General features: G+C 43.3%; 4 protein-coding genes across 9 annotated transcripts in view; 1 reads left to right on the plus strand and 3 right to left on the minus strand.

The window, feature by feature from the left end:
• The first annotated feature begins 23,218 nt into the window (after positions 1 to 23,218).
• Positions 23,219 to 24,811, plus strand: LOC139389995 (prolactin-releasing peptide receptor-like). Its single transcript, XM_071137061.1, has 2 exons — positions 23,219 to 23,685; positions 24,124 to 24,811. The coding sequence occupies exons 1-2, from the start codon at positions 23,219 to 23,221 to the stop codon at positions 24,809 to 24,811; spliced, it is 1,155 nt and encodes a 384-aa protein (XP_070993162.1).
• Positions 24,812 to 29,488: 4,677 nt separating this feature from the next.
• On the minus strand, positions 29,489 to 42,698 carry LOC139389756 (RAB11 family interacting protein 1 (class I) a). Of its 3 annotated transcripts, XM_071136691.1 has the most exons (5): positions 41,734 to 42,698; positions 37,013 to 37,452; positions 35,955 to 36,891; positions 31,070 to 31,175; positions 29,489 to 30,952 (listed from the first exon to the last, which is right to left on the minus strand). In XM_071136691.1, the coding sequence occupies exons 1-5, from the start codon at positions 42,087 to 42,089 to the stop codon at positions 30,746 to 30,748; spliced, it is 2,046 nt and encodes a 681-aa protein (XP_070992792.1). In that variant the 5' UTR covers positions 42,090 to 42,698; the 3' UTR covers positions 29,489 to 30,745. The 3 variants fall into 3 exon arrangements, with proteins under 3 accessions (XP_070992792.1, XP_070992791.1, XP_070992790.1); XM_071136690.1 differs by lacking the exons at positions 35,955 to 36,891; positions 37,013 to 37,452; positions 41,734 to 42,698 and adding exons at positions 31,788 to 33,773; positions 34,704 to 35,940; XM_071136689.1 differs by lacking the exons at positions 35,955 to 36,891; positions 37,013 to 37,452; positions 41,734 to 42,698 and adding an exon at positions 31,788 to 34,536.
• Positions 42,699 to 43,211: 513 nt separating this feature from the next.
• LOC139390008 (adhesion G protein-coupled receptor A2) lies at positions 43,212 to 92,788 on the minus strand. 3 transcript variants are annotated; one of them, XM_071137106.1, is made up of 20 exons: positions 92,167 to 92,788; positions 91,764 to 92,070; positions 72,786 to 72,857; positions 61,222 to 61,293; positions 58,695 to 58,766; positions 58,517 to 58,588; positions 58,049 to 58,212; positions 57,330 to 57,543; positions 56,887 to 57,051; positions 56,581 to 56,779; positions 56,245 to 56,394; positions 55,851 to 56,012; positions 55,558 to 55,758; positions 54,497 to 54,686; positions 54,149 to 54,360; positions 48,373 to 48,500; positions 48,126 to 48,249; positions 47,891 to 48,039; positions 46,893 to 46,982; positions 43,212 to 46,728 (listed from the first exon to the last, which is right to left on the minus strand). In XM_071137106.1, the coding sequence occupies exons 2-20, from the start codon at positions 92,024 to 92,026 to the stop codon at positions 45,309 to 45,311; spliced, it is 4,119 nt and encodes a 1,372-aa protein (XP_070993207.1). In that variant the 5' UTR covers positions 92,027 to 92,070; positions 92,167 to 92,788; the 3' UTR covers positions 43,212 to 45,308. The 3 variants fall into 3 exon arrangements, with proteins under 3 accessions (XP_070993207.1, XP_070993208.1, XP_070993209.1); XM_071137107.1 differs by having other exon boundaries at positions 92,411 to 92,721; XM_071137108.1 differs by lacking the exon at positions 92,167 to 92,788 and having other exon boundaries at positions 91,764 to 92,124.
• Positions 92,789 to 98,705: 5,917 nt separating this feature from the next.
• LOC139390022 (PDZ and LIM domain protein 2-like) overlaps positions 98,706 to 144,179 on the minus strand; it is a 59,201-nt gene continuing 13,727 nt past the window's right edge. The window contains exons 2-10 of one of the 2 annotated variants that reach the window (XM_071137127.1): positions 140,901 to 141,021; positions 134,783 to 134,934; positions 126,224 to 126,293; positions 123,764 to 123,900; positions 122,653 to 122,722; positions 107,702 to 107,820; positions 100,888 to 101,036; positions 100,153 to 100,267; positions 98,706 to 99,883 (exon numbers count right to left, since the gene is read on the minus strand). In XM_071137127.1, coding sequence (XP_070993228.1) covers positions 99,685 to 99,883; positions 100,153 to 100,267; positions 100,888 to 101,036; positions 107,702 to 107,820; positions 122,653 to 122,722; positions 123,764 to 123,900; positions 126,224 to 126,293; positions 134,783 to 134,934; positions 140,901 to 140,993 — 1,104 coding nt within the window. In that variant the 5' untranslated portion in view covers positions 140,994 to 141,021 and the 3' untranslated portion in view covers positions 98,706 to 99,684. The remainder of the gene's footprint in view (positions 99,884 to 100,152; positions 100,268 to 100,887; positions 101,037 to 107,701; positions 107,821 to 122,652; positions 122,723 to 123,763; positions 123,901 to 126,223; positions 126,294 to 134,782; positions 134,935 to 140,900; positions 141,022 to 144,179) is intronic. The other variant, XM_071137128.1, reaches the window with a different exon arrangement.

Below are 144,179 nucleotides of genomic sequence, written 5' to 3' on the forward strand. Positions count from 1 at the left end.
GTGAGCTTGAGCACTGATGTTGGGCGAATAGGCCTGGCTCGCAGTTGGCGTTCCAATTCATCCCAAAGGTGTTTGATGGGATTGAGGTCAGGGCTCTGTGCAGGCCAGTCAAGTTCTTCCACACCGATCTCTGTATGGACCTCGCTTTGTGCACGGGGGCATTGTTATGTTGAAACAGGAAAGGGCCAAACTGTTGCCACAAAGTTGGAAGCACATAATTGTCTAGAATGTAATTGTATGCTGTAGCATTAAGATTTCCCTTCACTGGAACTACGGGGCCTAGCCCAAACCATGACAAACAGCCACCAAACTTTACAGTTGGCACTATTCATTGGGGCAGGTAGCGTTCTCCTGTCATCTGCCAAATTCAGATTTGCCAAATCCAGATGGTGAAGCGTGATTCATCACACCAGGATAATGCCCCATGCCACAAGGCTAGGATTGTCAAGGAATGGTTCCACAAACGTGATAGTAAATTCAGCTTACTGCAGTGGCCTACCCAGTCACCAAATCTGAATTCAATTTAGTATCTGTGGGTTGAGATGGAACAAACTTTTCGGAATAGAGATCCACTACCAGCCAACTTGACACAAGGGTGGGAAATATTAGAGTCAACATGGGCCAGCATCTCTGTGGAACACTTTCGACACCTTGTAGAGTCCATGCCCTGACGAATTGAGGCTGTTCTGAGGGCAAAATGGGGTGCAACTAATGTTTGGTACTCTCAGTGTATGTATCTTCTTGTCTTATAGAGTATAAGAAGACATTGAAATAATCATGAATCCATGCTGTTATTCTCCTCTACTGTGTTGTCTTCTCCACTCGTGGCTATGTGTTTGCAAATGATTCTTCTCCCACCTGAGCCTACTTGCTTTGCCTGCTGTGTTCATTAGGTTTCAGGTATATGGCTGAGGCATCACAGCCAGGACATCGGGAATGTATGTGGATGGCGATGGTTAGCGATGGTTAGCGATGGTTAGCGATGGTTAGCTCCCCTCTGTAAAATGTTTTCTAAATTCAAGAGAGCCAGATAAAACAGGACCAACAAAAACATTTTTCTTGTTGATGTTGGGCACCCACAATTCACAGTAAGTCATAAATATGCAATTGTAGCTGTCAAAGCTGCCCCCGGATATATTGTGCGTACTGTAGCACTGCCTAGACCTCTGACTACTGCCTAAGGACTGCTTTCACACCACAACACTAACACCACACTGTCACTATGGCTCACTTCCCAGGTGGCTGACACAGCCAGGAGCAGTGTTTAGTACCCGAAGGTGAGGGAAGAATAAACCTATATTGATCTCACAACAGGATGGTACAGAACGAACAGTCCCATGCTTCTTACATATAATGAATGCTACACCAGAATGCCACTCTTGGTCACACAAGGCCTGGCTTGTAACTATGGTCTTCTTAAATCTCAGTCGACCAATGATTTAGAATCAATAGTCATTCCTTAAAACATGGACAGCCATTAATTAGTTTCTGCTGAGTTTTTCAACAAAAACCTAGAGAGATACCTTAATTAAGAGGAAGGCTTTTCTCTACCTAAATGGGCCATGAATACAACCATGCTTGATAGAACTACAGGCGATATATTGAAGTATCTAACAAAGATCATGTAATCAACCCTGACTGATTGTTTAACTAATCAATAATAAATGAAGCATCAATCACAGCCTTGAGGAGATATAATTGAATAGTTACAGTAGCATATCCACAATGTTGTACATGATACTGCTAAAAATGTATGTACAATTTCACTAACCCTATGCCTTCTGATTTAATCTCTTCAATTTTTTGTTAGAAAGGAAAAGATTAACACTGAACAGAAAAAAAAGATCCAATCAGGATTTTTCTTAGATTTTTCTTTGGGGATATATATCTAGCTACTGTAGCTACGTCAGCCAAAGCATCTGCCATTCAACTGTATTAGGGCAAGACACTTGAGTGACAGTGGAATTATCTCTTCGAAAATAACTTGTGTGAAAAGTTGTTGCATTTAAACTTTATATCACCAGTTACTTTGTGTGCTAAATGTGAAATGTTTTTTGCAATGGGAAGTAACAGTTGTACAATTAAAATGGGAAATGTTTAGCCTAATGGTTGTGTTTTACCTACTGGCTTATTATATCCCAGTGAATGGACTATTTATCCTTAACATCAAGGAGCTGTAGTGGAGCAGGTTGAGAGCTTCAAATTCCTTGGTGTCCACATCAACAACAAACTAGATTGGTCCAAACACACCAAGACAGTCGTGAAGAGGGCACGACAAAGCCTATTCCCCCTCAGGAAACTAAAAAGATTTGGCATGGGTCCTGAGCTCCTCAAAAGGTTCTACAGCTGCAACATCGAGAGCATCCTGACTGGTTGCATCCCTGCCTGGTACGGCAATTGCTCGGCCTCTGACCGCAAGGCACTTCAGAGGGTAGTGCGTACGGCCCAGTAGATCACTGGGGCAAAGCTGCCTGCCATCCAGGACCTCTACACCAGGCAATGTCAGAGGAAGGCCCTAAAAATAGTCAAAGACCCCAGCCATCCCAGTCATAGACTGTTCTCTCATAGACTGTTCTCTCAAGCGGTACAGGAGTGCCAAGTCTAGGACAAAAAGGCTTCTCAACAGTTTTTACCCCCAAGTCACAAGACTCCTGAACAGGTAACCAAATGGTTACCCGGACTTTTTGCATTGTGTGCCCCCCCAACCACTCTTTAACGCTGCTGCTACACTCTGTTTATCTTACAGTATATGCATAGTCACTTTATATATACATTCATGTACATACTACCTAAATTGGCCCGAGCAACCAGTGCTCCCGCACATTGGCTAACCGGCCTATCTGCATTGTGTCCCACCACCCGCCAACCCCTCTTTTTACGCTTCTGCTACTCTGATCAACATACAGTATATGCATAGTCACTTTAACGATACCTACATGTACATACTACCTCAATAAGCCTGACTAACAGGTGTCTGTATATAGCCTTGCTACTCTTTTTTCAAATTTATTTTTACTGTTGTTTGATTTCTCTACTTACCAACACACACATACCTTTTTTTCACACCATTGGTTAGAGCCTGTAAGTAAGCATTTCACTGTAAGGTTTACACCTGTTGTATTCGGGGCACGTGACAAATAAACTTTGATTTGATTTGATTTGTGTGACTGCTGACTTTCCATCAACCCTAAGCAGTGTTGTAGTGGTGAAGTGATGCCTGGATAAATGGGTATACAGTGCATTCGGGAAGTATTCAGACCCCTTAAGTTTTTCCACATTTTGTTACGTTGCAGCCTTATTCTAAAATAGATTACATAAATGTTTTTCCTCATCAATCTACACACAATACTCCATAATGACATAATGAAAATTAAAACAGGTTTTTAGAATTTTTTGAAAAAGTATTACAAATAAAAAACAGAAATACCTTATTTACATAAGTATTCAGACCTTTTGCTATGAGACATGAAATTTAGCTCAGATGCATCCTGTTTCCATTGATCATCCTTGAGATGTTTCTACAACTTGATTGGAGTCCCCCTGTGGTAAATTTAATTGATTGGACATGATCTGGAAAGGCACACACTTGTCTATATAAGGTCCTACAGTTGACAGTTCATGTCAGCAAGAACCAAGCCATGAGGTCGAAGGAATTGTCCGTAGAGCGCCGAGACAGGATTGTGTCGAAGCACAGATCTGGGGAAGGGTACCAAAACATTTCTGCAGCATTGAAGGTCGCCAAGAACACAGTGGCCTCCATCATTCTTAAATGGAAGAAGTTTGGAACCACCAAGACTCTTCCTAGAGCTGGCCGTCATAGAGCCTGGACACGAATCCGATCAAACATCTCTGGAGAGACCTGAAAATACTTGGGCAGCAACGCTCTCCATCCAACCTGACAGAGCTTGAGAGGATCTGCAGAGAAGAATGGGAGAAACTCCCCACATACAAGTGTGCCAAGCTTGTAGCATTATACCCGAAGAAGACACAAGGCTGTAATCGGTGCTTCAACAAAGTACTGAGTAAAGGGTCTGAGTACTGAGTAAAGGGTCTTTAATACATTTGCAAAATGTTCTACAAACCTGTTTTGATTTGTCATTATGGGGTATTATGGGTAGATTGATGAGGAATACAAACAATTTGATCCATTTTAGCATAAGGCTGTAACATAACAACAAAATATGGAAAAAGTCAAGGGGTCTGAATACTTTCCGAATGCAGTGTACATCCCGGCCTGCGAAGGAAAGGCGCCATTTGTTTTTTTCAGATTTTCACTCTCAAAATCACACTTTTTTAATAAAAAAAATGACAAAAATGTGATGTCTAAGTCCACAATAATGCTTAAACCACAGGAGCCAATTTTTGATGTCCGGGACAATTTAAAAAAAAAAAATATATATATATATATATATATATATATATATATATATACAGTGCCTTGCGAAAGTATTCGGCCCCCTTGAACTTTGCGACCTTTTGCCACATTTCAGGCTTCAAACATAAAGATATGAAACTGTATTTTTTTGTGAAGAATCAACAACAAGTGGGACACAATCATGAAGTGGAACGACATTTATTGGATATTTCTAACTTTTTTAACAAATCAAAAACTGAAAAATTGGGCGTGCAAAATTATTCAGCCCCCTTAAGTTAATACTTTGTAGCGCCACCTTTTGCTGCGATTACAGCTGTAAGTCGCTTGGGGTATGTCTCTATTAGTTTTGCACATCGAGAGACTGAATTTTTTTCCCATTCCTCCTTGCAAAACAGCTCGAGCTCAGTGAGGTTGGATGGAGAGCATTTGTGAACAGCAGTTTTCAGTTCTTTCCACAGATTCTCGATTGGATTCAGGTCTGGACTTTGACTTGGCCATTCTAACACCTGGATGTTTATTTTTGAACCATTCCATTGTAGATTTTGCTTTATGTTTTGGATCATTGTCTTGTTGGAAGACAAATCTCCGTCCCAGTCTCAGGTCTTTTGCAGACTCCATCAGGTTTTCTTCCAGAATGGTCCTGTATTTGGCTCCATCCATCTTAACATCAATTTTAACCATCTTCCCTGTCCCTGCTGAAGAAAAGCAGGCCCAAACCATGATGCTGCCACCATGTTTGACAGTGGGGATGGTGTGTTCAGCTGTGTTGCTTTTACGCCAAACATAACGTTTTGCATTGTTGCCAAAAAGTTCAATTTTGGTTTCATCTGACCAGAGCACCTTCTTCCACATGTTTGGTGTATCTCCCAGGTGGCTTGTGGCAAACTTTAAACTACACTTTTTATGGATATCTTTAAGAAATGGCTTTCTTCTTGCCACTCTTCCATAAAGGCCAGATTTGTGCAATATACGACTGATTGTTGTCCTATGGACAGAGTCTCCCACCTCAGCTGTAGATCTCTGCAGTTCATCCAGAGTGATCATGGGCCTCTTGGCTGCATCTCTGATCAGTCTTCTCCTTGTATGAGCTGAAAGTTTAGAGGGACGGCCAGGTCTTGGTAGATTTGCAGTGGTCTGATATTATCTGATATTATCGCTTGCACAGTGCTCCTTGGGATGTTTAAAGCTTGGGAAATATTTTTGTATCCAAATCCGGCTTTAAACTTCTTCACAACAGTATCTCGGACCTGCCTGGTGTGTTCCTTGTTCTTCATGATGCTCTCTACGCTTTTAACGGACCTCTGAGACTATCACAGTGCAGGTGCATTTATACGGAGACTTGATTACACACAGGTGGATTATATTTATCATCATTAGTCATTTAGGTCAACATTGGATCATTCAGAGATCCTCACTGAACTTCTGGAGAGAGTTTGCTGCACTGAAAGTAAAGGGGCTGAATAATTTTGCACGCCCAATTGTTCAGTTTTTGATTTGTTAAAAAAGTTTGAAATATCCAATAAATGTCGTTCCACTTCATGATTGTGTCCCACTTGTTGTTGATTCTTCACAAAAAAAATACAGTTTTATATCTTTATGTTTGAAGCCTGAAATGTGGCAAAAGGTCGCAAAGTTCAAGGGGGCCGAATACTTTCGCAAGGCACTGTATATATATATATATTTTTTTTTTAGGTTAAAGGTGCCCTTTAATTCAGCTGAGCGAAACAAATGCCATCCCCATTTATAAAAATCAGCATGATATCATTCTGTCAGGTAGGCCTACTTTGCAGTCAACATTTCATTTGGAAGGTTTTTGGGAAAGCCTTTAGAAATGTTCAGGCAAACAGTGCATAATGACTGAATTGCAGATCTCAAATGGCCTATTAGAGGGCAGTGCGTATGGCCCAGTACATCATTGGGGCCAAGCTTCCTGCCATCCAGGACCTATATAATAGGCGGTGACAGAGGAAAGCCCATAAAATTGTCAGAGACTCCAGTCACCTAAGTCATAGACTGTTTCTCTGCTACCGCACGGCAAGCGGTACCTGTGCGCCAAGTCTAAGACCAAAAGGCCCCTTAACAGCTTCTACCCCCAAGCCATAAGACTGCTGAACAATTCATCAAATGGCCACCGGAATATTACATTGCCCCCCCCCCCCCCCCCTCCCCTCTATTTGTTTTGTACACTGCTGCTACTTGCTGCTTATTATCTATGCATAGTCACTTCACCCCTTCCTACATGTACAAATGACCTCAACTAACCTGTAGCCCCGCACACTCACTCAGTACCGGTACCCCCTGAATATAGCCTCGCTATTGTTAAGGGCTTGTAAGTAAGCATTTCACGGTAAGCATCTACACTTGTTTTATTTGGCGCATGTGACAAATACAATTTGATTTGATTTGAACTAACTACTTAGGGGGAAACTTTTTCAATACCGGGTTGGATACCCATTGTTGCTTTGGTTAGCATTTACTGGTAGATATCATACATTGAAATGTCTTTCCTCCTTACCCTAACGGCTACTGATGTTCTTCTGTGAGCTGCTCCATGCAACAACCAGTTGAGAGCGGTGTGCTCTTGCTGCTTGCAGATGATTTTCCGCTGAAGCTGCAGCCTGGTCTTAAAGCATTTCATATGATTCTGTATGTAAATTCAAGCCACTCCATTTATACTGAACAAAAATATAAACACAACATGTAAAGTGTTGGTCCCATGAGCTGAAATAAAAGATCTCCGAAATGTTCCATACGCAGAAAAAGCTTTTGTTTACATCCCTGTTAGTGAGCATTTCTCCTTTGCCAAAAGAATCCATCCACCTGACAGGTGTGGCATATCAAGAAGCTGATTAAACAGCATGATCATAACACAGCTGCACCTTGTGTTTGGGACAATAAAAGGCCACTCTAAATTGTGCAGTTATGTCACACAACACAATGCCACAGATGTCTCAAGTTTTGAAGGAGCATGCAATTGGCATGGTGACTGCAGGAATGTCCACCAGAGCTGTTGCCTGTGACCTGAATGTTCATTTCTCTACCATAAGCCACCTCCAAAGTCATTTTAGAGAATTTGGTAGTACGTCCAATCGGCCTCACAACCACAGACTACGTGTAACCACACCAGCCCAGGACCTCCACATCCGGCTTCTTCACCTGTGGGATGGTCTGAGACGTGCCATCCGGACAGATGATGAAACAGTGGGTTTGCATAACCTAATCATTTCTGCACAAACTGTCAGAAACCATCTCAGGGAAGCCCATCTGCTTGCTCGTCATCCTTACCAGGGTCTTGACCTGACTGCAGTTCGGTGTTGTAACCGTCTTCAGTGGGCAAATGCTCACTTTCGATAGCCACTGGCACACTGGAGAAGTGTGCTGGAGAAGTTTGCACTTTGCGTCTAAATCCCAGTTTCAACTGTACAGGGCAGGTGGCAGACAGCATGTATAGCGTCATGTGGGCGAGTGGTTTGCTGATGTCAACATTGTGAACAGAGTGCCCCATAGTGGCGATTGGGTTAGTTGGCTGAGTTGGTAGAGCATGGCACTTACAATGCCAGTGTTGTGGTTTAGATTCCCATGGGGTACCAGTACAGGGAGAAGAAAAATGTATACACTCACTACTGTAAGTCGCTCTGGATAACAGCATCTTCTAAATGACAAATGTAATGTTATGGGCAGGCATAAGCTACGGACAATGAACACAATTGCATTTTATCGATGGCAATTTGAATGCACAGAAATACCTTGATGAGATCCTGAGGCCAATTGTCGTGCTATTGATCCGCCACCATCACTTCATGTTTCAGCATGATAATGCAGGGCCCATTGTCACAAGGATCTGTACACAATTCCTGGAAGCTGAAAATGTCCCAGGTCTTCTTTGGCCTGCATACTCATCAGACATGTCACCCATTGAGCGTGTACGACAGCATGTTCCAGTTCCCGACAATATCCAGCAGCTTTGCACAGCCATTGAAGAGGAGTGGGACAACATTCCACAGCACACAATCAACAGCCTGATCAACTCTATGCGAAGGAGATGTTTCGTGCTGCATGAGGCAAATGGTGGTCACCCCAGATACTGACTGGTTTTCTGGTTTAAGGAATCTGTAACCAACAGATGCATATTTGTATTCCCAGTCATGTGAAATCCATAACTTAGGACCTAGTGAATTTATTTAAATTGACTGACTTCTTATATATGAACTGCAACTCAGTAAAATATTTTAAATTGCTGCATGTTGCATGTTAGCTATCTGGCAAACGCTAGCTAAACTAGGGGTTAGGTTCAGTTTAATTGAAGGGTTAGCTAAAAGGGTTAAGGTTAGGGGAAGGTTTAGCTAAAGGGTTAAGGTTATGGTTAGGAGAAGGGTTAGCTAACATGCTAACAGGGTTGGGTAGGTTACTTTGTAAATGTAATCCGTTACAGTTACCTGTCCAAAATTGTAATGAGTAACGTAACTTTTGGATTACCCAAACTCAGTAAGGTCATCTGATTACATTCAGTTACTTTTAGATTACTTTCCCCTTAAGAGGCATTAGAAGATGACAAAAATGTGTGTTACCAATTGAAGGACATCTATTGCAGGATAAATGAATGTTAAAGTTTACATAGCTAGCCATATATGGATTTTAAATATGACTTTATGGGTTGGTTATGTAGGCTGCTTAAAACCCATCGCTTTCTACTACATATAATATTATGATTAAATGCTATATTTATATTAAAAAACAAAGTCTATCAGAGTTCCAGTCATTCCAATAAATGTTATACCCCTTGATCTTCAAGAATAGGACTTGGAAATATGGAAGAATAGATTAGCTAAATAGTTTTACCTGAGTATAACCCCAAAGGACTTATTAGCCAACCCTACTCTGTTGTTTATGATTTTGTTGTCATGGCGAACTGATTGGGCTCATTGATTCAAGTTGAAAAATAAATGCCGCACTCATGGAATGGCATGCCTTGAGCACTACTGAAAAGTGCTATTTACATGTGAAAAACGAATGCCATATGCTGCATTTTCTATAGGCCTACTGTTTACGTTTTTGTTGAGGAATTTTTGATATCTTGATAATATGCAGCTGTTTAAAGGGCAAATCCACAAATGAAACAATAACAAAACAGTTGCCCACTTCTGTTTTGGTAAAAAGCTGAGGGATGATCCTGGAGAAATGTAACCACTCTCAGATTAAAAGACAGAGCTATGGATGCAAGGACTGGCCATCCATGATATCAAAATTATTGTTTTATTTAATCATGTAATGGGGCTATAGTGTTTGTTTACATTTACATTGTTTACAAACATTGGGGGGGGAACAATCTTATATTTTGGGTTCTCATGGAGCATGACAGTTGAACTAAACTCATGAGGCATTTATAACTTATCTTCTTCAAGAATCAATGGATATACAGTGGGGCAAAAAAGTATTTAGTCAGCCACCAATTGTGCAAGTTCTCCCACTTAAAAAAGATGAGAGAGGCCTGTAATTTTCATCATAGGTACACTTCAACTATGACAGACAAAATGAGAAAAAGAAATCCAGAAAATCAGATTGTAGGATTTTTAATGAATTTATTTGCAAATTATGGTGGAAAATAAGTATTTGGTCACCTACAAACAAGCAAGATTTCTGGCTCTCACAGACCTGTAACTTCTTCTTTAAGAGGCTTCTCTGTCCTCCACTCGTTACCTGTATTAATGGCACCTGTTTGAACTTGTTATCAGTATAAAAGACACCTGTCCACAACCTCAAACAGTCACACTCCAAACTCCACTATGGCCAAGACCAAAGAGCTGTCAAAGGACACCAGAAACAAAATTGTAGACCTGCACCAGGCTGGGAAGACTGAATCTGCAATAGGTAAGCAGCTTGGTTTGAAGAAATCAACTGTGGGAACAATTATTAGGAAATGGAAGACATACAAGACCACTGATAATCTCCCTCGATCTGGGGCTCCACGCAAGATCTCACCCCGTGGGGTCAAAATGATCACAAGAACGGTGAGCAAAAATCCCAGAACCACACGGGGGGACCTAGTGAATGACCTGAAGAGAGCTGGGACCAAAGTAACAAAGCCTACCATCAGTAACACACTACGCCGCCAGGGACTCAAATCCTGCAGTGCCAGACGTGTCCCCCTGCTTAAGCCAGTACATGTCCAAGCCCATCTGAAGTTTGCTAGAGAGCATTTGGATGATCCAGAAGAAGATTGGGAGAATGTCATATGGTCAGATGAAACCAAAATATAAGTTTTTGGTAAAAACTCAACTCGTCGTGTTTGGAGGACAAAGAATGCTGAGTTGCATCCAAAGAACACCATACCTACTGTGAAGCATAGGGGTGGAAACATCATGCTTTGGGGCTGTTTTTCTGCAAAGGGACCAGGACGACTGATCCGTGTAAAGGAAAGAATGAATGGGGCCATGTATCATGAGATTTTGAGTAAAAACCTCCTTCCATCAGCAAGGGCATTGAAGATGAAACGTGGCTGGATCTTTCAGCATGACAATGATCCCAAACACACCGCCCGGGCAACGAAGGAGTGGCTTCGTAAGAAGCATTTCAAGGTCCTGGAGTGGCCTAGCCAGTCTCCAGATCTCAACCCCATAGAAAATCTTTGAAAGGAGTTGAAAGTCCGTGTTGCCCAGCAACAGCCCCAAAATAAACTTTTCACCTCTGTCATTGCCAACAAAGGGTATATAACAAAGTATTGAGATAAACTTTTGTTATTGACCAAATACTTATTTTCCACCATAATTTGCAAATAATTCATTAAAAATCCTACAATGTGATTTCTGGATTTTTTTTCTTCTCATTTTGTCTGTCATAGTTGAAGTGTACCTATGATGAAAATTACAGGCCTCTCTCATCTTTTTAAGTGGGAGAACTTGCACAATTGGTGGCTGACTAAATACTTTTTTGCCCCACTGTATATAGTCCAAAATTGGATGTAGCAACTACAGATTGCCCCTTTAAGTCTCTCAAACGTGTGCGAGTTTGAGAATTTGTCCTTTAGGCATGTTAATTTATTTATTTTATCAGCATGAATTAGATTGAGCAATAAAAGCCTCACTTTTATTCCATAGGCTGGGATCCGCACTAAGCACCTGTTACAGGAGCGCATTTTTCACTGGCTACCCACTGGTTTATAAAACAATGATTGATAGGGAACTTAAACTTCTTCAATTCAACCATTATTGGGTTCAAATACACATTTAGATTTGTGAACAGCCATCCATAAAAACCACAATCCGTAAGGCGCAAATAGCTAAACGAGAAAGCAGGAGTGTGATTCACATCAATGCGCTATGTAGATACGTGATATCTGTATCGCCGTAGACTACACCACTGCTGTCATCCTTCCCTCCAAACGTTTATTCAAATTGGATCATCTTTGGAGTTGCACCATTGGAAGACATAGCTATGACTGTAGCCTACAAAAGCCTATTCCTGCTCTTTTTCCGCGATCCATCAAACACATTTTGTGTGTCATCATAGTGGTCTCTGATTTATGGTCAGACTCGCTTACGTTGAACAAATTTAACCTTGAGCCTTTTTCAATTATGATTTCAATGTCATTGAGAAAACAGAGAAGTGTCAATTATTTTTTTTCGCAAACATCCTTTCTGAATTTGAAAGTAATGCTCCAATGTCATTTAGTTTTTCAAAAGTATATGTAATCTGATTTTAAAAAAAATGTCTGGTAATGTAATGGATTACAGTTACAGTTTTTTTGTAAACCCTTACATGTTACGAATGACATGTAATCTGTTACTCCCCAACCCTGCATGCTAAGGATTTGCCAAGTAGCTAAAAAGTGCTAATTAGCTAAAATGCTAAAGTTGTCATTGCTTATAAGAACATTCACGTTATACGTATGGCCTCCACTACACCTCTGTCCCTTTGTGTTTTACAAAAAGTGCACTCCTACATCATTGCGTTTGGATTACGGTTGCTGTCCTTCATCATCATGAGCCTGTCACACACGTAAGGCCTAGTCTTGGTACAATAGGTTCACCACTGCACAAACATGTCTATAATAGATATAAAACGGTTATAATTTCCCCGGTCTCCCCTTACTATTAGTAAGTGTGAAACTTTCCAACAATTTCCTCTGACTGAATAGAAGCTGATAATTATGAGTTTTTCACTCGCTGGTCTCGGTAAAAATTAGGAGTCTTCACTGTCCGAGACCAGGTCAAGACCGAGTAAAAATCTGTCTGACACCGAGACAACACCAGGACACTAAATATGTGGTCTCAGGTCCGGACACGAGACCGTACTACAACACTACTGTAACCTTTACTAAATTTGAACTCTATGTTTTACCTTAACCTTTCTGCCCAGCCTGATCTCATAGACTAGACATAACATAGTAAATATAAATCCAGGACACTAAAATTAGTATGATATTTTACGTTTACTTAAGGAAAAAAGAAAGTAGTGTGGTTGGTTGGAATGTATGGGTAGGCGTATAATGCGAACATCTAGCAACACAAAGATTGCATGTTTGAATTTCAGCACGGACAACTTTAGCATTTTATATAATTAGCTACTTTGCAACTACTTAACATATTAGCTAACCCTTCCTCTAACCCTAACCTTAACCTAGCTAACATTAGCCACAAAGCTAATGTTAGCGTTAAACACGTAGCCACCTAGATAATGTGAGCCTAAACAAATTGGAATACGAAACATTTTATACATTTAGCAAATTCTTAGCGTATTGTATGAATTGCAATTCATAACAATTTGTAACATATCAGACATTGTAATTCGTAACATATACAAAATGGATGATGGACATCCACAAATTAATACATAGCCTACCATACAAAATGTATAATACTACATATAATACTAATTGGAGTGTCTCATATAACAGTAATTGGAGTGTTTAAGATTACATTTACTATGTTACGTCTACCCCTGAGTCCAGGTTGTTTTGTCAGTCCAATATCCACTTCTAAAAATATAACTATTTTAGCTCTGATGACTGTATAGAAAATGTAGCCTATGATACTGCTGTCTACCTATTTGATAACATCATCACAAACAGCCAACTGTATTGGTCAAATAGGCTACAAGCCTGCAACAGACGCTGTCGAATACCTGTTGCTTACAAGCTACTAGCAATCAGATTGGTCTTCGGAAGAAGTTGTGCGCTCTGCAGCCCACAGAAGCTTTGGTGATCATTTTCACAAAGTACCGTTATGAACGTTGTGATGGGAAACGTATCAAATCTATGATGTAAAACAGAAGAAGAAGAATATATTTGAGGGAGTTCGAAAGGTATTTATTTCACTTTGCTCCTCTAAAGTGGAGCGGGAAACTACGGTGGAGACCGTTGATTCGCACACTTCCCTTTCTCCAAGTGTGGTAAAGTTGATAGTCACAGACAGATTCACTGTGACAGTCTCCGCTGATATTGTAGGAATTTAAATTTGGACGCCTGCTCCTCTCGACGAATAGGTAAGCTTTAAACTATGAATGTTCCTGTTTTCTAGCCTTAATAGGAAATCACGTTACAATACTTTTTCTCAAAGGACGGAATTAGCAACATCACAATTTCTAGGGTAGAAAATCTTACCTTCCAATGTTTTCCAAATAATGCAACAAGGGACATTATGTCAGCACATATAGGTTTAGGGTGCGTATAGCAGTATGTTTACAAATTAAAACAAATTAGCTCTCAGTCAAATAATGTTTGCTTTTAGACATCTCTTTTAATGAGCACATCATTTTCTATACATGCTGTATCAGATGTGGATGGGTTATGCGGGAAATGGAAATAGGCTTCATAGTATAATGTATTTATATTGTCTTTAATAACCGGGTTCTACCTAGACAGGTTGACATCCATCAGCACTACCAAGAGATCTGCATTAGCTGCCATTCAGAACCATTCTAACGTGTTGCCACTCGCATTAGAAATAGAAGGTTTGAGTGCCTGGGGGCATCAAATCAAATTTATTTATATAGCCCTCCTACATCAGTGCTGTACAGAAACCCAGCCAAACAGCAAGCAATGCAGGTTTTGAAGCACCAACATTATTAAACCAAAATGTTCCAAGCTAATACCTGTTCCAGCACATTGCAGAGAGAGTGAAACCCATGTGCACAATGTGCATTTATTGTGCTGAATCCTGTGTTTTTCAGCGGTTGAGATACAGTATCATATTGAATCAGATATCCCCTTTGTTAATATTATCTGCCCTGAGTTGAGTTATGAGACTAGCGACTAGCAGAACAGATATTGCCTGACTGAGGGATATAGATTGTCTAGTGTTCCAGCTCTGTCTATCTCCCAGTAGAGTGGGTGAGTTTTTAGACAACCTGTGGGTTCTCTGATGTGACGAAGAGACATAAAGATAAAATATTCACAGTCACATTCACAGATCTATTCCACCTGATCAGCAGGAGTCATGAGTATATTTTCTTCTGTTGGTGCACAGCCAGCACATGCAATCTGAGGAGGACCTCAACAAGTCCATTACCCTATTTTACTCCACAATGTGGCTGAATACAAAATAGAGAAAGACACCAACTACGTGCTAAAATATGATGTCTGTCCATCACCTGCAATGGGTGCATCCTGATGAATCCATGTTTCAAACATGTGAGAGACATTCAGCTATGTAAATGAGCCGTTTTGGCTCTGGTGGTTTGCCCTCCCTCACAGGCACAGTGTCTCCCATGAACACGGCAGATTGAAAAGATGAGACAATATCCTCCCTCATTCAACCCAACATTAATTGGAAAGAGAGTGATTACAGTTTATGCCTCAGTGCATGATTGTCTTTCAGTATTATAATGCACAAGGCGATCTGACCAGTTGATCAAACTCATACTGATGACTTCCCACCACACCATCTGTGTACCTGTTCTATTTTCTGGTCATATTTTATTTTACTTTATTTGTATTCTTTTTTTGAATAAACAAAAAACATATATAGACAAAAACAATAGACAACTTGACATTTACATACATTTCAACAAACATTAATTGACATCTCACTTGCTCAGACTCACGTGTTCCCATCGTAACAACAGACAATATTGTTTTTAATGCTTGTAAGACTGTGCCCCCATAAGACTTCATATTGTGTTATGTTGTTTCTGTCTGTAGCCAGATTTTTCTGAAATATTTTAATAATAAAGCATTTGATTCTTCCATTCTCTTAATGTTGGAGTGTCATTTGACTTCCAGTATTTAAGCAATCGTTTTTGAAATATAAGTGACCAAAATAATATTGTCCAGACTATTGGGGTATCTCACCACATCCTCATATGCATGTCTTGTAGTATGCCGATAGACGGATTGCCCCTAAATGTTGTACTCTATAACACTCATAGAAGGCATGAATTATTCAGTCATTGTTAGTTTTACACACAAAACTGTCATTTTGTTCGTTAAATTCCAATCCTCCGTCTATCTTGTGCCAATATCAATTGTGCTTGTGCCAATATCAGTTGTGCTTGTGCCAATATCAGTGTATCTTGTGCCAATATCAATATTTTAAAGTCTTTGTTCCAATACTTTATATTTTTTTCGAAGAGATTGTCAGTTGGTAAGGATTTGTATAGCTTACCCATTATATGAGTATACTTTTCTCACTCAAATAGGATTCCCTCACATTGCTCTGATGTTCAAAAGCGTTCAGGTCAAACTTTCAAGGTATACAGCTTTTAAGTTGCATATGTTTGAAAATGACTACGTACATTGGTCAGTCCAAAATTGCTTTTTAATTCTGTCATGGGAATAATTGTATTTCCTATTACCACATCATTTACGATTTATTGGCCTTTAGTTTTCCACGTGGGCCAATTTATCGATTAATTCTGAAAATGTATCCAAGGATTTTTTTATTTATTTTTTATTTATTTTTTATTTCACCTTTATTTAACCAGGTAGGCTAGTTGAGAACAAGTTCTCATTTACAACTGCGACCTGGCCAAGATAAAGCACAGCAGTGTGAACAGACAACCACACAGAGTTACACATGGAGTAGACAATAAACAAGTCAATAACACAATAGAAAAAAAAAAAAAAGTATATATACATTGTGTGCAAAAGGCATGAGGAGGTAGCCAAATAATTACAATTTAGCAGATTAACACTGGAGTGAAATTATCAAATGGTCATGTGCAGGTAGAGATACTGGTGTGCAAAAGAGCAGAAAGGTAAATAAATAAAAACAGTATGGGGATAAGGTAGGTAAATTGGGTGGGCTATTTACCGATGGACTATGTACAGCTGCATCGATCGGTTAGCTGCTCAGATAGCAGATGTTTCAAGTTGGTGTGGGAGATAAAAATCTCCAACTTCAGCGATTTTTGCAATTCGTTCCAGTCACAGGCAGCAGAGAACTGGAAGGAAAGGCGGCCAAATGAGGTGTTGGCTTTAGGGATGGTCAGTGAGATACACCTGCTGGAGCGCGTGCTACGGGTGGGTGTTGCCATCGTGACCAGTGAACTGAGATAAGGCGGAGCTTTACCTAGCATGGACTTGTAGATGACCTGGAGCCAGTGGGTCTGGCGACGAATATGTATCGAGGACCAGCAGACTAGAGCATACAGGTCACAGTGGTGGGTGGTATAAGGTGCTTTAGCAACAAAACGGATGGCACTGTGATAAACTGCATCCAGTTTGTTGAGTAGAGTATTGGAAGCTATTTTATAGATGACATCGCCGAAGTCGAGGATTGGTAGGATAGTTAGTTTTACTAGGGTAAGTTTGGCGGCGTGAGTGAATTAGGCTTTGTTGCGGAATAGAAAGCCGACTCTAGATTTGATTTTAGATTGGAGATGTTTGATATGAGTCTTGAATGAGAGTTTACAGTCTAGCCAGATACCTAGGTACTTATAGATGTCCACATATTCTAGGTCGGCACCATCCAGGGTGGTGATGCTAGTCGGGCGGGCGGGTGCAGGCAGCGAACGGTTGAAAAGCATGCATTTGGTTTTACTAGCGTTCAAGAGCAGTTGGAGGCCACAGAGGGAATGTTGTATGGCATTGAAGCTCGTTTGGAGGTTAGATAGCACAGTGTCCAAGGAAGGGCCAGAAGTATACAGAATGGTGTCGTCTGCGTAGAGGTGGATGAGGGAATCGCCCGCAGCAAGAGCAACATCATTGATGGGATAGATTAAGGGAGCAAAGAACAGAGACCTCATTGATGAAAACGTGCTCCAGAGTACTCAGGACCTCAGACTGAGGCAAAGGTTTACCTTCCAACAGGACAACGACCCTAAGCACACAGTCAATACAATGCAGGAGTGACTTTGGGACAAGTCTATGAATGTCCTTGAGTGGCCCAGCCAGAGCCCGGACTTGAACCTGATCAAACATCTCTGGAGAGACCTGAAAAAACAGTTGAAGTCGGAAGTTTACATACACTTAGGTTGGAGTCATTAAAACTTGTTTTTCAACCACTCCATAAATGTCTTGTTAACAAACTATCGTTTTGGCAAGTCGGCTAGGACATCTACTTTGTGTATGACACCGGTCATTTTTCCAACAATTGTTTACAGGCAGATTATTCACTGTATCACAATTCCAGTGAGTCAGAAGTTTACATACACTTAGTTGACTGTGCCTATAATTCCAGAAAATTATATCATGGCTTTAGAAGCTTCTGATAGACTAATTTACATAATTTGAGTCAATTGGAGGTGTACCTGTGGATGTCTTTCAAGGTCTACCTTCAGACTCAGTGAATCTTTGCTTGACATCATGGGAAAATCAAACTAAATCACCCAAGACCTCAGAAAGTTTTTGTAGACACCCACGAGTGTTGTTCACCCATGGGAGCAATTTCCAAATGCCTAAAGGTACCACGTTCATCTGTACAAACAATAGTATGCAAGTATAAACACCATGAGACCACGCAGTCTTCATACCGTTCAGGAAGGACATACGTTCTGTGTCCTAGAGATTAACATACTTTGGTGTGAAAAGTGAAAATCAATCCCAGAACAACAGCAAAGGACCTTATGAAAATGCTGGAGGAAACAGGACAGTAAAACGAGTCCTATATCGACATAACCTGAAAGGCCGCTCAGCAAGGAAGATGCCACTGCTCCAAAACCGCCATAAAAAAGCCAGACTACGGTTTGCAACTGCACATGGGGACAAAGATTGTACTTCTTGGCGAAATGTCCTCTGGTCTGATAAAACAAAAACAGAACTGTTTGGCCATAATGACCATCATTATGTTTGGAGGAAAAAGGGGGAGGCTTGCAAGTCAAAGAACACCATCCCAACCGTGAAGCACAGGGGTGGCAGCATCATGTTGTGGGGGTGCTTTGCTGCAGGAGGGACTGGTGCACCTCACAAAATAGATGGCATCATGAGGAGGAAAATGACGTGGATATATTGAAGCAACATCTCAAGACATCGGTCAGGAAGTTAAAGCTTGGTCGCAAGTGGGTCTTCCAAATGGTCAATGACCCCAAGCATACTTCCAAAATTGTGGCAAAATGGCTTAAGGACAACGATGTCAAGGTATTGGAGTAGCGCTCACAAAACCCTGGCCTCAATCCCATAGAAAATGTGTGGCAGCACTGAAAAAGTGTGTTCGAGCAAGGAGGCCTACAAACCTGATTGAGTTACACCAGCTCTGTCAGGAGGAATGGGCCCCAATTTTTTTTACATTTTATTTATTATATATTTTTTTACCCCTTTTTCTCCCCAATTTTGTGGTATCCAATTGTTGTAGTAGCTACTATCTTGTCTCATTGCTACAACTCCTGTACGGGCTCGGGAGAGACGAAGGCTGAATGTCATGCGTCCTCTGATACACAACCCAACCAGCCGTACTGCTTCTTAACACAGCACGCATCCAACCCGGAAGCCAGCCGCACCAATGTGTCGGAGGCTACACCGTGCACCTGGCAACCTTGGCTAGCGCGCACTGCGCCCGGCCCGCCACAGGAGTCGCTAGTGCGCGATGAGACAAGGAGATCCCTACCGACCAATCCCTCCCTAACCCGGACGACACTAGGCCAATTGTGCGTCGCCCCACGGACCTTGTGGAAGGCTACCCGAAACGTTTGACCCAAGTTAAACAATTTAAATGCAATGCTACCAAATACTAATTGAGTGCATGTAAACTTCTGACCCATTGTGAATGTGACGAAATAAAGAAAATATTAAGTAAATCATTTCACATTCTTAAAATAAAGTGGAGATCCTAACTGACCTAAAACAGGGAATTTTTACTAGGATTAAAATGTCAGGAATTGTGAAAAACAGTTTAAATGTTTTTGGCTAAGGTGTATGTAAACTTCCGACTTCAACTGTAGCTGTGAAGTGACGCTCCCCATCTAACCTGACAGAGCTTGAGAGGATCTGTAGGAACTCTGCAAATAGAGATGTGCCAAGCTTGTAGCATCATACCCTGGAGCGGCGGGGTAGCCTAGTAGTTAGAGCGTTGGGCAAGTTCAAATCCCCGAGCTGACCTTCCATAGAAGTGCACCTATTGGTAGATGTGTAAAAAAACAACACACATTGAATATCCCTTTGAGCATGGTGAAGTTAATAATTACACTTTGGACGGTGTATCAACAAAGATACACGCGTTCTCCCTAACTCAGTTGCAGGAGAGGAAGGTAACCACTCAGTGATTTCACAATGGTGACTTTAATGGCTGTGATAGGAGAAAACGGAGGATGAATCAACAACATTGTAGTTACTCCAAAATGAGTGAAAAGGAAGCCTGTACAGAATACAAATATTCCAAAATATGCATTGTGTTTGCAATAAGGCACTAAAATAATGTAACTTTTTGTCCTGAATAATAGAAGTGTTATGTTTGAGGCAAATCCAACAAAACACATCACTGAGTACCATTCTTCTTAATTTCAAGCATGTTGGTGGCTGCATCATGTTATCGGCAAGGACTAGGGAGTTTTTTTTATGTACACTGCTCAAAAAATTAAAGGGAACACTAAAATAACAGATCCTAGATCTGAATGAATGAAATATTCTTATTAAATACTTTTTTCTTTACATAGTTGAATGTGCTGACAACAAAACCACACAAAAATTATCAATGGATATCAAATTTATCAAACCATGGAGGTCTGGATTTGGAGTCACACTCAAAATTAAAGTGGAAAACCACACTACAGGCTGATCCAAATTTGATGTAATGTCCTTAAAACAAGTCAAAATGAGGCTCATGAGTGTGTGTGGCCTCCACGTGCCTGTATGACCTCCCTACAACGCCTGGGCATGCTCCTGATGAGGTGGCGGATGGTCTCCCGAGGGATCTCCTCCCAGACCTGGACTAAAGCATCCGCCAACTCCTGGACAGTCTGTGGTGCAACGTGGCGTTGGTGGATGGAGCGAGACATAATGTCCCAGATGTGCTCAATTGGATTCAGGTCTGGGGAACGGGCTTGCCAGTCCATAGCATCAATGCCTTCCTCTTGCAGGAACTTCTCACACACTCCAGCCACATGAGTTCTAGCATTGTCTTGCATTAGGAGGAACCCAGGGCCAACCGCACCAGCATATGGTCTCACAAGGGGTCTGAGGATCTCATCTCGGTACTTAATGGCAGTTAGGCTACCTCTGGCGAGCACATGGAGGGCTGTGCGGCCCCCCAAAGAAATGCCACCCCACACCATGACTGACCCACCACCAAACCGGTCATGCTGGAGGATGTTGCAGGCAGCAGAACGTTCTCCACGGCGTCTCCAGACTCTGTCACGTCTGTCACATGTGCTCAGTGTGAACCTGCTTTCATCTGGGAAGAGCACAGGGCGCCAGTGGTGAATTTGCCAATCTTGGTGTTCTCTGGCAAATGCAAAACGTCCTGCACGGTGTTGGGCTGTAAGTACAACCCCCACCTGTGGACGTCGGGCCCTCATACCACCCTCATGGAGTCTGTTTCTGACCGTTTGAGCAGACACATGCACATTTGTGGCCTGCTGGAGGTCATTTTGCAGGGCTCTGGCAGTGCTCCTCCTGCTCCTCCTTGCACAAAGGCGGAGGTAGCGTTCCTGCTGCTGGGTTGTTGCTGTCCTACGGCCTCCTCCACATCTCCTGATGTACTGGCCTGTCTCCTGGTAGCGCCTCCATGCTCTGGACACTACGCTGACAGACACAGCAAACCTTTTTGCCACAGCTCGCATTGATGTGCCATCCTGGATGAGCTGCACTACCTGAGCCACTGGTGTGGGTTGTAGACTCCGTCTTATGCTACCACTAGAGTGAAAGCACCGCCAGCATTCAAAAGCGACCAAAACATCAGCCAGGAAGCATAGGAACTGAGAAGTGGTCTGTGGTTATCACCTGCAGAACCACTCCTTTATTGGGGGTGTCTTGCTAATTGCCTATATTTTCCACCTGTCCACCTTCAATTTGCACAACATTATGTGAAATGTATTGTCAATCAGTGTTGCTTCCTAAGTGGACAGTTTGATTTCACAGAAGTGTGATTGACTTGGAGTTACATTGTGTTGTTTAAGTGTTCCCTTTATTTTTTTGAGCAGTGTATATTGCCTCACCGATCTATACACAATACCCCAAAAGAAAAAGCATGTTTTTTAAATTATTATTTTTAACTGACATTTTCACAAGTATTTAAACCCTTTACACAGTACTTTGTTGAAGCACCTTTGGCAGTGATTACAGCCTCAAGTCTTGTAGGGTATTTATTTTACCTTTATTTAACTAGGCAAGTCAGTTAAGAAGAATTTCTTATTTTCAATGATGGCCTAGGAACAGTGGGTTAACTGCCTTGTTCAGGGGCAGAACAACAGATTGGTACCTGCATTGGAAAACCTCCCTGGTCTTCATGGTTGAATCTGTTTGAAATTCACTGCTTGATTGAGGGACCTAACAGATAATTGCATTTGTGGGGTACAGAGATGAGGTAGTCATTCAAAAATGATGTTAAACACTATTAGTCCATGCAACTTGTTATGTGACATGTTAAGCACGTTTTTACTCCTGAACTTATTTAGGCTTGCCATAATAAAGGGGTTGAATACTCCTTGACTCAAAACATTTCAGCTTTTCACTATTAATTAATTTGTTTAAAAAAAATCTATAAACATTATTCCACTTTGACATTATGGGGTATTGTTTGTAGGCCACTGACAAGTCTAAATTCAGGCTCTAACACAATACATTTGGAAAAAGTCAAGGGGTGAGAATACTTTCTGAAGGCACTGTATGCAGTCATCTATAGATTCTATTGTCATACCCTAATTATCTGGTGACTATTTCAGCTAAATGATTTTGTTCTAGACTGATTAGGTCACGATTTGTTGTCAAGGAAAGCATGATTACACATTTAGAGGCTTGTTGAAATAAAGAGCTTCTCTCTGGCCCACTCATGTGTCAGTGTCTGAGTGCTGCTAATTTGCATCACATGTATTAATATAATTTCAGTGACCAGAGACATTCATGCGATGTGTAAACATACTTAATGCATTTTATTCCCTCTAGACTCTGAAGGGCAAAGTTTTTGTGGTTCAACCCAACCGTTTTGTAAATCTAAATTAAGAGTTTCCTGAAGGGTTTATATAATGGGTGGCTGGTAAAATAAATACATTACATTTTAATGAAGTTATTCAGTGGATGTTAATCTCATCCAGAACAACTTAATATGGGTCTGCATTGCAGGCAACACAGACCTCTCAGAGATCTGATCACCACCACCACAATGCTATAATAAAAACAGGCATTTGGGTTAAAATATTTAGTTTGGTTATGAGGAATGCAAGTAGACCTGGCCACATCAGAAACAAGAGGACTGATAAGCTATGCTTCCGCTTTCTTTTTTCTCTCTAGGCACCTCTTGCCCTTTCTCCAGTTCTGTGATGGAAGGCAGTGGCAGTGGATTGACTGTAGAGCTGGCCTCCCCTGGGCCTTGTGTGGCTGGCATGGAGGGGAACACCAGTGGGCAGGTGTTTGAGGTGGCGCTGCAGAACAGTTCCTCGTCCAAACGTAGCCCTCAGTTTGTGGGGGTGGAGCTGCTGAAATCCTTCAAGCTGCTCATCATCCCCTGCTACATCCTGGTGGTGCTGATCGGGGTGTTCGGCAACTACCTGCTGCTCTACGTCATCTGCCACACCCGTAAGATGCACAACATCACTAACTTCTTCATTGGAAACCTGGCCTTCTCCGACATGCTGATGTGTGCCACCTGTGTCCCCTTCACCTTGGCCTATGCCTTCAACCCCCGCGGCTGGGTTTTTGGGAGGTTCATGTGCTACCTGGTTTACCTCATCCAACCAGTAACCGTCTACGTGTCTGTCTTCACTCTCACTGCTATTGGTGTTGACAGGTAAGCCTTGGTCGAGGTTGCATTAAATACTTGGAGTGAATGAGCACATTATCACATTTCTATGTAAGCTTCTCTATCACATTACATAATTACATTTCATTCACAGTTTTTATTATTTATCCTTTATTGAGATTTCCTCCATGGTGTTTCAGTATTTGAGGCTGGACCGGAACGATGATTAGGTATAGATTCAACTCTGTCACATAAATAATTCTTAACAGCTCTATTCAGCACCCTTAAGACTTTTCTAAAAGTTAAACTCAGAGAGATGATTCATACTTTACGTCAATAACAGGAAATAAAATAATCTGCAGGGACATTCACATCAAATTATGGAGAGGGATGAGTAGAAGCATGATGTGATGTCTTTACACAATTGTCAGATCAAAAAGAAAAAAGATTCCCACACTTGACATGGTAAATTGATCCTATCCCCAGGTACTATGCCACAGTGCACCCTCTGAAGAAGCGGATCTCAGTGCTGGCGTGTACCTACCTCCTATCTGGGATCTGGCTGCTCTCCTGTGGGCTTGTGGCCCCGGCCGTGGCCCACACCTACCATGTGGAGTTCAAGAATGATGGCTTTACCATCTGTGAGGAGTTCTGGATGGGCAAGAAGAGAGAGAGGTTGGCCTACGCATACAGCACACTTTTCATGACCTACGTCCTGCCTCTGTCTGCCCTCTGCATCTCTTACCTCTGCATCTCTGTCAAGCTCCGTAACTGTGTGGTGCCTGGACACCGCACCCAGAGCCAGGCCGAGGCCCAGCGAACCCGCAAGCGCAAGACCTTCCGTCTGATCACCCTGGTGGTGGCGGCTTTCGGCGTGTGCTGGATGCCCATCAGTGTGTTCAACGTGCTGCGGGACATTGACATTGACCTGATCGACAAGCGCTACTTCCTGCTCATCCAGCTGCTGTGCCACTTGTGTGCCATGAGCTCGTCCTGCTGTAACCCTTTCCTGTATGCCTGGCTGCATAACCGCTTTCGTGCCGAGCTGCGCAAGATGTTCACCTGCCACCGCCGCATCGGCATCCCTGCCAACCACTGTGCCACAAACAGCGTGAACCCCTTCATCCCACCCTCCCACCCACCCGCACAGGATTTGTTCAGAGAATGGTCTTGAAACCAGCTGAAATATTTTTGGTCAGGGTTTTTGTACTGTAAGATAAGATGGTACAATTATTACTTTTGTTTTTCAAATAGTTGATTCTTCTGGCCCCACTCCCACTGTTTCTCATGCCCAAATAATACATATTTTGTGAAACGTAATGTACATTTCTGCACAAGATTATTAAGTGGTTGCACAAGTGCAATAAACTGTGCCACAAACAAGAGTGCTGCAAAAAAAGTACACTGCATTTGAAGTGTTCTTAGACATGTTGAAACATCAGAAGTTGATTGATAATGATGGACATCTTCGGTGTACATTATGCTGTTTATGTAAGCATTATCTTTATTGTACAGTGTATTGCCAAATGTGCATACAAAGTGATGGTTTAATAATAGATGCTTTGGGTTTGGTTTTTGCTTGATTTCAAAAGTCTCTACAACCTCAAGGTTGTGACTGACAGGTGATGCACATTACCAGATGGGAACGCAGCTACCAACCTCACAGAAGAGGGTCCTGGCTTGGTAACAAAGATGATAGCTTCAGTCTCTCAACAACTAACAAAAATTAAACACATTTGGTCATGTCAAAAAAGATTGAAATTGGTTCCATTTAACCTGTTTTCCATTTTTGACAAGTTGCAAGTTAAAACACAGTTTTACTTTCTGTGACAGAAATTGTTGCATCATGCATGTTACATCTTTGTAAACGTAATGAAGTACACTGAACAAAAACAAATGCAACATGCAACAATTTCCAAGATTTTACTGTGTGAACTTTTTTCAAATCAAATGTATTTATATAGCCCTTCTTACATCAGCTGATATCTCAAAGTGCTGTACAGAAACCCAGGCTAAAACCCAAAACAGCAAGCAACGCAGGTGTAGAAGCACGGTGGCTAGGAAAAACTCCCTAGAAAGGTCAATGAAGAAACCTAGAGAGGAACCAGGCTATGAGGGGTGGCCAGTCCTCTTCTGGCTGTGCAGGGTGGAGATTATAACAGAACATGGCCAAGATGTTCAAATGTTCATAAATGACCAGCATGGTCAAATAATAATAATCACAGTAGTTGTCGAGGGTGCAACAAGTCAGCACCTCAGGAGTAAATGTCAGTTGGCTTTTCATAGCCGATCATTAAGAATATCTCTACCGCTCCTGCTGTCTCTAGAGAGTTGAAAACAGCAGGTCTGGGACAGGTAGCACGCCCGGTGCTCAGGTCCTCCGAGAGAGAGAGAAAGAAAGAGAGAATTAGAGAGAGCCTACTTAAATTCACACAGGACACCGGATAAGACAGGAGAAGTACTCCAGATATAACAGACTGACCCTAGCCTCCCGACACATAAACTACTGCAGCATAAAGACTGGAGGATGAGACAGGAGGGGTCAGGAGACACTGTGGCCCCATCTGATGATACCCCCAGACAGGGCCAAACAGGCAGGATATAACCCCACCCACTTTGCCAAAGCACAGCCCCCACACCACTAGAGGGATATCTTCAACCACCAACTTATCATCCTGAGACAAGGCCGAGTATAGCCCACAAAGATCTCCGCCATGACACAACCCAAGGGGGAGAGCCAACCCAGACAGGAAGATCACGTCAGTGAATCAACTCACTCAAGTGACGCACACTAGGGACGGCATGGAAGAGCATCAGCAAGCCAGTGACTCAGCCCTGTAATAGGGTTAGAGGCAGAGAATCCCAGTGGAGAGAGGGGAACCGGCCAGGCAGAGACAGCAAGGGTGGTTCGTTGCTCCAGAGCCTTTCCGTTCACCTTCACACTCCTGGGCCAGACTGGGCCAGACTACACTAGGACCTACTGAAGAGATGAGTCTTCAGGAAAGACTTAAAGGTTGAGACCGAGTCTGCGTCTCTCACATGGGTAGGCAGACCATTCCATAAAAATGGAGCTCTATAGGAGAAAGCCCTGCCTCCGGCTGTTTGCTTAGAAATTCTAGGGACAATTAGGAAGCCTGCGTCTTGTGACCGTAGCGTAGGTGTAGGTATGTACGGCAGGACCAAATCAGAGAGATAGGTAGGAGCAAGCCCATGTAATGCTTTGTATGTTAGCAGTAAAACCTTGAAATCAGCTCTTGCCTTAACAGGAAGCCAGTGTAGGGAGACTAGCACTGGAGTAAAATGATTTAAAAAAAATTGTTCTAGTAAGGATTCTAGCAGCCGTATTTAGCACTAACTGAAGTTTATGTAGTGCTTTATCCGGGTAGACAGAAAGTAGAGCATTGCAGTAGTCTAACCTAGAAGTAACAAAAGCACAGATTAATTTTTCTGCATAATTTTTGGACAGAAAGGTTGTGTTATGTAGATGGGAAAAAAGCTGTTTTCTTTCCAAAGCTGTCAATTATATGCATAGTCGAGCATCGTCTCGTGACAAAATATTGCGCTTAAAACGGGCACGTTTTTTTTATCCAATAATGAAATAGCGCCCCCATAGACTCAACTGGTTAAACTGAATAATCATATAACTGTATTTAACTAGGAAGTTGGGGCACCAAGGAAAGTATTCAGATTACAAAATTATAACCTTTCAGATATTTTCATATCTGATCAATAGTCTTGATTAATGATTTATTTATTTTACCTCACGTTAGTCTCATTCCAAACATCGTAAATTGTTGGTTATCTGCACGAACCCAGTCTTCACTATGAGTCATCCATACATCAATTGTCTTAAATCATTTATTTAGTTAGTTCTAAGTAATTCACAGAAATGCATAAACAAACAAATATGGTTACATGAAATGATAGAATGTGCCCTAGTGGGCTGAACCAGCATGGCGGCTTGTTAGACAAAGGGGCAATGGGGGGGGGGGGGGGTCGACTAAGAAGTCACTACAGAGTTAATTATAACATTTAAAATGCTAATCCTTTAAACATGAACGCTCATTCATTCGGGAACAATTGCAACCACTATATATATTTAGGCTCAATGTGTCGTCTTGATCGCTGGTGAAAAGTCTTTCTTTTGTAGAATTGTCTGTCTCTCTCCCTCTCGCTGTCTTGGTTAGAGGGGATAGTTCAAAGTGACATTTGTTATAGAATGGATGTTTCGGCGGTTGTCGTTCTTCACGTTCAATGATACCGAATTCCTAGCTGCAGACTAGTAATCAATAAATACTTGTTCTTATTCTGTCGGTATCGATAGTCAAAGTTTAATCACGTGGGATGGTTAAAAGATTCAGCAATGGTCTGCAACCTTTGTACTCCCGTGATTGAGAGCAACATGGTCTGGTGATCAAGTTGGGTTTTATTCAGAATGGCAGAAAAGGCTGTCCCAGGATGTCTGACCCTAACTGGGCTCAGGGGCTTTTGATTTAGTTCAAATCAAAAGGGAATTGTATTTTTTCTTCATTAAACAGTCCACAACCATATTACACAATTATACAAACAGTATCATACTCACTCATTCATCTTATACAACAATTAGATGTAAACCTCATATCTGAGGCTATTATATAAACAGCTTTATGGTAATGTAGCCACACCGTCTCTCATGAGCTTCCCAAGTTGTGACAAACGCACCAGTTCGTAGCTGGATTCTTCACCGATCTTTTACACTTTCTCTGGAACATGAAATTTGTTCGTACCTCAAGTTCTGTGAGGTGGAAGGATTTCCTTTGTCTCCATGAAAAACTACTCTATAACTGTGTGTCCATGAGGTCTTCTCAGTAATTTACGACCTCTGACCACAGCAGTCTGGTTGTAGAAGCAGAGAGCGGGGGATGGTGCTCGCTGTACTCAGAGGGCAACGTCATGACAGCCCTGACCTCAATCCTATAGAAATTTGGGGGCAGAACTGAAAAAGCGTGTGCGAGCAAGGAGGCCTACAAACCTGAAATCAGTTACATCAGCTCTGTCAGGAGGAATGGGCCAAAATTCAAGCAACTTATAGTGGAAAGCTTGTGGAAGGCTACCGGAAACATTTGACCCAAGTTAAACAATTTAAAGGCAATGCTACCAAATACTAATTGAGTGTATGTAAACTTATAACCCACTGGGAATGTGATGAAAGAAATAAAAGCTGAAATAATTCTACTATTATTCTGACATTTCACATTCTTAAAATAAAGTGGTGATCCTAACTGACCTAAGACAGGGAATTTTTACTAGGATTAAATGTCAGGAATTGTTAAAAACTGAGTTTAAAAAAGTCTTTGGCTAAGGTGCATGTAAACTTCCGACTTCAACTGTAGTTAATCTATTGAACTAACGTAGGATAGTGGTTTCAATTAATGTCACAGTTTCTAGCCTACAGCTAGTATTAAGTCTTCAAGCTGCCTCTAATAGCATACACAAAACATTTCATGATTTACTATACTTTATTTCAATTGAAAATATCACATACACTGAATTTAACACCAGTAAACAAAAAAGGTGCAACCATCTTAAGGAATCCAGATTTTACAGTAATCAAAGTCTTATGAGTAAAATCCCTGAAGGCACAATCAGAAATGTTTAGAATTTGTTTCTTATTGCTATGACATTTCACAAAGGCATAGTCACCGAAGAAACATTGAGTAGATTACATTCAGAGACGTAGAGATTTACACAAGTTGTAAGCCTACTGCTTAATAAAAAGGCATTAAATCTAACAAGGACAAGGTTAATTTTGAATCTACATTCATAATGCCTAAATATATTGGAAGATCTTTCTCAAAGTGTAACGATTTGAACTTAGTCATTACTCTTGCATAAAATATTTGACATGTTGTGCACTTACATTATTTTGCATAAATAGAAAAGATTGTGCTCTGCACAGTCAAGTGAGTAGATACTACAGACATAAAAGAAAGAAAAAAAACAGTGAACAGCAGGTCTCTCTCCATCTATAGTTAGCATGGCCAAATCCACACTGCCTCAACCATGGAATACATTGCTGGTTCTCTATCCATCGCTGGTTTTGTAAATTATGTTTTCCTCCTTTAGACACATTAAAAAGATGGCAGTATAAACAACTAAAATAAGGAAAAAGGTAACTAAAAAACTAAAATAAGCAATGTTGACAGATTTGCATTTCCAATCAAACCCTGTGTGAACTAGCCTAAATCACAGGTCCAATAATGCTCCAACAAACTAGGCTAATAAGGTAAGACCACTGTGTATCTGAAATGTCACTATGAGGCTACATTTACTTTGAGAGGGTTAACGTACTTGTACCATACCCCGCAATAATCCGATTTGGTATTCGATTAACACTTGTGTTTGATTGAATACACCAAGAAGGGGTAGCACCAAGGCACGTCATGATCATTTAAAGAAAAGGATCAAACATAACCCTAGAAAAACAAGGAAAGTTCAAGGTTTAAGAATGCAACAAAACAAACACTAACCAGCATATTATTATATGTGTTAAGGCTTTGGGATGAGCAGACACCAAAGTAGCTAGATGGACTAATTCAAATCCACTAAATTGTAGGCAACATGGAACCACTTTGCAAAGGCCTGGCCAGAGATATTTCATCAGTGACATGGACATCAACATACCTAGAGCTTCCAGTTCCATTTTGCCTAATGAGGGCCAATTATGGTTTATACAGCATATAAAGTACCAACGCAATGACAAGAGATGTTTGCATATGGTAAATGAGTATAAAAAAAGAAATTCCAGTACCATAGTGTTACAACAAGCCATTCATTTTCAAAACCTTGTAAAATAATTTGATGCGATGTAGCATCGAGTGATAGTTCTAGAAAAAACATTTAAAAACTATTCAGCATACATTCCAGCATTCTGAAAAGAAACCTCGAGATTATCCTAGTCCAACTCCTCATGGAGACAAAAAAAAGTGCATATGCTCAAAGGAAATAAGAGACTGCTCGATCCAATACAGTGACAGCAATAAAAAAAAACACAAACTACAGGGGATGTTGGAGTGGAAGCCTAAATATCTCCCTCGATCTTGCAGTTCCCTGGTCCACTCCTCATACCTTACAGGGCCTGCTTGACAGAGTTGAGGCCCAGCAGGATGCTGGGCTTCTCCTCGATTACACGCACCAGCAGGTTGTCTATGTACTCCTCCAGCTCAACGATCTTTGAGTCTTTCTTGGAGAGCTCCGTCTGCTGCTTCACCACTAGGGTAATCAACTCCTCCTGGGTCAGCTGGGTGTAGGGCCCACTCTCCACCATGCCTGGCGCCTGAGGATGGTACAAAACAGTGTCACAGCAGACATCAGCAGTCATCACTTTTTGGTTTTAATAGCTAAATAAAAAGGTATTGGTTTTATTAGTATTAAACATATCAACATGCAGTACCTTCATCTTCCCCAGGGTGCGGTCATAAGTCAACATCTCTCCAACTACCGGGGTGCTAATGGGAGCTTGGCTCTCTATGGAGCTCATGGGCTTCACTGGGTGAGGCCTGGAAAGAGAAAATTACTACAACAAAAAAACACTAAAACAGAGGAGCATAACAATGTCACAGAAGTCAAACGATTAATTGAATTAACAGAGGTCCATTTCAGTTAGGCTGCAGGTATAGAAAACAACCACAAATCCTCCCCCTGTGAGAGAAGCACAGCAATTATGAAATAAGGCTACACAGAGAGAACAATACTTTTCCCAAGTTGAACAAAACAGAAATGCCGCAGCATATCCCCGTTTCATACCAAAACCACTAACAAACAACCCCTTTGATCAGAGTTACCCAGCCATTTCAAAATATTCCCTGAGGAATTTGATTAAGACTGAAACGCCAATTACCAAAAAGAAGTGAGACTAAGCATAAAGCTAGAGTTCGTCATTTAAAACAAAAGCTGAGGGATGAGCCTGGAGAAATGGAACGACTCAAATTCATAGACATAGCAATGGATGCAAGGACTGACCATCCATATAATCAAAATTATAGTTTAGGCCATAGTGTTTGTTTGCCTGTTAGACATGGGCCAATTGACACGTGAAAAAAAAAAATTCCTTGTGTTTATACATTTAATTATTGAAGGCTGGCTATATCTATAGAGGGGTTTAGGCTCACCTGCGTGGAGTTGAGACTGGCCCACCACCATTGCTACTCAGCACAGTGAGTGGCTGCACCTCAGAGGGTGAGACCAAGGCCCGTAGCAGGGTCTTTTCCCCGGTCTGTGAGGTAAGCTCTCCCACTACGGACTGGGGGGGCTCAGGAGAAGTCAGGACAGAAGGTACATGGGAGGAGGAAGTAAAAGGGTCTACTGCCCACTTGTCTTGAGATTCCACCCCATCTCTGCCATAGAGTTTACTTTGTCTAGTATTTTGAGGCGCCAGTTTTACACATCCTGTTGTAGCGGCTGAGATGATCAGCTTGTCTTCTATGGGTGAAGGGTTTTGTTTAACTAGCTCAATTTTTCCTATCACTGCTTTATTACTTGAATTAGCTGAAGGCTGGGGTGCTCCTTGTTTCTTTTTAATTTGGGAAAATCCCCTTTGAAAAGCAGGACTGTGTTCTTCTGTTTTTTCCTGCTCTCGAGGTTCATCCGAGTCACCATAATTAAAACTGGCAAAGGGATCCGTTGGATTGTTTGGCCCCAAAAGTTTATCCAAGTCATCCGTTGTCATTGCCTGTTCTTTAAGCTTGCGGTTTTTCTGTGGTTCTCCAGTGAACAAGTAATCTCCACTGTGGCTTGGCTCTGGTTGGGCCCATGGGTCTTTAGGTAGGATATCGGCAATGGGGAAGGGGTCAAGTTCAGCAAACTTCGCTTTCATAATGTGTTCCAACTGTGTTTTTTTATCAATGTCGCTTTCTGCAGAGTCAAACAATAGTTGCTTTTCATTGTAAGCAGTCACCTCAGTGTTCTTTGCAGTCACTGGACTACTCCTTCTCATGATATCGAGGGTTGAGGCTCTCCTCTCCAATCTGTTCTCCTGCTCTAAAGTGGTAGACCCTGCTAATGTCTGCTCATGATCTGCAGGTCTCAATGGCTCTTTGCGGACTAACCTTTGTCTGGGTTTGGCTGCGGGGATCTCTTTGGGAGTGTTTGGCAGTCCTTTAGGTTCATCTGTAGAACTTGACACCAAAACCACTCGTGATGTAGGTCTATGTTTTTCTGTTGAGAAAACAGGTTTGCCATCACTGGCTGTAGCAAAAGATGTGTTTATCACCTTCTTTGCATCCTCCCGAGGTGTCACGGCGGGTAAGTCTCTTTTCTGAACCATGGGTTTTGTAGAGACCAAGACTTTGGAGACAAAGGCATTGGGCGCCTCAGATGGATTAGCCTGTATAGTGCTCTGGTCTTGGTTTGTGTTAGAGTCTACCACTAGTCTAAGGGGGACTGCAGCTACTGGTTTGGAAGGGGGAGTGAGTGCTGGCAAACTGCTGGGCCCTACGCTCCTCAAAGAGGTAGATTGAACTTTCTGAACTTGTGTCTGTTGCTGGTGTAAGTGCTCTGCTGCCCGCTCCTGTAAGTAGGAATATTTATCATTGCGTGGAGGTTCTGGTGAGTCGAGGTCTGGGCCATCCACACTCATCTCTTTACCAATGAGCCGAGGCACATATTCTTGCTGTCTCTGATTCACCTCTGCAATTATATGGTCCCATAGAGTTTGCCCTTGTACTCCATGTCTCTTCTGTGGGAACAGGCTATCGTAGTCAGGAAGAGGTAGAGGAGGTATTTTGCCCTCAACTGCCTTAATTGGCACAGGATCGTCACTTGCAACAGCAGATTTGGCAGAGACAATTCTGAAGCCTGCATTGGATTTTCCATGGCTTTGCGGTTCCATTGGGCTGGGGGACAGAGGATCTCGTCGCTTCTTGTCAGATCCATTGGGAGAAGATCCTATGGCAGCCAGGTTCTCAGTGCTGCTGTAGGGATACTTGGAGGGGCTCCTCCGCACCTTAGCGGGAGCAAGCGAGGAGTGGAGGTTGGAGAACATATCAGGAGACTCAGAGGGGACGCTAGAGAGAAAGGATTCAGCGCAGGGAGGGAGTTTGCTGCCTATGGGAGTCTGTCGGGGGTTTCAGGCTGCTTCAGGGACTCCACTAATCTGCCTAGGAGTGAAAACCTGGAGGTCAGTGGCAGACAGTCACACCAGAGCTGAGCTTGCCCATGACAGCTGAAATAACCAACAACTCAGGAGTTTGCTTCATCTTACAGTGGTGCTTAATTCCATCAAGATCTTATCTTCACGTGTGATGATGCACCCTGAATGCTTACAAGAAAATTTCAGAAACTAGTGTTCTTTAAAGTCTGCTCAAAAAAATAAAAATCAGTCTCTGCTCTTTTCTATTCTTCGTTCATCATTTGGACCCCTAATGATGATAAATCTTGTGAACCCAGAGCATTTTCTGTATGATATTTCAAATGTTTGTTTCAAAATTATTTTCCAGTGCAGTAATGATAAATATACACTACCGGTCAAAAGTTTTAGAACACCTACTCATTCGAAATTATATTTTTTCTTTCAGTATAAAACAATCACAATGGAGAAAGGCCCATTGAAATCACTTTAGAGAGTGTATATGTTGCCACCCTAGGCTCACACACTACTCAAAACTAAATGTAGAACTTTTATTATTCAAAAACAAAATACCGGCATATAAAAATTATACCGGGATATGATACTTGGGCCATACTGCCCAGCCCTACGTCCGGTCCCATCTGAAACACGCTCTACCCCAAACACGCAAAAACATCCAACATTATTTTTTTCTAAGCAGATCATCACACCTGATAATGTCTTGATGGAATTAAACAATTTGGAAATAACCACAACTGCCTTGCTCTTAACACTTAAGGATTGTTATAAAAACATACTCAATTTACTTTAAGATGGGCTATCATTCTTGCAAAAAGCTAATAATCAAATCTAGATTTAGAATGTCAGAAATTCAGTAGTAAAATAAGATCAGGCTATGGCAAAACTAAAAAACTATGTCCTCCTTTAAAAGGACTCGGACTATATTGAGTGAACAACTCACCATTAGGAAAGAAAGATTAAAATAAATCCAAAAATAGAGAAAAATACAGCCTTGTTTGCGCCAGCAGATAGTCCCAATGTACTTAGTCACCCAGTGTTAGCTCACTTCATCCCTCCCAACCTGTTCTGCACTATATCACCCAGTCTCAGACACACCTAGATTCCACACTGCAGACCAATCAGCACAGTGGCCAAACAGGTCCATCACGCGCCAGATGGAATTCACGATGGTGATCCCACACTCATGTTTGTCAAGGCTTTTAAGAGCCTTAAAGCTGGAATTCTTAATGGTGAAACTGCAACGTCCATTTGCGATATTACAACAAATCAGTTACTGCAAACACCCCCCCCCCCCCCCAGACATCACTGCATGCGCAATAGAACAGCAGAATATGTACAGTGTTTTTAAAAGTTTTTTAAAACTTATTTTTAACTACGCCTCACCTCCGCTTCGTCAACAAAATAATAACTACGGCAGTGAAGTGGAGTGGCACCATTTCTCCTACTGCGGATTCCATCTTTAAAAAGACGATCAAGAGGGACGAAGATGAAACTCAGAATACTAGGCTAATTGCAGCCAGTATAGATTGGAGACATGATCTAGTGTACAGATAATTCAACCTAAACCATACCACCATCTGATCACTAATCCCCAAACCACCATAAGCACCTGGGAATATTAAAACCACTTAAAGTTCCGTTGGATAGCAAGCAAGGAAAACACTCATCACCACAGCTATTCAATCAGGACAACATACAGCAATTTGAGTGAAAATATGGATTTTAGGACAGTTCTAAGAATGCAGTAAGAGAAAGTGGTTTATTTAAAATAATAATAATTGGAGAGCTACATGTATGGTTAGATGAAAGGCTGCCAAGGCAGTCAACATGATGTGTTGCATATGCTATAAAACTGGTTAACTGGAAATAACATGAAAACCGTCTAGTACCCCATTAGCAAAATACTGAGACAGAATATGTTTATTGTGCTGGAGTTACCTGATCAGCAGTGAAGTACATTGTGTATATAGTAGCTCCACTTACCATTGTAGATGTAATCTTTGTCAGCCTACTAATGTCATGTAGGCCTACCTGATGTTCTGACAAGAGTTACAGCAGAGAAAAGGACAAATCCTAACTGCACTATTAAAACCATGCATTGATGGGAGAGTCGCACAAAGTTTGGTCCTCGCTATGCAGATCTCAAGTTATAATAGAGCTGTAAGTGCATTAGAACAAGACTGACACCTACCTAGGCTTGACTGCAGACACCTTGGCAGTGCGGTTGGAGTTGAGGAAGACCGCAGCGCTCGTGGTGCTGGGGCTGCAAACAGCCTTCTGGGAGTCCACCGGGCTCTCCTCAGACAGGTTTGGAGGGTCTGAACTGAGGGGGATCTCCTCAAATGGGTTGGCGGTGTGTGGAGGGCCCTCCAAATCTCTAGTAAAGCGTCTGGGAGCTGGGTTGGGCCTCTCCTCCTTGGTGCTAGTCTGCTGCTGCTGCTCTTCCTTTTTCTCCTCCTTCTTCCTGATCATACCAAACAGAGAGGACAGCCTCTCAGCCACAGAGGCCTCCTCCTGTTGTTTCTGCTCCTCTGCTTTCTTGGCCTCCTCCTGCTGCCTCTGGTCCTCCCTCAGCCTCTGAAGCTCCTCAGCCTCCAGCCGTATCCTTTCTTCCGCTAGGCGCTTCAGCTCCTCTTCCCGCTGCTTATTCCTCCTCTCCTCATCCTCCTGGAACCTTCTCCTCCTCTCCTGCTCCTCCTGTTGCTTGCATTCCTCCTCCTCCTGCAGTATCTTGAGCTGCGCTCTGTGTTTCTCCTCATTCCGTCTCTGCTCCTCGGACGGTCTTTTTTCCTCCTCCTGAAGGCGCCGTTGCTCCAGCAGAGCCCCATCGGCAGACTCCATTCTGTAGGTGGGGACAGAGAGGCTCTTGAGGGACTCTAGCGAGACGTCAGATGGTTGCCTGCGGCTGCGTACATCCTCCACTGAGCCCTGACTAGAGCTGTTGAGGCTGAGGGTGGACCCAGACTTGGGCTCTACCTCCTCTGCATACACATGGTTGCCATTGATGCACGTGCCATTTGGGTCATCCTTCTGCTTGGATCTGCCCAGAAGAGAAAAAGGTCCTGTAGACACCTTGCTGTCATTGCTGCCTGTCCGCTTGTGGCCCAGGAACATGAACTTCTTTTTAACTGTAAATAGAAAGTGACAGTGAAGGAGTTTATTGCATATGACAATCATCATCATTACTCAAATATAAACTAGGTCTGCAGACAGAAGTCAAAATGTTTAAGCTGAATGAAAAGAGCTCACCATCAGGAGAATCCACATTGAGTCCAGAAGAGCGACTGCCACTGAGGGATGCATTCTTCTCAGGAAGAGTACCCAGTGTGGACATGGACTGGGAGACGTTGCGCTGCAAGTTGGATTTAGGAGCAAAGAGGGACTTGAGCTTGGATTTCTTCTTGGCCTCAGGGAACTCTGAGTACACCGAGTGAGAGTCACCCTCTCCCTCGCTGTCAGTCAGTACCTGGCTGACAGAGGGAACTATTGCAGAGGCTGAGTCAGAGAAGCTGTCCTTTTTCTTCCCACGCACTATGTCCTTGAGCTTTCCGATGCGGGAGCGTGGTTTGTCTTGCATGGAAAGGTCAAACATGCTGGCTGTCAAGTTGTTTCTCATAAACTGAATGTCCAACATCACTTCCCCTTTGACTTTGTCCTCCTTCCCATTCTTATCCAGCAGTTTGTACCAACTGAAAATTAGTGGGAGAAAGATATTACACTGAACAAAAATAAAATGCAACAATTTCAAAGATTTTACTGAGTTACAGTTCATAAGGGAATCAGTCAATTGAAATGAACGCATTAGGACCTAATCTATGGATTTCATATGACTGGGAATATAGATATGCATCTGTTAGTCACAGATACATCAACAATTTCAAAAAAAAATAATAATAATAATTTAAAGGCGCGTGATCAGAAAACCAATTAGAATCTGGTGCGACGTCGACTTCACAGAGTTGATCAGGCTGTTGATTATGGCCTGTTGTCCCACTCCTGTTCAATGGCTATGTGAAGTTCCTGGATATTGGTGGGAACTGGAACATGCGGTCGTACATGTCGATCCAGAGTATCCCAAACATACTCAATGGGTGACATGTCAGGTGAGTATTCAGGCAATGGAAGAACTGGGACATTTTCAGCTTCCAGGAATTGTGTACAGAGCCTTGCGACATGGGGTGGTACATTAACATCCTGAAACATGAAATGGTCTGCGGATTAATTGCACAACAATGGGCCTCAGGATCTCGTCACGGTATCTCTGTGCATTCAAATTGCCATCAATAAAACGTAGCCGCGTTCGTTGACCATTGCTTATGCCTGCCCATACCATAACCCCACAATGGGGCATTTTGTTCAAAACGTTGCCATCAGCAAACCGCTTGCCCACACAACGCCATACATGCAGTCTGCCATCTTCCCGGTACAGTTGAAACTGGGATTCCTATGTGAAGAGCATTTGCCCACTGAACTCGGTTAGTTACGACGCCGAACTGCAGTCAGGTCAAGACCCTGCTGAGGACGACGAGCACGCAGATGAGCTTCCCTGAGACGGTTTCTGACCGTTTGGGCAGAAATTATTTGGTTATGCAAACCCACAGTTTCATCAGCTATCCGGGTGGCTGGTCTCAGACGTGGTATGTGGTTGTGCGACTGGTTGCACTACCAAATTCTAAAATGACTTGAGTTGGCTTATGGTAGAGAAATTAATATTACATTCTGGCAACAGCTCTGGTGGACATTCCTGCAGTCAGCATGCCTAATGCATGCTCCATCAAAACTTGAGTGGCCTTTTATTGTCCCCAGCACAAGGTGCACCTGTGTAATGATCATGCTGTTTAATCAGCTTCTTGATATGCCACACCCGTCAGGTAAATAGATGATCTGGGCAAAGGAAAAATGCTCACTAACAGGGATGTAAACAAATGTGCACACAAACCTTGAGAGAAATAAGCTTTTTGTGCGTATGGAACATTTCTGGGCTTTTATTTCAGCTCATTAAACCAACAAATGATGCGTTTATATTTTGTTTCAGTGTAGGGCCGCCCGTTCAATTAAAAAACTAATCATATGGCCAAATGACGCAGAACCAAAGTACTGAAGGTCAAATGTGACGAATGAGCTATGAAAACTTTTTCAACGTCATGATGCCAGGAAATGGGGTCAAACATGACTTGATAAAACTATTACTGAACTTTTGCACTAGTTTTGACCTAGAATAGATCCAGCTCCTCCAGTGCTGACGTAAATGGGCTGTAAACTCAATGCAGTTTAGGCCCACTCTGCACAAAAGGAAAAGTAAGAGTTCTGGAGAGCCCTTTCCATAACAGCCTCTGTGATTGCAGAGACCTCGCACAATAAGAGCACTGCTAGATTTCGTCAATAAGCAGACCGGTAGGCTAATCCCAGTAATAAAAAGTGCAGCTCAGACTGTCTCCCAGGTGAACTCTCACCTTCCCAAGACCAGAGCAACAACCCATGCTGGAGCAGGTTAAGTGGAAGCCCCTTGCAGTGTGCCGTTTTTGCATATTCAGTCACTTGCAGTAGGCCTAGGAGCTTAATAGTTTTGCATCTTCACTTGAGTTATCATAATGGAAGCTTAAAAAAACAACAACATTTAGACAGGCCTACAAAAGGAAAGCCAGTAGAGGGCAGAAATCCCTGGTTAAATTCAGTGTCGTCCCTGAACCTCCATGTTTCAGGGTCAGCTGGGACAAGGAAAGCATTCAGGGGGGTCAGAGTTCTGATCAATAAGCTGTGGCTCTACTGAGCACTACAAACATTCTTCCCGGAGGACATCATACTTCCATAGGCAGTAAAAGAAACTGGTCACTTTTTACTCATTGTACGCTGCTGGGCAGTGATCAGACATTCTATGTGGTTCATGTGAAGTTCAGTGCATCATTTCCCTGCCCTTACTGGTGTAATAAAACAAAAATCCAGACAGGAACCTGTGGGGAAACATGCATGGGAGTAAACCTAGTCTACATTCCATAAAGCCTAGCAGAACAGTAGGGAGTCTTCCTAGGAGGTGTAGGCTAATGAAATATGTGCTATGCCTTGTCCAAGCATTCCTAATTTCCTTCTCAAACTGGGCCATGCCAAGCAAAACAGCAACTACTACCAGAGCACAGTACAATGGGATACAATTGAGAACATAAGACAATATTTCAATGTATTTTCTGTAATACAGGTCAGACTCTGAACAATGGTTCAGTGAAGGGATTATATGAGTTAAAAGGAACTGTGTGTTGACATGGCACATGTGATAGTGTTTACAGATAAATAGAAAACCCTGGCCCTGATAGAGGAGTGGTGGTCTGCTGTTGGATGAGTTCTCTGAGAGAAAGTAGTAGAGGCCCCGATTTCCCTCTGAAGCATAATGATTAACATGTCACATCCAGCTAATGCCTAACATGACAGACTAAACGGTATGAATTTGTTTGATAGAAGAACAATGAAGATGAAACGGGTCTATAGCCAAGTCCATTTTAATGCGGAAACAGGAATACCAAAAGAGCACACTTAACATAGGCCTATATTGTTGTCAGTAGTGCCTTAATTTTTCAATATCCAAGTTGTGTAACTTAGGCCTATTAGGTGAAAGGGTAAGTGTGAACTGTGGAATATGGTCAGTAACATGGTCAGTAACATGGTGCATTATTTGGCATCATATCCCTTTGTTTCATGCTGAGAACATATTCTGCTACATTGGGAGAGGACAATGTCAAACCAACACATCAACTGATGTAGGACAGTAATCTAACACTATACGCTGCAAGAGGGAACAAAGAGCTACCTCCCAACACCTTTGTATGAGAGAGAAGGAGCAAGATGAGTCATAAAAAGCTGTACAAACCCAACTGAGTAAACACTAGATAAGGTTCCAGATATGAGTGTACAGTAAACAAGTGAATGAGCCTAATCACTGTACAAAGGCTGCCCTTGGGACAGCCTACACAGAGAGTATTCTACACAGGAGGATACAACCATGACAGTCACTCACTGCCCTCAATTGCAACAAATAGCCTACAAGTCAAAGTTAGATAGTCTGCAGTCTTCAATATTGAAATTTAAATGTCCTTCAGTCTTCTGTCCATGTTTAAGTCAGCGAACAGTCTTAAAAACACTATTACATAAAGATGTGGGTGTGTACATTTTGCTTTAAATCATGGAAAGGCAGCAAGCCTAATGTTTTGTTTTAATGCTTGCTACACCCATGACAGAGCCTGTCCCACCATTGTTGTGAATGACATCATTGCCCCAACCCATGCAATTTTACATGTCAGTATGATGGTTTGATTAGTCCTCAGTTAAATAACCTTGAAGATACATGGGGAAATGGCAGGAATGTATTCACTGGACAACATTCCTCATAATGAGATATAACATGGCATGCAGCATGACCCCATCCAGCTGTGAAGGCCAGAGATAGGCTCAAACTAAATGAGCTGGAATTCTCCAACTACTGTTCAGATGGAACATTTCAAACAACTAAAAGGGGAGACATGGTTAGGGTATCAGCTCAAGTATTCACAGCCTAAAGCTACAGTTTGACAAGAAGGCAGAGGAATAGTGACCTCACCCAACATAATCAGATCGTTTTCCCAACCAGCTCCATGGTTTCGGTTCTCCCACTTAACTACTGATAAGGGATCTGGAATGGCCTTCTCTGGCTGTGCTTTAGGTGTGTAAACATGACTGTTCAAATGTGCAGAAGTCGATGGATGTAGAGTATAATATATATTTATCAGCCTCCTGATAAACGTAATGGAATTTCAGCTCTGCTATGTCAGTGAAATTCATCAATTCAATGGTGACACGTAACAGAGCAGATATTCCTATCACTAATACCATTCTGGCTACACAAAGAACCCCCCCTCTCAGTGGAGAATTAGTTTTAAATATACGTAAATAAAATAATAATATCCACACAGATCCTTTATCTTTATTCAACATGAGCTACTTACTCAGTCTTTTTCCGGGCACTGTTGTCGTGTAGATCCAGTAGGTTGATCACAGCTTTTCCCAGGAGCTTGTCCAGTCCCACCAGAGCTCTGTGCATTACAATGATATACAGTGTGCAGCGTTCAGCATTTCCATGGTGGAACAATGGCAGGTCAAACGTTGCCTCTTCCTTCCATACTGGTGCGACACATTTTTCGGCAACCGAGGTAGAAAACTTGTCTTTGGCCACCTGCATGATGGCATAGGCATCGTTGGTTCCATTCTTGCCTTTGATCCTCAAATTCCTGGCTTGGAACACCGTTACCTGTACGCTTGTGGGATACCACTGATGGCTTTGCCTTTGGTCAGCCAAAGCCATTTCAAAGCTTTAGCTAGCTAGCTAAGCTTGTCAAAAAAATATATACTTTGGCAGGTTTTAGGATATCCTAACGACTTTGTCTTCACTTCCAGAAACTGACAGACCAAACGTTACTACCGATAGGTCGTTGTCCTAGGTCATGTATAATGACGATTGTCGACTCTCGGCCGGGTATCTGATGATGATGATGATGATGTCGACAAACTTGACACTCCCACTTCACTCTAAAATTCTACGGACGCAGTGGCTATGACAAGTGGAGTCGGAGTAATGTAACTAACCTATATATCAGTCTCAATTAGCTAATGCAACCCAGGTGTTGGTCCTTGCTACTAGCTAACTTAATGGCGAAGTAAAGATGAAATATCAAGAACTCGCTAACGTTAGCTGCAGTAGCTACCTTACTAGCTACTTTAACTTCTCCAAATTCAGACGTTCGACAAGGACCATCGTATAACATTGTATTCTATAAGCAAATTGTACTCTGCGTTGTTATACAAATAGGTCAAACACTAACAACGACTGTCTGTAATAATTACTTTTCACTGCCTCTTGACTTTTTTCTTTGTTGGACGATAAACTTCCTCATCAACCATTCTTCCTTCCCATACTCTCCTACATTCATATCTGATTGGTTAACATTTGCGTCAATAAGTTGACGACCTACGGTGATTGGACAGTGGCACTGGTCTAGGATCAGGTTTGTACATTTGTAACCCCGATCTTATTTTATTTATTTTAGGTACTTTAACTTTTGAAACTCAATTAAAGTGTAGTGGTTTTATTATTTTACGTTAATGTTATTTTATGTTTTTTTTGTTATTGTATTGTAATTTGAAATGTAATTTAACAAAAAAGGTCTACACAAATATAACTAATTGTCACAAAAACGGTTTAGTCATAAAAGGTTTCAGCTTCGTTTAATAGAGAGCAAGATTTCACAAATTAGACCACAACCTCAAGAAAGGCTAATATGAACAGAGGCTTCAGGAGCAGCTGGTGCTCAGACATCCAGTCACTGAGTTTCTCAAAGTCCTTTATTCGCATTCAGCTCCTGTTCATATCAGAGAAGGCTATTGCCCCGTCAGTATGAGAATAAATGACAAAATATTAAAGTTGTATTTACTTTGCATCAGAGTTTATTTTACAAGGCACAGTCTGAATTTCTTGAACAATATATTATTGAATTAAAAACAGTTATTTCATACTGATGTCATTATGACAAATGAAATATAAATATACATAAAACATTTTGAAATCTCCCTTTTTCATTTCGAGATGAGAGTGGACACAAAACTTGGAAATCATTTCAGGACAAATGGGATGAATGTTAGTAAATGGATGAAATGTTAACAATCTGAGTAACCATTAGTGAAAAAGAGGACACATTCTGCCATTGTGTTCTTGCACGTGTTGACATTTTACACCTAATGGAAATGAGTGTAACAAGCAATGTTTTTTGTCTACAGACAATAATGAGGAAGGTAAGTGCAACCACTGCTTTGTACTTAACACAACTCTGAGCTTTGTGAGTTTGTGAGTTCTTCCTCGTGTTATTATCATTGACCAAAAGGGAGATTTCAGGACCTAGAATAAGGATACAATCTATGATTTGTATCCCATTTGCTAAACACTGACGTTGAGGTAAGCTCTGCTAGTCTATACAATTCTTTGGCACAATCATTTCCCTGAATACATTGGAGTTGTTTAGCAGAGCGTATCTAAGATGAACTGAGCTGTTGCATTCTTACAAACTAAAAGAATACTCAAGATCAAAATAGCATAATATGGTTTTACACAATATTGGATGATAAAGTGTGTGAAGCAATATCAGAAAACCAAGTAGCATAAATGAACCAGAATTCTGTCATTCATTTTTTTGCCTTTACTCTGAGCTTTGTACATAAACATAAACAAATAGTGTAGATGAATTTGATGATTACTGTAACAAGCTTTGAAGCCATTGGATTATGAGGTGAATGTGAGGGGGGGGGGGGGGGGGGTATTTCAGTAAGCACTTATCTTGGTTCATGTGATATTAACCAGAGCTATTTACTGCATAATAAAACATTCATTACCATATTCTCCTTCCTCCTGATACAGATGGCAAACTCAACATGGTTTAAACTGATGCGTCCCTTTATGTCAGTGCATGAACAATGATGTTTTAAATCCTGGAGGGGGCAGTCTACATCCATGTTGAAATAACTGTAAATCCAGAGCTTTGAAACTCCAAGGGGGATAGAGCACACTAAGGGGAAAGGGGGAAAATGAAGAAGGACGGGGAAGTTCATATAAAGAAATCACCATGGACATTACAGAGTACATGCCAGGGTCAAAGAAAGGTCACTCCAGTTCATTTGTCCAAATACTGATACTTGTTCAATCCTGTTTATTAGGGGAGGAGTTCCCTCTCAGTGCTGATGCGTATTTGAATCAAAGTCAATACGATTTAGTAAAAAAAGTTTTAGAAACTGCATTCTCTCATCCTAGATTGAGAATCACACACACAAACACACGCACACACACATGCCCACATGCCCACAATACTACAAGAAAATATAATAAAAGCAAAAAGATTCTTCACAGAGGAAATGCACAGCCGTACTGTGGAAATGGCCAATCTTAGATTCCATTTCATGCCATAGTCGATATGCATAGAATAAGAATACAAACAAAACAATAAAGCTTTACTTAAGGAATCCAAAATCAACATCTTATGTTGATTTTAGATATAGCTGGTAAAAATTCCTGTGACGTGTAGAATAAATGAGTATTTTAGGTTTGAAATATGAAAAAACAAAAGTACACAAAAAACATGTCTTGAATTCATGGCAAACCCAACAAACAGTTGTTATGTCTGTGACAGAGCTGAGAGTACAGGACATGGTTGTCTTCATACACATCCCATACCATCATTGTAATGGAAAGCTAAATGGCTGGACACAAAAGTAGCAAGCGACACAACCCCATAATCTAGCTCTTTTACACATTCAAAAGAAAAAAACTCATCATGATCTGAACCCCAACTTGAGATCCACATGTGAAATTAGAAGAACTGTTCAAATCTTTTAATGTCATTTACACGAAAGTCTGAGTTACACACATGGATCTCATATTAGGATTAATCTGTATAGACATAGGAGACTATAACAACTGTCCAATCATATCAAATTTTGTCAGGGTCCACTGTGGACATGTGCTGGGAAAGAGATACGGTCACACTGTAGTTTCACTCTTCCACATACTTTTCATGCCCACAGAGCTCTGGGAATGGTCCGTGCCACTTGTGTCCAACTCCAGCTCTATCACAGAGCTCTTGAGGGTGCCGTTAGGGGCAACCCCTGGCACAGTGGTAGTGATGTTGTTCAGAGGGTAGGAGCTGCGCTTAGCTTCACGCTCTGCAGCCGCTGCCAGTTTCAGATTGTCTCGGCTGGCGCTCCGCCTATTACCTTGCATAGCCACCCTGCTGGCCACAGAGGGGAGCAGAGGGAAGGGCTTACGGCTGCCGCTGCTGCCCCCGTCACTACCCTCTGAGGGGCTGGTAGCAACTGTCTCCCCCACTCTCCTACCATTACCGTTGGTTAGCGGGCTGGCATGGCTCTCAGAGTGGCTGTGATGTAGGCTGCCGTTCTCGCTAGTGGCCTGTTTGTGGGCTGGATGGGCAGCGTTGTGCTGCTCTATACCTGTAGGTCCCAGTGCTCCCATACTGCCCCCTCCACCACCAGCCCTCAAGGCTTTGAGTCGGTAGTGACCTCTGCCTTCACCTCGGTGGTGATACTGGCTGATCCCTTGTTTAGTTCTACCACTGACCTTCCTCCTCTGAGGTTGGACAGGGGCTACAGAGCCTATGGTGGGCAGCAGGTTGTTAGCTTGCTTGTTGTTATTGTCCGTACTGGTGCTGGTGTTGGTGCCTGCTGGGGCATGAGTGGCATTGTTGGTATTGTCTTGTGCCACCTGCAGCAGGTTGGTAAGCTTGCAGGGCCCAGGGCCTACACTGCTGATCCCACTGGGGATGGAGGAGGACCTGGCTGATGAGGAGTTCTGGGGATCCTCTGGAGGATGGCAGCCAACGAAGATCTGGGATCCCTGTTCAGAGGTGGTCTGCATCCCACTAACAGTGGTGCAGGTGTGCGTGTAGACTGGCATAGGCTGGGAGAGGCGATACCCTGGGCAGCAGCCCAGCCAGGAGGCCTGCACATCCAGGCGTCGGAAGCAGTGGTGCACCACCAGGAACACTCCCGACACGGTGGCAGCTACCCCATAGAGAGAGCTAAACAACAGGCTGCTGTGCCCTGTCAGCCACATGGCCATGGCTCCACAGCCCCACAGGGCCAGGAACAGGAAGTGGGTGGCCACTAGCACCAGGAACTGCACCTTCAGGGAGTACTGGTCCTCTGGGGTCAACGCAGCATGCATGGTCCCCACCACAGAGTCTGTTGACAGGAGACTAATGCTTCCACCCAGGGCTGGCTGGCTCTCAGGCAAAGGGGAGGACAGGGAGGATCCTGGGCACTCTTTGGCCACCCGCTGCCTCAGGCGAAACACAGTGCACAGGAAATAGATCCAGGTGACCAATAACGCCAAGCCTGCAGGGACAAAGAAGGCCCCCAAACTGGGCTGCCACACCAACCAGCAGCTGGAAAATACAATACAAAAGTCAGTAAGGTCATAGCTAAGAAGGATACCTCTGTGTATTCAAAATCTCATAAAAAATTGTAAATTCAGCCCTTGAATAAGCACTAAACCAAAATATACTGTGTCAAGGGCCAATTGCTCAATGGTAAAATGAGAAGCACTCACTAAGGGCTGTTGGCCCCATAGTTGTTGACATTGACAGCCGCAGTGATGCCACATATGATGAGAGGAACACCACCAGCTATTAGATAGAACCTGTATTCAGAAAATACACAAATTACAGGGATCAAAGAAAATGAGATGAAAAAGAAAGCAAGAGGGAATGACAGTGAACTCATTTAGATGTGAAGTACCATGTCCCAGCCACAATATTGGAAACAACAACTTAAACCCAAGGACTGCATGACAAATTACATTTCAGTTTCTGTTTATTCTGTATGAGATTTAGGGGCTTTGCTCCTTTGTTGTTTTCTCTCAACAAGCATACATTTCACAGCTGTAGTGATCCCTAGGCTAGCTGTCTGTGATCTCCTGAGCTGAACTGAGCTGTAAGTTGGGCAGCCTCTCTGAGCTAGCTGATAAAGTGTAACAAAGGGCAACAGGCTGCTGGGGGGGTTGTGACTTATCACAGGGATAGGCGTCATTGGAGGGCTGACCCCATGCGGCGGTGGGCAACAGAAGGGTTTGGGAAAGCCACAGAGGTCAACAGTACAGTGCATGATCACAGCCAGGGAGCACCAGGGCAGAGGGGGAAAAGGGGGAGGAAGAGGGGAGGGGGGCAGTAATGAGGGGACAGTGCGCCCCCTCCATCACCCTTGCCAGATTTACGACATTCTCCTTAACCTCTGTTATCCCTGGCTTGTACATTCCACACCTCCCCCGCTCTGGGCTCAGCACTCTGCATCTGTCACTGCTACTCTTTTGTGCCTTAGCAGTAGTCTACTGTTTTTCCCTCCAAGGATTTCTAAAACAGAAGATCCTTGGTTCTAAACACAATGGTGGTCTTTGATATGACACAGTTTGTGTGTCCGTTCACATGAATACAGTCATTTAAAATACCGCCCCACAATGAGCTCACAACTCAACCGTTGACCTGTTTGACAATGACTCACAACCTTCTCATATAAAAGTCAACTCTGTCTCACCCTGATGACATCACTTACCTGAGCATAGGCCGCTGAGTAGCTGGAACAGGAGACTCTCCCTCTGGTTGCCGTGGCATCATCCAGACCGCCTCTTTGTAGAGGACTCTAGCACTGACCCCGATCCACAGCAGTGTAGACAATGAGGAGTAGTGGAGAGCGATGCCCACCTGACACAAATCACACAGGGTCAAACACACAGCCTACACACCACATGTAGAGAGCATTAGCTGGGTCTGGGAGGAGAGGGACTTACTGCCTGGCACACCATTGGATAGCTGGTCAGGGTGATGCCTCCTGCATAGACAGCTGTGGTCATAGCGATGTGGAAGCAGGTATTGAGTAACGTGTGCCAGCTCTTTCTGGATATGCTTATAGAACTGCAGAAGGAAGAAGAAAACAAAGAGAACCATTAGATGGACATAAAGACACTGTGGGGTAGGTCAGATAGCAGACACACGCACACACACATGCATTTGCACACGTACACGCACACACGGTACCTGTGGTGTAGTATGTGTGTGATGATGATGGTGAAGAGGCAGAGGAGGAGGATTGCAGTACAGCTATAGACCACAGGGTGGAGTACCCTCACTGACATGGGTGGGGAGTGGGGGAAGTCAGGAACCTCCTAGGAAAAAGAGAACTATTAATATCTTTGCAACGACCACACTGTGGGGCTCTCCAAACCTCGAGAAAAGAACATGAACATTCATCCAGTGAAGTGATTTTTTATTTAGATCTATTAGGATCCCCATTAGCTGACGCCAATAGTTACAGCTAGTCTTCATAGGGTCCTACATTACAGACAAAAGTAGGTCACATGGGGGAGATGATTTGTGTCGTGAGGTGTTGCTTTATTTGTTTTTTGAAACCAGGTTTCCTGTTCACTTGCGCTAAAAAGATGGAGGGGCATTCCATGCTCTCATGGCTATGTATAATAAAGTATGTTTCCTTGAATTTGTTCTGGACCTGGGGACTGTTAAAAGATCCCTGGTGGCATGTCTGGTGGGGTAAGTGTTTGTGTGTATCAGTGCTATGTGTAAGTTCACTAAGCAAACAATTTGGAATTTCTAACACATTCATGTTTCTAATAAAAACAGGAAGTTGACACAGTCAGTCTTTCCTCAACTCGTAGCCAAGAGAGATTGGCATGCATAGTATTAATATTTGCTCTCTGATTACAATGAAAAGCAAGACGTGCCGCTCTGTTCTGGGCCAGCTGCAGCTTAAATAGGTATTTATTTGCAGCACTTGACCATATGACTGGACAATAACAAGATAAGATTAAACTAGAGCCTGCAGGACTTGCTTTGTGGAGTGTGGTGTCAAAAAAGTAGAGCATCCCTTTATTACAGACAGACCTCTCCTCATCTTTACAAACATCGAATATATATGTTTTGACTATGACAGTTTACAGTCTAAGTTAACAACAAGTAATTTAATCTCCTCAACTTGTTCAACAGCCACACCATTCATTACCAGATTCAGCTGAGGTCTAGAACCTAAGGAATGATTTGCACTAAATACAATTCTCTTTGTTTTAGAGATGTTCAGGACCAGTTTATTACTGGCCAGCCATTCCAAAAAAAGTCTGCAACTCTTTGTTAAGGCTTTCAGTGACTTCCTTTAGCTGTGGTTGCTGATGTGTATATGGTTGAATCATCAGCATACATCGACACACATGCTTTGTTTAATGCCAGTAGCAGGTCATTGGTAAATATAGAAAATAGTAGAGGGCCTTGAGAGCTGCCCTGTGGTACACCACACTTTACATATTTGACATTAGAGAAGTAAAGTAAAGAAAACTCTCTGAGTTATAGTAGATATATAGCTCTGAATCTACAATATGGCAGAGGTTGAAAAGCCATCACATACGTTTTCTCAACAATAGGTTATGGTCGAGCAACTGCTCGGAATCTGACCATAAGGCGCTACAGAGTGTAGTGCATACGGCCCAGTACATCACTGGGGCCAAGCTTCCTGTAATCCAGGACCTATATAATAGGTAGTGTCAGAGGAAAGCCCATAAAACTGTCAGTGACTCCAGTCACCCAACTCCAGTCACCCAAATGTTCAGAAAGAGCTGGAAAACCTGGACCCGTACAAATCAGCTGGACTAGACAACCTCTTTCGTATCGCCCGAGATCCCTAAAGATTAGAAAGCTGCCGCAGTCATCCCCCTCTTCAAAGGGGGTGACACTCTAGACCCAAACTGTTATAGATCTATATCCATCCTGCCCTGCCTTTCTAAAGTCTTTCGAAAGCCAAGTTAATAAACAGATCACTGACCATTTCGAATTCCACCGTACCTTCTCCGCTGTGCAATCCAGTTTCCAAGCTGGTCTCGGGTGCACCTCAGCCACGCTCAAGGTACTAAACGATATCATAACCGCCATTGATAAATGACAGTACTGTGCAACCGTCTTCATCAACCCGGCCAAGGCTTTCGACTCAATCACAGCATTCTGATTGGCAGACTCAACAGCCTTGGCTTCTCAAATGACTGCCTCGCCTGGTTCACCAACTACTTCTCAGACAGAAAACAGTGTGTCAAATTGGAGGGCCTGATGTCTGGACCTCTGGCAGTCTCTATGGGGGTACCACAGGGTTCAATTCTCAGGCCGACTCAATTCTCTGTATATATATGAACGATGTCGCTCTTGCTGCGGGTGATACCCTGATCCACCTCTACGCAGACGACACCATTCTGTATCCATCTGGCCCTTCTTTGGACACTGTGTTAACAAACTTCCAAACGAGCTTCAATGCCATACAACATGGCCTTTAAACGCTAGTAAAACTAAATGCATGCTTTTCAACCATTCGCTGCCCACACCCACCCGCCCGACTAGAATCATTACTCTGGACGGTTCTGACTTAGAATATGTGGACAACTACAAATACCTAGGTGTCTTGCTAGACTGTAAACTCTCCTTCCAGACTCATATTAAACATCTCCAATGCAAAATAAAATCTAGAATTGGCTTCCTATTTCGCAACAAAGCCTCCTTTACTCACACCGCTAAACATACCCTCGTAAAACTGACTATCCTACCAATTCTCGACTTCGGCGATGTCATTTACAAAATAGCCTCCAACACTCTACTCAGAAAACTGGATGCAGTCTATCACAGTGCCATCCGTTTAGTCACCAAAGCCCCATATACCACCCACCACTGCGACCTGTATGCTCTCGTTGGCTGGCCCTCACTTCATATTCGTCGCCAGACCCACTGGCTTCAGGTCATCTATAAGTCTATGCTAGGTAAAGCTCCAACTTCTATCAGCTCACTGGTCACGATAACAACAGCAGGTATATCTCACTGGTAATCCCCAAAGCCAACACCTCTTTGGCCACCTGTCCTTCCATTTCTCTGCTGCCAATGACTGGAACGAATTGCAAAAATCGCTGAAGCTTGGAGCCTTATATTTCCCTCACTAACTTTAAACATCAGCTATCTGAGCAGCTAACCGATCGCTGCAGCAGTACATAACCCATCTGTAAATAGCCCATCCAATCTACTTACCTCATCCCCATATTGTTTTTATTTACTTTTCTGCTCTTTTGCACACCGGTATTTCTACTTGCACATCATCATCTATACATCTATCTCTCCCGTGTTCATTTGCTAAATTGTAATTACTTTGCTACTATGGCCTATTTATTGCCTAACCTCCTCACGCCATTTGCACACACTGTATATAGACTTTCTTTTTTTCTATTGTGTTATTGACTGTACGCTTGTTTATTCCATGTGTAACTCTGTGTTGTTGTTTGTGTCGCACTGCTTTGCTTTATCTTGGCCAGGTCGCAGTTGTAAATGAGAACTTGTTCTCAACTAGCATACCTTGTTAAAGGTGAATAAAGGTGATTTTAAAACAAATGAAAAATAACAAAGTACAACAGCATCAGTAACAATGTGATCAATACATGTGGATGATTTTGTTCCAGATGTCACGCCCTGACCTTAGTATTCTTTGTTTTCTTTATTATTTTGGTTAGGTCAGGGCGTGACGAGGGTGATATATGTGTTTTACCCTGTCTAGGGTTTTGTATGTTTATGGGGTTGTTCCTGTTCTAGGTGTTTTTATTTCTATGGTTGCCAAGATTGGTTCTCAATCAAAGGCAGCTGTTTATTGTTGTCTCTGATTGGGGACCATATTTATGTAGCCATATTACTTGGGTATTTCGTGTGTTATTGTCTATGTATAGTTGCCTGTGTCAGCACTCGTTGTTCATACCTTCACATTCGTTTTGTTGTTTTGTATAGTTTGTTAAGTGTTCTTCGTTAAATAAATCAGAGGAATGTATTCTCATCACACTGCGCCTTGGACTCCTCGTTACAACGAACGTGACACCAGAAGTGTTTGTAAACACCATACTGTAGGTTGATTAATAACCTGAACCAGATTACAGGAACTGGTTACAGTGAGAAGCTTCCTCTTGAGCGGACAGCTTGATGAAAACCAGTCAATATTCAGGTCCCCAAGAAAGTAGACCTCTCTGTTTACATCACATACACTATCAAGCATTTCACACATATTATTTAGATATTGACTGTTAGCACTTGGTGGCTATAGCAACACCCCCAAAGAAAAGGCTTTAGATGTGCCAGGTGAACCTGCAACCACAACACTTCAATAACACTTGACATAAGATATTCTCTAAGCATTACAGGGATATGGCTCTGAATATACACAGCAACGCCTCCCCCATAAGCATTTCTGTCTCTTCTATAGATGTTATATCCTTCTATTGCCACTGCTGTATCATCAAAATAATTATCTAAGTGAGTCCCAGAAATGGCTAATTATTAATGTTATCTGATGTTAGCAAGTTATGGATTTCATGAACCTTATTTCTAAGGCTACATATATTAATATGGGCTATTTCCTGTCCTTTCCGGGTAGCTTATCAGAGATAGACATAATATAGAAAAGAGCAAAGAAGAAAAATATATTCACTCAGCAGTCCATTAATCAGTTGGTGTGTGTGTGTGCTTCAGGGTTGAAGATACGAACCCATAGGCTTGGGTCTCTCATCCCTTCCAGGCTTTTGGGAGGGAGGGTGGACAATGAACCTGTCATAGCAGATGTAAGTAATGTCCGCACACGCTCTGGCAGCTTTCATGACTGGGATAAGTTCTTTCCTCTTCTGGTGCACAGCTTCAGATTAGTCCTTTTTGAGCAAGAAGTACATTCCGCTCAAGTTCTTCGCTCTTTCCAGAACAGGTACCTTGTCCTTGAACCTCAGGAACTTGACCAATATTGACCTGGACCTGTCAGCTGGGCCGGTGGTGGGTTTTCCAGTCCTATGAGCGCGCTTCTTCTGTTTCTCCGAGTTCATTTCCCTCACTTTGTCCTCAGACTCCGTTCAGTTCTCATGTGGAGATTCTGCAATTCCGTCCACAACAATGTTGTTTCGCCTTGATTGTCATCGAGATAATCTGATTTCTCCGTCATTGTTATCATGGATTCACATACAGAACTGATGTCCTCTCTCAATGACTTACAGATTTTTGTCACCTTGCCATTCTCCTGTTTAAACTCATCGAGCTGACCCTGGGAGAACTGCAAACTGTTCTTCAGGTCCTGGACATCTATGTTCAGGTCATCCATTATTTTATTAATTGACTCCACCAGTATTTGGACACAACACTTGAAGTTGTTTTCTTATTTTTGTAACAACTGCTTGTAGAACATTTTTAGTTTAATTAAAAGATCCTTCACCTGTGATAGAGAAACCACTGTCCTCAACGGTACGTAGGTTAAGCTGTTACTCCCACGCAGTTCCAGACAGAGCAGGTCGCAGGAAGGATTGGAAACAACAACAACAAACAGCAGGGATCTAGACAGCCACAAGCCCGGGACAATCCGCGGTCCCAGTCACAATGGCTATCCACATCGCAGGCTACACTCAAGCCCTCAAGAAAACCCCACTCGCCCTATAGGCAGCTAGCTAACAGCTAGGCTATCTGCTACGCCAAGCAGCTCCTCAGACCCGGCCTTGTTCAGCAGGATCACTGGACAGGTAGTAGAGGTCCCAGCTACTGAAGCCAACCACCTCGCAGGATCCAAACTCAAAAGGTAGCTAGCAAGTAACCAAACTTTTTCAATAGACTTTCAGAACTTTCCAAAACAACAAACTGGGCTTTCCCTCATTCCACATTCAACAGGAATTGATTGACGTGTTGTGCAGTGCGTGTTGTGCAGAATCATCATTACATTACATCCACCATGTGTCTCTGGGATCCTAGGATGTGCTCCCTGCCCTACCTGCAGCACGGCGTAGTTGCTGAGTACAGAGCAGTGCAGGGTCGAGGTGGCAGAGTCAGTGTGGGCCAGTAGGCAGCCCTCCTGGCTCCATCCCCCCTGCTGCTGCTGCAGGGCCTGCAGGCTCCAGTGGGCCGCCACTGGGTCACTTCCCGGGATTGAGTGGCGCAGGGACACCAAGATGGGCTCCGAGTGGTTCCACATACTGCACCCGTCTGCCACACAAAGGAGGAGATGACCATCACTGTCACCAGCGCATACATTTGTATTTTGTAATCGTCTTAAAATAACCAGGTTTGACCCATCTCTGTAAATTTGTTGAATTGTGTAATAAAAGTGTTGCTCCCTCACCTAGGCCTACGTAGATGACAGGGCTGTTGACACTGCGTCTGCGGGCGTTCTCTCCAGGACCACTGAAGTTCCCTGAGAAAGGGAAGAACCTCCCTGTACGGAACGCCACAAACTGAAGCTTACAGTCTGACGGGGCGTCCGGGGGGAACAGAGAGGCAGGGAGAACCACAGATGCGAGGGCTACAGCATTCTAGAGGAAGGGAGAAACATAGAAAGAGACAGAGAGAGAGAGAGAGAGAGAGAGAGAGAGAGAGAGAGAATCATACCATTCATTCTTTTTTTTTTATTATGCTTTTTATTTTATTTTTAATTTTACCCCTTTTTCTCCCCAATTTCGTGGTATCCAATTGTTGTAGTAGCTACTATCTTGTCTCATCGCTACAACTCCCGCACGGACTCGGGAGAAACGAAGGTTGAAAGTCATGCGTCCTCCGATACACAACCCAACCAGCCGCACTGCTTCATAACACAGCGCGCATCCAACCCGGAAGCCAGCCGCACCAATGTGTCGGAGGATACACCGTGCACCTGGCAACCTTGGTTAGCGCGCACTGCGCCCGGCCCGCCACAGGAGTCGCTGGTGCGCGATGAGACAAGGACATCCCTACCGACCAAGCCCTCCCTAACCCGGACGATGCTAGGCCAATTGTGCGTCGCCCCATGGACCTCCCGGTCGCGGCCGGTTACGACAGAGCCCAGGGACTCAGGACTGCAGTACAGCGCCCTTAACCACTGCGCCACCCGGGAGGCCATACCATTCATTCTTCACTGTCCTACTTTCACCTATATTTGACTCTGTTAACCCAAGGGAATACGAAACAGAAATTTCAAACACCAAACGACAAAATCTAAAACCTCTTTTATGTCAGCTGTTGTAAATGACTGTGCTAAATGCAGATCCATGCCATCTCCAGTAGGTCAAGCTCTGAGGTGTGTTCCCTCTAATGACAACCGTATGCACTGTCTGCCATTGTACCACAGACACACAACTACAGTCCTGTTTGTGGGTAAGGTTGGGTTCAGGTCTGGGTGAGGGAGACAGAGACAGAGACAGTGCTTACCTTCATGGGGAAGTTATTTATGGAGGTGTTGTGGGTGCCTGTGGTGCAGCGGAAGCGGAGCTGCTGTTCGTGGGTGGGCTCTGCCCCCTCCATGCCCAGGTTGCCTAACAAGGTCTCCCGGCGTTGGTAAGCTGTGCAGCTCATGCCAGTGAAGTGGGCCGGACGGATAAGATGGGCCTCCATTACAATGTTCCTGGAGAGCTATAGGGGGTTAACAACGTTGATTACATTTAGGACTGTTAGATAAAAATAATATAGAACCTTAAAACATGTTGGAATGCAGGTTGTTGTACCGTGGAGAGGTCCTGAGCATGGCTGTGGAGCTGGGGCCAGGCCAGAGTCTCCAGAGAGTGGACTATGGAGCTGCAGGCTTTCTTCTCTCTCTGGGCATGGGCCAGGATCTGATTATCGACCTGCATCAGGTTACTGCCCATATCCACCAGCATCTCTGACAGCTGACACATACATACACACAGGTAAAGACATTAAAAAGCAAGCATAAAAACAGGCATTTACATAAACACAGGGGGCAGAAAGAAACTTAATCATGGACATAAGGTAATGAATATATCATGAATATTCAAGTCAAAAAGTCCCTATCAACTCTTTCCAATTAAAGACAACGCAGATACAAAATAAAATATTAAAAAAACATGCATTGAGGGATTAAAGATCTCATTGTCCAACCTCTCGCAGTGGTCGGACATATTCCATGAATTTCTCCATCATCTGGGCCACATACATCACGTCCATAGTGTCAGTGAAACTGGATGCATCCACGGTGTATGTGCGCACCTGACGTGCCAGAGTGACTGCATTAGAGGTATTGATGGGCATCTGGAAAAAGAGAGAAGTATGATTATTTTAAAGCAAATAACTCAAATGTTTTGTTACTTTGACACATTTACCTTTCAGGCAACAACTATTTAAATATTACTACCATAATATATGTACTATATTTTGATTTCATAGGTACTGGGCTAAATGAACTTGGGACAGCCCAAGCACACCCCTGGTACTGACCAGGATGAAGGTGTGTAGGACCCGTGTGATGTCGTTGGTGTAGAGACAGTTGTTGTAGTCTCCCTCCTCCCAGCTCCCTGAGCGGTCACAGTATCGTGATGCCTGCTTCTGTTCCACAGTACCCCCCATGGACATGGAGGGGTAGCGCAGCTGCAGACAGTACTGGTAGGAGGTGATACCTGCCAGGGTTCTGGGCCACCTAGAAAAAAACACCAAGGGAGGAGGATGCAGCATGTTTTAATCAGAAGGACTGTTATTATTGTGGATTTAGTTTCTGGAGAGGGGAATTATTGTTTTCTTCCTTACTTGAACTCTCCCCGGTTGTTAGTGACTCTTTCCTCAGGACAGAAGGAGGCGCTGTTCTCCAGCACCACTATTTCCACGCTGCGGGAGGTGTTGCCGCGCCCAGTGGCCACCACACACTTCCACTCTCCACTGGCCTCAACATGCACGTTGGACAAGATGAGCTCACTGCACCGAGGAGACAGTACATCAGTCACTGCCATCACACATACCCAGACAGCACACTACACCTCATGTCCTATCAGCAGAAACTAAACAAACAGTTTTTTTTTCATCAATTCATGAGAACCAAACACTGGCCTCATAAACCATTACTAAATCAAAAACGTATTTAACTTTATGATAAAAACATGAAAATATGACAATTGAGGAGTGCAATGAAAGGTAAGAAAAGAGTGCTGGGATCGACAGATATACCAACGGACCCCTCAGTACTGTAACATTACCTGGTGATGAAGGTGCAGTCATGCACCACGCTAGTCTCTAGACTGACGCCCTGCTCAGGGTCAGAGGTCACCAGCTGGCCGTTGTGGCGCCAGTGCAGCGCAGTGATTTTGTCCACCAGGGCGGCTGTGCAGTGGAAGGGCAGCCGGTCCCCCTTGAAGACCACCTGGCGCTGGGAGGGTAGGAGAGACAGGGTGTGCAGCTCCAGAGGCCCATCTGAGTGAGGAGAGGAACACACAGCACAGCCAGGAGAAGGGAAGGCAGATGAGACCATAACAAATCACTCTGGGTTACTTCTGCTGCTCTTTCATTACACGACCTCAGCTAAATATTTCAGATGAAGCCATTATGAGCCTGCTTTTTTAGGAATATTGGATGCAGACAGCCCCAAATCATAAAGGCCGACCACAGAGGAGGCACAACACAGCTAACTGGTGCACTTGGAAAGACAGACTACTGAGTGGAAGAGAAAATACAATAGAAAACACGCTATTGGAGACAGCAAAACATTGGTATTTTGCATTTTTATTGCACTTCTTACATGTTTCCACTTGCTCACTCACAGCTTATTACTTTTCACAAACACTTACCTCATCTCACAATATTACCATGAGAAAACAATGACTCTGTCATTCATATAGTGAAGTTTTCATACTATTTGAGGGGTGATAGTGGTGAACCACCGCATTCATATGCATTCAATTTCCTGTCAGACACTCACCACAGCTCAGCTGACTTTCCCTCAGTCCACGCAGGGGCTTTCCATGGAGGTTCCTGGGATAAGCACAGATTGTCTTGTCCCCCAGCCGGGTTGTCCTGGTGCGAAAGTAACCCGGCACCCAGCGCAGCCCACAGTCACATGACAGAAAGTCAGAGTTAAAGTTCCTGGTGAGAAAAAGCAGGTGGTTTTACAACAGCATTCATCAGGGGAGATTACACTGAGGAGCGGGTGCACTTTCCCTCTAACGGCATATTGCCCAACAGTTCAGATCTATTCTCTGGTGGTCCATTATAGGATCAACATGTCAGATGTGACAAAAGGCTGTCCATTGCTTAAACTAAGCCTATAGGGAGAAAAATGTGATCACATAAGATTGCATTTATATCGCTTCCGAAGATTATACAAACATCTGTCTGGAGCAAACTGTGAAAAAGGGGATGGCAGTTAGGAGCAAGGAACAGTACTCACACAAGTTTAAGATAGGGGAGCTCCTTGAAGACCCCTGGGTCCAAGGTAGATAAGATGTTCCCAGAGAGGTTCCTAACAGGAGAAACCAGACAGATGTTTAATCACTATCACTGTACTACGTACTTACAATACTACACTAGAATGTGTTGCTTTATGGTCAGTCATTTAGCCTGCTTACAGTTTGGCGAGTTGGGTGAGTCCCTGGAACATGTCTGGAGTCAAGCAGCCAATGCGGTTGTTGGACAGGTCGCTAGGAGAGATAACAGGGACAGTGAGGGCACAGCGGTGAATAATGGTCATTTTTTGAATACAAAATAGAATGACAAAGCCTTAAAAACATCAACTTAATGAATTCCATTGGTGTTTAAATGAGGGTTACAGCATGAAATATCCTTCATATATATTTTTATTACATTTTTCTGTGTCCATATGTATATGTTGTCAAACTGATGGCAGTTGTGAAAAAAGTCAATAGTTGGAAGAGTTAAAGAGTTAAATGGAAATAATGCCATTGCACGTTAGGTACTTTTTTCATTAATTAGGCTATTTTCTTTTAAACCATATGGTCTATCTACTAGAAACTCATGGACAATATGGACACAGATAGAGTACCAGTCAAAAGTTTGGACAAACCTGCTCATTCAAGGGGTTTTCTTTATTTTTACTATTTTCTACATGGTAGAATAATAGTGAAGACATCAAAACTATGAAATAACAAATATGGAATCATGTAGTAACCAATAAACTGTTAAACAAATCAAAATATATTTTATATTTGAGATTCTCCAAAGTAGCCACCTGTGTGTCCTTGATGACAACGTTGCACACTTGGCATTCTCTCAATCAGCTTCATGAGGTAGTCACCTTTGAATGCATTTCAATGAACAGGTGTGCCTTGTTAAAAGTTAATTTGTGTGCATTTCTGGGGGGTATACAAAAGATTGCCCTATTTGGTAAAAAACCAAGTCCATATTATGGCAAGAACAGCTCAAATAAGCAAAGAGAAATGACAGACCGGTGGAAATCTGTCCTTTGGTCTAATGAGTCCAAACTTGAGATTTTTGGTTCCAACAGTGAGACGCAAGGTAGGTGAATGGTTGATCTCTGCATGTGTAGTTCCCACTGTGAAGTATGGAGGAGGAGGTGTGATGGTGTGGGGGTGCTTTGCTAGTGACACTTTCAGTGATTTATTTAGAATTCAAGGCACACTTAACCAGCACGGCTACCACATCATTCTGCAGCGATACGTCATCCCATCTGGTTTGCGCTTTCTACAGGACAATGACCCAAAACACACTCTCCAGGCTGCATCAGATGACATGGCCTCCACAATCACCCAACCTCAACCCAATTGAGATGGTTTGGGATGAGTTGGACCGCAGAGTGAAGGAAAAGTAGCCAACAAGTGCTCAGCATATGTGGTAATTCCTTCAAGACTGTTGGAAAAGCATTCCTCATGAAGCTGGTTGAGAGTGTGCAAAGCTGTCATCAAGGCAAAGGGTGGCTACTTTGAGGAATCTCAAATATAAAATGTATTTTTTTAACACTTTATTGGTTACTACATTATTCCATATTTCATAGTTTTGACATCTTCACTTTATTCTACAATGTAGCAAATAGTAAAAATAAAGAAAAACCCTTGAATGAGTAGGTGTGTCCAAACTTTGGACTGGTACTGTATAAAAAATGTATACTATATATTAATATTTTTTTAAATAAATATCCAAAATTACTTAAAATTCCGGTAACTTTGGTAAATTACCGATACATTTGCAACCCTAATCTTGACACTCTGCATGTTGTTTTTGTGATCTCATTGGGAACAACTGGCTTCTCCAGCACATTGTATTTGTTTACAACAACAAAGTCTTATCCAAAGTGGCTTTCTTGGCCAGTAGGCACATCTTTCACAATTCCCATTCATACAACTAGCCAGCATGTAACACAGCAGGATAAGGAATTGAAATTTTGCAATACTCTTGTGACCTGTGAACGTTCCTTATCGATATAGACCATAGAACTTCTACTAAAGCCATATCACCAAAGAAGGAGCAAATGCACTCTGCAACCCCTGCATGCTGTGTATGCATGGTATAAGGACAGTGTCAGAGTGAGCCTTCTTCCACTGTCCCCCTGACACAACCCAGCAGAGAGCTGTCGAGAGCGTGTCTTTATCTCTCCCTGTTTGTTTTGAAAAGCCCCAGACCTTGCAGGGAAAACACAAGCAGTACAGGGAGGGGAAAAGAGTCACGCAGCGCAGGGCAGAGGACCGGAGCCGACTGTCCAAACACACAATGAGTGAGCTACAAGCAGCCGCAAACTGCTTCCCTGTCACATCCAATGACGTGTGAGGAGCCTCTGCGTGGCCCTGAGGTTTCCCATGGCGGCAGAGCAGGGCACCAGGCATGTCATCCCAGGCCCCACTGAGATCAGCACAGACCAGCACATACACTTAGCCCAGCCATCCACAACACATTTCTGAGCCAGCCAAGGTTTTTAAGATGGACGCTAAAACTGAGAATATATATTTTTACATATAGTTTTATGTGTCAGAAAAAGTTATGACTGTGTGCTGGTTTTGGAAAACACTTAATACTGTGACATGCAGGGAGACTGGCAACTAAACCAACTCTTTATATACGTAATATGACTGTTTATAGTGCACAAGATGTAATGAAAACAGAGCTGATTCTGTATGCACTTACAGCTTCCGAAGTTCATATAAACTTTGGAAGGCTCCAGGCATGATGGTGCTGATGAGGTTGCTCCTGAGGTCCCTGGGGAGAGAGAGAGAGAAAGAGAAATTAAAATAACATAAGACATTAGACTGCATGTCAATGAGGAGACCTACGGCCTTGCACATAGCTAGTTGAAACATTGGCCCATAACATCTCCAAACTAAGGTTTGAGGGCAATCACCAGGGATTCATTAAAATGTGTTAATATCTGAGTAAACACAGTATGAACAGTGAATAGCTGGATACAATATTCAGCCAGGATCAGCAATACAGAGGTTTCTTTAAAATGACTGGGAGTGGATACATATGCCCGAAATATGGCCCCACCAGCGGGACACAGCAGGATATTTCTGTATTCGGATGGTTTGGAAATCTTACCCCAACAGCCACCTGGACTTGGGTCTCGCAAGGATGCCAATAGTTGACCAAAGAAAATATCGCTGGAATCCAAGAGGAGTGCTACTCTTTCAGTACTCTTTTGAAAATGACTCTTCCCAAGATAAAGTTACTCTGGCTATTGCCAAACCATAAATATGAATTTCTACCTTTGAAGATCTAATTTCATACTACCCGTCACATTTCACCCCACCTTCTTGCCCTGCCATGCCCAGCCATGCCCATGTGTTAAACAATTCAACCACATACCCTTCTCCATTCACAGTCAGTCCTGCCGGAGAATTAACCTCTGAAACTCAGGGAAGCTCTTTGGCCAGGTGGGAATAGCAAGGTTGGAAGAGGTCATCAGACAAAGGGTTGTAGGCAGGACAAGGCTGATGTGTGAAGGCAATGTGTTCCTTGTTCCTACAGCATGAAAAACGCCTGCTCCCAAAGGAACAGTCACAGAGAAGGATTTCCTTACAGAAGCTCCCAGACATCAACACCAACGTTTAGGGAGGAAGCAGTCCCCCCCCCCCCCCCCCATTCCAATCCTTTCCAGCATGCCATTGTGGTAGCCAGAACCTTCAGGGACTTTCTGCTCCACTGTCCCACAATGCATTATCTCAGATCTATTTTCCTAACCACATCACATCACACACCATTTAAAATGTTAGCCCCGCAAACATCTCCTCGCCCACTCTTGTCCTCCATCCAAGAGATGAGCTATTTTTATCAATTCAGGACAGATTCATTCTGAGAATAGTTTCCAGTAAATACGAGAGAGAGAGAGAGAGAGAGAGAGAGAGAGAGAGAGAGAGAGAGAGAGTATGGCTACAATACCTTGAGATACAGGCAGGGCTTTTATTGGTCAAGATCTGTTTTGGACAGGACGATCCGGGGCCATCATCACTCATATCAGAATGACAGTATATACAGTAACATAATGATAGAGCTGGTCCAGTGTAGTATTGTCCTGGCTGAGACTGGGTGGACCAGAGACAGATGTGTCTATCTGAAAGCAGTAAGACAGACCCACTGACAGAACACTTTGCAACAACTTCACAGCTTTTTACAGAGGTGAAAGTTTACCCTGACCAGAGTGCTAACAAAACTGCGCTACCTTGCCATATCTGTTTGGTATGTGCTTCAATGCTGACCTGCAAACCATAGTCTTCACACATTTATGAAGAGAGAGAGAGGGAGAGAGGGCAAGAAATCCCTTGCATTAACAAAATGTCTGAGTGTGTGAGAGTGCAAATTACAATGTGTTTGTCTGTTTATGTGTGTGTGTGTGTGTGTGTGTGTGTGTGTGTGTGTGTGTGTGTGTGAGAGAGAGTCAGAAGTCGCGTTGGAGCTGTAGCCCAGGGAGGGGAGAACAATGCTACTGTTTCCAGCCTGGCGTGTCCCGGGGCTCGTTAGCATCGTGATGAAAGGCGGGGCACTGCCCACCACTTCCTCCCTCATGGTGACTACTGAGTCTCAGACACACACTTACTGTACCGCACACACACACAATCTCCACAGGAGGGTGCTGAGTGGAGGACGGCTCATAATAACGGATTGAATGGTGCGAATGGAAAGGCATCAAACACATGAAAACGATGTGTTTGATATATTTGATACCATTCCACTTATTCCGCTACAGACATTACCCCAAGCGCGTCCTCCCCAATTAAGATCCCCCCCAACCTCCTGTGACATAGACATAGCCTACACTTTTCCCCGTAGACACACACACATACTTACATTGTGTCATAGAGATACACCAAGAACCACAGAATATACCCAGCAAACCAAAATTGGTTCTGTGAAAGTTCCCAGAACATTCGTTAGGTCGTGGCAAATGTTCTCATAACACAAAAACTGTCCAGTTGTGCGGATGTCTGGGATGTATGATTGAATGCTGGCTTGGGTTAAAAGACCTGGCTTGGGAACTGAACATTGCAGTTTCAAACCCCACATTTTCAGCTTGTCAACATATGACGTGTAAAAAAGATGGTTGTGTCTGTATGATTAAATGCTGTTCAAATGTCCTATCACCTGCAATACAGTCCTCAAATGTGAATGGCTATTTTTATCTGGATAGAAACACAATGGGGATGTATTACAATATGCTTTAAAGAGCAAAACATTTGCATGCTGAGAAGGTTGTGGGAATATTAGGTCAAACTTAAATATAAAATGTTCTAAATGTTCTTGAAATGATCTGAGGACCTCCAAGAGAAGATACATGTATATAGCATGAACATCAATGGAATATTATGTTAAACCTAAAACAAATATGCTATGAACGTCATAAAAATAGACTTATTTGGAAATTGTGGAACACCGTGCAGCATTGTGGGAATGTTCTGTACAACCTGTGTGAATATCACAAGAATATTATTGTGACATCTCAGACAACTCCCATAACTTAATTAAATGTTCTGGGAGCCTTTAAAGAAGTCAGAAAGGCTGTTCTGTCAACATTCTAGCAACATGAAAGGAATGTTTTCTGCACCCTGATACAAACATTATCTGAATGTCAGCACAACTGGACAGTTTTAGTGTTTTGGGAACCTATATCTTGTCATAACTCCACAATGTTCCCAAACCCCCCCCCAAAAAATCTGGGTACCTTTAAAGAATAGACTAAATGTGTTCTGGGATCATTCTTCTAACAAGTGAATGTTTTTAGACAGTTTTTGTGTTATGAGAACATTTGCTGCAACCTAATGTATGTTCTGGGAACTTTCCAGAACCAATTTTGGTTTGCTGGGAAAACATTACTTCTACATTGTGTTGTTACATTACCTGGAAACCTAATTAGAACTTTTGGGGAATGTTCTGTGTGGTTGTTACAGATGTTGTGCACCACATTTAAGGTGAATGTTAGGAGAACATTCCAAAGATATTTTATGTTAAAAACATTTGTGTTTTTAGGATGTTTTCATTTGAATGTTAGATACAACCCTTATAAATGGGAATCTTAGCTAATGTTCTGGGAATGTTCCCGGTTTGCTGGGTATACACATACTGGCGTGTACTACGGTACTGTGCTAGAGACACACACACTTTCTACCACAGAGACACACTGACACTCTAGTCTTCTTAAGCCCCCTGCACATGTTCCTTCACAGGAGGTGAACCTGATGCCCAATGTGTCAACAGCAGTCTTCAGATAGTAAATCAAGTCCCATGTGCACCCATACATCTATACTCTCAACAATCTGCCCTTTCATACACAGCCTTAGAAGGGGCAGAGCAGTGTGTGCTTTAGGCCTATGAGTATCAACAGTCGGGCACTCCAATACACTCTCTTATCACCGAGCTGGAGAATGTGGAGGAGAGCACCAGAGTCAACAGAGCCATGCAGACCCAGCAGGCCACACACCCAGGCAATGACTTCCTTCTGCCCTCTGAGGCAGCACCCTCCCAGACATCGACTTCACAGCTCACTGACCCTCACACTGATGACAGCAGCTGTCACCAGCAAAGAGGAGCAGCATAAACAATGTCTGAAGAAGTGTAAAATGCAAATGCTCAATGTATTTCACCTTGAAACATATTAGCATGGAATTGTAGTTGTAGGTCTTCTGTGGATCTGGAATGTGATGTTGGGTATGTTCTTATCATTGGGGTCCCAATAACAAACACAAGAAATGTTGAAGTGTACTTTTCCCTCCCTAATACCACTCTTATCCACCATCTCCCACTTTCACTTATCGTCCCTTATAGGTGTAGAACAAACATACTTGAAATAAATATGAAATCAAACTTCTGACTTACGGCAGTAGTAATACCATGGCCAGAGCAAAAACAGGTCAAGCTCTCCTGTGTGCCTGTGACTATAGGACATGGAGGCGAAAGACTGATAACCTGACAATCTGCAACAAAATGTCAACAACAAAAAAATGTTGAACGGAAAAATATCCCAAATGGATTTGTAACCAACATCCCTTTAAGCCCAGTGCTTTATCCCCTACACCACATGTGGCCCATATGATTGGGCTTTGACAGCATCCAACCCACAGCCAGTCTAAAAAGAGCCATTGTGTTCTTCAACTGGGCCTAACACCAGAGGCTGCCATTAAAGACTGTATTTTTTTTCTTCAAGTCTTCTCCCAATCAATGGGGCTGATCCTGTGCTGCTCTGAAGAGTCCTTCCTGTCTGGGACGGGACCGGACGTGCTCGCAGGGCAGCAAGAGGGTCATAATTAAGACGACTGCTGTATAGCGCTCCAGGCTGTAGAGTGTTCCATTATCAAGCCCACTGTGGCAGGGGATGGAGTGTTCCATTATCAGGCCCACTGTGGCAGGGGATGGAGTGTTCCATTATCAGGCCCACTGTGGCAGGGGATGGAGTGTTCCATTATCAGGCCCACTGTGGCAGGGGATGGAGTGTTCCATTATCAGGCCCACTGTGGCAGGGGATGGGGTGTTCCATTATCAGGCCCACTGTGGCAGGGGATGGAGTGTTCCATTATCAGGCCCACTGTGGCAGGGGATGGAGTGTTCCATTATCAGGCCCACTGTGGCAGGGGATGGGGTGTTCCATTATCAGGCCCACTGTGGCAGGGGATGGAGTGTTCCATTATCAGGCCCACTGTGGCAGGGGATGGAGTGTTCCATTATCAGGCCCACTGTGGCAAGGGATGGAGTGCTCCATTATCAGGCCCACTGTGGCAAGGGATGGAGTGCTCCATTATCAGGCCCACTGTGGCAGGGGATGGAGCGCTCCATTATCAGGCCCACTGTGGCAGGGGATGGAGTGCTCCAGTGACATTGTTCAGGTCATAGCCCTGGTGAGCAATAGGAGAATGACTGAAGCCACGGAACAGCCATTCATTATCACCCAGACTGGAATTCACTCAATTGGGGATAAGGTAAAATTTTATAAGTAAAGAGAAAAGGTATTTCATTCCCCATTTTCTATACTGTACCTATCTGCAGATGCACAACCAGGTCACACTATCAACCTTCCGAGCTATGAAACAAGTGTTTGTTTGGGTGTTCATAATGAGACAGAGAAAGAAAGAGGGACTTAAATGTTAACTGGCACCTTGGTCCCGACAGAGGTCAGTGGAGACCATTTTTGTGCCGCGTGTCATTTCCTGTCTCGTTGGTGTCTCCAGCACAGAGGCCCTTGCTCGTTTTTTTACAGTTTCCTATTTCTAATTTTTTTTACTAGCTGCTTTTCCCCTGTAGGGAGGGGCAGGTGGGGATGGGGGGTGGCCCTGTGTAATGGTCCCCCCCCCACTCCTCAACACACTTGCTCACAATGGGGGCTCTGTAACACAGCCCCCAAACCTACTCCTGCCTTCCCCCAAAACAGGAAACCACGATCTGCCGAGCTCTTGTTTTTCTACTAATTTCCTGCTTTCCTGCCCCTTCCACAGATTATTTTCTTTATTTTCTTTGTCTGGTTCCCCTCAGATTAGATCCCTAATCAACATTAGCTCGTGTGCATATGGAAACCAGTTGCTTTAGCCATGTCGGTTTGTCCTACAGTCCAGAGTTGCAGTTCTACCCCACTGCATGCAGCCTTTTCTGTCATAGCAACAATGACCTGCTAATAACAAATAATAAACAAGCCCCATCATTACCCTTGAAAACACAATCAAAAGAGACTACTGGCACATACATACAACCCTCAGTTGGAAATACCATTAAAAAAAACATCCAGGTAATTTAAAATCATGCTGTAAATAATGTTTCACCTGAAGGTACATACGGCTACATCTGATGTTGGGTGCAACTAAAAAAGAGCCTGTTCTAACACTGGGTAATATCAACCCTGCCATGTCACAGAGCTTTAGAGTTAACTGTCCTGAAGGAATCTGGCCACAGCTCTGGCCATGACTGGCATTCATTTAAGCTGTGGTACAAACTGCACGCTAGTTGGGGAAAGGATGTACTGAAATAGCCATGTATACTTTTATTTGAAGTGTAACATTTCCTAGGTTGATTATAGGTTTCCACAGTCTGCTGCTAGGGGTACTGGAGATTATTCTGCCAAGGAAAACTCTGTGGATTTACTGACTCCAACTCTGGGTTCTGGAAGGAACAGGGCTAGATGACAAAAGGGAGGCAATACCCACTTTGGCTCTACTCTTGATTTCCATTAGTATGCATGAGGTCCTGTTAGCAACACTGTTATACACAACTTCACCCACGAAATTGGGTGAATTGACCACAATTCACTTTATGTCAACAGTATAGACAGTATAGTATAGAGGTCATTCATTTATAATGCACGGGGTGATTTATTTTTCCCTGTTTGTATATGAACAACTGTCCACCTGTGTAGGACTATCATAACAGTGTGGGGATATTAGTCCTGAAAACCAGCCAGCTCTTATATTCTACAGTTTTCAGCAGTAAATGAACAGAAGGGTTCTAATAAAACAGGCAGTGAAAATATGAAAATGTAGTAAATCCATAACATTATTTGAAAAGCAGACAAAAACAAAAGCAGAAATAGGCCACCTCTTCCACCGCTCTGCCAATGAGCTTGCAGACAGTAGTCCGGAAATACTTCATTCAGAGTTAGGAGTGGGCCAACTCTACCATAGGGAACGAACTGGTAAACAATGTCGTTCATACAAAATATCAATGAAAAGGAGCACAATCACAGGCGATGTGAGAAAATGCATCCAGTGGGCGGACTACAGCGAGTAGAGGAGTACTGAGAGAAAGAGAGGGGTGGTGGAACCGTCCGGTAGAGAGACAGAGAGGACTGGGAGAGGGGGAGATGCAAAGAGGAAAGCAGAAAAGGAGTGAGAACGGAAGTGGGGGGGGGGGGGAGAAACCTCAAGAACTTATGAAGGAAAAAGTCATTGAAATCATATCAAATTTGCTGCATGTGCGTTTAAGAACCACTGGCATATGAAGAATTCTGTTTAGTAATGAGCTTAGGAGAGGACTTGCTCGCCGTTTCAATAAACCCCTAGAGCCACGATTGAGTTAAGCTTACAATACAAACACTCCCCGTTCCTTCAGTTTATCTTCCAGACACATCTGGAGTCTATCAACTCCAACAGTACCCCCCTCTTTTTGTTTCCACTCTCTAGCACGCTTAACCCCTTCCTCACTCGACCTTCTCATGTCACGCGCATGTCATTAAGTGGCTGTTGCCTCACAGGGGCCATTCAAAAGCGTATGCAGGAAAAGGTACAACACAAACGCTCATTTGTTTGGTTAGTGAGAGACGAGACTCCTGTGTCCAGCCATCTCTGCTCCAGTCAGAGTTCAGGTTGTTTTTGGGAGGATGGCTGAAATCAGAGCATTCCTGCAGCCTGGATCTGGGCTCTGCTCTGCTGTGCCCAGAGGGTCTAGACAGCAGGGCTCCTAGCCACAGCCACCTCTGGATTTACAGGGCAAAGCAGTGCCCACCTCTGCACTACTCCCACTCATCAAGGTATAATTTGCTTAGCCTCTGTGGAAATAATGTTAATCTCCCCCACCAAAGAAAACAACAAGACTTTATATAAGGGAAACTGCTGGTGCACTCATACCATCTTTAGCCATTTCGTCTCCACTTCCCCTGCGTTGGATGGTAAAGTTGTTTAACTTGGCCTAGTTCCTAACCCTGACTTCTCAGAATGGCAGAGACGATTTCAAGGTCTGCTTCAGCAGGGCTCAAGCACAGCTTGAGAGGCTCCTGCCTCTACTTTATATAACTGATGTTATCAGGACAAATATGAATGAATAGGACACAGTATTTCAGAGACACAGTAGATTTATTTCAATCATATCAAGGACATTAACCCTCTGCTATACTGTCTCCCTCTCCACATCTACAAATTCCCATGCCCTTCTTGACTTATGATGACCAGTAGTTTCAATGCAAACATCCCCTCATTCTTAGCCTTCTATATAAATCACGAACAAGTGTGTATTTCCTGTTCTTAGCTGAAGTGGCTTCAACTAGGCAGGAAGTGAGGGTAAAAAGAGATAAAACAGCACACTGCAAACCAAACATTTCTTACAGACAAACCATGGTTAGAATAACTATGAATGGCTGTTATTGGCTATGAAGGAAATGTATAGGTCAGGAAGGATCACGTCCAACAGTGACTTTTGAAAAGGCTGTGAACTGGCTTCATCCTGCTTGGCAGACCCAATCCCATGCAGCTAACTTAGCTCTTCCTTTCCTGTCCACCACAGTGCTCCTGCTCCTTCACCTATCCACTCTCTACCTCTCCACTTTACCTCTCCCCTCTGTTCTCCCTCTCCCTTTGTGCTCCATCTCTCCCTGTAGGGTGAGCAGGCTGGTAATGAGGGCCCCTTGTGCCCTGGCTGTCCTGTGTCCCATGGTGCAGTGGGGGCCTGTTGGACACGAGCCAGACCCCCTCTCTGCTCATTATTCTCATTACTTCGCCTCAAATCAGTGCAGGACAGGCTGCTGGGATCTGTCCACAACTCATAAAGGTCCCTGCTCGTTAGTGGACCCGCCTCGTTAGGGCCTGCGTCAGCTCCCATCAGAGAGGGTGTGCTGTGAGGAGGTGGGGGTACAAGGAAAGGTGTGTGAGATTGTGTGTGTGTGTGCGTGTGCGTGTGTGTGTGTGTGTGTGTGTACAATAGAAAGCTGTGTCGTACACTAGAACGCGGAAGTATGCAGTAGATACAACTGTAGATATTGGGATACAAACCTTTCAAAAAGAACTACAGCACAACACACAGATATCTTGTAAATGGGACAAACAAACAATGCTAAATTGCTCTCTGCACTTGGGTGGCTTGGCAAGTTGGAAGTTTATGAAGGCAATAGCAGCTTTGAGGATGTTTGGCCTTAGGAAAGACCTGCTCTGCTCTGAATGGAGGAGGGGTTCCTGCCCTGTAGCTGTGCTTTCATACTCATAACAGCACAGCTCTGATTATACTCAGCTCTGCCTCTGCTTGGACTTCTGTTTCAAACATGGCTGAGTAGGCTGAGAGGGACAGCAGGTCTGTTTAGACATCGACTTCTGGAAATTATGCATGGGGGAGTTCGGGATGCCCATAATAGGACACACACACAGGAGGTAGACAGACACTGAAGTTGAGACTGAGATACACTGAAATCTGGGTGCATTTGACTGTCTGGTTGCCTTCCTGAATTTAGGGAAGGACTGCTGTGGTGTTATTCCCTAGTGTGTGTTACCCGGCCCTCGTGGGCTGGCCTCTGATTACACCGCTGACCACATACAGTATATGAGTAACTGCTAGCCACTGGACCAAATGACAAGCACATGTAGACAACAGGCTGGAAATAATGAGCAGACCTGAATGGTGACCAAGATAGAGACAAAACAAAACAACCCAGCAGCTCGCAGGGGTAGGAGCACAGTAGGTGGACAACAAGCTAAATGCATTTAGCTTTTTAACTTCACATGAATCCGTTCCTATCCATCTGCGCCCGGTTGGATTTTGAATTATGTCAAGGTGGGATATTTTAATATGAAGACAATTTTAAGTGAAAGTCATGAAATGCTGAATTACAGAGTGTGAAGCTCAATATGAGTGAGCAGACCTCCAGTGCAGTGTGTCAGAGGGTCGGTGAAGGTCAGAGGTCTGAGCAGAGGAGTGAAACGAGCCCTGTGTGATTTACATCATCATCATCTTTTGCGGCAGACGCCCACAGCTCCTGCTGAGTGTGTGTGTCTTGTTGTGTGTGCACCATTACAGAAAAACCACATACATTTGACATGTTTTCATGTGATAACGTGACAACATGTCACTACACATGTGAAACATGAAAATACATGTGACAACATGTGATGACATGAAGTGTTCAAAACAAAACGTTTTCACATGTGTTTTTCCACATGTGAAAATTGTACAATTTTCATTAATGGTGTGTGTGTGTTTGTTCTGGGTTCTGTGTCTCTCTCACTGGGTCATAGTTGTACTGTAGCCCTGCAGGCCTGCTCAGTCCCTTACCCCCTGCTAGTTTTACCACTGTCCCAGGTACAAGGGCCTGTTAATGGGCAAGCTCAGGTTACTCACCCCACTAGCCCAGGGCACTCTGGGGGGTCTTTTCTGCACTTGCAAAAACAAACAATATCATCTCATTTTACATCAAACAAACAGTTCTGCTCAAGCCTCTAGTTTGCCAAAGCCCCATACCACTAATCAAATCTCAGCTAAAGGGTCTAACAACACAGGTCATAAAGGTGAGCAGACGAAGCTTGAAATGGGTGAGGATCTAACTCGGATTTCTCACTCTGGGTAATAGAGAGCCTAAGAAGAAGGTAAGAACACGGTCACAGGTTTTCTTGCCTGGCGTAGCTCACACGGCAGACAATAACAGAGGGTCTAGCAGTTTCTGCAAATGTAGCTCTTTTTTCCAGACCTGGCATGTCTGGTTTGAGATCCAGTAGGTAGGTACTAACAAGCTAACAACTGCAGCGAATTACCATATTTGTCTTTCTTTCAACATTTTGGAAAAGCTTGTTAACTTCATGTGTGGCAGCTCACTGACATGTGGAACTAATATTGCTTAAGCACCTCCTCCCCCCGACCCTCCCCCAAAACTGCTGCCTCCTAGACATGCACAGTTGTTGGCCCCATTTCATACATACTGTACACTACAACACTGTATACTCTCATTTTGTTGACGCAATGTAAAACTCCCTTCATCAGTGTCACTCAGCCTTTATATTTGTGTTCTTATGTTGACAACAGCAGGGACATTTTGTGCCACTGATGAAGATCAAATCCTCAGAGGACTCAACTGTCATCTAAACTGTAAGGATCGATAATAAACAGCCAGTGAACTAGCTAGGCACTGAGACCCTACCTCCATAGCATAAACCAGCCAGCCAGCCAGCTGCCTGCCTCAGTCTGAGCAGCAGGCAGTGCAGGCAGCGCCAACAGCCTGCTCCTCCCATGGATCCCCTTATCTTGTCCTGTAGAGCAGGGCTTCCCTGATAATGACGGATGGTGGTGTAATTATGCAATCTTTTCACATAAATAACCACTCTCAGTATTTCATCTTCCCTGCTGAAGCCAGCCCACTGGATAGCCGAGCTGCGAGATGCATAGATCTCCCTGACCCCCTGTCTCTGTGGGGCCATATGAGCTCCAAGCACACAGCAGCTAACCTGTTGTCTTTAAACCTGCCAATGTTGAACTTATGAGTGAGACCCCAGGACAGAATCAGATGATGTGAAAATGACAAGCGTACTCACAGTTTCTCCAAGGCGTTTAGTCCAAGAAAGGATCCATTTCTCAGAACCCTGATCCGATTGTTGCTCAAAATTCTGTAAAGAAAAATGAAAAACCAAGATATCAGTAGTTGTGCTTCATCAAAAATATTGCACAAACACACACATCCAACTCATACAGTAGCCTACGAGATCTATTTGTCAGACCCCTAATTAGGATATGAAAGGAGTAAGTGCAAAAGCAGAGAAATAGATGACCAACAACTCAATTGCCCAGAGAATGGGTTTCAGGTAAAAGTAGGATTCCTCTAAGAGGGTCAGAATCTTTATGAGAGGATAAGCAAATTGCATGTTGATTTCCCGAGCAGCAGTCGCACACATGATTACCCTGGCCAGAGACATTACACTAAGCTGTTTCCAATTAATCCTAAAGACTAAATAGGAAATTGAGATTGGGGGGTGGGAGTGGGCGGTAGTTAGCTGTAATCATGATAATCATCCTGGATACATTTTTACATCAGAAGCCAACAGTGTCCACATCAAAGGAAAGTCTGCGATCGACAAGACAATTACTCTTCTCCCTATTGGCAAATCATTTGGCTTATAGGGCCCTTATCAGAAAAGAGGCTGAGGCGCTTTCTAGGACCAGCATGCACTGATCAGAGCAGGCGATCCACTTTGGCTCAGAGGGCATCATGGGAAACAGTATTTAAAGTAAATCAGGCATGCCAGCCCATAGGGACCCAGTGCAGTCTAAGTCAGCTCAGACTGACAGAGAGGCTATCTTTACATTCCACACCACTACAGAATCCCGCCAGCTCTAACCCTCTGGTTGGCTGTGTGTCATGGGTCCTGTCAGGTTGGCTGTGTGTCATGGGTCCTGTCAGGTTGGCTGTGTGTCATCGGTCCTGTCAGGTCGGCTGTGTGACGTGGGTCCTGTCAGGTCGACTGTGTGTCATGGTCCCTGTCAGGTTGGCTGTGTGTCATGGGTCCTGTCAGGTTGGCTGTGTGTCATGGGTCCTGTCAGACTGGCTGTGTGTCATGGGTCCTGTCAGACTGGCTGTGTGTCATGGTCCCTGTCAGGTTGGCTGTGTGTCATGGGTCCTGTCAGGTTGGCTGTGTGTCATGGGTCCTGTCAGGTTGGCTGTGTGTCTGCCACACCGTGTCTCTGTGATCCTCAGCGGGGAAGCAGAGTAAAGCAGGGGCCAGGCTCAGGCGACAGCTCGCCGTCATTAACACCCCCACAGCCGACTCACTACGCCCTCTCCTCATTCCCCGGGGCACTTAATAGGCTGTTAGTGAGATGAAGTGTGTTTTTAATCGATGCTGAGGAACAGAGAGGAGCACGAGTGTGTGTGTGAGTGTTTTAAAAGAGGAAGCTGACTGTGAACAGCCTGTGAGATTTACAGATGCAGCAGAATCAGGCAGTCCCCAAACTTCCTGCCACATCAATAAAAACACAGCCCTCATCTCCTCGCCTTTTTGTTGACTTAATGAACAGATTTAATCACCACGCCCCTTGTGCAGCACCAACCGGTGACTTTGTCAACTAAGGGGTTGATAATGAATACATTGGTCATTAGTCACTTAGTCAGCATTTTAAGAAATAAACTATAACATTGGTATAATGACAGTGTCTAAATGTGTAGCTATCTATCTGTCTACTTCAACTAGGCTACTGCTTTTCCTTCCCTTTTTCCCCTGAAACAAAATATATTGAAATCCATATGCAAATAAATGTGCAGAAAATGCAGACTCATGTGTATCGTTGTCGTCCTAGGGCGTAGCCTGAAATTGAACCTGTGACTTCCAGACCTATGGTCTCACGCTTCAGTTAGGCACAGTATCTCTCATATAACTCGATGCAGGCCTGAGATGAAAGCTACAGAAGATCCGGAACGGCCTGAATAATTCAATACAGATAGCAGAGCAGACAGTCACATCTGGCAAAGCAACAAGCCATTTAATTCAACACAGAAGTTTAGATATTGAGAGTTCCTTTTTTGACTAAGCTTATTATTCATAGAGAGGTCGATTAGTCTGAGTGCTGTGTCTATGTGTGCTTGCGTTCTTGAGTGCGTGCACGTGTGTGTGCATGAATGTGTGTGTTCATGTTCATATTTTTGCATGATTGTGTAGTGGTGCTTGGTGCTTGTGATAGACAAAATAGGGTCGTCTGAGCCTATCAGCTCAGTATCTAAAACGATTAGCCTTAAGCGCATCAATTTCAACAGAATATAATGAAACCTACAGTATTTTCTACATGGCACAGAAGTAAATACATGTAGCGTCAAGCACATTGTGGAAACACAAGACGTACATTTCCAGGAAAACAAAGGGTCTGGCGATTCAGGACTTTAGCATATCATTTTCCTAGTCTAGTACACCGGTATATCTCTGATGTCTGTAGCAGAGTGCAAATTGTTCTTTCACAGGATCAACACAAACAATAGTGAGTAAGACACCGAGAAAGAACGAGGGTGAGACAGAGCTCTGTAAACAGCCTGAAATAGGCTGTTTGCTCCCTTCCATTAGGCTAAACAGGAAACCAGACAATTAGCTGTTTGTTCAGGACGCGGCAGACAGAGGTTAGAGGTCAGGTGGAGAGAACTTCCTGGACAGCAAGGAGACGCACAGAGCAGAGCGCTGTCCTTGAGCAGGTGGAAGACAGGAGTGACCGGAACAGAGAACAAGCGAAGAATATGAGAAACATTCACTGCTACATCGAAATACACAAAGGCTGTATAGAGTATTTGAGTATTTTTAGAAGCACTAGCAATGAGCGAGATCTGTGCTTGATTGAAAAAGCATGGGTCACATACACTATTCATCACTGAAGTGAGGAGGAGGAGGAGGGGAACTTGATAGAGTGGCCTGTGTTTTTTGAATGGGCTGCTGCGTCTCCACACTGACGGCCCCCTTGACAGACGGCACATTGAGTTAGTCTGCCTCCAAATGCAATTGCAGCACTATGGTGCGCGATATGAAAAGTGCACTAACTCAATCCAGCCATTCTCTAAGGTACAGCAGAGCTGCATTAGTCTCATTCATTTGGCCCTTAATAGACCAGCGGCCTATCAGAGATCAGAGTCAGTAATTGAATCTAACATCGGTGTGTAAACCCTGGGCTGCAGGTCAGCCTTGGGGGACACATAAAGACACTTCATCTAAGGCCATTCAGTGAAGATCAAACACCAGCAGGGCCAATGATAAGAGACATGTCTTCCAAGATGATTCAGCTGTTGGAGCAGTAGGTCTGCTGTTGTTGCTAGAGGTTGAGCGTGTACAGGTCACAGCCCTGGTGACAGGCACACATACTCCTCTCATGTCTCTCCTAATGGGGATACGGTACCATGGCATGATTACTCAACCGGAAATAGTCACCTCAGAGAGATGGAGAGCATACTGTAAAAACAGAAAGACATCCCATCCTTGAGCTCTGTTTCTATAGAAACTGCTGGTATGCTATACCTTAGCCCTCCTCCTTGTGCATGGCTGAGACAGTAAGTCAGTGAGATGCACACTGACTGCCAAACAAAGGGCCCTGTCCCAGCAGTACAAACCACAGCAACCCCTCCCTAGGCCGTGCCACTCAATTTGTTGGTTTGCTCAATTTGCTTCCTTAACCCACAATTCCTTTGAGGGAGACATGAGGGCATGTCACCATGTCACCATGTCCGATATTGTATTCATTCACTGATTTATTTTTGCTCCTTTCTTTCTGGAAAGAGGAGAGGAGAAATGGTGACTCCAGGCTACTGTTTGTCTCAGACTAAACCTTCTCAGCTGGGTGGATCATCGCTCTGATCAGCTCCAATGTTACCACACACTCACACAGGTGTGAAGGATTGGGTAGATGGAGTTTGTGTGTGGGAGGGAGTGTCTATGTCTGTCTCTATGTCTGTGAGTGTCTCTGTGTGTATGTATGTTCTGTGTCTCTCTGTGTGTCTCTCTGTGTGTCTCTCTGTGTGTCTCTCTACGTGCTTGTCTCTCTGTGTGTCTCTTTCTGTGTGTCTCTCTCTGTGTGTCTCTTTCTGTGTGTCTATCTGTGTGTCTCTCTGTGTGTTTGTACGTGCTTGCCTCTGTGTGCCTCTGTGTCTCTCTGTGTGTGTCTCTTTCTGTGTGTCTCTCTCTGTGTGCCTCTCTGTGTGCCTCTCTGTGTGTCTCTCGTTGTGTGCCTTTCTCTGTGCCTCTCTCTGTGTGCCTTTCTCTGTGTGCCTCTCTATGTGTGCCTCTCTATGTGTGCCTCTCTGTGTGTTTGTGCATGCTCGCCTACAGCCGCATTGGGTTTCAGGTCATCCTCTGCTAGTATTATTTTTTTAGTGAATATGTGTTCCTCTGGTGGTAATCTGAAGGCATGCTACAGTGTGTACAGCTATTCAAATGACAGCTGAGGGGAAAAAAACAGGTTTAGAACAAATCTCCACTTTATAAAATTCTTATCAAACAAGACAGGATATCCTCTCTTTCAAATCGCACATATCTGTTCCCAATAAACATTGTTGTAAAAATAAACTTTCATTCTGCTCCACTGTGTCTTTAGCACGGTCTCATTCCCTTTTAATCATGTCCTTGTTTCTAGCCCTTCTCTCTCATTCATTTGCCTTTTGGTTGGCCGTCATTGTAAATAAGAATTTGTTCTTAACTGACTTGCCTAGTTAAATAAATGTTAAATAAAATAAATAAATAAATAAAATAACTGTGCTAACAATCTTACATTTGATCATTATGACTTGCAATCAAATCAAAAGTAAATAAAATAAGTGTTGTTACAAAGAAACAAACAAAACATAATAAAGACTAACTAGATGATAGTTAGATGACTGTATGAATGAAGAGTCCCATGTTACCATTTTCCTGATCTCAGCTGCTTTCCCAAATGCCCTGGCTTCTTGGAGCCCCTCTCTCCCTGTCTCCACTCCAGAAGGGACTTTAGCTGCAGGCTTCTACAGCCGACCACAAGTAGGATAACAGTCTTAAGGAGGGATTTCTATTTAATAAGAATCCCTCTGCAGGCTAAGCTCTCCACGCTCATTAACCATCTTTACCCTGGCAACCCAGCATCTCATTACAACAACATCAACAACATCAACAATCTACCTCTCTACCATAACACTGATCATCTACAGAGTCGTCTAGAAACAAACACCCGAGGCTGCAGGAGACGGGGATTGGGGTTCAAAGATCAGCCATGGCTGTGGCCCGTCCTACTAAACACCCTGGAAACACAATCAAATGGAACAACATGAGCCCTGACCATGGGCCCTGTCCCCAAAGCAAACAAAGAGAGGCGCAGGTTCAACGCAATAAAGAGTCAAAACAACTAATGTGCCACCGTGTAAACATCATTTAACTTTGGAAAGACCTCTTTGCTAAAGGACCACACACAAGGTGAAAGACAAGAACCCTTGAAAGAGTTTGGTAACGCGCCACAAACTCAGCACACGACATAAAGCCCTGGCTCAGAGATTAAAAGACTAATAGGAGCCGTCAATAAGAAAGCTGTTCAAGGAGAGTTTGTGCATCACAATTCAATCCAGTTTAATCTGCGCTGTGATTTTATACTGAAAGCATTGGATTATTTCACAGCAAAATATAGCCATTTAAATCCAATAACCCATTGAAAGTGATTTATAGAGGAACTTGAATGAGGCTTTTAAACATGGAAGAAGTGACTTCATGTCTCTTAATGCTAAAGCAGACAAAATGCACCTTTGTATACCTTCTCAGTCTGGATACTTCCACTAGAATCCCATACATAGCTTAAAGTCATTCAAAACAATCTCCTTGAGTTTGAGCAATTTTTATTTACAGCTTTAGAACTCAGTGTCCTGGCAGTGCGTAGGAGAGCAGTTACTGTACAGCAGCAACATGGCAGACTCTTTTCCAATAAAGGCATGACGAGGTTGGAAATTGGACTGAAGAGGACAGACAGATTGGGTCTGTGAATATTGCGGGTGAACCCACAGTTTTATTAAAAGCTCCATTACTTCACTTGGCTGTTAACAAGCTTCTTAAGGCCTCTTAGTCTTTCGAAGTGCCACGTCTAATTCATCAAAAGCCATTTCCAAACTACAGCACATTACATAGCACCTTCCTCACGCTCACCTCATACACATGGAATGGGCTAGAGTTGGCCTCTAACAGACTAGCCCCAGCCAAAAAGTTAGCCAGTTAGCTCAAGGCTGTCCGCCACTCTCCACTACTTCAACAAAAACTTCTGCAAGGTGTGTGTGTGAGTATACATATATTTTTGAAATATATGTTTTATTGTCACACACACTGGATAGGTGCAGTGAAATGTGTCGTTTTACAGGGTCAGCCATAGTAGTACGGCGCCGCTCACAGACTATTCAACATAACGTTTGATCACAGGGTGGTAGAGTGAGGAAGCCTTTGGATGTGAGTTTAACTTTTTGAATAGCTGGTGAGCATTTGAACAGCTTAGCGCCTGGTTTTCATTGACAATCCTGTGATATCACTGTTGGTAAACAAGTCATGGACGAGGAGCTGGTCTGCTTCACAGACACATGGAGCTGGTTATTATAGGGTTAAGGGGTGTGTTCACTTGTTAGCTGGCTACTGAGGGAGGGAGTCTAGTCACTTGAACACACACACTTTCATTGTGACATGTCACAGCCCTCAGTCCTGCTACTAATGAAGGCCCAGACCAATTACTGCTGCAAGCCACAGGAGCCCCATCTCAGCACGAGCATGTGGGTGTGTGTGTGTGTGCTTGAGTGCGTGCGTGCGGGCGTGTGTGAGAGAGAGTAAGAAAGAGACAGAAAAAGAGGGAGAAAGAGAGAAGGAGAAAGATGGAGAGAATGTGTGTTTATGGTAGACCTGATTTATAATAAAGGGAAGGTCTTACAGTGTCTCTGGACTGGTGTCTCTGTCCTGAAGGTCAGTTGAGGGGCCTTTCCTCACCATTCAGTGCCCTGGTCACGTCCCAGACCCATAACAGGTGGAATCAGGTGGACCAGGGAGCCTCCACAGCCACTCAGTGGTAGTTAGCCACCTCTGACAGGCAGCAGTTCTGTTTGGCACAGGGACACCGGCTCTGTCCTCAGAGGCTTGGGTCACCACAGTGAATACAGCGGCCACTGAACGCCCTTGAGCACAACGAGCACTTAAGCAGTAAATGTGTCTCGAGACATGAATGTGTCCATTGTCCCTGAGCCACCAGTGTGCTTCCAGCAGGGAATAGAGAGCCGTGCCAAACTACAAGTCCTATTTATCTCCCGTCATGTAAAGGAGTATCCATGTAATTGCACATCAAATGGTTTAGTAAAATCATATCACAAGCACTGATCGAGTTATTCGAGCATTATGGAAAAGCGAGCAGAATCTCCTTGATGAGTTTGTTTGTTGTCAGAGCTGTGAGGGGTCATTCTTACTGTGCAGTTAAAGGCTGTGAAAACCAGAAAGTCATACAGTGTACTTCCAAAGGGTGTAAGATGCTATGGACAATATTTGTTTACCAAACTAAAGGAAGGTCAACTCAAAGTAAGAACTACATAAGATTAATATCAAATTCAAGCTATCATTTGGCAGCTGAGTGCAATGTGTCCTGCCCTGAAGCTGAAGCTGGATGTGGGAGTGAGTTCTTGCATCTGATACATAGAACTGCTTATTATAGAGTATACTGCATTGTGCTTGGGTAACCAGGCTGGGCTAGTGAGTAAGTCTATGTGGTTTGTGGTTGCGTGTGTGTGTGTGTGTGTGTGTGTGTGTGTGTGTGTGTGTGTGTGTGTGTGTGTGTGTGTGTGTGTGTGTGTGTGTGTGTGTGTGTGTGTGTGTGTGTGTGTGTGTGTGTGTGTGTGTGTGTGTGTGTGTGTGTGTGTGTGTGTGTGTGTGTGTGTGTGTGTGTCCGTGTGTGTGTGTGACATTCAGATTTATCCATATGCACCAGCACATGCATATGTTTGAGTGTAAAATGGCAAGCAGTCCTTCAGTGATTCCTTAGTCTAAAATTTAAATCTGGGTTTTATAAACAGTCTCTAATTAGAGAGGGGAGGATGGAATCCTATTTTAGGCTCAGTGGCCGTGCACGCCCTTCCCACATGTGTGCACACACACGCACATGCACACTTGTGCACACACACACAGTGCTCCTGTGTGCAGAGATGGAAACAGTCTCAGGACAATTGAATTCATGAGAAAGCAACTTCCATGACATGCGGGTTATGCATTCTACTTATCTTTTATTCAGGGTTTCCTTTTAGTTGTGCAACACAATTTCCTAAACCTGGGAAACCAACAAAGAATGAAAGATGAAAGATGTAAGCAAGTGGCTGCCTAGAATCCTAACAACCAAAGTAAAACACGGCAAGTCAATGTTAAAAGTACAACTAAGATTCCCATAGTTCACTGTCAACATCCTTACCAACCAACACAAGAAAAGGTTCAAAACGGCAGTCCAACCTAGTCAGCAACTCCATCAGTGTCTAAAGTTTGTTATTTTAATGAGGCAATTTAGTGAATCTAGGCTTTTCAATCAAGTGGAATGTGGTCCATGCCTGACTAACATTGTCTCATTGTTCTGTCTCATAACTAAGCTCTGTTTTCTGCTCCAATGCAAAGACTGCTGGGAAATTGGTTTGCTTTTGCAAAGGATAGGGACAAAATCATTCTGACCCAAATAACTTAAAGCTGGAATTGTTAATTGGTGAAACTGTCACGTCCATTCGCGATATTAATACAACAAAGAAGTTACTTAAAACAACAAACACTACTATCTCCCACGGATATCATTGCACACGTGATAGAAAAGCTGCATTTTTTTACCATGTTGCAGGATACTCCTCACCTCCGCTTTGTCAACAAAACAAAAACAATAACAGCGGCCGTGGGGTGGACAGTTGCAGTGTTTCCACTAACAACGCTGTTTGACTAGGTAGGAAGTTTGATGTTGTTAGTTAAATGCATTACATACAGTTGAAGTCGGAAGTTTACATACACTTAGGTTGGAGTCATTAAAACACATTTTTCAACCACTCCACAAATTTCTTGTAAACAAACTATAGTTTTGGCAAGTCGGTTAGGACATCTACTTTGTGCATGACACAAGTAATTTTTTCCAACAATTGTTCACAGACAGATTATTTCACTTATAATTCACAATTCCAGTGTGTCAGAAGTTTACATACACTAAGTTGACTGTGCCTTTAAACAGCTTGAAAATTATGTCATGGCTTTAGAAGCTTCTGATCGGCTAAATGACATAATATGAGTCAATTTGAGGTGTACTTGTGGATGTTTTAAGGTCTACCTTCAAACTCAGCGCATCTTTGCTTGAAATCATGGGAAAATCAAAAGAAATCAGCCAAGACCTCAGAAAAATAAATTGTAGACCTCCACAAGTCTGGTTCATCCTTGGGAGCAATTTCCAAACACCTGAAGGTACCACGTTCATCTGTACAAACAATAATACGCAAGTATAAACACCAGGGGACCACGCTCAGGAAGAAGATGCGTTCTGTCTCCTAGAGATTAACGTACTTTGGTGCAAAAGTGCAAATCAATCCCAGAACTACAGCAAAGGACCTTGTGAAGATGCTGGAGGAAACAGGTACAAAAGTATCTATATTCACAGTAAAACAAGTCCTATATCAACATAACCTGAACGTCCCCTCAGCAAGGAAGAAGCCACTGCTCCAAAACCACCATAAAAAAGCCAGACTATGGTTTGCAACTGCACATGGGGACAAAGATCGTACTTTTTGGAGAAATGTCCTCTGGTCTGATGAAACAAAAATAGAACTGTTTGGCCATAAAGACCATTGTCATGTTTGGAGGAAAAAGGTGGAGGCTTGCAAGCTGAAGAACACCATCCCAACCATGAGGCACAGGGGTGGCAGCATCATGTTGTGCAGGTGCTTTGCTGCAGGAGGGACTGGTGCACTTCACAAAATAGATGGTGAATAATATATATAATATAATAAAATGGTGATCCTAAATGACCTAAGACAATTTTTACTATGATTAAATGTCAGGAATTGTGAAAAACTGAGTTTAAATGTATTTGGCTAAGGTGTATGTAAACGTCCGACTTCAACTGTATGTACAGTAGAAATGTGCGTTGTGTTATTGAGTGGCTCTGTAATGCTCAGTGAAATGGAATAGAATGAACAACTCCACTCCAATTAGTGGGTAACTAGCGAATGTAAAGCCATTCCATTGGACACAGAGGTCAGTTCCACGTTTAGTTTAGAGTTTTCAACTAACGTGAATTCAATGTGAAATCAACATAAAATGTAACCATGTCATTGGATTTAGGTTAAAATGTGAGTGGAAAAAAGACAAAATGCCCTTACGTTGATGACTTTTTGTGAATCCAAACAGTTTTCCACATTGATTCAACATCATCACATTGATTTTTTTGGGGTTGAAATGACGTGGAAACAACGTTGATTCTAACAGTTTTTGCCCAGTGGGAATGTTTCTTCACACCATGCAAATGGTTCTCATACACTTCACCAGAAAGATTTATCTAGTGTAAATTACATCTCATTTAGAGTGACACATTTAAACTGAGATAGAACCACAAGTTTTTACAGTGATGACATCTCAATTTGAATAATTATAGTCGAAAATCCGTTTCTGACACATTTGACCCATTTATCAAACATAATTATGCTTTAGTTACAAAGTGAGCAAATTAATAATTTTCTTTTTCAGTAATTCAAGGATTAATTTCAAGCAGTATATCAGCAGAGACAAATGCCCATTTTGCAACATTATAGACATTTGATAAAGTAGATCTGAAATATGTTCAACACTAAACATACGGTAGATTTACTCTTACTATCTTCAGATATCAATACTCGGTATCACACAAACACAGAATTAGACACACACACAAACACACACAAACACACACAAAGACCAAAAGCATTCTCACCACAGACACACCGCCGCCCTCTGTGGGTCTGCAGTCTGCTCCCAAAGCAGAAACTCTGGGGGCCATTTATGTGGTTCAGCACCGGGAAGAGAGAGGGGAAGGGGAAGAGAGACAGAAGGGTGGGGGGTATATCTGGAGAAGAATAACCAGAAAGTTATGAATCTTTTGGAGTAAGATTAGAAGGAGCTGTGTGAAATGAAAAACTATAATAAGAAAAAATTCACTCAGGGGTATAATGTTGCTATGACAACATATTTCTCTGCTTTTGCCAAATTTAAAGGTCATGGCCTTTTGAGCAACAATCTAAAATGATAAATGGACTATGTATTCACCAGTTTTATCATTGCACTGTGATACAAAAAAGCGGCATCAGTGTGCTTTAGGACAATGCAGACGCCTCAGAGTGGTCGGGTAGGCTGTTTGGCGGTTTCAGCCAGCTGGATTTAGGACCACGGGACACCACAGAGCGTGCAGACAGGCTGTGTGAAGGCAAAGCTTCTAACCAGCATGGTGCTGCTGTCTGTGTATGTTGCGCTTTTTCTCAGATTTGTAAAAGCAAGCAGAGCAGAAACTGGCTACTCATTATTTGACTGCTGTAGCTGGCAAGGTAACTGCTGTTTAACTTAACAGAAAAATATATATATTCCCAGTGCTGAGCTAGTAGTGTAACTGACATGTAATGTCAGCTGTTTTATCTCCTCTCGCTGAAGTTCTGACTGAAGAGAATGAACTAGCTAGCAATAGCTACCACAGCCAGTCCAGTTCTAGCCTTTAGCTACTATATGTTAGATAGAAGTATCTAACAGCTTTTGTGTGTATGGAAATGTTTTGTCCCATTTCAACAGAAGTAAATTGACTAGTTTTTGCTAGTTGATGTACCATTAGAGCTGGCTAACGTTAGATAGCTAGTTTACTAACTTTTGGTAGAATTTTTTTTACCTCAATCACACTAAACCTGAATCAAACTATGAAACCAGTAACCAAACAATTGAAGACCGATATTATGACATTTTTTGGCAGCGCAATGTTAGTTTTTATTAGAGTCAGTACAGCAATGTAATGTTATTGATCTGTCAGTTTCCCTAGCTAATTCCCTACTTGTCACACTGATATGGTATTAGCAGCTCTACAGACTACACTGTCATGGTGCACAGTCACTGCACAACACAATATTGATGATTATGAATGGATACAGATGTGTTTGAATGCCCAGTCATTTACATAGTGTAACGACCCTGGGTTTATAAGCGTGGATATCAACACCGCCGCTCGAGCATGCTTTTGGGGCACAGTCGATATAGCGCTGGACTTCGGGTTAGAAGGTTGAGGGATTGAGACCTGCTCCCTGCCTGTTTCACTACATTGGTGTCAGAAGTGGGATGCAATGTAATGTATAGTGCAGGTTAAAACCATGGTATTTCCATGATCCACATTTGCCATGGTATAAATTATGTAATACCATGGTATTATTTAGGTGCATGGCAGTACCATCATATTTCAAAGCTAAAACCATGGTACATGTCCATGATTCAGATGTATGCCATGGTATAAATAATGCAATACCATGGTAATATTTAGGTACATGGCAGTACCATCATACTTCAAAGCTAAACCCATGGTACATTTCCATGATTCAGACTATACCATGGTATAAGTGAAAGTACCATAGTGGCACCATGGTATGAATGAAAGTACCATTGTAGTACCATGTTACATTTTTGTAAGGGTAGAAATGGTAAGATAAATTGGCACTCCAAATGGAAAATGTGGCCGACCGCTGGTGTAGCCTATTACCGGCAACTTCAGGAGCATAATGGCAGAATCTGCGTAAGCCAGCAGCAGCGGGAGAAGGAGGGTTGGAAACAGGTTTTTCTCTTCTGGTTAGGCTATCTTGATCTCAGGCACAATCTTGAGTCCTTTGTGTGTCTTCATTATTTATTTAATAAAACGGGGTGCTTAAAGCATCAGAAAAGTTCAGTACATATAGTTGATTTTATTAAAACACATAGGGTCTATATATAGAAAAATACACATTTTAAAATTTGATTGGTTGAAAGAAAAGACTATTCATGGTGGACCAAGATTTGTTTAAGTCGGGAACAGCCCTAGCAGAAATGCAGGAAATGAGCTTTAGATGCCCCGAAAAATTCTGAGGGAGGACCCCCCTGCCAGGTTATGTCCCCCACACTTCTAAAACCAAAGTTGAATGGACACACATTAGATATCAAATAATATTTGTTTCATCTGTGACTTTTAACTTGACCTCTCAGGCAGGCAGGGGGTCCTGGGTATGTGTGGCATTGACAGGTGCTGAGGCTGTTCATAGTGCCCTGGGCATCCAGTGTCAGGCCTTTGTTTTTGTTTTTTACTCATTGCTGACCAGTGCCCCACCTAACATCTGCGAACAGAAGAGAGCCCACTCCCCCTCCTTTCAACACCTTTCCCCACATAAATAAACCCTCTCCCAGCAGGAATGCCTGTGTGCTATGAGCCCTCCACAACTCAAAGCTATTGGAATTCTCACTGCTGATAAGATGGCTGTTGGGACATTTCATCGACATACTCCCATCTCAACACATACTGACTCACAGACCCAACACAAACCAATGGCACATCTGTTAGTCCTTTTGATAACCACACACGGCCCACCCCACTCCCAAGATCCCAATGTGGGAGAGGACAAGATGGCTATAAACTATAAAAGACAGGCATATCATATTGCTATATATAGGCCTGCTGTGACAAAGTCAATTAAAGGTCTCCACTTAGAAGCCAGATGAATTAAACAAAACTCTTATGTCTAGATAGTTTATCATTCAGTATGTATTTACTGATACATCTGAGTTCTCAGTGATCCATCAAGACGATTGGTTGAGTATGCCATCCAAGATATACCTACTGGTCACCTGCCTGTTTGTGCTAGGGCTTTTTGCTGATGAGGCCACAGAGCTTTTGTCTGATGAATGGATGGGAGACACTCTAACATTCCCATAAGAATCTATATAGACAGTGGTGTATGGACAGGACCCAGGCCCTACTGCGCCCACGCAGGCAGAGAGCAGCCACTCTGCAGCTGTCTGAGGGGTTGTCCTGCTGCTCCACATTCCTCTCAGTGCCTGCTGACGGCCAAGGACAGGCACTGGTGCCGCCCAGCCTGCCACCCCTCGCATCTGCGCCCACTCCTTAGGGTTGGCAATTGCTGGACCAAGGTCATCAGTAACAGGCAACAGTGAAAACAAATGTCAAAAGAGGGGAGAGGTTTTGACTTTTATGAAAGCATAAATTATAACCACCCAGACTTATAGACAGCACACTCCCTCCCACTGAAGAAGTGGTTTCCCCACCTCAGTGCTACATTGTTGTTAACCATTAGAGACAGAGTCTTCATGGTTCTCCAGACCTTGCTAAAGGAAATGGGATGTGTAACCTCAGCTTCTCTGTATCCTTTACAAAGTACTAAACTAGATAGCAATACTAACACACGCACATACACACGCACACGCACACAAAAAATGTATTCAACATTTAGTCCTACTATTTAGCAAAATAAAAAAATAAATACCATTTAAACATTATTACAGTGTAGGGGAGGATGGTTAACATCAAAGTACCTTTAATGAAATGCTACTGTATCAAAACTATACTATAGATTCAGTCTCTTCTCTGGCTCTTCCCACAGTGCCTGAGGTCTGGTAGGCAGAGAGAGAAAAAGAGACTGGGGAGCAGTCAGCCTCCTGGGCCACATCCCTCTGAACAGCCTGCCAAGCCTGTAGACTCAGCCTCAGCCTCTCCCTCTATTCTCCCTCTCTCTATTTTCTCCCTTTGTCCTACCTCTTCTCTCCCTTTCCCTTTCCCTCTCTCTCACCCTGCTATCAGCCATGCGTAATTAGCCATAAACACAGCCCTGCGCAGGCCCACATCTGGAAGGCTTTTAGACATGGCAGTGTCCTACCAATACAGCTAAATATTTATGTTGAGAGTTACTGCGTGTGGATGAACTCAAGATAGAGGGGTGTGGAGGGAGGGATAGATAGATAGAATGAGGGAAAAGGGGGAAAGATGACTAACTCATGGAGAAAGCCTTCGAATACAATTGTGTAACTGTGCACTGCTGACAAGTTGAAAGTCACTAAAACATCTACCAAAGTGCAGCCTTCTAAAATCTTTTAACATAATAGAGGATATCCAACGCTGTCTGATATACTTTAATCAAATTGGTCTCAATTGCCTACACATTATTAAACCAATCCAAAGCCCACAAGGTATGGGGAGTCAGAGGAGGAGGTGGCAGTGTTAGGCTAACTGTTTGTTCCTTTATGGTCCACAGGAACAACAAACATCCAACTAATACTTTTAATAAACAAACCCCTGTTGGGATTTCCCATGGGCTGAGGGGCCTCAGCTGGAATGTTCATGGGGGCCAGCTGTTGTGTATTACACGTAGCAGCCAGGCCTGGTGTCCCCAAGACCCATAGCCCTGCCCACGACTGGCTGCATGGAGCCATGGAGGAGAACATGAATCTAACCTGACCCAGGAGAGGGTCAGATGTCGCCTTGACATCCTTAGTAATGAAATGCCTTGAGAAACTTGTCATATTCTCAGCGTCACCCAGAAGCTTCTCGACCCATTTCCGTTTGCCTATCAGCCCAGCAGAGGAGTTGATGATGCCATTTTTACCCTCCTTAACATGGTCTATAGACATCTAGAGGGTGCCAAATCCCATGTTAGGGTTCTGTTTGTTGACTTTTCCTCTGCCTTCAATGCAATCCAGCCCTACATTCTGGCACAGAGACTCATTTGGGACTTCTCCTTAGATGGGGGGCTGGTTTTGTGGCTGTTGGACTTCCTGAGCCAATGCTCACAGCGAGTCAAAATAGGTCCCCACGTGTCGGACATACGCAATACCAACACAGGCTCTCCTCAGGGATGTGTCTTGTCCCCACTCCTGTACACTAATAGTTGTACTAGTTCCCATCCTGACAGACACCTCGTTAAGTTTGCTGATGGCACTGCCTTGATCAGCCTGTTGCATGATGACGAGGAACATCATGGCCCGGTCCTAGATGACTTTGTAGAGTGGTGTGAGGAATCACACTTGGTCCTCAATACCAACAAGACCAAAGAGATGTGCATAGACTTCAGGAAGTGTACAACACCTACCTCTGCAACATCTATCAGAGGTCAGAACATAGAGATCGTAGAGGAATACAAATACCTGGGTGTCCTCTTGGACAATAAGCTTCAGTTGAGTAAATGTACAGACCTAATCTACAAAAAGAGCAAACAGAGACTGTACTTTCTCAAAAAGCTGCAATCTTTTAATGTTGACTGTACTATACTGACTCTGTTTTACAAATCCTTCATTGACAGTATTTAAACTTTTTGTATTGTTTGTTGGTTTGGCAATGCCACTGTCAGCCAGAGAAATATGCTGAGAAGGATTATCACCACAGCAAGCAAGGTACTTGGAGTCAAACAGACAGGCCTGGATGAGATCTTTAAGGTCTTTAAGGCTCACAAAATCATTTTAGCCCCAAGCCACCTCCTGTACCCTGACTTTGAACTACTTCCCTCTGGGCGCAGGTATAGGGCACCCCTCAGCAGGAAAAACAGAACTAGACAATCATTTGTGCCAGGTGTGATATCCCTCCTAAATAACTCGGGCTACTGTTCCTATCAACTCAGTAATGTTTTTCCAAATGTTTTATTGGTATGTAACTGTTATGAAAGTTGTATTGTCAATTTTGTTTTGTATTTAAACGCCACTTTAAACGTGTACATGACACTGCAACAAAATTTCCCCATGGGGACAATAAAGTCAGTCAGTAAGTAAGTAAGAGGGGCAGCAGAACTGGGTGACAGGGCACCCGATCTGGGGAGGTGATGATGCAGAGTAAGCTGAGCTGAAGTTGAGCCCCCCTACTGTACCTGGGATACAGTTTGTAAAGACTTCGGAATGCCAGGAATAACAGGAATATCAACACAACTTCTCACATTCCACATCTGGCTCTAATGTCATGAGCGACGATGAGAGTATGAGCGAATGGAGCAATTCATTGAAAGCTCTCTGGCAAATGACCTTACCAGCCACATCGTATTTCAGTACAGAAATGGTAAGGATGGCTTATGACAGTTTTTCACAGGGGATTGGGACGTAATTGTTTGCTCCTAGTACACAGCCTCATGAAAGTGTCACAGTATGCTAAACATGTGTAGGAAAACAAATCAAGTAATAATAATAAATAATAAATAAATAATAATAAATAAATAAGTACGGTAGGTACAGGGATGTGAGATTATCCTCAATCACCTCCACCGCTGCCACCCAGGCTATTTTTGTTATTCTTTCCTCTCTTCTGGTTCTGAGAAATGTGTTCTCCAGATGTTTATGCTGCCTTTATTAAGCAGAAACACAAGGCCTATAAATGGACGGCGGGCCGCCTTGGGCTCCCTCGGGCTGTGCCTCCTTTGCATTGCGCCGATGGGCCAGTTTGGGGTTTTACTACGCCCATGTGCAGGCGAGTGCTGCTCCCACTGGGTCAGAGAGGAGGAGCATTGTGGGATTGTGGAGAAGCAGGGTACCTTGGAAAATGGTTCAATCAGCTTGAACCTTTGAGTGTTCTGTGAAGGGCTGGGGTTTTTGGTAGCAGCTTCACATGTGCATATATACAGCAGCTCAGAAGACTGTGTAGGTGTATCTTATCTTACAGCAACTACAATCTCTTTACCTCCTATTAAGAGCCATTCTTCTCTGGAATGGAGTGAGGTAGTGTAAGCCATGACTACATTTCCCTTGATTTATTGGTGAATAAACACATCAATCATATGAATTCAGATTGTCAGCCACACATGAATAGTCTATCAGACTAACAGTGCTACAGGATGTTGGAAATGGCAGACAACAGTGCTAGGTCTCACCATTAGCTGGACAGCGGTCGGTCAGCCTTCCTTCCTGAAGAGAAGTGAGGTGGCTGCCTGAGATTGCTGGAATGTTATGGTATTAAAGGTAGGAGCCAAGCTGCCATTAAAGCACAGAGAGGGAGGATAAAAGAGTAGAAATGTGTTTCTGTTTATCCTAGTTTAGCAAGGCAAAGTCAGCTGGATTGTGGGGTGGGTGTGGGGAGCGGGGAGGGAGGGAGGGGGACACTGAAACCCAGTGTGTTTCCTTGGGTCAGAATCATATTTAAAGCGACAGAGTTGTGTCAAAGGGGCAGGGGCAGATGATAGCTTTACTTCACAAAGTCTGCCGTCAGGATCGACACAGGTCCAGACTCCCTGCACTGTGCTTTTCAGAGACACAACTGACTCTGGGTTTGAGCTTTCAGCTCACATAGTAGTCTGTTACTATGCCAGTGTATAAACTTCTGTCGCTCATGGGCCAAAAACATGTCCATTACCTCAACCAGTCATTAAATACCAGTATAACTAAGAATACAAGGTCAGTTTTGGAGGGTTTATCAGCATACAACACAAAGGTGTAATGTATTTTCTCCATGTGTATATTTAAATGTTAGTCATTTAGCAGACATTCTTATCCAGAGCAACTTACAGGATAAATTAGGGTTAAGTGCCTTGCTCAAAGGCACATCGGCAGTTTTTCCCCACATAGTTGCCTCTGGGATTCGAACCAGCAAACTTTTGGTTACTGGCCCAATGCTCATAACTGCTAGACTACCCGCCTCCTATATTCAATTATATTCAATGTATAAAACTGTTAAGATGTATTGGGTGCCACAATTTAAACTATACCCCAAGCCCAAGGTAGAGAGTTTCCCATAACCCATTTAAATATTTGCACTTCGCCCTTCTGTCATCCTCGAGAATGATTTCCTCATATTGAGAGAAGAGTGTCCATTGATATGTATTTCTCTTACTCAGTTCTGGGATTTAATAAAGACCAAAATAGTTTCTCAATGAACATGCAGAATATCAACATTGTTTGATATTTTCATCATGATCTGTCTACAGTGTTTGGACAATCATGAGGCCCAGTCCCTATCTCCTCGGTCACAGTTTTGAATAACTACATTTGTATTGCCCACTGGCCTACTGTATTTTAAACTCACAGTTTTAATCGGTAAAAAAAAAGATGACTTACAAAGTAACGGTCCCGTTAGGGAGCAGACCCGGATCTGGAGTTTCAGAACGTTCTTCGCTGTCGCAGCTGACTCTTTTCCGGTACGGCGTAGTGGCGTGGGCTTTGGAACGTTCATCTGTACAGCTGCAGCCCGTAATGATGAGCCCAGAACATGCTTGAGTGAGCCTCGACTCAGAGGCAGACAACAGGACCAGCATCAGCAACAGACGCCCCAGGAGCGGGATGCCAACGCAGGGCACAACCATTGTCCTTATCAGTCTCATCTCAGCTGTCCCCTTGTCATCCCATTTCTCCACCACGAAGGTTCCTGGGGCGATGACAGGAAGAACAAACGTATTTTTACAAATGTGTAACAAGTTGCTAATATCCGTTTAGTTCCTATTAAAAGATGCTCGAAACTTACTGGTAAAAAGGCATTCCCAGTATTTTGCACTCCCAATATTCACAGTCCTACTGTAGATGTGGCTTGAGAAATCACGGTAAAACTCACTGTAATCGAGTTGTCCTGAACTAAAACTCTACTTGAAAGTTGATGTTTCGCGATAAAAAAAATTCGTATTTGTCCAATTGTCCGTAAATTTGTACCTCCCTGATGCATTCCTCCAACTCTGGGTCGGATTGTCACAATTATAATTTGATTAGCCTACCTTTATATGTCCAAACCTAGGCTATATCCAAACTCCGTTATTCCAGTGGTTTTGATCAAATCCTTAGCTCAGTTTAATAAAATCTGCTGCCCTCCACAGCTTTAGTTGAATTCATAGATTTAGGAATTCGTTTTGGCACGATGTTCTCAAGGCATTCAACAAAGTTTGCCATTCCGGATCTTCAAGATTTAAGTTCTCCATGTGTCAATTTAAATGAAACTTTATCTGAAAGTAAATGAGTTCATTTGGAAAACGACAAAGCGCGTCCTGGTCGGCTCCTTGGTAATTCCCAAAATCTAGCGGTTTTGCTTGCCACTCTGTCACACGCAAATGTACTTACTACAGCAAGTGCGGCCATTCCGTCGCCGGCTATGCGATGATCCTCGGGGTCCTAGCGCAGCTTTAACTTTGGCAGTTTCACTGGGTTGCTATCAATTTTTAGAATAACAGGCAGTCAGCCAGCTGTCGGTCTGAAAGTGGATCTGCAATTGAAGGATATTTTCGGGTGCCAAAACTGTCCATTTGTAAAGAAATAAGGTCCTAAGATTTAAATGATAACTGAAACATCAATATTATATCAATAGTCATAGACAAGCCTTTGTTAATGTATTTAACAATTACAATTTATATTTTCATTTGAATTAATACAGTATTCACACATCACTTTTTAGGTTACATCAAATAGCTAATTAATATACTGCAGTGTTTCCTACTCTAAAGTACAGTTTAAATGCAATATTTTGTCTTTAAATGTATGGTATTGTTATGTTTATCAAGATCATCAGAGGATGAATCGATAACAGAAACTTGCAAATTACCTAAACTTAGAAGTGGCTCTTGACTGACCACAGCATTTTGATGAAAATGAATTTGATTATGCATGATCCCTTGTTGCTGGCATATTCTTGCCAGTAGATCATACACTGAGTGTACAAAACATTAGAAACACCTGACATAGACTGACCAGGTGAATCCAGGTGAAACTATGATGCTTTATTGATGGAACTTGTTAAGGGGGGGGGGGGGGGGACGGGGACAGACAGGTTAAATGATTTTTAAGCCCTGAGACAATTGAGACAAAATATTGAAGTGCCTTTGAACAGGGTAGTAGTAGGCACACCGGCTTGAGTGTGTCAAGAACTGCAACACTGCTGGGTTTTTCACGCTCAAGTTTCCCGTGTGTATCAAGAATGTCCACCACCCAAAGGACCTCCAGCCAACCACACAAATGTTGGAAGCATTGGCGTCAACATGGGCCAGTATCCCTGTAGAACGCTTTTGATACCTTGTATCAAGAAGATATATATTAAGAAGATGTTCCTAATGTTTTGTACACTCAGTGTATACACTGTATAGGCCAACATACGGGGATTTGCCTTGCTGCTGGATTTCAACACATGCAGCTAGAAGAAGATGACCATTCATATCTTCCACTGACCACACTTTGGGAACTAGAAAACATTGGCAAGTTTGCTGTTGACTTCAATCCACCAAAGATCTTGCATGCAAGCAGGTTATAGACTGGAAAAGGTGTTGGCTTCAATGAGCACATCAGTTGTTAGAGCAAAGAAATTCAGTGAACCTTTGAGAGTTTCTTGTTGACAGATGATTTGTTTCTAACATCACAAGAGGATTTACTGAACTATTTACCCATCATGAGAGATCAGATTCACATAAATCAACTTCTCCCAGCTTTAGGAAGAATGTAGTGAGGCCATAATGTTATGAGAGAACCACGCTGAAGCTATCATGTTAGAAGCTGAGGTCAGGGCCAGAGGAGTCTAGATCAGCCTGTCTAGATAAGTCAGCTCAGCAGGGTCACTGTTGCACCCGGACCCTGGCCTGTTTAGTGCAGGGGCCAGGGTCACTGTCTAATTTGATTCAGAGGTCTATACATGACTGCATTTTTGCAACTGAAATAACATTGCTTTTATGGCAAACAAAGCTGCATGTTAATGACTGTACTGCTACCGCCAATTGCCTGTTGCTATAGCAAGCAATATTATGGGTCCTTATCCATTGGCCACTGTATGCTGTAAACAACCAAAAAGAAAGAAAGGCATCGAACAAGCAGTGATACTTACTACACCACTGGTCATTGCAATAGATGGACACTTTTACTTTCAGTCTGTAGTTGTGATTTAGTTCATGGCATGGTTTTCATAACATTACAGCCCCAAGTAATGCTTGTGCCCATTGTTAATGAAAGTGCCTGCTTTAGCTCATTATCCAAATAAGTGTAAGCACAACTCTAGCAATCGCTTATCTAAAAACAGATGCATCACTCTGATGCAGGTGGAAGAAGTACAGTTAAGTACAGCTAAATGGCGATAATACATTTTTTCCTGTTGCTTTCAAGGTTGACTATCAAGCTGTGCAGTGATGCGTTTTGATCCTCATGTGTTGACATCAAAATTCCATGGCAATGTCATTACAATTCCGCCTACTCGAAAATGTTATTTTTTCCTGAAAGAAAGAATAAAATTAGATACCGCCTGGTAAGACTTTTTGTAACCTAAAACAATTTTGAACACTCCAAAAAATACATTTGACTGTAAAATCCCTACAGTACAGGCCTCAATTTCAACAAGTCTGTCCTTGTCTATGAAATAATCCCAATAGTGCTGCACTCCACAGATTTATGTTTAAAAATACTTTCTGATATATGAGAGGCAGTGGAGGAATGAAACCTTAGTGTTTCAAATCTGGAGTGCATTTTGAAATATGAAAAGGTGAACCAGAAGATTATTTGAAATGGGTCTTGGTGCAATTGGGGGTGACATGTACTCACAGACATATCCAAAACGCAGGCACCTCAAGTCGTGCTAGCATGTCCCGTCGTACAATGGTGTAGTGTGCTCTGACCCACCCTTCAGACCCCCGGTTTGTTATTCCTGTATGTGATACTGTACACTGGAGCAGGCTCAGAAAAGCCAGCATGATTGCTTAAGGAAATCAGAAAGAGTGGTTGGGCGCCTGCTCAGCGATGAAACAGAGGGCTGTTTATCCAAGCCATTAAATAAGGCTTCAAGTACAACACCCCCCTTCCAACTCCCACTCCCCAGCCCCCAAATCTCTCTCATCTGGAGAGCACAGTTTCCATTTAAAATGTCACGTCCCAAACTGCACATTACATCAAATTGTATTTAATGGCATCCAGACTAACTTTAATGTTGTTCCAACATTCTCTCTGCATAACCCTTTCCCCTCGCTTTATTTTCTCCCTAGCTCGTATAGCGGTGCAAGCTATCTCTCTCTCTGTTCCACGTCTGGACTCCATTCCAGGTTGAATATGGTGAGAGGGGGAATGGAGGAAAGGAAAGGTGGAGGGACTGGCTGAGAAGCTATTGATCTGAGGAGAGAAGAAGAGAGATTCAGTTTTGAAAGAGATTGGGTGGAAGTGAGGTCAGGTTGGAGGAGGAATGTGATGATCCCTCTTGGGCATTTCCACTGGCACTTCCCAACCTCACATTACAACAATACAATGAGCACCGTCGTCTTCAAAGAGGTGAATACAATCACAGGTTTGTAAAGACGTAATGAAACAAGTGTATTAGTTACAGCATATTCAAGAAAATAAGGTACCAATCATCTTATCGTTACTATCAGTGGAGGCAAAACTCCAATAGTGAGGAAAACATTACAGTGTAATTAATACTAAACACAAACTACTAGACTACTCCTGTACTGTATCATCATGAAGTCTGATGTTGTTCCTTTCTTGAGGAAGCAACGACATCTAGTGGTAGAGTCAGCATTGAGGCTGCTGAGGACTGACTTCCTTGCCAAACCTACAGGGAGAGAAATCAGTAAAAAGTACGATAGCTTACAATATTTTAATGTATTGGATTGTATCCACTTTTGTGAAGTAGTTGTTCTTTTAAAATGATTTACTTAAGCGTTTTTTTTTACAACACCTACAACACGGAATTACGATACTACGTTATCAACTCCCGTAGGATACAAACCATGGATGATACTTGGACAGCCTCAGTACAGTGCAGACTTGTGTGACAATGTGGCCCCCTTCTGGAAGAAAAATAAAACAGCAGAACCTGTGAAAAACAGTCGTAAGCATAAATGACAGACTGAGCAGACACTGTGCTTGTCGTGCCCAAAGTAGTGCTTTAAAGCTTAGTGCCCTCAAGTCACAGCCATTTTATGTGTGGGATCATAACATCAGATATTTTATTTGACTCATTGAGATTCACGTTTTTATTTGGAGGTAAGATAATGTGAATTTCCATTAGATTTGCATCACTGTTCATCCATGTACAGTGGGGCAAAACAGTATTTAGTCAGCCACCAATTGTGCAAGTTCTCCCACTTAAAAAGATGAGAGGCCTGTCATTTTCATCATAGGTTCACTTCAACTATGACAGACAAAATGAGAAAAAAAATCCAGAAAATCACATTGTAGGATTTTTAATTCATTTATTTGCAAATTATGGTGGAAAATAAGTATTTGGTCACCTACAAACGAGCAAGATTTCTGGCTCTCAGACCTGGCATCACTGTTCATCCATGTACTGTAGGTCATATATAGTCATGGTTACTTGGCCACATGGTTCATGCAAAAGGTCTAAGGATATTTTAGCCTACATACCTTACATATTTACTTACAAGCTTGAGCTCCATTTTAGGATCTGTAGGTAACACAAAATTACCAATTCAACTCAATGCACTTTTTTATTAAAAGCATCAGAGACACGGGAGGTAGCACCAGTAGGCCAGATGTCCCCATCTATAGGATGATCTATAGCCTTCAAACTGAACTCTGGAAGACCCAGAATTACCTCTGCTGCAGAGGATAAGTTCATTAGAGTTACCAGCCTCAGAAATTGCAGCCCAAATCAATTCTTCACAGAGTTCAAGTGACAGACATCTCAACATAAACTGTTCAGGGGAGACTGCGTGAATCAAGCCTTCATGATGAATACAGAAAAAAAAAACACTACTAAAGGCCACCAATAAGAAGAAGCAACTTGCTTGGGCCAATAAACACGACCAATGGACATTAGACCGGTGGAGATCTGTTTTTAGATGTTTGGTTCCAACCACCGTGTCTTTGTGAGACGCAGAGTAGGTGAACGGATGATCTCCACGTGTGTGGTTCCCACCGTGAAGCATGGAGGTGGTTGAGTGATGGTGCTTTGCTGGTGACACTGCCTGTGATTTATTTGGAATTCAAGGCACACTTAACCAGCATGTCTACCACCGCAGCGAAAAGCCATCCCATCTGATTTGCGCTTAGTGCGACTATCATTTATTTAAACAGGACAATGACCCAAAACACACCTCCAAGGCTATTTGACCAAGAAGGAGAGTGATGGAGTGCTGTATCAGATGACCTGGCCTCCACATTCACCTGACCTTCACCCAATTGAGATGGTTTGGGATGAGTTGGAACGCAGTGTGAAGGAAAAGCAGCCAACAAGTGCTCAACATATATGGGAACTCCTTCAAGATTGTTGGAAAAGCATTCCATGTGAAGCTGGTTGAGAGAATGCCAAGAGTGCACAAAGCTGTCAAGGCAAAGGGTGGCTACTTTGAAGAATCTCAAAATATATTTGGATTTGTTTAACACTTTTTTGGTGCTACATGATTCTGTATGTGTTATTTCATAGTTGATGTCTTCACTATTATTCTACAATGTAGAAAATAGTAAAAAGAAAAACCCTTGGAGTAGGTGTCCAAACTTTCGTGTGGATATACATATATACACACACACACACTATACCAAACATTATGACACATTCCTAATATTGAGTTGCAGCCCCCCCCATTTACTCTCAGAACAGCCTCAAGTCGTCAGGGCATGGAATCAACAAAGGTGTGAAAAGGGATGCTGGGACATGTTGACTCATGCGCTTTTCACAGGTGTGTCATGTGGGCTGGATGTCCTTTGGGTGGTGGACCATTCTTGATACACATGGGAAACTGGGCATGAAAATCCCAGCAGTGTTGCAGTTCTTGACACACACAAGTCGGTGTGCCTGGCCCCTACTACCATGCCCCGTTCAAAGACACTTAAATCTTTTGTATTTCCCATTCATCCTCTGAATGGCACACATACGGTCAACTGTCAAGGCTTCAAAATCCTTCTTTAACCAGTTTCCTCCCCTTCATCTGATTGAAGTGGATTTAACAAGTGACGTCAATAAGGGATCATCGCTTTAACCTGGATTCAACAGGTTAGTCTATGCCATGGAAAGAGCAGGTGTTCTTAATGTTTGTATACTCAGTGTATGTATGCATTATATAAATATATATAAATGTAAAAAAAGAGCAACCGCAATTTGATGTGTTTTTATTAACTGTGACATGAAAATAACATTCTAGTGTTGCTCTCTGGGTGCTGCTGTGAAGAAACAGAATATACAGTAATAGCATCAGCAAACCTCTTCACACTAAAGATATACAAGTCATGCAACCCTGTGCCCACACATGCCTTCTGACATCCTATAATATGGTACTGTATATTGTTCTATCAAAGAAACATTTACAAAACATTCTTATTATATATCACATGTATCTCTATATTCCCTTATCCAACAAAAAGCAATAAGAAAGCAAGTAAGTATTTTATCATTCCAACTAAATTGCAAAAGGAAAACAAACAGGCTTCTGGCTAGAGAGATGAATCCACTAAAACCTTTCAACAGTGAAACCAGTAGCAGGGGAAATGGCAGCAATTCAGGCACTTATTAAACCATCACTTCAAAAGGAATTATCAGAACTCTTGCTCAAGTTGAACACACACAAACTTTGATGTAGATGAAATTTCCCCCTTTATAGTTTGTCTTGTTTTTCAGACGCCTTGTAATTCAAATGAAGAGTTGGTTTCCATTCTTCTGAATGGGTCAGCAGGAGATTCAATGTGATTTAAAGGATTAAATGTTACGCTCCATCATTGATCTGATCCATACACCAGCAGGAAACCAGTCCTGTTGTGTAATAGGTTGGTGTGAATGTGGCAGGCGTAACCCACTAAGTGGTCTGAATAAGATACAGCTGTACATTAGAGCTAACAATGAACCTAAACCAGGAGGGCCTGGGAAAAACAATGTTCCATCCAAATCTCATCCAATTACAGGAAAGGTAAGTAACTGAATGCTATAACTGCAGAGTATAGTTAAATGCTATAGAAATGCTGCAACATCTGAAGCTCCCACTCCTGTTCCCTAGCCCATGGTCTATCGCTGTGAGTCAGTAAGAGGTGGGGTGCCAGCCCTCAGAGGTCCAGGGGAGGGGAAGCTGGGTGTCACGGAGCCTCAGTGGCGGGGCGAGATGGTGGCACGTGGGGCAGTGCCCAGGCCCTGGTAATTCTCGTGGGCATGCTTCTCACAGAACATCTCCTCTCCCACCCAGAAGTGACCTCGCATCTTCAGGTTGAGACCGCACTCTGGTGTAGAACAGGTGTAGCACTCTGGGTGGCGGAAGCGGTCGTCCATGATGCGCACCGCCTGTGTACTGTAGACAGATGGACACAGTCATAAACGAAAACATTGTTTCGGAACCTTTTAATCTTTCTACATTATGTACACAAACACTACGGGAAGGCTCGTTAATTCAGCTCCTCTGTGTTTATGAGGAACATCCTGCACCTTAGGGCAAGTTATCATTGTCAGAGCTTGTATTCGTCAGTTGCTTATTAATCTGTTACGCAATGACACTTCTAGTTACTCCTGTGGACAGAGAAAACATGTCACAACAGGTGACGTGTCATTATGGACTCTTACACAATGCTGATGCCACACTTCTCACAGGTGTGGTACTTGGGGACTCCACCCCCGGGAGATGTTGGTTTTGGGGGGGTGGTTTTGGGGGAGAGCCCTGGGAACCGCACAGCTGCCTCTGCATAAAACAACAAAGTAGAGCACAGTCAGTCAGAGCAAATAGCAGATGGATTCACACACACACACACAGCAGGGAATCAAGGCAGAGTTATGCCTCGGCCAGCCTGGTTATCACATCACTTTTTCTTCTTTACTGCCTTGTGTCAGGTCTGTGCATCCGGTAGGAGACACTGCTTGTCTGAACACCACTAGTTTATGACCCGGTGTGAACAGTGTCCACACACTGGTCGTTATCGCTTCATAAAACTCTTAATACCAGCTCCACTTGTTTTCTTTGCCAGTCCTTTAAGCAAAGTAAAAACAACACACACTGCTCTCCATCAAAAAACATTTTCGAAGTCAGCTCTGGGCCAGGTTATGGCCAGATGCATCTATCGATATCAAATAACTGTCCTAGTATGAAACAATTCAGTAAATTGTGGCAAATTCTGTTGAATTTGCCATAATGACCTCTATCCACCTCGGAGTTGACATCCCGTAGACCCATCAAATTGGTCTCAAACGGGAAGGAGATGAAAGCAAAACACTCCGTCCCACACAGCTGTTTATTACAACAGAAATGCAGCCTGACACAGAGACCGAGTGATGACGAGTGCGTTTATGGGAAGCTCTGCTCACCCTTCTCATCGGCCTCCAGAACCTCCTGTAGCATGCGGAAGGTGTTGGACTGTCGAGGAGCCGTGCGAGACTCCTTGTTCTCCTGGATCATCTTGTAGACCTCTGAATCCCGGTCAAACCTCTGCATGGTAAAGTCAGAGCTGGAACTGCTGTGGGAGAGAAAGAGGGGATGTAGCCATGATCTATTATGTAACCACTCCAATAGATTATTCAGCCAATCCATATCTATGTACGCTCCATGTACAATCTGTCACATCTATGTAGCTACATATGTAGGGGGGGGGGGGGGGGGGGGGGGGGGGGGGGGGGGGAGAGACAGCCAAATTCACTGGGAATACATTACATACATAGGATTAAGAAACAATACTGCCAGCAGCTGCTACATACAACTTGGCAGACAGAGAACTGATACTATATACTCATTGTTGAGTGTGTGGGTGGCTTTTGACCACTCCCTTGGACTCCTCATGTCTTACTCATTGTTAAAAATAAAGTTTGGTCCAAATAATATGTTAGGTACTATATTTACTGAATATGAATCCTATTATTAAAAATAGCACATTTGGATGCACTCAATTAGCTTAACTTCAGAGATCCAATTATATTTAAAAAAAAATATGTTGCAGGAATGCTAATCTTATTTGATTTTAATATAAATGATTTCAGAACAATCTGAGCTGGTGGATGTCGAAATCCTCTTTCTTGTGCTTTTTGAGTTGGAACAACCCGAGAGGAAATCAAGCCAGTGGCAGCAGTCAGCTTTGTGACTGACCTTCAAGCCAAAAGTCTACATTGCATACTGCAGGCAAGTCGCCAAACCAGCCTCTAATCTCAGCCTACACACTCACAACGGAGCTGTATCACCTTCCTATCTGCTTACAGCACGACCTGCTGAAGACATAATGTAGAAGATGCCATGATATCAACTAACTAGCATACATTATTGGTGCAGTGTTTGGGTATTGAGGTGAGGGCATTCCAGCAAATGGCTGACTTCAGAAAGCTAATGTTATTTCTAGTAAAGTAGCACTGTGGCTAAACCTTTCCTGATACCCACCACCACAGCAGCCATGTTTGGCCAAATAAAAGTGGGGAATCCTGCTGTTTGACTACAGACATTTCTGGATGGATTTTTTTTTTTTTTTTAAATCACAGAGATGTGATATTTCTATCATGTACCACTATCCCTCCCTCTCACACAATCACTATATTTATAAGCCACTAGAGCCAAATGGGCCACCTTTTAGATTTGAAGCAAGAGAACAATTCATGGTGTGACTACTTTGGACCAATAGGAGTGCTTGTGGTGGGAAATAGTCTACAGAGAGTTGACACCTCAGGGTAGTTTCTCTGATGCCTAGCTAATTAGCAGATTAGCAGCAGCACAGTAGCACTGCACTTACAGGTTTATGAGCAGCACATTCTTAGCTACTGGGGTGGTGGAACGGAAAAGTGGTTCACTTTATTATTCATGCCATAGTAACTGTGTGTGGTTGCCATTGTTATCCTTGTCGCCGCCTGTCAACTGAGAAAAAAAATAAGAAATGGCCCGAAAGATGACAGTCAAATGTAAACACGGACACACACACACACCCATACAATGCTCTAGTCAACATTGTTTGCCTGGAGGGAGCCTTTCAGTCAGTCAGGTTGTGTGAAAAGTGAAAACCGGTCAGACCGACCTTCAAGTCCCCAGGTGCGGTGTGTTGCCATTCACCTGCAGCCAATTGAGCAGAACATCCCTGCTAAGCTGTCAGTAGATGTCAACCAACACACATCAGCTGGATCTAGCGCTCTGTTCTCATATGCCAGGTTACAGTGTATCTGCCAAAATATTGACCATATAACTTTCTCCTATGCTGGTCAAATCTATGAAAATACCATGGAAAAAAATTATCATTCACATGGCTAAACCTGTTTGGGGCACTATCAAGATTGAGAGATTATTTCATAGCATTTAATGTACGTGTGTGGACTGCAGTTTGTGCCTGCCTTTCATCAGCATTTGGAACTTAGTTCCCAGTGACGTAACATGGCTGAAACAGGAGAAGGCAAAACAACGAGACAATAAATCTCCAAGTGAACCCAATGCTCAGACCCTTTACATCATAGAACATGGTTCAAATTGAAAACAGACTCCCAAAACACACCCTCCAAGTCCAACTCTATACAATATAGAGGGAGATCAGTTACATAAATAGCCATAACTTGAGGAAAATGGAAACATGCCTAATCTATATCATAATGTATGTATGCATACTCATGAAAATAATATTGTCAGCTAGCTTTCATGTAGTACTGCAAGTTTTCACAACAGTTTGAAAGTATTTAAGAAACCGCTCTAGAAAAAGGTTCATGGAAAAAGCCACCTTTTCATGTTTCCACAGCCACAGAGATATCCTGATTACAGGCCGGTAAAGAATCCTCAGTCAAAACAGATGCTGTCAGCTCCAACAGCATTCTCCAAAGTGAGAACAATAAGAGTGTTGGTGTTGTTTACCATTGCTTCCTATCATTTAAAAACACATACTAAATAAAATCCAGTGTTCCCTAAACTCATGACCAAATACAATAAAAGTCAGACAACTCACCTCAGAAACAATGAGGGAACAAAGAGAGGAGAATTCCTTTACAGCTAGCCAATCTTTGCTTTCGGATAAACAGTTGTTCCTGGCTGCACGCCTATCTATCCTAAGCTGTGGTAACCCAGCAAGCAAAGGCACACATCTTTATCTACACCAGACACGGGAGAAGAGCGAGTTTCGGACTAAAAGCTGTGCCTTTTGACTGCCACTCATTGGACTGGAGAGAAAAGAGTCGTTTCAGGGGGTGTCTCTAAGCCTGTGATTGGCTGAGTGGGAGGGGGGGGGGAGGCTTGGTGTGTAGGCTGGGGACTACAGAGTGGGGGGCCAATTAGGGGAGGAAGTGAAATAAGACATTTGGGGGGATAATAGTAAGAGCTGGGTCTGATGCTTAAATCAGTTTTACCCAATTTTTACCAGCTTGTCACATGTGCAACCAGGAAAAAAAAAAAAAATCCTAGACCACCTTTACTCCACACACAGATGTATACAAAGCTCTCCCCCGCCCTCCATTTGGCAAATCTGACCATTATATCCTCCTGATTCCTGCTTACAAGCAAAAACTAAAGCAGGAAGTACCAGTGACTCGCTCAATACGGAAGTGGTCAGATGACGCAGATGCTACACTACAGGACTGTTTTGCTAGCACAGACTGGAATATGTTCCGGGATTCATCCAATGGCATTGAGGAATACACCACCTCAGTCATCGGCTTCATCAATAAGTGCATCGATGACGTCGTCCCCAGTGACTGTACGTACATATCCCAACCAGAAGCCATGGATTACAGGCAATATCCGCATAGAGCTAAAGGCTAGAGCTGCCGCCTTCAAGGAGCCGGAGACTAATCCGGACACTTATAAGAAATCCCACTATTCCCTCAGACGAACCATCAAACAAGCAAAGTGTCAATACAGGATTAAGATTGAATCCTACTATACCGGCTCTGACGTCAGTCGGATGTGGTAGGGCTTGAAAACTATTACTGACTACAAAAGGGAAACCCAGACGCGAGTTGGCCAGTGTCGCAAGCATACCAGACGAGCTAAATACCTTTTATGCTCGCGTTGAGGCAAGCAACACTGAAGCATGCACGAGAGTACCAGCTGTTCTGGATGACTGTGTGAAAACGCTCTTGTTAACCATTGTGAACAAAATCTTTAAACAGGTCAACGTTCACAAAGCCGCTGGGCCAGACGGATTACCAGGACGTGTACTCAAAGCATGTGGACAAACTGTCAAGTGTCTTCAGACATTTTCAACCTCTCCCTGGCCGAGTCTGTAATACCTACATATTTCAAGCAGACCACCATGGTCCCTGTGCCCAAGGAAGCAAAGGTAACCTGCCTAAATGATTACCGACCCGTGGCACTCACGTCCGTAGCCATGAAGTGCTTTGAAAGGCTGGTCATGGCTCACATCAACAGCATCCTCCCGGACACCCTAGACCCACTCCAATTCGCATACCACCCCAAAAGATCCACAGATGACGCAATCTCAATTGCTCTCCACACTGCCCTTTCTCACCTGGACAAAAGGAACACCTATGTGAGAATGCTGCTCATTGACTACAGCTCAGCGTTCAACACCATAGTGCCCACGAAGCTCATCACTAAGCGAAGGATTCTGGGACTAAACACCTTCCTCTGCAACTGGATCCTGGACTTCCTGACAGGCTGCCCCCAGGTGGTAAGAGTAGGCAACAGCACATCTTCCATGGTGATCCTTAACACTGGGGCTCCTCAGGGGTGTGTACATAGTCCCCTGCTGTCCTCCCTGTTCACCCACGAATGCGAGGCCAAACACGACTCCAACACCATCATTAAGTTTGCTGACGACACAACATTGGTAGGCCTGATCACCGACAACGATAAGACGGCCTATAGGGAGGAGTACAGAGTCAATGTGAGCAAGACAAAAAGGAGCCGATTGTGGACTACATGAAAAGGCGTGCCGAACAGGCCCCCATTATCATCGACGGGACTGTAGTGGAGCGGGTCGAGAGTTTCAAGTTCCTTGGTGTCCACATCACCAACGAACTATCATGGTCCAAACATACCAAGACAGTCGTGAGGAGGGCACAACAAAACCTTTTCCCCCTCAGGAGACTGAAAAGATTTGGCATGGGTCCCCAGATCGTCAAAAGGTTCTACAGGTGCACCATCGAGAGCATCCTGACCGGTTGCATCACTGCCTGGTATGGCAACTGCTCAACATCTGACCGTAAGGCGATACAGAGGGTAGTGTGAATGGCCCAGTATATCACTGGGGCCAAGCTCCCTGCCATCCAGGACCTATATAATAGGCGGTGTCAGAGGAAAGCCCATCAAATTGTCAGAGACTCTAGCCACCCAAGTTAGACGGTTTTCACTGCTACCGCACAGCAAGCGGTACCGGAGTGTCAAGTCTAGGACCAAGAGGCTCCTCAACAGCTTCTAACCCCAAGCCATAAGACTGCTGAACAATTCATAAAATCGCCACTGAACAATTTACATTGACCCCTCCCCCCCTTTGGTACACTGCTGCTACTCGCTGTTTGTTTGTTACCTATGCATAGTCACTTCACCCCCACTTACATGTACAGATTACCTCAACTAGCCTGTACCCCCGCACACTGACTCGGTACCGGTGCCCCCCGTGTATAGCCTCGTTATTGTGTTTCTTTTTATTTTAGTCTAGTTGGTAAATCTTTTCTTCTTCTTGAACTGCACTGTTGGTTAAGGGCTTGTAAGTAAGCATTTCACAGTAAAGTCTACACTTGTTGTATTCGGCGCATGTGACAAAGAGTTTGATTTGATTGATATCCTGACAAGTCACATTACAGGGCCTGCCGGAGTAGCCAGAGGAAATAAGCCAAAGTAAACCCTAGCAGAATAGAAAGGTTCCTAAAGAACTGCACACAGACACGCTCCAACCTCTCCAGGAGTAAGCAACAATGAGTATGGCTAAAACAGATGACTTGAGAGGTTGTTAGGAACATTTGAACCGGTTTGAAGAATCTCTACTTTCCTCTAGCTGGTCTTCTTCACTGTTGAGTAAATAGCACTGTGGGAGCAATGACTCTCAGCGTAAGGTACAATCTAAACCTGAATATGATAAAGTCAGGGTTATTTCACAGATGAATCCTCCAACACACATTGAAAGAGTCCGACTTGTAGTGCCAAGACAGCATTTGCTGCAAATATCGGCCACATATTTTGTGGTTAGCTACAGTGAGGGAAAAAAATATTTGATCCCCTGCTGATTTTGTACGTTTTCCAACTGACAAAGAAATGATCAATCTATAATTTTAAAATGGTAGGTTTATTTGAACAGTGAGACAGAATAACAAAAAAAATCCAGATAAACGCATGTCAAAAATGTTATAAATTGATTTGCATTTTAATGAGGGAAATAAGTATTTTACCCCATCTCAATCAGAAAGATTTCTGGCTCCCAGGTGTCTTTTATACAGGTAACAAAATGAGATTAGGAGCACACTCTTAAAGGGAGTGCTCCTAATCTTAGTTTGTTACCTGTATAAAAAGACACCTGTCCAGAGAAGCAATCAATCAGAATCCAAACTCTCAACCATGGCCAAGACCAAAGAGCTCTCCAAGGATGTCAGGGACAAGATTGTAGACCTACACAAGGCTGGAATGGGCTACAAAACCATCACCAAGCAGCTTGGTGAGAAGGTGTCAACAGTTGGTGCGATTATTCGCAAATGGAAGAAACACAAAATAACTGTCAATCTCCCTCGGCCTGGGGCTCCATGCAAGATCTCACCTCGTGGAGTAGCAATAATCATGAGAACGGTGAGGAATCAGCCAAGAACTACACAGGAGGATCTTGTCAATGATCTCAAGGCAGCTGGGACCAAAGTCACCAAAAAAACAATTGGTAACACACTACGCCGTGAAGGACAAATCCTGCAGCGCATTTTTGACATGCGTTTTTCTGGATTTTTTTGTTGTTATTCTGTCTCACTGTTCAAATAAACCTACCATTAAAATGATAGACTTATAATTTTTGTCAGTGGGCAAACGTACAAAATCAGCAGAAGATCAAACACTTTTTTGCCCTCACTGTACGTGCAGTCTTACGTTTTTTTTTACATGTTCCACTGAATTGCTATAGGAGTTTGATTTACCCTTAGCCGTAATTATTTCTAGTTCGACAGAGTTGTTAAATGTGTAGTGTACCCCATGGTAGATCGCTAGAGGAGCTGATGGGTGAGAGACTGTCCTTACCTGCGCCTGGGGGAGACAGACAGCTCGCAGTCGACAGGGCTGTGGGGCGAGTAGCATCCTGGAGGGGTGGGCGTTCGACTGGACACAGAGTTACTCCTGAAGTCTGAAGAGGAGAACTCCTGGGGAGACAGAGCGAGATTAATAAGACGTCAGACTGGTCCGATGTTCAGCCAAACCACCTGTAGATGCTGAAACCCAGACATATACACTGCTCCAAAAAATAAAGGGAACACTTAAACAACAATGTAACTCCAAGTCAATCACACTTCTGTGAAATCAAACTGTCCACTTAGGAAGCAACACTGATTGACAATACATTTCACATGCTGTTGTGCAAATGGAATAGACAACAGGTGGAAATTATAGGCAATTAGCAAGACACCCCCAATAAAGGAGTGGTTCTGCAGGTGGTGACCACAGACCACTTCTCAGTTCCTATGCTTCCTGGCTGATGTTTTGGACACTTTTGAATGCTGGCGGTGCTTTCACTCTAGTGGTATGGCACATCAATGCGAGCTGTGGCAAGAAGATTTGCTGTGTCTGTCAGCGTAGTGTCCAGAGCATGGAGGCGCTACCAGGAGACAGACCAGTACATCAGGAGACGTGGAGGAGGCCGTAGGAGGGCAACAACCCAGCAGCAGGACCGCTACCTCCGCCTTTGTGCAAGGAGGAGCACTGCCAGAGCCCTGCAAAATGACCTCCAGCAGGCCACAAATGTGCATGTGTCTGCTCAAAACGGTCAGAAACAGACTCCATGAGGGTGGTATGAGGGCCCGACGTCCACAGGTAAGGGTTGTGTTTTACAGCCCAACACCGTGCAGGACGTTTGGCATTTGCCAGATAACACCAAGATTGGCAAATTCGCCACTGGCGCCCTGTGCTCTTCCCAGATGAAAGCAGGTTCACACTGAGCACGTGTGTCAGACGTGACAGAGTCTGGAGATGCCGTGGAGAACGTTCTGCTGCCTGCAACATCCTCCAGCATGACCGGTTTGGCGGTGGGTCAGTCATGGTGTGGGGTGGCATTTCTTTGGGGGGGGCCGCACAGCCCTCCATGTGCTCGCCAGAGGTAGCCTGACTGCCATTAGGTACCGAGATGAGATCCTTAGACCCCTTGTGAGACCATATACTGGTGCGGTTGGCCCTGGGTTCCTCCTAATGCAAGACAATGCTAGACCTCATGTGGCCGGAGTGTGTGAGCAGTTCCTTCAAGAGGAAGGCATTGATGCTATGGACTGGCCCGCCCGTTCCCCAGACCTGAATCCAATTGAGCACATCTGGGACATCATGTCTCGCTCCATCCACCAACGCAAGGTTGCACCAGACTGTCCAGGTGTTGGCGGATGCTTTAGTCCAGGTCTGGGAGGAGATCCCTCAGGAGACCATCCGCCACCTCATCAGGAGCATGCCCAGGCGTTGTAGGGAGGTCATACAGGCACGTAGAGGCCACACACACTACTGAGCCTCATTTTGACTTGTTTTAAGGACATTACATCAGTTGGATCAGCCTGTAGTGTGGTTTCCCACTTTATTTTTGAGTGGGACTCCAAATCCAGACCTCCATGGGTTGATAAATTTGATTTCCATTGATAATTTGTGTGATTTTGTTGTCAGCACATTCAACTATGTAAAGAAAAAAGTATTTAATAAGAATATTTCATTCATTCAGATCTAGGATGTGTTATTTTAGTGTTCCCTTTATTTTTTTGAGCAGTGTACTTTATAGAGTAGAATGAGTTTAGAGTTGAGCAATCTGATGAGACCATGAGAAAGAACCATGTGATGGAATATCGCCATAAAGCAGTCAGATAAAAAAAAAAGAGCTATGTTTATTTGAATGCCAGGAATTGTATTCATGTTTGCGTCATCAAGGGCATTGAAGAGAATGTTCTAAACTGAGAAAGCACCAGCATAACTCAAAAGAGAGAGAGAAAAAAAAGAGCTGGACACATGAATAGGGCCAGTCAAGGTCACATACGGAGAGCTCTATATGAACAGGTGACAGAAACTACCTGTTCAGGTGGGCACCCTTAGAGCAGTCAGATAGAAATGTCTTGTGTGGAACAGTCAAATCAAATGAACATTTATTGATTGCGTACACAGATTAGCAGATGTTATCGCAGTATTACAATAATACCTAGCAAAACAAAAAAAAAAACACATGATCCAAAAAGTAAAAAGAAGGAAATATCAGAATGAGAAATGTCAGAGTCCGGAATATTTAGTCGCCTCTAATTATTGGGACAGTAAAGCATTTTTTCCTCTGTGGAGATGGGAGAAACTTCCAGAAGGACAACCATCTCTGCAGCACTCCACCAATCAGGCCTTAACGGTAGAGTGGTCGGATGGAAGCCAATTCTCAATAAAAAGCACGACACCCCACTTGTAGTTTGACAAAAAGGCACGTAAAAGGACTCTTAGCCCATGAAACCAAGATCGAACTATTAGGCCTGAATGCCAAACGTCAGCTCTGGAGGAAACCTGGCACCATCCCTATGGTGAATCATGGTGGTGGCAGCATCATCCTGTGGGGATGTTTTTCAGCGGCAGGGACTGGGAGACTAGTCGGGAAAAGATGAACAGTGCAAAGTACTGAGAGATCCTTGATGAAGTCCTGAGTGCTCTAGAGCAGGTTCTCAGAATGGGGCGAAGGTTCACCTAACAGGACAATGACCCTAAGCACACAGCCAAGATGACGCAGGAGTGGCTTCAGGACAAGTCTCTAAATGTCCATGAGTGGCCCAGCCAGAGCCCGGACTTGAACCCAATCGAACATCAAGAGACCTGAAAATAGCAGTGCAGCGACGCTCCCTGTCCAACCTAACAGAGCTTAAGAGGATCTGTAGAGAAGAATGGGAGAAACTCCCAAAATACAGGTGTGCCAAGCTTGCAGCTTGTAGACTCAAGGCTGTGATTGCTGCCAAAGGTGCTTCAAAAAAGTACTGAGTAAAGGGTCTGAATACTTATGTAAGTACATATGTAAATGGGATAGTTTTCATTTGAATACATTTGCAAAAAATACAAAAAAGCGTTTTTTTTACTTTGCCATTATGGGGTATTGTGTGCAGATTGATGAGGGGGAAAAAACTATTGAATCCATTTTAGAATAAGGCTGTAACGTAAAAAAATGTGGAAAAAGTCAAGGGATCTGAATATTTTCCGATTGCACTGTAGATAGGGCAGCAGTCTCTAAGGTGCAGAGTAGAGTATCGGGGGGTAGCTGCCTAGTGACAGTGTCTATGGTTCAAGGCAGGGTATTGGGTGAAGGCCAGCTAGTGGTGAATGTTTAACAGTCTGATGGCCTGGAGATAAACAGCCTCTATCGGTCTCTCGGTCCCAGCTTTGTTGCACCTGTACCGTCTCCACCTCCTAGATTTCAACAGGATGTGGCTCGGGTGGCTGAGGTCCTTGATGATCTTTTGGCCTTGTGACACCGGGAGCTGTAGAGGTCCTGGAGGGCAGGCAGTGTGACCCCAGTGAAGCGTTGGGCTGACCGCGTCACCCTCTGGAGAGCCCTGTGGTTGCGGACGGTGCAATTGCCATACCAGGTGGTGCTACAGCCCGACAGGATGCTCTCAATGGTGCAGCTATAGAAGTTAATGACGGTCTTAGAGGCAGACAAATTTCTTCAGCCTCCTGAGGATGAAGAGGCACTGTTGCCGTCAAGGAAGTTGAAGCTTTAGTTGCAGAACTGGGATTTATGTTAGCTCTATTCATTTTGTTCTACAGTATCTGTAATGTTTCACTCTACTGAATAACTCCCAGATGTTGAGAATAGAAAACACACACCTATAAGCCTTCACTTCCTAAATATGTAGAGTTAAGACCGTACAAACTCAAACATCTCCCAACAGCAGGAGTGTGTTTTTCCCCTCCACTATAACTCTGGTGCCCATAGCAAAGGCTTGTCCCAGTCATCATGACTGGTGCTAATACATGCTCTGATTTGTCATGGTTTTGCTCCTGCTCCTCCCATATTGCAGGTTTCTAAGGAGTGATCATGAGACACACCCAGCATTCCTGTCCTCTTACTAACCGGTCCCTCCTAATCAATATCACATTTATCTCCCAGCCCTAACTCCATGTGTAGGCTGCCTGTGTCAACCTTGTTAGCTCTTGATTGCTATTTATATCTCAGCTGGGACTCAGCCCCCAGGCCTGATGACAGAGATGCTGTTTGCATGGTAACAGATGTTTGGCTTTGGCTCCCTTGTTCGTTTGAAGAGAAGGGGAGAGCCAACATATACTTCCATCATGGGCCCCAGATGTCCGACAGTTCACACAATTAGGCATGGCAGTTATGAACCATTATATTCTGACGAGAAAGAGAAAATGCCAAACTTCATCAACTTTATTTACCTGGGAGTCAATGGTTTACTGACAATGCTTCCTACTTGAATTACCTAACTGCTCACATGAGAAGCTACTGCTTCTATTTGACCCCAAGAGGGAGCTAGAGTAACATCATTGGTGACAGCCAAGCAGTAGAGCCCTAGAGATCCTGACACCATGGGACTGATTGGATATATACACCTGGTGGTAAAAAAAACAACATTAGGAACACCTGCTTTTTCCATAACAGACTGGCCACGTGAAAGCTTTGCTCTGTTATTGATGTCACTTGTTAAATCCACTTCAAAATCAGTGTAGATGAAGGGGAGGAGACGGGTTGAAGGATTTTTAAGTCTTGAGACAATTGAGACATGGATTGTGTATGTGTGCCATTCAGAGAAGGAATGGGCAAGACAAAATATTTAAGTGCCTTTGAACAGGGTATGGTAGTAGGGGCCAGGCGCACTGGTTTGCGTGTCAAGAACTGCAACGCTGCTGGGTTTCACGCTCAACAGTTTCCTGTGTGTATCAAAAATGGTCCACCACCCAAAAGGACATCCTGCCAACTTGACACAACCATGGGAAGCACTGGAGTCAACATGGGCCAGCATCCCTTTAGAATGCTTGACACCTTGTAGAGTCCATGCCCAGATGAATTGAGGCTGTACTGAAGGCAAAATAGGAGTGCAACTCAATATTAGGAAGGTATTCCTTAGGTTTTGTACACTCAGTGTGTGTGTGTGCATGCATGTGTTTGTGCGTGTGTTTGGTATGCACACGTGTGCAAGTTTAAGGGTTTCCTTTAAGGGTGTCGGTGTGTGTTCGTAGTGAATTTGACCCCAGGGACATGGGGCACGCAGAACACAGGGCACACCTGGTCCACTTCTGAGCAACTCATAACTCAGCCCAGACACTTTTACTGTCAGGAATCCCAACAAACAAATATACTTTATTATAAAGCTATGCACTGCATCTAACTATGACCACCTGAGATCCTATTCTAAGCAGCTTTCAGACACACGCAACAAAATATTTATTTTCTATGGGGTATTTAGCTAAATAAAAGAGTGAAATGAAGGTTGAAAAGCATAAGCTACAAAAAAAGATTGAGCATTAAAATAAATCTGTTTAGAAAGGCAGCTGAATGAAGAAAAAGAGATACTTCAGACTGAAGTCATTACAAAACACACAGCTGATGTTATTGTGGTTCAATGACTACTGTATTGTATACAGTTGGAGTGAACAGCAGGTATGAATAAGATGGCTTACAAACTTTCCTAACCAGTATTATCTTCTGTAGTTTTATGATGTGACTCCCTGTCCAGATTCGTCATCAGCTGGCATCAATGCCCTCAGAAGCCCATCCCAGGAAAAGCTGCGTCTCCACCCCACTCCAAACCACCCCACCTCCCAGCCCCAGAACAGGCCTGGGGCTGACTGAGGCATGGGCACTGGTGGAGCCAGGAACGGTCTCCATAACCAACAGCACCCGCTTCCAATTCAGCAGCTCTTTGAACAATGGCTCTGCTCTCAAACGGTCCAGCTTTTCCTTTTCTAGGGCAGATCACTGCTCAATGCCAGGAAGCTTTTACCAGCAACGATCAGTGTTCTCCATATCATCTTTGAATAAGTGCAGAAACCCTCTCCCTTCTCCTGCTATTAGCTACAGAAGTCAAGATGTCAGTCTTGTGACGAACATTTCCTATGGAAATACTTTCTAATGGCTACATGTCATCTTATGACAACCTGTAGTTGTACTTTTTATAAATCTTGCTAATCAAGTAGTAAGAGTCCAAATCTAAGATGGTTGCATCTTTCAGAACATCTTTATTCTCTCAGATTCAATGAAGTCTTCTGTCAGCATCAGTAAACAACTGAAGGCATGTTTTCAGAGACATGTTTTAGCCAGCCCAGTGATTGAGTGCTTTAATCACAGCTGTGATCTATGAGGCCCGAGGGAAATGAAGGAGTTATGAAAAAAAGTTCAACAAAAGCAACAAACAGACAGCTGTGATTGAGTTGACCTTAGATGGGCTCAGCAGCTTGGTCTGGAGAAGCAGTGGAGTTTGGGCATCAACAACACATTTCTATTATCCTCTGTGCTCCTGACCTTTAACAAAAGCAGCCATGGCATCTCGAATGGCAGCGATGCCCCCTGTGGATGCCCCCAGGGGAGGCCACTCACTGGCAGAGGGGCACCGCCAGCCGGGCACAATGGCTGTGTCTTGGAGAAGGTGAATGGTGTTGGTAATGTTGAGAAGGAGGGGAACATAGAATCAACAGACAATTAGTATTGGTTCCTCTGACTGGCTGGTTGACTGGCTGGCAGGGGAGGAGGCCTTCCCAGAATAGACCTGCTCTGAACTGTAATCAGAAGCTCTTAACGAGCCCCAGATCACCAGAGACCACCACTGTCTGCCTGTTGCACAAAGCCTGGGTGTGCACAGGACAAATAACACTTCAAAGCCAACTCTGAAGTTGAAGGCCCAGTGCAGTCAACAATGTGACTTTCCTGTGTTTTATATACATTTACACACTGAGGTTGGAATAATACTGTGAAATTGTTATTGTAATAATGCCCTTTTAGCATAAGTGAGGTTTGAAATGTCAGCCTGTTTTGGTAGGAGTTTTGGCCTGCCTGGTGACATCACCAGGTGGTAAATTAGTTAGAGCAACAACCTCTGCCAATAACAGCTAGTTTTCCATTTTCCCCTCCCCACTCAGACCACTCCTAGCAAAATTCTTGCTTCAGGCACTTCGTTACCCAGAAATTATTTGAGAGAAACATGGCTGCATTGGGCCTTAACATTTAATCCACATGCCACTCGCCTTGCTACTATTTTGCCACCGAAATATGCTGTCATACTTGATTAAGCAAATCAACTACAGAAAATACATTTATTTTCCCAAATGCTCACGGAGAAATGGCTTACCCAAGCTATAGTGCATCTCAATTCCAGGGCATGGAAGGAGGATGGAGTGAGTTAAAACAAGCGAGAGAACAAGCAAGAGGGAGGACAAAGGACAAAAACACACCTCAGTCTAGGATTGGAGACGCAAATAAACAGGAAATGGAGAAATAAAACGGGGGCAGGTGTTTCAGACAGGACCAATGGGAGACGCGGGGGCATTGGCATCTCTTTTACATTTTGGGAGCGGAGGAGCTCTCCGTCTGGCTCCAGTCGCAGCCACTGTGCATCATCTTCATCATCATTACCACCCTGCAGCTTCAATTACAGGGCATGGGCCAGCAGACAGAGGCAGGCTGACGCACACATCACTTTATTTTGGGGACTGCTGTATGAAAATACTTTACATGAACATAAATATGGGACAATCATCCAGGGGATGGCTGGAGTCCTGGGAAGGAGCAGAGTGAGAGATATGTACCGTATTTCCTCTCCAGCAGTGTACATGCACGGAGGACTCTTGTAAAGACCTGAGATACTTTATCCTCAGTCACTGCTTCCCCTACTTCACCTTTACAGTGTTCATAGTGGAACCACTGTAAATAAGATATATGATCATGCTAGGTATTTCAGAGATATTAGGTTATTCCCAATGTTTACACACAACATACATTAAGGATCAAAGCTTCCTTAGTGATAATGGCAGGACCAGTGCTGACTGCTGGTGGATTGAACGTTTCAGAAGGACGTGGACTCTGGCTGTACTCTGACACTGCAGGGTGTGAATTCCCATTAACACAGCAACCATAGGGCCTCCACTATGTCGAAACACACTGAACCTCCATATCAGCACTGCTACAGACGTTGCACTGACAGAATACAACCACGCTGAACTCCCACAGAGCGGCCTCCATATAAAGTTCATACACAGTACGTTAAGAATTCATAAGCTACACATTCATACATGCTACCCACATATGGAAGGGGCTATATATTAGTGTTTAATAACACAGCTTACAAGTGCCAGAGATCCCTACAGTAGATCTCTATTACGTCAGCACTAATTACAGGCCTGCCCGGAAGCCACCCCACCCCAAGCCGGGCTGGGCCCCGGCCCACAGACACAGCGACACTGCCACTTGTCCGGGCCACACAGCCTGGCAGACAGCTCTGAATAGGAACCAGATGGAGGAGATTAGGGGCCAAATGAACAATCGAGACAATGAGATGTCTGTGAGCTGACTTCAGATCCACTTCATGTGCTGTTGCAGTATATCAGTTCTGACAGAACCCTTCTTAGTCACAATGACAACATGTTTAAAGGGCTGCTGGACTTGAAAGCCTGACACCCACCTGAGTGAGGCACTGCAATCTTTTCAGCCAACAAACTGTCTGTGTGGTAGCTATAGTACTTTGCACGTTTGTTCTATTACCATCATCAAGATAGTATCATTACACTCCCTGATGACAAGGGGCCTTTCAGATCATAAATCAGTCCTTATGGGGATGATTACTTTAATATTGCCCCAAACTTTGTGGCTAGCTTCGCACACACAGAACTTGAGCTCCCTTCAAACTCCTGTGTCAAGGCAAAGCCTACTCATGTGATGGTGAGATCATAGGTGGTCTCATAAGGGGGCAGTGCACCCACCCATCCAGCCAGCAGTCGGCCAACAGGCACAGATACAGTGAGAAACTGCCAGGCCGAGAGAGAGTTTATTTATCCTTAGAGGGAGCTATGAGCAACACATTTTTCCTCCTTATTAAATTCCCCACAAGTCTCCAACTGGAGCTGCATATCAAACTCATTAAACATCTGGAGTTCATTATGGTTTTGTTAAATCGCTGGACTTCACGATACATTTAATTTATTATTGGCAGAATCCACCCTTTCATTTACACTGCATAACAATGAGAGGCACCATGGAAGAAAAACAGCAGCCAAGTTGCAAACCTAACAATTTAAGATTTGGGAATCGTGCTCATGTGTTAGGTCGTCGGTTGAATAATTATTCATTTCTCTGGACACCTCGTCAGAGGTGATAATGTTATCTAAACTAAGCTAATCGTTAGTGACCCCTAATTAGAGAGCTCTCGCTCCCTCTCTCATCAATCCCATGGCTAGTATTTAACTGGATGGGCATTTACAGTCTGACTGAGCAGCTCTAGATTTGTACCAGCCTAACTTCTACCAGCCTAACAATTATGATCTACGACAAACAAATGGAGCCATGGCAACCACTACACGAAACTCAACCACCTAGGACTGACTTTGCTGATAGCTACCTTGACGAAAAATGTACTTACTATGACTGAGATGTGGTTTTCCCACCTAGCTATCTTATGATAAAATGTACTAAATGTAAACTGGAGAATACATGCTTACGTGTCAGTTTCTGCTGGACCGAATATATGAAGGTGCAGTTACCCACACGATTACCTTGACAACTACTTACAGAATTGTTTTTCCACTTCAGGGAAAAGAAAAACGGTGCTGATCAATCAGTGGGGATGAGGAGATGCATGCTGTCTGCCGAGTTGCCACAATGGACACCGGCTTAATGTCCAGGGCCCACGTGAAAAGGCCAGGCTCTGTCTTCTCACAGCCCTCACTCTGTGGAGAAGAGAAAACATCCCCCCTTCCCCTTGACTCCCTCCACCACCAGTCCTCCACACTGTCTAGAACATGCCCCTGTCAGAGAGCACACCCCAGGCCTGCCAAGCCAAACAGCAGCTCAGCTCATGTCAGACGACGTCTTCTCAATCTGTTTGGATATGAAACGCTTTCTGAATATTATTTTCTCGGGCTAAAGAAAGCAGAGAGAGCAATTTCAAGTACATTTTTTTGACTGTACTTGAACAACATCTAGTGATATTCCTACCGCTGCATGCCAAGCCTCCATCTCTGCTCCACAGCAACAACCACAGTTTTGCGCCACACCCCCCCAAAATAGACTGGGGTGAAACCAGCGGCTTATGTGCAGGCTGGCCTGATGCGAGCCTGCCTGCCCATCAGGACGAACAGTATGGGTTGAATGGATATATTGAGGGATGGGTTTTCCTCCCCTGGATAAAGAGCTTAGTGATGCATGTCATTTGCCCAAGGTCATACTGCCTAGTGTGGTCAGTGTGGGGCACGTGGTGAGTGTCACAGTGAAGTTAACCATGATACTGGAGGATGGACATCTATACAGTAACTGTCCCATCCCCTACACAGGATGAGGCAGCCCACCAAGGCTACCCTCAGGAACCTCAGAGTGTACAACTGCAAACCCAGACTGGTGACATGCATTCTGAAAAAGCAGCTTGGTTTTGGCCCCACTCATCTCAACAGGGATCCTGTTGTGGTCACTTCCTGATGTTATAAACAGATGCAGTGCTTCCTTCTGATTCCTGGAGGTGGCACGCCGCGGGGCCAGCTCATCTACAGCTCCAGGCTTGACTCAGGGTATCATGGGAGGAATGTGGTACCAGATCCAAATTTGCCCTCTTTAGTAGGCTGGCCTCTTCCTCTTGTCATGGTGGTGTGCCGGGACAGCAGATAGGCTAGCTAGTAGCTAGCACAGTCATGTTGTTCCATGGTGAAATGAGGCAACAGAAGATAATACTAAGCCCACTACTCAACAACATCGATTCAATCAGTGTGTGCGTTCACTGGGTAAGATTGCACTAACAACTTTCAATGTACTGTAGTTAAGCACATGAAAATGATCCATCAAGTTGGGAGTAAGGCTATTGAACCATCCAACCCAAAACAAATAACAAGAATTAAGCTTTTTTTGTGCATTAACATTACAGTATATTTGAATAGTTTTATTCCAAAACGCTATATATACACACACCACTTTTTCAAATGTGTTTTTACATCAGAAATTATTGCTTGTGTTGACCTTCATATGTACTGTATGTAGAATATTACTGCTCCAAGTATTCAGACCCCTTGACTTTTTCCACATTTTGTTATGTTAAAGCCTTGCTCTATAATTGATTCAATTGTTCCCCCCCCCCCTCAAAACTGCACACAATACCCCATAATGACAGAAAAAAAAAGGTTTAGAAATGTTTGCAAAATGTATTAAAAATATAAAAACAGAAATCTGACATTTACATAAGTATTCAGACCCTTTACTCAGTACTTTGTTGAAGCATCTTTGGCAGCGGTTACAGCATCAAGTCTTCTTGGGTATGACGCTACAAGCTTGGCACACCGATATTTGGGGAGCTTCTCCCATTCCTTGCAGATCCTCTCACGTTCTGTCAGGTTGGATGGGGAGCATCAGTGCAAAGTTATTTTCAGGTATCTCCAGAGACGTCCGATCAGGTTGAAGTCCCGGCTCACCTCAATCCTGAGTAGTGTCCCAGTCCCTGCCGCTGAAAACCGGCAACATCATGCTGTGAGGCTACTACTATGCTTCACAATAGGGATGGTGCCAGGTTTCCTCCAGATGTGATGGCTTGGCATTCAATCCAAAGTGTTCAATCTTGGGTTCATCAGACCGAGAATCTTGTTTCTTATGGTCGGAGTCTCGTTTCGGTGCCTTTTGGCAAACTCCAAGCGGGCTGTCATGTGCCTTTACTGAAGAGTGGCTTCAGTCTGGCCACTCTACCATAAAGACCTGAATGGTGGAGTGCTGCAGAGATGGCTGTCCTTCTGGAAGGTTCTTCAATGCTGCAGAAATGTTTTAGTAACCTTCTCCAGATCTGTGCCGACACAATCGAGTCTCATAGCAAAGGGTCTGAATACTTACGTAAATAAGGTATTTCTATTTTTTTTAACATTTTGAATAGATTTGCAAAAATGTCTAAAAACCTGTTTTCGCTTTGTCATTATGGGGTATTGTGTGTAGATTGAAATTAATGTTTCTTCATCAATCAATATTAGAATAATGCTGTAACGTAACAAAATGTGGAAAAAGTCAAGGGGTGTGAATACTTTCCGAAGGCACTGAGTGTATGCATGTACAGCACCAGTCAAAAGTTTGGACACACCTACTCATTCAAGGGTTTTTCTGTATTTGTTACTATTTTCTACATTGAATAATAATCAAAGCTATGAAATAAAACATATCAGAATCATGTAGGAACCAAAAAAGTGATAATTAAAATATAGATATTTGAGATTTCTTTAAAGTAGCCACCATTTGCCTTGACAGCTTTGCCCACTCTTGGAATTCTCTCAACCAGCTTCATGAGGTAGTCACCTGGAATGCATTTCAATTAACAGGTGTGCCATGTTAAAATAACATTTGTGGAATTTGAGCAAATCAGCTGTGTTGTGACAAGGTAGGGGTGGTACACAGAAGCTAGACATATTTGGTAATAGACTAAGTCCATATTATGGCAAGAACAGCTCAAATATACAAACAAAATGACAGTCCATCATTCTTTGTTTGGGAATGGTGGAGGCCCTCCCATGTCCCAAGTGTCCCTCTACCCTTCTCCCCCCCCCTTGCCCATCTCCTACAGCTCCCCAAGCACCCATTCACAATGCCAGGCCTTGTAAGGCTGGGGTACGCCAACATTAGCCTCCCAGAACCCCTACCATCATCCTGACAAAATGACCTGTACATCTAACATCCCGCTAAATGGGGGATCCAGTCGCACATTCCACTCTCCTCACTTGGAGTCAAACGAGGTTTGGAAAACACTATGATGCTTTACAGTGGGACTGATCACCTGATACAGCATTACTCTGCACCTTTCAGGTGTGACAGAGAGCCTTGTCAGGGGAGCAGAGGCCCCGCTGCTCACTAGGTTGCAGTGTTGCTGCCAGTCAGTCCGGAGCAGCACAACACTACAGAGCAGTATGTTCATGCCAACAGGTCAGGCCTCTTCCCAGCAGTTTACCCGCCGAGCTCCACTCACTAATTGCAGATACAGGGTGGGAGGCTCGTCTCCTCTTCAGAACCAGAGATACCTCCAATGGAGGAAGAGTCCCGCCAAAATCACCCCTCATCCACCAGCCCTGTATCTCAGTAATTTGAACGTTTTCAGGCTTAGGAGGACAGGACAGAGAGAGCTCTCCAAGACAGGCTCCAGCAAAGCCACAGTGGAGGGTGAGTGAAGTGGTGACCGAGGGCTCCCAAGATAATGTCTTTAGACAGTAGGTCAGCCCTGTTAAACCACAGCAAGGGGAGGCCAGCAATACTGTTAACATGTGTTAGATGCACAGGTCTGACAAACAATTAAACATCTATCTGGCCTCTCTAGAATTTCATGTCTCTTCAGTAAAGAAACACAGTAGTGTGTGACTCCTAAAGAATTTGGTTAAACAGGAGAAAAAATAAAAACCATGTTCAGTGGAGTGAGACAGAGGGAATGTGATGGCTCCCAGAGGGAGTGAGAGAGGGGATATGGATTCCAAAACTTGAGATGAAGAACAAGGGAGAGCTGATCTCCAAAATGTCAGAAAAAGTTTTTTTTAAATAACAACCCCTGTTTGTTTGGCCCACCTGCCTTCATAAATACCACAAACATGTATGGTCATCCCAGACAGCCACGCATGATGGAGGAGCATGCAAGTCAGTGCATTCCTAATAAGCTGCTGATAAAAAGGTCTCAGCCAACTAGGACAGCTCCTAATAGTCTCCACTCCAGTCTGCCTGAGGTACATAGCTTCAAAGCTCTCCACGGAAAATGAACATCTCATAACACAACAGTGTCCTTATGAACTGTCTGTCTGCACAGAGATCCAACCAGGCACCCTCCCCTCCTCCAGACAACCCTCCCCTCCTCCAGACAATTGTCCTGTTCTAGAAACAGGACAGACAACCCGAAAAAGGAAAAGGATTGACCAGGCACCCAAAGGAGTGTTGATAGACAGCTTGATACTGATGATACATACCTGTAAAATCTATCAGCTACGAGCTCTGAGATCATTAAAATACACTGAACAGTAGGAGCTGCTTGGCTGGCGGGACCACCTTCACCATGAAAATATTCCATATTAGACAAGACTTTTATACTAGCCTCTGATCAAGTCATCGACTCCTTAGATGAAGAGTTTAAAATCTTCATTCTCCAGGCCAGGGAGGCCATATTTATCTAACGCCATGTAATGTTCACACAACTTATACAATTAATGGAATTCCATTCCCTGTCCCGCGGCCATTGGGGTCCTGCATGTTTTTTTTCCTGCGGTCATCTCCCATGGTGTGTCTTCTGTGGGACCAATACTTGGGACTGGGGCAGTAAGACATAGCTGGAATATCTCATGAAGAATTTTCCCACAACATTCTCTGTCCTCTAGCTTATTGAAATCTTTCCAGACACCTTCCGCGCTTGTTGCTGGAACAGTAAATTCAATTCAAGCAGAAATCTGCAGATAACCCCAACCACATAATTTATTTACTGCAAATGAGACAACCAGTGGAGATTACACTAATGAGTTTCATATAGTAGACCACTAAAAAAGGTCAAGTCTATTGTTTTATGGAGAGCTAAATCATTCTCCTCCTTAGTGATCTTTAAACAAACCGCTTCCAGATTGTGTTCCAACTTAATGTCAGATCTTTAAAAAAGTGACCTTTCAGTTCCCCGGCAATGAAAATATCAAATGCTGTCTGCATCCTGTCTTTCTCGCTGTAAAGGCCTTGGAAACTTACATCGTCAAGTTGTGCAAATCTTTGGAGGTCTATGTTTATACTGATTGGTTACGCAATCACATAGGAAGTAAAGGGCCTGTGCAATGGGAGTATGAGGAAGACCTACCTGTGACAGTGGTCTGGACAGCTTGTAACTAGACGTCTTCTCTTCTGGAGACCACGAACACAGCTGGATGCTATGAAACGGCAGAGAAAGATTACACTGATAATGGTGTGTGCCATCATGGAAAAGAACCACAATGGTCTTAATGGAAATACTTAACAAAATATCATCAACAAGCCATAACACTTCTCATTACCGTTCATATTAATATATGAAATGTGTGTGGTCATGGGATCATATTTTTACTAGCTCTGCAGATTACTAGGACAGGAATAAATAAGCATAGTTTCGCAGCACCTAGACAGGCATTCAATTCACCCGGGGCAATATAAGGTTTGAACTGTGACCTACAAAATGATCCAGGTGAATAGCAGCTAGGCTTTACAGACAGAGCAGTGCAGAGTAGCGAATGTTCCACAGCCTGGCCCATTGATGCTGTCAATGAACAGGGTGGAATGTGATATGCTGTGCACATCCTTTGTTACTACCACACAATTCCATGGCTCCATATTCTGCCAGTTACTATTGTACCAATTTACTCTAGGACTCAAAAGATTACTTACAGTAAGTGGATGCTCTAGTAGTCTACCCTACGACCATCCCCAACTTCAAGGCACAGCACAGTCAAAAAAGTGATTTACCTGTATTTTCTAAATTCACATTTCCACATAAAAATTATGATAAAGGGTATTAAGTGTAAGACCTGTAAGCCTATTTTGGTGGGATGGAGTTTTGGCCTGCCTGGTGACATCACCAGGTATTAAATTAGTTAATAGACCAAAAAGAGAGTACCAAACCACTGACAATAACAGCTAGTTTTCCACTCACAACTCAGACTACTCCCAGATAGTCCTAGCAAATGTGTGCTTGAGAAATTACTCTTCGCTAAGAAGTGATAGGTTTCTTTTTGCCCATTTTAATAGAAAAATTATTTGATATTGAAGTAAAAAAAGATTGCAGTGGACCTTTAACTAAAACACCTGGATAAAAGTTCTAACCTATCACCATCTATCCATTCTGGTATCTATCCACTTTTCATACTCAAGCAACGCATTATTGTCCTAGTCATTTAGAGGGAAGTCTGTTTGAGGTGATTGTGGATGCTGTAGTGTACCTCTTGGTGCTCTCTCTTTTCCCCTCAGGGCTGGAAGGGGGCTCAGGTGAGTAGGGTCCAGGTGACAGGGAGGCTGGGCTGGAGATGGAGTACTCTCTGTAGTTCTGGTTCTCATCTCGACTCACCAGCACTGCTTCCTACAACATAACAGGGCATGAAACAGTCAGCTTGAGCAAAACATTTATCCACACACAAAAATGTGAAACTGCTTATCCGTATTCCTAAAATAACTTTAAATTGCAAGGATGTTTAAAAAAATTGATTCACAATGTACAGTTGAAGTCAGATGTTTACATACACTTAGGTTGGAGTGAATAAAACTTTTTCAACCACTCCACAAATTTCTTGTTAACAAGCTATAGTTTTAGCAAGTTGGTTAGGGCATCTACTTTGTGCATGACACAAGTCATTTTTCCAACAATTGTTTACAGACAGATTATTTCACTGTGTCACAATTCCAGTGCGGGAAGTTTCCTTACACTAAGTTGACTGTGCCTATAAACAGCTTGGAAAATTCCAGATAATAATGTCATGGATTTAGAAGCTAACTTCAAACACAGTGCCTCTTTGCTTGACATCATGGGGAAATTAAAAGATAATCAGCCAAGACCTCAGAAAAAAATTATTGTAGACCTCCAAAAGTCTGGTTCATCCGTGGAAGCTATTTCCCAACGCCTGAAGGTACCACGTTCATCTGTACAAACAATAGTACTCAAGTATAAACACCATGGGACCACACAGCCGTCATACTGCTCAGGAAGGAGATGTGTTCTGTCTAGAGATGAACGTACCTTGGTGCGAAAAGTGCAAATCAAATCCAGAACAGCAGCAAAGGACCTTGTGAAGATGGAGGAAACAGGTACAAAAGTATCTATATCCACAGTAAAACGAGTCCTATATTGACATAACCTGAACTGTTTGGCCATAATGACCATCGTTACGTTTGGAGGAAAAAGGGGGAGGCTTGCAAGTCGAAGAACACCATCCCAACCATGAAGCACAGGGGTGACAGCATCATGTTGTGGGGGTGCTTTGCTGCAGGAGGAACTGGTGCACTTCACAAAATAGACAGCATCATGAGTATGGAAAATGATGTGGATATATTGAAGCAACATCTCAAGACAGCAGTCAGGAAGTTAAAGCTTGGTCGCAAATGGGTCTTCTAAATGGACAATGACCCCAAGCATACTTCCAAAGTCGTGGCAAAATGGCTTAAGGACGACAACAGTCAAGGTAATGGAGTGGCCATCACAAAGCCCTGACCTCAATCCTAGAGAAAATGTGTGGGCAGAACTGAAAAAGCATTTGTGAGCAAGGAGGCCTACAAACCTGACTCAGTTACACCAGCTCTGTCAGGAGGAATGGGCCAAAATTCACCCAACTTATTGTGGGAAGCTTGTGGAAGGCTACCCAAAACGTTTGACCCAAGTTTAAATTGTTGAAGGCAATGCTACCATATACTAATTGAGTGTATGTAAACTTCTGATCCACTGGGAATGTGATGAAAGAAATAAAAGCTGAAATAATTATACTATTATTCTGACATTTCACATTCTTAAAATAAAGTGGTGATCCTAACTGACCTAAGACAGGTGATTTTTTACTAGGATTAAATGTCAGAAATTGTGAAAAACTGAGTTTAATGTATTTGGCTAAGGTGTATGCAAACTTCGACTTCAACTCTAACTAAAACATTTGTCTCCTTGAACTTTTAGATGGTGCTCAGACGCTGTTGACAAGTAGGCACTTGGGATATATGCTTCATAAGTCTTCAAAAAGACAGAAATACAGTCAGTACACGTTGAGGTATAATGTACAGTCATGTTAGAGCTGCACATCCGGAGGTAAGTGAAACGAGGTTTGTGGGAATCAGATAAGTAATATCACCATGTGAAAATGATGACAGTGAGTGTTCGGTCCAAGACTTCAGCCACAGAGACCCAGGAGTAGTTCTGTTACCATATTAAAAACAGAAACCTCTGCTGATTAACAGCATTCTCTGGTTACTCTCCCATGTTTCTCTGTCCCAGGGCCACAGAGTTATGGAATATCTCTACAGTCACACGAGGATGTCTGCTTCCGGCTCATCTGGACCTCCAATAAATCATTGATAAGTGATATGTAAATATGAAGCAGACACAGCATCTACATGGCTTTCGGGCATCAGCCATTAGGACAGGATTCATCATGTAGAGATATGCTGCTGATGTAACCAGATACTGGAAGATAGTGGGATAAACACCGTAGGAAAGAATGTCTCGATGGGTCATAAAGTGAAGGCCTACGGCATTTTAATAGGCCTTACATCCATCATATGCCCATCAACAAAAGTACTGATTCACAGATAGTGTTTAAATACTTTACAGTGAGACGGTTTAGGGTGATAGCTGTCCTAAAGGGAACTTGCAGACCAAAGATGGAAGCCCCTGCATAAGGAGATAGAGGACATGTTTGACTGACCTGGAAGCGTCCAGTGAGCTTTTCTGGGGTGGTAGTTCCATTGGTCTGTTCAGGGCTGGGGGGCTCAGGCCTGTAGGAAGACACTGGAGATCAATAGACCACACACACACACAACCTAACCTGTAATAAATCAGGAGAATGGTATCCACATCCCAGGAGAGTGCAACACTGGCCCAATAGAGTAACACCATCTTCAGTACCACATAATTCACCCATGTCAAGCCCTAAACAAGTACCCAAAACCATGATTGCTTAAAATGAGTTGTTAAAGGATAATGAGTAAGGAAGCTTGCATACGTCAATGCATTACAGGATACAAGCCAAAACCCCCACATGAGTTTTACTTCAAAGACATGGACCCAAGGTCAACTACAGTAATTCTCACACTAATGATTTAAATCAGGTCTGTTAGATGACTTGAGCCATGTCAAAGTATTCCCCACAATGATAGACTGGAAGCTCTGATAACATCATCTAATGTATTGTCTCATTATTCATCAACATGTTAAGTAGAATGGTCTGATTTGATGTGGTTAGATACATTACTCAAAAGGTTAATTTCAGATATAGAGCGCCGGAGGACTTGTGTGTGTACTTGCGTGCATATTAGGCAATATACCATTTTATACCGGGGTATTTCAAAATACCGACAGCGGTGTTGAACACTTGTTTCTGATTGGCTTTAAGGGTGTTCTAGAGCGTGCATTATTTCCCTATAACGCACAGTATATTTGCACAGTAGAAGTCAATGGCTATAGTTCAGAGGATAAATTGATTAGAGTTAACAGCCTCAGATTGCAGCCCAAATAAATGCTTCAGAGTTCAAGTAACAGACATCAACATCAACTGTTCAGAGGAGACTGCGTGAATCAGGCTTTCATTGTTGAATTGCTGCAAAGAAACCACTAAAAGGACATCAATAAGAAGAGACTTGCTTGGGCCAAGAAACACAAGCAATGGACACTAGACTGGTGGAAATCTGTTCTTTGGTCTGATGAGTCCAAATGTTTTATTTTTGGTTCCAACCACCGTGCGTATTTGTGAGACGCAGAGTAGGTGAACGGATGATCTCCGAATGTGTGGTTCCCACCGTTAAGCATGGAGGTGGTGTGATGGTGCTTTGCTGGTGACACAGTCAGTGACTTATTTAGAATTCACAGCACGGCTACCACAGCATTCTGCAGCGATACACCATCCCATCCCGTTTGCACTTCGTGGGACTATCATTTGTTTTTCAACAGGACAATGACCCAACACACCTCCAGGCTGTGTAAGGGTTATTTGACCAAAAAGGAGAGTGATGGAGTGCTGCATCAGATGACCTGGCCTCCACAATCATCAGACCTCAACCCAATTGAGATGGTTTGGGATGAGTTGGACCGCAGTGTGAAGGAAAAGCAGTCAACAAGTGCTCAGCATGTGGGAACTCCTTCAAGACTGTTGGAAAAGCATTCCAGGTGTATCTGGTTGAGAGAATGCCAAGAGCGTGCAAAGCTGTCAAGGCAAAGGGTGGCTACTTTGAAGAATCTCAAAATATTTGTTTAACACTTTTTTGGTTACTACATGATTCCATGTGTTATTTCATAGTTTTGATGTCTTCACTATTATTCTACAATGTAAAAATGAAGAAAAACCCTTAAATGAGTAGGTGTCCAAACTTTTGACTGGTACTGTATGTTTTTTGAAATAGCGCCCCTTGTGTGCACTTCATATAATACCGTATACACCGATATGGTATAGAAACGGTATGTGGGTATGAAAATCTGATTACCGCCTCCGAAGTGCGTATATGTCACAAGAGATCAGAGCGCGAAACTGAAGACTAACAGCAAGTATGCACCAATGTGCAAGTGCGCAGCTGCAAAAATCAAAAGCGGATCTTTGAATCAGACACCTTGTTTTGGTTTCCCCTATGCCAAAGTGCTGTCAGTACAACCACTGGTATGTCGTTTTGATTAAAAATGCCTGCAGTCGACAGGTAGTAGAGAATTGTTTTTAAGATTCTGATGCTCTTTAACATGACGCTCCTAGCAGAGTCTCATCTTTCCAGCTCTTTCACTGTGCTCGCTTTAATAAAACATATGCGCAGTTCTATCATTGAGTTCAGAAGGGAAATATGTAGGGACTGTATGAGCCAATGTAAACAACTAGTGACCCCCCACTGTAGGGCTGCCTGCCTCTCCTCTCAGCTGAGCCTCAGCCCAGGGTAATGAGGCGCACAGGAAGACCCTGGATGCCTGTGGTAAATCGCCCAGAAACACACCTCTAACAGCAGCAACAGGGTCTGGGCTGTATCTGAATACTCCACATGTGCAGGCACACATCCAATCAGAGGAACAGCTGAAATAGGAAAACAGGCTCCTCATGCTACAGCAGTCGGAAGATATTACACTTACAGGATAAAAATGGGACATAATGGATGGTTAATTAGAGTTCAAAATAAGTTCCCTGTAAGGAAATGCCTGTGTTCACTTGGAATGCCAACAGTTCACAGAAGAAAGATCCTGTGGTTGATAGAGAGAAGGATACATTTAACTGATGTCCTTCAGACAATGAGAGGCATCCAAGGTTAACTGCTGGGCCCTATGTAATATGACCTTTGCCCTCTACCACAGGCCTCATATACAGCAGTAGATGGGTGGATGAGCATGGGCTGAGAGCAGTGGCTGTCTGAGGTGAAGATGATCGTCTCACCTCTAGAGATCTGATCCCTGCACAGAACAGGGACTTGTATTATGATCCAAAATGGAACAGTATGTTGATCTTTGTCATGTAGGAGACTTGGTAGTTTGCCTGTCATGCATTCTTCAGTTTCCATAGACTCCTGTCTGTCTATTGTGCCTTCCTTCTCAACTTCACAATAATGGAAACAGGAAGAATGGCGACAATCCAGTGAACTAATATGCAGTACATACCAATGTCATAGACATCTTGACTTCCATTTGAACACTGTTCACATAGACCATGGCATGCCACTACTCTGGACGGTTCTGACTTAGAATGTGGACAACTACAAATCCCCATGTGTCTGGCTAGACTGTAAACTCTCCTTTCACACTCACATTAAGCATCTCCAATCCAAAATGAAATCTAGAATCGGCTTCCTATTTCGCAACAGCCTCCTTTCACTCATGCTGCCAAACATACCCTGGTAAAACTGACTATTCTACTGATCCTTGACTTTGGCGATGTCATTTACAAAATAGCCTTCAACACTAGTCAGCAAACTGGATGTAGTCCATCACAGTGCCATCCATTTTGTCACCAAAGCCCCATATACTACCAACCACTGCGACCTGTATGCTCTCGTTGGCTGGTCCTCGCTACATATTCGTCACCAAACCCACTGGCTCCAGGTAATCCATAAAGCGCTGCCTAATCTCAGCTCACTGGTCACCATAGCAACACCCACCCGTAGCACACGCTCCAGCAGGTATATTTCACTGGTCATCCCCAAAGCCAACAGCTTTTTTGGCCGCCTTTCCATCAAGATCTCTGAGGTGAATGACTGGAACAAATGGCAAAAATATATATATATTTTTTTAATCACTGAAGTTAGAGACTTATATCTCCCTCACTAACTTTAAGCATCGATCGCTGCAGCTGTACACAGCCAATCTGTAAATAGACGATACAACCAACTACCTACAGTTGAAGTCGGAAGAATACATACACTTAGGTTGGAGTCATTAAAACGTATTTTTCAACCACTCCAAAGTTCTTGTTCACAAACTATAGTTTTGGCAAGTCGGTTAGGATGTCTACTTTGTGTATGACAAAGTACAACAATTGTTTACAGACAGATTATTTCACTGTATCATAATTCCAGTGGGTCAGAACACATGCACTAAGTTGACTGTGCCTTTAAACAGCTTGGAAAATTCCAGAAAATGATGTCATGGCTTTAGAAGCATCTGATAGGATAATTGACATCATTTGAGTCAATTGGAAGTGTACCTGTGGATGTATTTCAGGGCCTACCTTCCAACTTGGTGCCTCTTTGCTTGACATCATGGGAAAATCAAAAGAAAGCCTAGACCTCAGAAAAACAATTGTAGACCTCCACAAATATGGTTCAACCTTGCGTACTATTGGAAATTGCTCCCAAGTGTAAACACCATGGGACCAAGCAACCGCCATACCGCTCGGGATGGAGACGCATTCTGTCTCCTAGAGATGAACGTACTGTGGTGCGAAAAGTGCAAATCAATCCCAGAACAACAGCAAAGGACCTTGTGAAGATGGAGAAAACAGATACAAAAGTATCTATATCCACAGTAAAACGAATCCTATATTGACATAACCTGAAAGGCCGCTCAGCGAGGAAGAAGCCACTGCTCCAAAACCGCCATAAAAAAGCCAGACTACGGTTTGCAACTGCACACGGGACAAAGATTGTACTTTTTTGAGAAATATCCTCTGGTCTGATGAAACAAAAATAGAACTGTTTGGCAATAATGACCATCGTTATGTTTGAAGGAAAAAGGTGGAGGCTTACAAGTCGAAGAACACCATCCCAACCGTGAAGCACGATGGTGGCAGCATCATGTTGTGGGGGTGCTTTACTGCAGGAGGGACTGGTGCACTTCACAAAATAGATGGCATCATGAGGACAGAAAATGTGGATATATTGAAGCAACATCAGTCAGGAAGTTAAAGCTTGGTCGCAAATGGGTCTTCCAAATGGACAATGACCCAAGCATACTTCCAAAGTTGTGGCAAAATGGCTTAAGGACGACAAAGTCAAGGTATTGGAGTGGCCATCACAAAGCCCTGACCTCAGTCCTATAGAAATTTGTGGGCAGAACTGAAAAAGTGTGTGCGAGCAAGGAGGCCTACAAACCTGACTCATTTACACCAGCTCTGTCAGGAGGAATGGGCCAAAATACAACCACTTATTGTTGGGAAGCTTGTGGAAGGCTACCCAAAACATTTGACCCAAGTTAAACAATTAAGGCAATGCTACCAAATACTAATTGAGTGTATGTAAACTTCTGACCCACTGGGAACGTGATGAAAGAAATAAAAGCTGAAATAAAATCACTCACTCTACTATTATTCTGACATTTCACATTCTTAAAATAAAGTGGTGATCCTAACTGACCTAAGACAGGGAATTGTTACTAGGATTAAACGTCAGGAATTGTGAAAACGGACTTTAAATGTATTTGGCTAAGGTATATGTAAACTTCCGACTGTACCTCATCCCCATATTTGTTTTTCTGCTCTTTTGCACACCAGTATTTCTACTTGCTCATCCTCATCTGCTCCTCAATCACTCCAGTGTTAATTTGCTAAATTGTAATTACTTCACCACTATTAGCCTATTTATTGCCTTACCTCCTTACTTCATTTACACACAGTGTATAAAGATTTTTCTATTGTTATGGACTGCATGTTTGTTTATCCCATGTGTAACTCTGTTTTTGTCGCACTGCTTTGCTTGCGCTTGCTCAGGTCGCAGTTGTAAATGAGAACTTATTCTCAACTGGCCTACCTGGTTAAATAAAGGTGAAATAAAATAACTTCTCACTTGTAAACTAGTCACAGACGTGAGACTTTGGCGCAATTTTTTTTTTTTTGAAGAAAAATGACTATAGGGCTGCTTCTATAGTAGCCTATAGAACAGCTGTTAGACAATTTCCGATGCCCATCTGCAGTTGCTCAGTAACATCACATTACAAGGACCAATAGGTACAAGACATGCACACAGGGACAGTGAACAATTGATTCATTAAGAGACAGCTGAGGGCAATGGAGGCTAAATGACCAAGCATTAATGACAATATACTGCTGCTGATTTTCTATTGAGCATCACAGTAAAATCTCCACTGAGCTGCAGATTTCAAACTGGAATCAAGAAGTACAGCAAAGAGTCCACAAGTCTGGTTATTGCACAACGGGTTGTTTGATGGGTTGAACACTGGCAAGTGTATCTGCAATGGAGCAGTTCCTCAGTTTAAGACAGTCACGCCCTTAACCAACACTCCTATTCTAAGGGTGGGCTGATGCCAACCTCTGCCCATGGGCAAACCCAGCTGCTGTGTTCAGCAGGGCTGTAAACCCATTTACCAGGGTCCTCTGTGTTTACACTTCAGATTATCAGGCATTGCAGTGTGTGTGTGTGTGTGCTTTGAATGATGCCTTCTGGGAGTAAAATTCCTTTTAAGAACAACACATTGCATAATGCTGCAGGTTGACCCTACATGGGGCCACACACTAATTGATTGGAGGTGGCTAGAGAGGTGCTGGACTAGGATGGGTAAGAGAGACATGGTACTCCCTACCATCTAAAGACGGTAGGGCCTTGATCGTGCAGACCACCCTTCACCGCCTTGCCCATCCTGTCTGCCTCTGCCAGTAGACCAGTGGGACTTGGAGCAGATGGGGCAGAGTGGCTGGCAGAGCTACAGAGTGCCATTGTCCTGGGCAGCTAGCGAGTCACGGTGTGTGTGCTGTTTCTGGCTCAGGAGGCATGGGGTCAGCAGGGAAAAATCCACTCACATGGGCCCAGGACACGCAAAGAGGAAGTGTGTGCACGTCTGTCTGTATCTCACGGGGTGTGTGAGATATACATAAAAAAATACACGTTCAAAAGTTTGGGGTCACTTAGAAATGTCCTTGTTTTTTTAAAGAGGGGTACATTTTTTTGTCCATTAAAATATCAAATTGATCAGAAATACAGAGTAGACATTGTTAATGTTGTAAATGACTATTGTAGCTGGAAACAGCGGATTTTTTTATGGAATATCTACACAGGCCCATTGTCAGCAACCATCCCTCCTGTGTTCCAATGGCACTTTGTTTTAGCTAATCAAAGTTGATAACAAAAAAATAAAAAAAGGCTAATTGATCATTAGAAATCCTTTTGCAATTATGTTAGCACAGCTGAAAACTGTTGTTCTGATTAAAGAAGCAATGAAACTGGCCTTCTTTAGACTAGTTGAGTATCTGGAGCATCAGCATGTGGGTTCGATTACAGGGTCAAAATGGCCAGAAACAAAGACAAATTCATGTTCTGAGAAATGAAAGGTTATTCCTGGCGAGAAATTGCCAAGAAACTGAAGAGCTCGTACAACGCTGTGTACTACTCCCTTCACAGAACAGCGCAAACTGGCTCTAACCAGAATAGAAAGGAGTGAGGGCCTGGTGCAGAACTGAGCAAGAGGACAAGTACATTAGTGTCTAGTTTGAGAAACAGAAGCCTCACAAGTCCTTAACTGGCAGCGTCATTAAATAGTACCCGCAAAACACCCGTCTCAATGTCAACAGGCGACTCTGGGATAGCCTTCTAGGCAGAGTTCCTCTGTCCAGTGTCGGTGTTCCTTTGCCCATCTTAATCTTTTCCTTTTTTTTTCTTTTTCTTTGTCCAGTCTAAGAAATGGCTTTTTCTTTGCAACTCTGTCTTGAAGGCCAGCATCCCAGAGTCTCGCCTCTTCACGTTGAGACTGGTGTTTTGCGGGTACACTTTAATGAAGCTGCCAGTTGAGGACTTGAGGGAAAAGGGTTTTCTAATAATCCATTTTAATTTTACCTTTATCAATAAGCCTTTTCAAATGATAAACTTGGATTAGCCAATACAACGTACAATTGGAACACAGGAGTGATGGTTGCTGATAATGGGCCTCTGTATGCCCATGTAGATATTCCAGAAAACAAAAATCAGCTGTTACCAGCTACAATAGCCATTTACAACATTAACAATGTCTACACTGTATTTCTGATCAATTTTATATTTTTATGGACAAAAAACCCCAACAAAAACCATTCTTTAAAAAACCAGGACATTTCTAAGTGACCCCAAACTTTTGAACAGTAGTGTAGGTAGGTAGAAGTTGGTGGAAGAGAGACAGGAAAAAAAACAGACTGAGCCATAATCAAAACACCAGCCAAGAATGGTCTCACTTCACAGGAAAAGGTCCAATGTGGAGCCAATTCTCTGCCACCCTAACAAGGTCTCAGCTAACATCCAAACAAAGTTTATTAACATAGAAAATGTAACAGACAGTACATTTTGGCAACATAATTCTGACCCATTCTGGTATTCCCCCAGAATGAAACCACTGGTCCTTTGTAGGGAGAGAGAGCTGGGACATCTTAAGACATTAAAAACAAAAACAGCAGACAAGTGGAAACTGGGAAAGAGGATGTGGCGACTGTGGAACTGGCACATATACAAGCAATCAGCAGATCTAAGCTGACCAGAAGGCACAGATGTGGTCTCGATGCCATATTGTGGTGACCCCATCTGATGTTTGGATGAGTGTTTCCATGGCCAAGCTGTTAATGTAAGGACTTCCTACAGAATAAAAATAATCTAGGCAGCTAGCCTAGCAATTAAGAGCGTTGGGCCAGTAGCAAAAAGGTCACTGGTTCAAATCCCCAAGCAAACTTGGTGACAAATCTGTCAATATTCCCTTGAGCAAGGCTCTGGATAAGAGTCTACTAAATGGCAAAAATTTAAATCTACGCCAAGATATGAAAACATCTTGACACTCTTAGATACCGTACATGAGGATACATCTATGCTCCTGAGCTGTGCAATGTAGTGAACCCTACCTCTTCACCAGCAGCTGCAGTTGAGTCTTGGAGTTTTTGATCTTGTTCTGGGCCTCCACATTGAGCATGTCCACTGTGTTCTCTCCATTGATCTCCAGGATGACATCACCAGGCTGCAGGGCAGCCAGCTCGGCTTTGCTGCCCCCGTTGACCTGTGGGCCAGAAGTAAGAGCTGCAGTCAGACTCACACTACTGCCTGTGGACTTGGTGCAGACATGGTGCTATCAGCAACGTAAATAACCAGCATGCCTGAACGAAAGGCTGCATATCTTATGAGTGTTGGACTATTTGTCAAGGGCTGACAGATGTGAACGGTCATGATTGTAACAACATGAGGCCCAGCCAGGCCTCATGTGGCTGTTGTGAAGAGATGGGTTGTTTCTCAGTTTGCCTTACAGGTGTCAATCAGGTCTTGCAGGACTCTAGCAAGTGATTCTAATGTTTATTGCAACCAAAATGTAAGACACAACGGCCCATCATGCACCTGGAACACCTCAACAGTGAGGATTTATGACACCCGGAGGGAAAAGTAATCAGTGGGACAGTACTGGAGCTGTGGGGTTGACTACTCTGGCCTAACCTTTGATGCCAGCCCCCCATGTCAAGGCCAATGGGGTCTACTGCCTGCATTAGGGGGAATTCCAGCCTAATGGAAGGGTACATCCATTTGAATTCAATATCTTTGACAGCATCTCTTGATTTAAAGAAACATTTCCCATAAATGTCTGCTCATGAAGTGGCCAGAAAGCGACTTGTTGGACCTGAATGCCAAAACATGAAATCAGTAAACTCTTCAAGCAGTGTGTGTTTGTGTGTAAACTAGACATCACATTCTTGCTTTCTGTCCTCCTTGCCTCTCCTTAAAAACTGAATTGGAGCCTGAGGGGAGGAACCTTCACTCCTCTCCCCCAAAATGTGCTTTGAGAGAGTTGAGGAATGAAGGAAACAAGGGGAGAATCTCAATTTAATTTCCTTCATTCCTCACTTCTCAAAACCCATTGGATAAGAAGGCGAGAGGGGAGGGACCTCTGACCTTCTTATCCAAATGGGTTTTGAGAAGGATGAGGAGAGAGGATGCAATGAATCAAGGAAATGCAATTGAGGACAGAGGAAGCAAGTATTTGACAGCTATTTTTTGGGGACATTGCCAGACAATGAATTACTGAGCGAACATAATATCCACTGCCTGTCCAGAAACAACCCCTAGCCTACTGCCCAGAGGAATTTATAGGTGGTGACATGGTGAGAGGTCCAGGCTTGGTGCAATTTTGGCAGTATTGCTTAAACCTGTCCAATTCTCTCATATTTCTACAAGTGTCTAGGGGTTGTCTGGACAGGACCCCACAACCTCCAGGTGTGTGGTGGACCTACAGCACTACACTTGAGGCATTGGTTGGATGTTTAATTCCTTTGATACACACACACAGATTTGCACAGGTGTATGCTGGACACACCCATAGCACCCGATCAGACAGGTCTGGCTAGCTGAGGACCTACTGTAAACAGTACAAGGATACATTTACATGGCTACTATTCACACCTTTGCTTCATTCCAGCTAGTTAGATCTGCAACTCACTAACAAACTATAAGCTAGGGCATATCTCTAGTCTAGCAATATATACACTGTTTGGGCTGTATAGCATCATTTAATAAGATTACCCATGGTTAGCTAGATAGCTGGGATATATCAGTCAGCTAACAATTTACAGTAACAGTTCATTAAGTCAATACACCCTCAATTGTATGCAGAAATTGAGAAATCTGCCCTCATCTTGGCACTGGTTGGGCAGCCATTAATCAATTAATTCATAGATAGATGTATAGAACTGCGTTAGAAGGGTGACCACCTACTTTGAAAGAACAGGAGGTGTTGGCTGTGCACTTGACCAGGCATTCCACATTTAACCACACCCACATTTGAACATCAAAATATCAGGTTGGTTTTACATGCAATTATATATAATTGCATGTAAAACCAAAACCATATATATTGAAAACACAGAGTACCAGTCAAAAGTTTGGACACACCTACTAATTCAAGAGTTTTCTTTACGTTTACTACATTGTAGAATAATAGTGAAGACATAAAAATTAGGGGGGAAAAAAAACCCACACATATGGGATCATGTAGTAACTAAAAAAAAAATATATATAAAAAAATTATATATGTATACATATACATCAGTGCTGTAGGTATATATATATATATATATATATATTACACACACACACATACACACACACACACACACACATATATACATATACATATACATATATTAATATATAAATAAAAGTGAAGAATCTCAAATATATTTTGATTTGATTAACAAAGTAGCCACCCTTCGCCTTGATGGCAGCTTTGCACACTCTTAGCATTCTCTCAACCAGCTTCATGAAGTAGTCACCTGGAATGCGTTCAACAGTCTTGAAGGAGTTCCCACATATGCTAAGCACTTGTTGGCTTCTTTTCCTTCTATAAAAGAGACTTGGTTGTTCCAAACTTCTTCCATTTAGGAATTATGGAGGCCACTGTGTTCTCGGGGACCTTCAATGCTGCATAAATTTTTAAGTATCCTTCTCCAGATCTGTGCCTTGACACAAATTCTGTCTGGGAGCTCTATGGGCAATTCCTTTAACCTCATAGTGTGTTTCTTTTTCTCTGACATGCACTGTCAACTGTGGGACCTTATATAGACAGGTGTGCGACTTTCCAAATCATGTCCAACAATTGAAATTTACCACAGGTGGACTCTAGTCAAGTTGTTGTAACATCGCAAGGATGCTCAATGGAAACCGGATGCACCAGAGCTCAATTTCGAGTCTCATAGCAAAGAGTCTGAATATTTATAGAAGGTATTCTGTTGTTCTATTTGAATACATTTTACAAACAATTCTAAAAGTCTGTTTCGATATGTCATTATTGGGTATTGTGTGTAGATTGATGAGGAAGAAAATATATTTTATCAATGTTATAATAAGGCTGTAAAGTAACAAAATGTGGAAAAAGTCAAGGGGTCTGAATATTTTCTGAATGCACTGTATGATAAAACAGTATAATATATGTAAGGAAAGAAATGTAGTGTTTTATGTCATACGAATTTTGCCAAATCTGTGAAGACTCGAAGCACGAGAAATTAGTTGAATCAAAACTATACATCTCGTACTCATGAAAAAAAAGACTTAAATATTATGAATGACTTTGTAACAGCTCCAAACAGTTGTTCACTAGTTTAGAAAAGAAGAAGAAAAGGCCCATTTGTTGTAACTTGGACCCTCATCATGTGAGATTGTGTTGTGCCCACCATTGGTTGAGATACATGTTCTTGAATACGTGTCATTTCAAAAAATTTAAATATTATTCATAGAATGGACCTATCCCTTCAGATGAAGGTAACGTCATGCTGCTCATGTACAGCGAAATACCTTTCTTAAAAGTTCTAAACCCAACAATGCAGTAATACATTTTGTTATTTAACACAAGACATACACATTTTGCTGGTACACCATTGAAACTTTCAATAGGTTTCCCCATGGAAGATTGACAGTGTAATTTAAAAAAAAACAGACATACACATTCAAGTCAACATTCTCTGATGTGTGGACCTCCCATCTTCTTTGTAGTACCATTTCAGAGTTAAAATCTAAATTGTATTCACCAGCCAAAACATGACACCCACCCTGTATTCAAGAGCGTGTTGTGTTTCAACCGATGGCGGGCACCACACAAACACATCAGATGATGGAAAATAGGGCCTAAGCTACAACATATAAAAAAAAAATAGAGTTTATGTGTTTAGGTAATTTAACAAATATTATAGAAATTATTAAACAGTTTAACAACCCTGTTTGTAAGCTTGTAAAGTTCTATATCAATCTGAACTGTTTATGTCACATGGTATGGGTATGCAAAAATAGGTCAACTTTATCGCTTGAATGTTTTGGCATTCAGGTCCAAAAAGTCACTTTCTGAGCACTTCCACAAAGGCAAATATATGAATGGGAATGTTTGTTAAAATCAAAAGGGGTGCTATCAAAAATGGATTGAATTCAAATGGATTTACCAGGAACAAAAACACACCAGCAAACACTCAACCATACAAAACCCAAATGAGGAGATTAACTCGGGAGTATTGAGCACTTGTGAACAACGGAGAACAGCCCAACTTTTGCGATCGACAAGGCTGGCGCACAATTAAAGACAGAAATAGGGGAGAAAAGAAAACCAAATCAGTGAAGAGAAGAGGCCGCCTTCATAAATCTCCAGCAGAAACATGGAAGACTGCAGAGAGAATGACAGGCAACAGGGCATTTGTCCATTTTGCAAAGCAAGAGGGTAGAGGTGCCATGTCTGAGGGTCCACTCGAGTGGCAATTACGTGTTGCTGTGGCAACCCACAATGGTGCCTGCCTTTTCTGATCAGGGCACGCTTCAATTCACATAAACTAAGGATGCAGCTTTCTCAGGGGCTATGCCCGACAGAAAAACGGGCAAGCTCTCTATTCAGGCCAACAGGACGGGAAAAGGAGGGGCCATCCATGTTGTTTCAGTACCAAGACGCAACCACTTCAAAAAGACCAAAGCCATAGCTGCATAACCAGAGGGGGGGGGGGGGGGGGGGGTGGATCCTGCTTCTCCAATAGGTTTGACAACCACTTTCACTGATGAGGTCTCCCTCCTCAGCATGGGTCCCCGTTTCTTTTAAGTGACTGTTTGATAGTTGAGACAATTCCCTGTGTTTCCTGCATGCTGGTGTGTTGTTGACTACATGTTTGACTAGAGCGAGGAAATTATAAGGAATGCCCATCGTCACAAGAAAGTAGCTATTAAATGGGCTGACAAATTATGCCTTTGAAGTCAACAACAGTACCCCAAAAACACTTGCATTAAAAGGTTTGAGGAATGATAGAGAATTCCGTGGTAGTGAGGAATCAGGATGTGCAGTGGGCAGAGTGGCTGTGGCAGGCAGGGAGCAGTCTGCCCTGTGCTTCAGAGTGGCTGTGGCAGGCAGGGAGCAGTCTGCCCTGGGCTTCAGAGTGGCTGTGGCAGTCAAGGAGCAGTCTGCCCTGGGCTTCAGAGTGGCTGTGGCAGTCAAGGAGCAGTCTGCCCTGGGCTTCAGAGTGGCTGTGGCAGTCAAGGAGCAGTCTGCCCTGGGCTTCAGAGTGGCTGTGGCAGTCAAGGAGCAGTCTGCCCTGGGCTTCAGAGTGGCTGTGGCAGTCAAGGAGCAGTCTGCCCTGGGCTTCAGAGTGGCTGTGGCAGTCAAGGAGCAGTCTGCCCTGGGCTTCAGAGTGGCTGTGGCAGTCAGGGAGCAGTCTGCCCTGGGCTTCAGAGTGGCTGTGGCAGGCAGGGAGGGAGCAGTCTGCCCTGGGCTTCAGAGTGGCTGTGGCAGGCAGGGAGGGAGCAGTCTGCCCTGGGCTTCAGAGTGGATGTGGCAGGCAGGGAGGGAGCAGTCTGCCCTGGGCTTCAGAGTGGCTGTGGCAGTCAAGGAGGGAGCAGTCTGCCCTGGGCTTCAGAGTGGCTGTGGCAGGCAGGGAGGGAGCAGTCTGCCCTGGGCTTCAGAGTGGCTGTGGCAGGCAGGGAGGGAGCAGTCTGCCCTGGGCTTCAGAGTGGCTGTGGCAGGCAGGGAGGGAGCAGTCTGCCCTGGGCTTCAGAGTGGCTGTGGCAGGCAGGGAGGGAGCAGTCTGCCCTGGGCTTCAGAGTGGCTGTGGCAGGCAGGGAGCAGTCTGCCCTGGGTTTCAGAGTGGCTGTGGCAGGCAGGGAGCAGTCTGCCCTGGGCTTCAGAGTGGCTGTGGCATGGAGTCTGCCCTGGATTTTCTGATTTGTTTTCAGAGGAGAACGATATGCTAATGTCCTCCCTTCTACAGCTCCTTCTTCCTGTTGCTTCACAATGGTCTGACACTCAGCAACACCCACCCCCGGTTTCCTCCTGATGTAGCCTTCATTCCAATCTGACTAAATACAGTAGTCAAGGAAACTGGTAGAAAGCAGCCAATGAAGATAAACAATGAGAGGAGCAGAGAAGTACAGCAGAGACTGAGGAAGTGGAGTTGGCATGCCATGTTTTGCTTTACAGAGGATAGGGTGTGACAGACTAGCAGTAAGGTCATTAGCAATTACCTTGGAAATGGTTATCGCCTTCTTGAAGTCCCTTCCTCCGTATATTCTAAACCCCCATGGAGACGGACCAATCAGGTTCACTGTCAGCGCCATCACGTGACCAGAGGTTGCCACCTACTGCCTGTTCCAACCCGAGAGAGAGAAAGAGAGGAGACGTGAGAACTGCTGTCACCTGACTTCCACTTAACATAACATTGTGTAACCACATCTAAAAGGAATGGAAGGAATCTGAAACCCCAAAGGCACATGACTGACATTGTTCAAGTTCCTGCAAACCAACAGTTTCAATAAATCTGTAAAATATCCTTATAAAAAAATAAAAATAATAACACAGCAAAATGTGGTATCTTACCACAGGATACAAATCAAGTCAAACATTTCTGTTCAGTAGATCCACAGATATCTAATTTACGTTTCACCATGGACTTATTTCCATCTTATTTTAAAAGGGCAGGATCATAGCACAGGATGCTGCCCTTTCCTTTAGGAAGTGTGGTTTACGGTATGTCAATGCATCTAATGGGTACAGTATACAAGTGGCCCCATAACTCCATGCACTTCTCATGCACAACATTACTGTAGTGTTTATCATTTGCACATGTGTTTATGTTGAGACAGTGACAGCTCCCTCTCCTTTGTGATTCATGCTGTGTTGAGAAACAGCAGGGGCTCAAATTTCAGAACCCAGTTCCTACATTTTAATATAAAAATGTATTTTAATATAAAAATGTATTTTAATATAAAAATGTATTTTATCAAAACAAAACTAGGCTACATTTTATCTCTGGGACCTTCGGGATGACAAATCAAGTACATTGAATATAAGTGAATGTATCAAACCAGTTGCCATGATAAGTTTGTTGCTATGAAATGTGATGAAATGGGCTCTGAGGACCACCACAGGAAAGGAAGACCTAGTCTGCTGCGGAGGATAAGTTCATTAGGGTTAACTGCACCTCAGAAATTGCAGCCCAAATAAATGCGTCAGAGTTCAAGTAACAGACACATCTCAACTGTTCATAGGAGACTGCATGAATCCAGCCTTCATGGTTGAATTGCTGCAAAGAAACCACTAAAAGGACACCAATAATAAGAAGAGACTTGCTTGGGCCAAGAAACACAAGCAATGGACATTAGACCGGTGGAAATCTGTCCTTTGGTCTGATGAGTTCAAATGTGAGATTTTTGGTTTCAACCACCTTGTCTTTGTGAGTCGCAGAGTAGGTGCACATATCTCCGCATATGTTGTTCCCACCGTCAAGTATGGAGGTGGTGTGATGGTGTGGGGTGCTTTGCTGGTAACAGTCAGTGATTTATTTAGAATTCAAGGCACACTTAACCAGCACGGCGATACACCAGCCCATCTGGTTTGCGATTAGTGGGACTATCATTTGTTTTTCAACAGGACAATGACCCAACACATCTCCAGGCAGTGTGAGGGCTATTTGACCAAGAAGGAGAGTGAGGGAGTGCTGCATCAGATGACCTGACCTCCACAATCACCTGACCTCGACCCAATGGAGATGGTTTGGGATGAGTTGGACCGCCGAGTGAATGATATGTGGGAACTCCTTCAAGACTGTTGGAAAAGCATCCCAGGTGAATTTGGTTGAAAGAATGCCTTGACAGCTTTGCACACTCTTGGCAAAGGGTGGCTACTTTAACGAATCGAAAATAGATTTTGATTTGTTTAACACTTTTTGTTTACTACGTGATTCATTGTGTAATTTCATAGATTTGATGTCTTCACTATTATTTTACAACGTAGAAAATAGTAAAACTGGTACTTTGTGGGCACACACACACACACATTATTTTTTGCCTGTTTATTTTGGCATTAATACGTGTCACAGTGCTTTCTGTGGTGGGGCAGCCAACGGAAAATACGGAGCGTAGGGGTTGGTAATGTTCTCTAGTCGCAACGTGATTGGCTCAGTGTTCTGTCACTCATGGGGACACTACGTCGCCGCAGAATCTACAGGGAGAGCTCAAAAAAGCAAGCCCTTTGGGTGCTGCCACAGAATTAGACTAGAAGTGCCCATTCAAGAAGGCTCAACGTTATTGCACACATAAAATGACGTCAAATCACGTTATATACATCTACCGTAGCTGTGATTGGACTGATCATCTCAACGTCATACTTTCAAAATCTTAGCTAGACAAGCAGTCATCATGAATCAAGTCTATAATCTACTGGCAAATCCTTTTTCATCCTTATCATATGAAGAGAAATCATAGATAAAACATATTGGTGCTCATCAGCCAAACATTACACAACAAGTTGGAAATCAAATTCAACAAGGAGTGGTTTGGAAGGAATCAATCAGTGGATAACTGCAAGCGCTGCAAAGCAATCACTAGCCTGCTAGTCAGTGGTTTGGGTGTGTGGTCCAAGTCTGGGTTTAAGGGGCTCTTTTCCAAGCTTAAAAGGATAAACATTCACATGCCATAAAAAGGTTGAATACATTGACCAGTCTGTTAATCCAGCATAACTTCCGCCGCATTCAAAACAACGGGAAAGTCGAAAATCTTAGACTTCAGTGAGCACAGTACAAGGTGAGTCCAAAAATGTCTTGAATGCTGCTGCATAAATGTAATATGCCAGGGAGATCTGTATACTGTAAATAAGAAAGTAATACTAAGTGTGTTGTGTCATAAGCTGTTAGTAGCCCATGTATCTCCCCCTAATACATTTGTCCCCCCTCATAACTTAGCCTACTGTTTTGACTTGGTGGTGCACATGTAGCCTATAGCCTGTTTTAGAGAAATGTAATCATTGGATATTCTAAGAGCATTCATTGTCTCCTTATATGCCCCCTTTATTTATCCTGCGGTTCAAACTTGGTGTACAGGGAGAGTACTGCAAGAATGGCCCATGTTCTGAATTCTGTCGCTGTACATTTAAAAATAACAAATAGTTATATAGACTGCATCCATCGTAAAAGGCAGTAAATGTTTCGCTCCCAGACAAGACTCCGCTGACTGCCAGGTGTAGCGGTTTTAAGGAGTCACTCCATGGTGCTGAAAAGAAAGCTCTGCTGTTGGGACAGCTTTATGTAGGCCCTTACAGTTTGTGGGCACCGTTTGTCACCATTATAGTGCAATTAATGTATTGTTGTGCAGTGCCTTTGCTGGCATGCATCATCATTTTTTTTGTGGGGGGGGGGGGGGCTTGCCACACCAAGATTCAAAACGCCAAAATCACCAGTGGAGCTTAACAACTTCACTTAGCTGAAAGCAACCTAAATTGCATAACATCGAGTTAAATATAGAAAAGAA

Source organism: Oncorhynchus clarkii, chromosome 30 (genome assembly GCF_045791955.1).
Source record: "Oncorhynchus clarkii lewisi isolate Uvic-CL-2024 chromosome 30, UVic_Ocla_1.0, whole genome shotgun sequence".
Taxonomy (NCBI): domain Eukaryota; kingdom Metazoa; phylum Chordata; class Actinopteri; order Salmoniformes; family Salmonidae; genus Oncorhynchus; species Oncorhynchus clarkii.

Bases quoted from the DNA above. Each gene is read 5' to 3' on its own strand.
- LOC139389995 (XM_071137061.1), top strand. From the start codon at position 23,219: ATGGAAGGCAGTGGCAGTGGATTGACTGTAGAGCTGGCCTCCCCTGGG. The intron at 23,686-24,123 runs GTAAGCCTTGGT...TCCTATCCCCAG, and splicing joins ACTGCTATTGGTGTTGACAG to GTACTATGCCACAGTGCACC.
- LOC139390008 (XM_071137106.1), bottom strand. From the start codon at position 92,026: ATGAGACTGATAAGGACAATGGTTGTGCCCTGCGTTGGCATCCCGCTC. The intron at 55,759-55,850 runs GTACAACAACCT...AACCCCCTATAG, and splicing joins ATGCTCAGGACCTCTCCACG to CTCTCCAGGAACATTGTAAT. The intron at 48,250-48,372 runs GTACCGTGTGTG...TTCCTTCTGCAG, and splicing joins ACACACATACTACACCACAG to TTCTATAAGCATATCCAGAA.
- LOC139389756 (XM_071136690.1), bottom strand. From the start codon at position 33,658: ATGTTCTCCAACCTCCACTCCTCGCTTGCTCCCGCTAAGGTGCGGAGG. The intron at 31,176-31,787 runs GTGAGCCTAAAC...TTCTCTTTCCAG, and splicing joins CCAGTCTCAACTCCACGCAG to GCCTCACCCAGTGAAGCCCA. The intron at 30,953-31,069 runs GTACTGCATGTT...TACCATCCTCAG, and splicing joins GCACCCTGGGGAAGATGAAG to GCGCCAGGCATGGTGGAGAG.